The 142,231-nt window shown below is 44.2% G+C and overlaps 4 protein-coding genes and 1 long non-coding RNA gene across 8 annotated transcripts; 3 read left to right on the top strand and 2 right to left on the bottom strand.

The window, feature by feature from the left end:
* Positions 1-26,926: 26,926 nt before the first annotated feature.
* On the top strand, positions 26,927-60,836 carry SLC1A4 (solute carrier family 1 member 4). The gene is made up of 8 exons (XM_066546344.1): positions 26,927-27,450; positions 36,629-36,671; positions 37,774-37,836; positions 42,905-43,071; positions 45,781-46,014; positions 47,192-47,386; positions 48,828-48,962; positions 51,169-60,836. The coding sequence occupies exons 1-8, from the start codon at positions 26,927-26,929 to the stop codon at positions 51,401-51,403; spliced, it is 1,596 nt and encodes a 531-aa protein (XP_066402441.1). The 3' UTR covers positions 51,404-60,836.
* Positions 60,837-69,783: 8,947 nt separating this feature from the next.
* CEP68 (centrosomal protein 68) lies at positions 69,784-75,535 on the top strand. The gene is made up of 6 exons (XM_066547808.1): positions 69,784-70,326; positions 70,847-72,298; positions 73,400-73,522; positions 73,748-73,844; positions 74,314-74,469; positions 75,167-75,535. Exons 1-6 carry the CDS (start codon positions 69,787-69,789, stop codon positions 75,196-75,198), a joined length of 2,400 nt encoding a protein of 799 aa, XP_066403905.1. The 5' UTR covers positions 69,784-69,786; the 3' UTR covers positions 75,199-75,535.
* Positions 75,536-76,411: 876 nt separating this feature from the next.
* RAB1A (RAB1A, member RAS oncogene family) lies at positions 76,412-89,803 on the bottom strand. The gene is made up of 6 exons (XM_066546343.1): positions 89,671-89,803; positions 83,440-83,512; positions 81,287-81,382; positions 79,850-79,945; positions 78,717-78,848; positions 76,412-78,455 (listed from the first exon to the last, which is right to left on the bottom strand). The coding sequence occupies exons 1-6, from the start codon at positions 89,691-89,693 to the stop codon at positions 78,258-78,260; spliced, it is 618 nt and encodes a 205-aa protein (XP_066402440.1). The 5' UTR covers positions 89,694-89,803; the 3' UTR covers positions 76,412-78,257.
* Positions 89,804-91,016: 1,213 nt separating this feature from the next.
* Positions 91,017-116,368, bottom strand: LOC136554416 (uncharacterized). Of its 3 annotated transcripts, none has more exons than XR_010783327.1 (4): positions 116,262-116,368; positions 108,907-109,004; positions 98,801-98,945; positions 91,017-92,868 (listed from the first exon to the last, which is right to left on the bottom strand). It is a non-coding gene; the product is annotated as an uncharacterized lncRNA (long non-coding RNA). The 3 variants fall into 3 exon arrangements; XR_010783326.1 differs by lacking the exon at positions 91,017-92,868 and adding an exon at positions 100,327-100,424 and having other exon boundaries at positions 97,560-98,945; XR_010783325.1 differs by lacking the exon at positions 91,017-92,868 and having other exon boundaries at positions 97,560-98,945.
* Positions 116,369-116,439: 71 nt separating this feature from the next.
* Positions 116,440-139,515, top strand: ACTR2 (actin related protein 2). 2 transcript variants are annotated; one of them, XM_066546341.1, is made up of 10 exons: positions 116,440-116,583; positions 122,156-122,266; positions 125,072-125,086; positions 127,183-127,398; positions 130,985-131,057; positions 132,910-133,046; positions 133,830-133,979; positions 134,679-134,824; positions 135,224-135,356; positions 136,486-139,515. In XM_066546341.1, exons 1-10 carry the CDS (start codon positions 116,536-116,538, stop codon positions 136,654-136,656), a joined length of 1,200 nt encoding a protein of 399 aa, XP_066402438.1. In that variant the 5' UTR covers positions 116,440-116,535; the 3' UTR covers positions 136,657-139,515. The 2 variants fall into 2 exon arrangements, with proteins under 2 accessions (XP_066402438.1, XP_066402439.1); XM_066546342.1 differs by lacking the exon at positions 125,072-125,086.
* Positions 139,516-142,231: the final 2,716 nt, after the last annotated feature.

Genomic DNA, 142,231 nt, shown 5'->3' with positions numbered 1-142,231 from the left:
GTTTTTGTCAAAGGCACAAACCCTCAGCCCCTTGCAACGTCAGACATTTGTTTAAGTCATGGTGGCTGCCAGAAGAGAATAGCTGTCAGTGTAAAATTACAAATCATTCTGCATAATGCCGTGCTGATTACCATGAAAGCAATGGTGGGACTGGAATTTTACTTTTTTTTTTTTTTTTTTTTTTTTTTTTTTTTTTTTTTTTTTTTTTCCTTTGTTGCTCAAGGAGGCAGCCTCACCAAGGCAGCATTTTGTGCTCAGGTCTGCGTGGCTGGCCCGACACCACTTCTGCATCTCCCTTTTGCCGTTTGACAAAAAGGTTCAGCAGGTACCTCAGGGCAGGGGGATGATCCTACCGCAAAGCATCCTTATGGAAAGGGTTCCTGCTCAGATTCCCTTCAGCAACAGCATGGGGAAAGCAATTTTCACCTTCCTGTTCATGGAGAGCCCAGAGAAGGGAAGCACAAAAGCCCAAAGACACTTGCCCTTGCCTGCATTCACAAGTGACAAAAAGGGACTTTGCACTAGGATGTCTGGAGCCATGGGGAGTGACACACCCAGCCACTCACCTGGGGGTCCCTCAAGTGCCTGTAGCATCCAACAGAGCTCAGCTAACATCCACCACCTCAAGTGTTTACCCTAAGTATTACTCTGTAGTCGTGGCTACCCTTCCCACAAAACCTGATTTAGATTGTTTAAGATGAGCTCAGGTTAAACCATGACATCAGTGTCATAGTGTTTTTGCAGTAGGAAGGTCCTGGAAATTTTGACCAGGGGGATAATTAATGAGGGAAGGTGGTTGGGAAGGTGCTATTTTGTGATGAGCCTTTATCCAAAGGGAATCCTCGGCCCAGAGAGAATGTTTTGTAGTCATGACAAAAGCTGGCACTTAATTCTACTTGATGTGAAGAAAAAAAGATCATTGTCAACATTTATTTCTCTCTGCTAGAGAATAAGAGACTGCTTGACTTGGGACTCTGCTGTGTGGAATCATCTGGATTTAAAAATAATTAAGAGAGATGTAGAAATGAAGTATGACAGGGGGCATAGTTATGAAACAAGAAGCAGAAGATGACCTGGTCTTTTCCCCTTAGCCATCAGTAAACCCAGCTAATCCAACCACAAACAAAATGTGTTTCATTGCCTCTCTGTGCCTGGACAGCTGCAATCATCCCTCCTGCAAAAAGCAAGGGAGTCCCTGGGGCATCAGCATAGTGCTTGTCCCTGGGGCAGTTGTGCCTGCTGGCTCCACACTGAGCCCTGCCTTGGGCAGAAAGGTTCTCTCAGAACATTGTGGAGCTGGAGGTGTTGTGTTTGCCCCATTTCATGCAGCTGGACTCTAACCCAAATTTGTTATATATGTGCTCCACTCAGTAAACATATACATATCTTATAGATGTCTCCTTCCTTCTTTCCTGTAGCAATTTAGGTGGTGAAACTGCAATTCATGTGTGTTGATAAAATTCTGTCTTTGCTGCACACAGTGCTGCTGATGTGAGGCTGGGTCTGAAGGGGAATTATAGATGGGGGTTTAGGGTGGTGCTCAGGTGCTTTGCTGATCCCCATTCCCAAAAATTCTTCTCAAAGAAGTCTGAAGGGTCTTTGTGAAGAGCCTGAAGATGAGATTTTTGGACTTCGTGGGGGGGCGCTATGGGTCACAAAAGCATATGGAAAATGTGACAAAAATGGGGTCCTGTAATAAATAATAAAATAAAAGGCATCAGGCCCTCAGAAGAGCTGACATGTCACCCTCCCACGCAGGGTCCTGCTCTCTGGAAGTGGAATTCCTAAAGTGGAATTCCTAAAGTGGAATTCCTAAAGTGGAATCCACCACTGGTTCACCTTTGGGCTTCCTAAAGACTTAGAATACACTGCAAATGAAGCTCTCTGCCTTTTAACCCACCCCTGGAAGTGCTGTCTTCCCTCTTCCTGGCACCACAGAGTTGCCAGCAGTGCCATTTCAGAGAGCAGAGAAGAGATGTTAATCTTCTTCTGTGACACCCTCAGTTTTTACTTAGGTCAAGATGTGCTCATCTACCATTTTCTGGTGAATCACAAGCCAGAAAAAGATTCTAGATGCTTCAGAGAAGGGCTGCATGAAGCCCTCAGTCACCATGAGTCACTTCTCTGCCAAATGCTAATTTTGCATCAGAAGCGTGTTTTACTTTTGAGAGGACTTTTTTTCTTTTTTTTTTTTCTTCTCATTTCAGTCATTTCAGGACACATCCTGCCTGGGAGGTGGTGAGCACCCAAAAATCCTGTGAAATTTGTGGGTGCCAGAGATTCTTATGTGGGATTTGGGACTAGAGCTTCTTTGGCTGTTACTTAGTGTAGACATCCTGATTTCAGAGGAGCAACTTAATTTTGTAATCTGTACAGTGGTATAAGCAGGATGTTAAAAACTAATCAGAAAAGGTGAAGCTTCACATAGCAAGGAGGATGATTTCTTATGGAGGTCCTTGAAATCACATCTTTCAACTATTTTCTGCCATTGTGCTTGAAAAAAATCTTATTCCAAATGGCAGCAATAAGGATGCCTGGCAGGTTTTATGGCATTTTCAGGACTGTTCCTCTCTCCCAGTCTGTATGCTTGTGTCCTTCTCCTTTTCTCTTTCTTCATTTCATCAACCTAAAGCACGTTCGTATTAACTGCCATGGTTAATACATGTCAATGAGTTCAGAGGAAATAGAGCAGTGGTACCATCACAAGCCTCCATTTTCCTTGTGGATAAAACTTGGTAGGTCTTGTTGGATCCACATATGCTGTCGTGTTTAAATGCTTCAACATCAGCCCTCAGTGGGCAAAGCCTCCGGAAGCCATTGTACAGGAAGATGAAGCTTGCAGAGAACATCCCTCCTCAGAAATGGAGTCAGTGAGGATGCCAGAGATATGACCCAACAAACAGGATAGATGCTGCACCACAAGCAGCCACATGGAAGTTTCTCTTCTTCCTTTCTTTCCCATCCAGTTGGAGGTTAGGGGTTTCCACCTAATTGAGTGTTGGGGCGAAGGCTGCAGATGGAGGACAACCTGCAGAGCCAAGCCGTGCTTGCTTGGTAGGGCAACGTGGAGCAGCTCCTCTGCAGAACAGAAAGCCAAGGTGGACAGGGAGGCAGACAAAAAAAAGGACAAAGAGGAAGCAGAATCCAGAAAATTCTTTGATCCCCCTCTCCCACCATGAGCATAATCATTGTGCACGCATACAAACCGTTAAATACCTGCTAAAAAGCCTGAAGCACCAGAGAAAACACAGGCTGTAGCCCCAGAGGCAGCAGGAAGAACGAAGAGAGATATCCACCCTCCTCCAGGAGGTGTGGGACATAACCTGGCACAGGGAAACATGCTCTGCTTCTTGCTTGAAACATGCCTAAATAATGTTTTCAGTGCTGAGACCCTGAGTGAGGGTTTCTAATGATTTATTTACATCTGGGGCTGTCTCCCCTTGGTGCTCACATATCTGTGTGCAGGGCTGGAGCTCACTAGGGAGAGGTGGGAAAGCTCTGTTAAATCATTAAGCCTCTCCCCTGAAGCGTGGGGCCTGTGCTCTCCATCTGATAGAGACTGATACTGCAGTTTATCTCTGTCAGAAGTCTTTGAACACTTAGCATCTGTCTCTTAATCTAGTTGTTTTCTTAAAATACCACATCCTTGGGCTCTGCTGTTATTTCAGCAGAAAAAGGGAAAGGCCAGGGGGAAATTGTGCTTAACCAACTCGAAGGAGGTGACGGCGTGGATGTGGTGGGAGTTGTGGATATTCTTTACCTCAGCTTCAGAGGGGCTTTGACATTGTCTCCTGTGACATCCCCCTGGACAAAGTGCAGGTTAGAGGAGGGGATGGCAGTGTGGGTTAAAAAGCAGCTGAATGTCTGGGTCCAGAGGGTTGTGGTTGGTGGCACAAAGCCCACTCGGGGGAAAATGGTGCAGGCAGGGATTGACATGGAGCCCTCCAGTGCTGCCCCACATCTCTGTTAAGGACCTCAAGGAGAGAATAGGGATGCATCCACAGGGAATTCACAGATGATACAGGACCACATGAGCTCCAGAGGTCTCTTCCCACCTCAACCTTCAATTTCCTTTCTGACTTTTTTCCCAATGAGGAAGCCTTCTCTGCCTCAGGTTGCCTATATTCTTCTGGGAATCATCATCCAAGTCATGTGGCATCATCAGCCAAAGATTTCCAGCATGGGGAAACTAAGTCTTATTCCCAAGGTTTCAAAGGCAGATATTCAGCAAACAGTACTAGCTTTGATCAGGTATTTCACTGCTCTTTCCCAAAGAGATGATATATTAATCATAATCTTTGGAGGGTTTCAGCAACTATGGGATTTTTTAATCCAGTAAACCAGAGCTGTGTTACAGCTCTGTGATATTAGCAGAGTCTTTCTGCATTACACCTTGCCTATTTCAATAGGGAAAACCATTTGTTCCCTGCCACCTCCTGAGTTGGTCAGACATTCACAAGTCTATTGCTAACCTGCTTTCTCTAATGAAAGCATCAATTCCCAGCAGCAATAGTTGTCATTAAATCAATAAGACACACAACCCATTCTTCTGGTGCCTCACAAAAATGCTCAAGCAAATTGTTAACAAGATTTGCTAATGCTGGGGTCCCACGGTCCGGAAGTCTCTGCTAAAAAATAATGGTATTTGGCTCACAGAAGAACTTTCCTGGTTTGCTTTGTTCTCTGAAATATTTTAACCCTGTTTTCCCTACAATTTTTCAGTGTTTGAAACCTGTGGAACAACTTTGCTTGGGTGGAGGCAGTTCAGGCTGGAACAATGCACTGACAGCAAATATCAAGGATAGTTTTCTGCAGGTAGTCAAACACTGCCTCAGAGACTGTCAGTTCTTGGTTTGCCCAGCAATTTATTTTTCCCCCAGGAAAGCACTAAACTGGCTCCCAGTAATCCCCAAGGGGTTTCCTTCTCTCCCTGGGATCTATTCCTGATATTTTTCCTAAATCACTTGAATGTAAAAGTATGGCCTCTTGTCATCTCCCAACACTCTTCAGGATGGTAAAAAAACCTGTTCCTGGAAATCTGGAGGCTGACTAATGCCTTAAGGATGAAGAGATGACCCAAAGGTTGGCAGGTTGGCAGTTTTGCCTCCTGAATATTTCTGACATTAAAGTACAGCTGACGTGGCTTTTCTCTCGAGCACTGGGCACAGCATATGCTGACAAGGGAGTGCTTCTATGATAAGAATCAGCCTTTTTTACTGGTTTTACAGGTTTTGGTGTCCGGGCCTGACCATCTCCCTGAAAGATCTTCATCCGTGTTTGTGTGTGCATTGACATAGTGGGATTGAGGGCTGCAAAAATAAGGATCCTACTGCTGACCTTCTGGCTCGCAGACCATAATTAGTTTATGTCTGAAAAGCATGGCAACAGCAAAACACATCATGTGTGTCTGTTCAGAGAGGCAAGCAGGGAAGCAAGGAGGGTGATGATACTCGAGGAAGAAGAGAAATATCAAAGGAGTGAACAAGCTGGCAAAGGGGCCAGGAGTGCTCAAGAACAACGGCACAGGGAATGAAGCTGATTGTGAAGAAGCAGAGGCTGTGCTTCAGAGCATAAAGGGGAGCAGCACAGAGGGACAGGAAGGAGCAAGACTGACAGGAGATGGATCGGATGGGCAAGCTGTGGATAGAAGGCAAAGGCACAAAAGGGCAAGGACAAATACACACAGCTTTGCAATTAGCAGCTGTGATTTATGGTGGCTTCTTTGTCTTATCATGCTCCCCTGGCAGATGTCCTGCCAGCAGGGGCAGTCGAGGGGTGTCTAGGAAGGGGACAGAGGGGGTTTTAAATAGTCAGACTAACAGAGAGATATGGAAGGGACTTTCTAGTAATCTGTACAGCCTACCCAGGCAATTCTCATTAGCAATATCTAAATTAAATAGTAGCTGATTTCTGCAATTTTAGGAAATTTTCCATTTATCCCAACATCTGGGCTTCCCACAGCAGGTTTCTGTTCCCTCAGACAGAGCCTGAACACTGAAAGCTGGTTTTGGACTTCAGCTGGTGGCTCGTGAGGGGCTGGGGGGAGTTAAACAGGAATGAAAGAGACAGAGAGGAAAAACATCCTTTGTTGGCACAAATCTGCTGCACTGCTCTCTGATCCTTTCTCCTCATCCTGATCATCCCCTTTTCTCTGTAGACACACACACAAATTTCTGTCCTATCCCTGTGCCAAAGCTCGAAGCATTGTGATGGCATGGCCATCATGCAAGGTAAGACCATGAAGCTGATGGAGAAGCTCCAAACCCAGAAGGGGGCTCAGATATTTAACTTTGATTTACTTTCACTGAATTGTTTACACCTCTGGAAGATGAACACTGTCAGTTGGGAGCAATGGGCTAACCTGGGGCTGCCCCAAAGGGAGCTCCATCACTGCCAGTGCCCGCCACAGAGGAAGGGGCATCTGAAGGAGGAACTGGGGCTGCACAGAAGGAGGAACAGGAGACAAACAGTGAATTTGGGAAAGGAGGGGTGCACTCCCTTGGGAGCAGAGGTCAGAGAGGCTCCAACATTGAGAGGGAGCCAGCTGCAGCCACAGCAAAGGTGAGTGGTGGGGCAGGAGGGAGGCACAGCTGACCACAAGCTCCTCTGCTGGGTGTCCCTCAGGTAGTGAGTCAGGACATGTGGGCTCACTCTTTCCTATAATAGCTAGGGCCAAGGGTGTTTACCCTGTCTGCTTGGGCAGCTCGAGCACAGGCACCCTTTGTAGTCCTGCAGGAACCCACCTGCAGCTCCAGGCTTAAAGGCTTCATGCCCAGGGCACATCAGGACTCGTGTCCCAGTCAGGGGAATCAAGAAATAAAGCTCCTGGTATTGACTGTGTTAACAATGACACCACAGACATTTATGTAAAGGCAACTACATGAGCATATTAACTTTGCTTCACTGTTCAATGGCTCCAGAAAAGCTGATGTTTGGAATGAGCACACTTCGGTAAATCACTCCCAAACACCTGGGAGTGAAATGAGATTAATGCACTTTTTTTCCTCCCTTAATCTGCTTTTGAAATTTCTGTTGCTGTTTTTCTCTTATCTGCGGGTCCTTTAGATGAGCTGCAGATACCTGCTTGTCCAGCTTGACTGCTTTTTCTTGATATCCCACACTCTCCCTCATATTCCTTGGAGTCTGTAACAGCTCCCATGCCCATAGAGTAGCTCAGGAGGAGATTTGCCTGGGAAATGGGGATTTGCTGCCTCTTAGGCTGAACAACAGCACACGCTGTGGTAGTAAAGCATTAAATCTCCTCTGGCATTTTGTGTAAGAGATACAACCCTGAGGTTTTCTGTCTGGTGTGGGGAATGGACATCCCTGTTTCTCCTCTAAGGGAATCTATGAGTGGTGATTTCAAAATGCAAGTCAGGTGAAAGTCATTATCTGAAGTCAGGTAATCCCCATTTTGAGTAGACGCTCTTAAAAGAGTCAGAATACCCAAAAAGGGTGCAAACATCTGCAGGGGACAGTGTCCCAGGCTTGCTTCTGACAAGAGCTCATCCCTGTGCTTGGAGGTAACTTCTACCAGCTGAGTCCTGCATCCCCCTGGAGCCAGGAGCCTGCAGCAGACTCTTGAAAAGATGCCTTGTTAGAGGACCCTCAGTCAAGCATCCCTGGATCTCAAATTAAGAAGGAAAAGTAAAGTGAATCAATTTTTATCCTGGAAAGCAGAGGCTATTGGCCCTGCCTGGCTCAGTGGGGTGCTTCCAGCTCTCCAGAGGAGAGCTGGCATTTGCCCTTTGCCTGCTTGGAGCAGTTTCGACGAGTTCAGGAGAGAGGAAAGCAGTGGGGAAAAGGATGGGAATAAATAAAATAAAGACAGGAGAGAGAGGAATTATTTATGTTAATACTCACTGCCCACCTGCAGAAAGGGAGAGAAACATGCTTGGGTGTTTGTTGCCCTTTCAAAAACACATAGAAATGAAAGTGCATAAATCGTTTAAAAAAACAACACCTGCCAAACTGAAGGGGAGGAGGAGGAGGAGGGGAGAAAAGAAAAAGACATCAATTGGAGGGAGAGTGGAAAATATTTTGATTGAAAAATGTCAACAAGCTCCCCTAGAAGCAACAACAAGCAGCAGTGATTGTGTTTGTAGAAAACAAGCCCTTCTCCCTGATGTAGAAGATTGATTTTAGTTTTCCATAGGAAAGCCAAATAAAGCCCCCCAGACATCCCAGCTCCATCCACTGAACTCCCCAGAAAACTTTGGGTTGCAGAGAGAAGAAAATAAGGGGAAAAACCCTTAGGCACAAAATATGACAGCAAGGTTCAGATCCCCATTGACCTAAAAATAGCCCTGAGGGCTGGACTCTGTGTTGGCAGTGATGTTTCAGGGGAGAAGCTCTTCCCGCACATCCTGGCTCATAGCTCAAATCCAGGCACAGAAAGGGATTTTTAAGGTGTTTGGGTTGTTTGCAGGTTTAGTGCCTCGCCAATGACTTCTAGGTTTTTTTATTCCCTAATCCTATGTGAGCATTGTAGGCCAAGAGAGACATTATCCAGACTCTTGAATGAATCTCGCAGAGTTTTGTTCTTAGACAGAAAATGAATTAGGTTAAGCGGGGATTAGAGCAGACACACCACATGCCCACTTGACCCCATGCAATCACAATTGTTTATGTGTGAGCTGGAGGAAAAATTGGTTTGGGAAAAAGAGTAAGTGAAAAAATTAATGGGTTTTGCAAAGGAAAAAAAATGTAAATAAAAAGTAAGTTGGAGGGTTGGCAAATTTTGTGGTAGTGAATAGGCCTGGAGGTGTGGGGGAAAATGTATCTAAGATGGAGACTGTATCCATGGAAAGATGGAGGTTCAGTGGCTGTGGATAAGTCTGGGAATATTGAAACAAAGCTTCCCTGAGCTAAGAAGTCTGGATAGGGAGGGGATACCTTTAGACAGCAAAAATCATGAAGATTCAGGTGATGTTTTACAAACTGCAGCAGAGGGTGGTGATGGCCTGTGGGTCATCTTCCTTAACCCTGGCATTTCTCTGGCCCTGCCTGCCATGCTGGAGCTGGGCTTGCTGAGCATGGAGCACAAAGCTTGCTTTCTGGATTTTCTATTTTAAGCAGCTTCCGTCAGAGGTGAGGAGTTGAAAGTTGCCATGCCGACAGGGAAATTTCAGGCCCTAAAATAGTCAAAACTTGCTCCTGCATCATGTGAGTGTGTGTGTGTGCTTCCTGCAAGGGAGGCGAGGACCCAGCTAGGAGGGTGTAGGGAGGCTGAAAGGGTGCAGGGAGGGAAGCCATCATCTCAAGAAAACATCTGTAGGATGCTATCTGTCCCCTTTCCTATACCTATAGGGTATCTGGATAAATTAAGCAGCAGTGGGAAACAGACTGCATCAGCAAGGGGGGGGGGGGGAGGATCTAAATGATCACAGTATTAAAAACAACAGTTCTTCTAGTTTTTACTGTTACTGACACTGCTGGAGGTCTTAGGCACTGGATCTTGATAAGGAATACAGTCCTCAGGGGGAGACATAGAGAGAAGAAGAAAATGAAAAGGGTGGTTTTTAAGAGGAAATATGTATTTCTCAAGGAGTTCTTGCAATGTGCTTGTGGAGCATTAGTGGTTCATCAGGATGTAAAAGATTTGCAGCTGTGTGCTGGAGATACCCAAAGGCTGCACCAAGCACTCAGGTGCCTCCTGTTGATCGTGGGCCTGAAGTCTCCTGACATGCTGGGCTGAACGGTCTTAGACTTGCCTTTTCCTGCTGTTCAATCCCATTTCACCAAAAATTCCCATATGTGGAATTTTTTTAACATTCTTTAAAACTGGAGTAGACCCTACAGAAATGCTCAAAATATTCAAACCCATGACACAGATCTGCCAGTAGTTAGGGGGCATTTTTGTCCCTTGTACATGCTTGGGTGAGGTTATTATCCAGCCTCAGAGAAGCACGAACACAAATGCTGTTTAGACATCCCAGAATGAGGAGAAAATCTATTCCCTACACATGCCCTCACAAATGAACCCCAGAAGAGCCCATGAAGCTCCTCGCTGCATTTTGGCAGGTAGAAATCACAGTTCACCTTCCATTTCCCACATTGTGCTTTTTTTTCCTCCCTCCCTCTCTCCTGTTGTTTTTCCCTGCTCGCCCCTCCAGCCAGTTGTCACTTTGCAGTCCACGCTTACAAATGTAATTTCTTCTGATGTATGAATATTTCACAAGCACTCCCTCCCTGGGGATGCTGCCTGTGAGGAGGAGGCAGCCTCTGTGGAGATGGAAACGGTAGCAAATGACAATCTTAATGAAAGATCTCTTCTCCAAGGGCGTCTCTGCAGAAGAGAACACCATCCTGCAAGAGCTCTCTGTTCACCAAAGCACGCCCTGCTCTCCAGCTGCTTGGATTGCCTTTGGCCGTGGCTGGTGGATGTATAGAAAAATAGAGCTCAGTCTTTTCCCAGGATACACAGTTCTGTAGGCTTGGAGGGTCTTGGGATGCTCTGGTCTGAGCTCCTCATAAAACTGTTGGAAATATCTTCCCTTCTGTAGATGCAAAGTGGCATAACCCAGAGAGTGACATGGTGCTTTGGGTGAAATATTTTCCACTCAATGTTCAGACAGAGGATATTCATCACATAATTCCATCTATCCTGATACACATAAGTAGCTGATAACCAAATATGTATCTATTGCAAACAACAAATTAAGCATCTTCATTGAAGCATGCACATGGGTCCCTATTTCCCTGCACCATCACATTTCCGTCCCCTCCCAATCTCCTTGACTATCCCTTCTAATCCTGCAGGCTACCCAGGGGGGCTGGCACCCAACTATGTATTTTACCAGACACTTGTGACCTCCAGACCCATCCAAAGTCTTTCCAGAAAGGTCTCCTCCTCACTGGATCTCTACGCACTTCAGCTCAGCTTTCTGTGACCCATCAAGACTCAGAATGGTACACAGACATTGATTGATGTAGACAATATTTATATCTCTATCTATATATATACACACACAGCTCACCCCAGCAGTATGTATATATCTGTGTGTATATATCTTACTGTATGTAGAGAGCTGCCTTATAGACGTCTGGTTCTCTTAGATCTCAGAATGGTAGATCTCAGATAAATATCTTTGTTACTGATGGGAGCAGCAAGCGCCGCCCATCCCGCGCAGCGGCCCCTGTGCCGTCTGTCTCTCCGACAGTGGGTGGCACTGTGCAATCAAAATAGCTTGGCTTTCCCTTTATTCTACTGCCTTCATCTTCCAGTCCGCTAAGGTTTGAGCCTGCGGGGCTCTGCAGGGACAAGGGAGGTCAGTACCGACAGCATCTGAAAGCTGAGGTTCATAGGATGGGAACTGGAGGATGCTTCCTTATGAAAACCAGAAAGGGTAAATTTTCTCCAAAAGGCTGAGCTTGGTTTGAGCTATGCTCTTCATTACTTCTTCTATTATTTAAGAAACAGTAAGTGTTTATTAGGATAAATCAAGTAAGATTGCTGCTTCTCCCTCCCCTCCCCCCCTTTTTTTTTTTAATGTGGAGAATAATTTCTAGTCTACTTTTCCAGGATGATGTTATTTTTTGACACTCCCTATCTTATGTACAACTTCAAATATTGAGACTCAGTATCGTGACTTGCTCCTGATAAGAAGACGTGGAACTTGATTGGCATCTGTTGCAATAATTTTTATTTGGGTTTCACTTCTGTTAGAGGTGCAAGGGAGGTGGTTGAGCCTGACTTTTGCCTGCCCTAGTACTTTCTCATCAGCAAGCTTTCCCTAATTAACTCCCATTGCAAAAATTGTGCCAAAATGAATGGACCTCATGTGAAAAACAGTAAGAGTGTGGTTTGTGAGTCCCTGAGCAATGGCACAGTCACGTTTATCATGAGGGCAAAGGACACAGAAATGTTTGCCCGGACTGCTGGGCTCACCAGCTGGGCTGGACTCATATGAAAATGTTGTTCTCAAAAAATTAAGAAAATTTCTGCAGTAATAGCAAACACTGAGCTGTATGGAAAACTGTATTTAAAAGCTGAATGGATTTTTTTTAAGCTAAACCACAACCTTGGCAGGGAAACCACAAGTTGATAAAGAAACAATGAGAAAACAACCATGTATTCATGACAAAAATGCAGAATCTCCTGACACCTCAAACCAAGACCAGGTTCCAAGGGGGAGCATGCAGCAGAGTAAAACCCAGTGTGTCGTGTTGGGTATAGCCCAAAGCAGAGTTTCTCAGGCAGTGGCTGGTGAGTCTTTTCCCAGTGATACACGATACCAGGAGGTGTCAGTGTCTCCTGCCTCTGCTCTGTGTGCTTGCAGAGAGTTTATGGTAGGAGCTGCTCAGAGTTTGCAGCTCTGGGACTCTGGGATTTGTTCAATAGAAAGCTGCCCCTGCCTTAAGCAGAGGAATGGGACCAGCTTTCAACAGCAGCACGGTCCACAGAGAAAAGCAGCAGAGTTTATAGGGGTCAGTAGGGGAATTAAAACTTTTCTTTGGCTCTTCAAATAGAACAGGGGGGATACCCACCTGGGGGGATGTAAGTTCTGGCCTCACCCTACTGAAAATGATCCCAAAATAGGAGCAAAACTCTTTAGTCAGGTGGCCCAAGTTAATGTGGTACCCTGCTGAAGGATGGTTTGTAAAACAACAATGCATCATCTCTCTGGAGGGTATTTTATTCAAGGGCCCTTCCACTCTGTCAGTCTTGGCCAGTTCAACTTCCCTGAGGCAGATGAGGACCCAAGTGAGGAAACTGCAACACAAACATCTTCTGAGCAAAAACTGCTGTGTGACCCCAGGAGCTGCTGGTTGTGCCCACAGCAGCTTGGGCTCAGTTTAGAGGACAGGCTGTGCCCAGCCTGGCACACTGACTGTGGACAAATCCATCAGCAGGGATATAAGCCATGCCTGGGCAATAAAATGCAAACAAAGTGAGACTGCTGAACTGGAAATGCTCAATGTCATGCAGTGGGGCCTGTGCTGGTGCTGGCAGCCAGGAAGGCTTAGGGTGACCCTGCCTGTGGTGGTGACATGAGACCAAGCTTCTTTTCCCAAAGAGAGCACCCCCAGGACCTCAGAAAGCTACAGTTTACTTTGGAGATGTGCAGCAGCTAATGATTCTCTTAGATGTTTGGAGGAAGCCTTTGGAAGAATAACAATGCTCCTTTTGGAGGCCCAGACTAGAGAAAAGACTTTCATAGGGACTCAGAAACCCAGTCCCTACATGCAGGGAGAGTAGCAGATGGTCATAAAATCCCTCTGAGGTGCAGTGAGAGGCTGGGCAAGCATACACAGGATTGGTGCCACATGGTGGACACTCACTGCAGACCCCAGAAGTGCGACACCACCATAAGGACATGAATGTGCTAGGAGAGTCCTGCTTTTTCCACTTCCAGAAGATACCTCTTTGGCAACTGCAAAGCACACTCCACTTTTGCAGACTACAACAAGTGACTTTTGTCTCAATGTCCACCTCAGGGGATGACAGCTGCTATGATGCTGGCTCGTGACCAATCCCAAACCCTCTGTGCACACAGTGTGTGTCTCCTTTCACAGCCATACCCTGCTCTTCTTTATTTTAAAGTAAATGATTCCGTGGGCTTTATACCAGCACTTCAGACTCTACAGTGTCTGTACATCAGTCAGATCCCAATGCAGTGTAGCTCCAGCAAGGTTCATCTTAGTGGGACTTAGTGGAGGGAAAAACAAGAGGCTCTTGTCCCAGGGGAAATGCCTGGGTGTGAGAAAACACCAGTTTCCCTGAGGCACACTGACTTTGTACACTGCAGGATCCAAACAGGCAAAGACCTCACACAATGTCAGCTCCCCTGCTCCCTCTTGCAGAGGACCTGGGGCTCAGGGGACCAGACCACATGGGCCAGACCTTCATCCTCTCCTTCACAGCATCTTCTCTGCTTGGGAGGGCAGTGCAATAGAACACTGAGTGACAACACCTGCTGCTGTGGTTGCTATCCATATGCTTATGGGTTTTGTATATGCTGATGGAAAAGCCAAAATCTGCACTGGTAGTGAAATCTGTGAGGTTTTATGGCAAGTCAGGCAAGTATGGCCCTGTCATCTATGTCAGAGCTGGAGGTGTCCTGTAATTTTCTAGAGTTTCCCCTGAGATTCCCCCCACCAGTCTCCCATCTTTCTTACTCCAATGGGAGCAGAAGCCCATCGCCCAAGATCTGTCCCCACCATCCCCTTCCCATACATCATGTGCCTCAGTTCCACGTGCCCTGAGTGGCAAAATGAAATTGTGCCTCTGGAGCTGGGAACTGTCAGGCTTTGCCCAGACCTGCGCCTGTCCGGTGCCCACACAGGTGGCAATGCTTGGAAAAGCCCAAGGCTGAAGCGCTTGGCTCAGACTTGTTCTCCTGGCTTTTGCTCACCACCACTCCTCATCATGTGTGGACATTGTGGTTGGTGTGGCAGAGTCACAGCCCTGGCCTGAAGTCCTTGCCATCAATAAGATGCATTTTATGAAACTATTTCAGCCAAGGTCATTTAATGAGAAGGGCTTTGCCCTGTTTTACCTCAGTCAGATGCCTCACTGGGACTGGCAGGAGCTTTGCTCCAGCAGGGCCAGTGTCTCATCCAGGAGCCAGCGGCTCTCAGAAGTGGCTTTTCTGAAATTAGTCTGCTTGTGACTCACAAACTTGTGTCTTGCTCTCAGATGAGAAAGAGAGATAGAGGAAGGATGGGTAAATAGGCAGACTGGTGCAAGTTTCATTCCAGGCTCTGCAAATTGCTTTAGCTACATTAGAGACGCTGGTGGTGGGCTTTAGACAAACAATTCCTGCCTGCTCCTTCCCTCTGAGCAGAAAATGAGAGGATTTCATTTCCTCACCAGGACCAAGGCACAGTGCTAGGAAGGGGAAATGACTCCTCCCTCTTGTGTGCTGTGGGGGCCTGAGAAGCAGCATGGCCATGAGAAGTGCACAGGGCTCCATCACTGGGGCTCCTGGGTTTGCCTGGGAAACCTTCACCGAAATCTGTTGCATTTCTCACCAGCTTTCCCACATGCCTGAGATTTGCAGGAGGAAACTCTGCATGAAGTAAGCAGCCACAGGGAGGAGTAGGCAAGTTGCCAGCAACAAGAAGCTGGGTAAAACTTCATGTGTGCCATGTCCCTTCCTGCTGGATACCTGCTTCACACATGGTGAAGGAAAAGGTCCCAAGAAATTATTTCAGAATATGCACACGATTAAAAGAAAATTGTTGTTTTCCTGCTGGCTACAAGAGAGCCAAGAGTACAGCTACACACCTGGCTGCAACCTTTTAATTACTGGAAATTTGATTATTGGAAATTTGTATTTCACTGGATGCATTTAGAAATAATAGCTATATTTGCTAGTGAGGCTTCTGATACAGTGACAAGAGAAGATCCTAAGATACTTGTGGGGTTTTCATTTCTGGAATTGGTTTATCTGGTGTTAATGAAAATCTAATTCCCTCCATTGCCAGTTGAAATTGTTTTTCATTGATTCCAGGTCCTGGGGAAGGGCCCAGAGTCATGAATATGGCATTTCCTGTCTGGGAGTTGGACCCATGTACCCTAAGTATGTGTGTGTACCCTCACGCAAACTAACACATCCCTTCTTGTTTATCTAGTTCAGCCTCTTGTGAAATACTTCTACCAGATTCTGTGCATTTTCAGCCCAATTGCTCTGAATTTAATTACCCAATCTTGCTAAAACTGTTTAAATGCAATTAGCCAATGCAATTATCCAATAATAGAATAAGTCCAAAAATTAAAAGCAGCAGAAAGAAAAAAGAGAGGAGGACAAATGAAAACAGAGGCATTTGCATCAGATTTTTAAAAATTAATTTTCCTCTTTTACAGTATGGTGGGAACAACACTCTGCAGCTAGAAAAAGATTGGTTTCAGAGTGGGAAAAAAACCAACTCCACCTTATGACTAGAATTCATTCTTTGAAAACAGTTTCCTGTCTGAAAATGCTAATGCAGGGAAGATTCTGTGCCATTTTCCCTGAGGTCCTCTTTGGGCCGCTGGAGGATGAGAGATGGTGTTGCCTTGTTCCACATGAGTGGGAACAACAGTGGTCAATGTCCCATGAAGAAAAATGCATCCAGAACCTGCTGGAGCTGGCTGGTGGTGCTCTCCTGTGAAAGATGCTGAGGTCTGGGGGAACCATTTGGGGATGAAGTGGGAACTTTGCTCCAGATGTGCGGACAAATGCTGTGTCATGCACAGCAGCAGCACCTCAAAAGTTTGTATCCCCCTTCACCCAAAATGGCCCTTCCAAGGACATCATATGGTTACTGACTCAGCCTTCCCTGAGAGGCCCTGAGGTTGAGGGCTACTGATCAGCTCAGTCCCTTTCTTTGCTGATTCCTCACCATTTTTCTGAACCACGCGAACAACCACATTAAACATCCAGACACCAAATGAACACGGCTCTCCCAGCTCAGTAATGGAGGTTATAAGCCAAATTAACAAGTCAAGACTTAATTCTATGTATTCATTTTTCATTCTTCATTTCACTAATTAAGCAAGAAACCTGGGTCATAAATTAATATGGTTAAAGCAATTAAGCAGCATAGAGTACACCCTTAACTGTACAGCGCATGTAACTGTGCAGATCATAGGTTGCTCCATCTGTGCTTGTTTGCTTAGCCCACTCTGGACAAAGTCCTAGTAGATTTTGAGCATTTAATTGTCAACTCTTCTTTTTTTACGGTTCATTGCTTGCAAGCCCACAGATTGGACAGACATCTAGAGACAAAGGGCCAAATCCTGCCCCATCCTGTCCCACTGGGAATGAACTGAATCAACAAGACAGGCGACTGTGCTGCCAAGGGTGGGACATGGCAGTGCCCAACCGCTCATGCTGCACTTTGGATTGAGCAGAAGTCGGAGGGATTGGTGTTTTATCATGGAGGAATTTCCTACTTCCAACCTACCTTGCAAGACCCACTACAGTGATCTCATGTCCCCATTAGCTTCCCCTTTTCAGCTCAGCTGGATATCAAAATTTTTCCTGAACACTTTCTCTGTTTCCAGTTGGCAGCAAGGGGTGGCCAGTTTCCCATCACAGGACTCACAGGAGTCACCCCTAAGTATTATATCCTTGAGTATTACCCTCACATAGTTCATCCTTTTGCACATCCTGGAGAGCCCTTGCTGCTCCCCTGTCTTCCTGCTCAGTACCAGATCATTAAGGGACCAACTACTACCCAGCCACCACTTGCATAGATGTGCTGCAGCACCAGGGGGATCTGAACCCTTCCCGACAGTGCACACAGTCTCCTGGCAAAGAAATTTTAAGAACACCTTCATTTAATTCTGGGGATGTAAAGCAGAGAGATCAAAGTGACTTGCACTTCCATCTCAGCCATTCATCTCCAGGAAGCACTGGGGTGAAAATGCCATGAGGCTTTGGTAGGCGAATCTCTGACCCTTCATTAGCTGAGCCCAGCTGAACATCTCCCTTCCTGCCTTGTTAGGAGCTGTGGCCCTGCAAAGGTAAGTCAGGATTTGAGATGAATGCAGGGAAGGAAGGGCAAACCTCCAAACAGCAGTATTTTTCTGAGCCCCAAGGCTGTAGGTGAAGCAGTGCATCTGCTGGCTTGAGGTGGATATTGTTATTGGAATTTGGGATGCCTTTTGGATTAAGCATCACGCAGAACTCACAAGGCTCCACTTAGCTGACATGTCTGAGCTCTGCCTGAAAATCTCCCTGTCATTACTCCTAAAGCTGTCTTTGCCTCTCCTTTCTTTTCTGATTATTTTCATCCTGGCCAGTTGCAACACGCACCTCCCCGTTATGTTCTTCAGATGTGCTGCTCTGTTTTTACTTGAACTAAATAATACCCTGTGCTCTTTTCTCCCCCCTTCCCAGTGTTGGCTCTTCCCCCAAATTCCTTGTGCAGGCAGTTTGTTTTCTATGGTTTTGCTTCAGTTGAGTTTGGTTATTAAATGTGCTTTCTTCTTTCCAGGGAGACTCCTGGTCCAGCCTCTGAGCTGCTTTTCCAACACATGAAGTATTTCCGTGTCTTTCCTCCACTCCAAAAAGTTTTCATTGTAATGTTTAAAAGGTAGCAGTAACTTTGGACACCTCTATTTCTGTCCCATTTTCTAAGAACACAAACTTTAGTTAAGGGTACTATGTGTGGGCATAGTTGCCGATTCCCTCACAACTTGAACTCATCAATGAAATTTAATGAAGGTGGACAGAGGGTCAGAGGGCTCAAAGACTTCAGGTTCTGAAAAGTCTCATGAATACATCTGAGTGAGCAGACAAGGAAGATGCTCTGTGTTGCCTAACCAAATGGCAGAATAAACACTGATTTTTGGGCTAAAACCTCAAAAATATGATCCAAGGGTTCCAGTACCAAAGGCAAATTAGGAGCATGCACTTATTTTTCTTTCAAACCTCATGTTTTTAAAGCCATAAAGTCTCATGCTTTTAAACCCTTGGGTATGGAAACAGCCATGTTGGAGTCTCCTTGAAGCCAGGAGTAGTTAATAGATCATCTCAACCCCCAGAAGGTAGAGCCTCACCTCCTCCTTCCTGCTGGTTCCCTGCCATGCCATTCCTAGAGGCAGGAAAGCAATGCTCCCAGCCTGGAGCTGTGCTATTGCATCTTGATATGTGATACAGGTGCCAGAGGGGACAGCATGGGACAAAGCAGATGAAGGAGCTGGGTGTACTGAGTAATCCTGGGCATGTCTCTTTACCTTCCTGTGCCTCCACTTCTCTACTCATCCTGCAGAAACCTTTGTTGGGTGGGGGTTTCCCTGGTGTGTCTGTACAGCACCTACTACTACAAGATTCCCACCAGGCTGAGCGTGCAGGGAGGGACAACAACAGGTCCTAAAACAAAATAGTTATGGGCACCTCAACTTCACTGGATCAGCTTCACTTTAGAGAGCAAAGAGCCTGTGTTGTAGGAGACATTGCTCTGGGGCTTTGTTCCTTGGATGGATTCCCCTTGGCTAGGGTTTGTCTCACAGGCACTCGTCCCAAACAACACTGAGGAGATAAAAAGTTAAGGTGTGGTAAGAGAAAGAAATGTAAGAGCAGGCAGGGAAGGAAGGCAGAAAATGGGACAGAGAAAGCAGGAGACAGCTCTCAGGTTTGCCAGAACAGGTAGTTGCTGATTCAGGGCAAGACCAAAGCCCCAGCTTCCTGTGTGCACAGCCCCTGCACAGGCAGCCAGCCTGCAGAGGGTCAGCACCGCTCCCCACCGAGGAGCACAGCTGAGAACAGCCACGTTTGCTACCTACAGTTCCCACACGAACAGGCCTCTCAGCTGTGACCCAGCTCCTGCCTCCATGCAGACAGCTATTTACAGGATTTCAATGGGTAGGGCCGAAACGACTCCATGTCCAGAGCTGCCACTGCCAAAGGAAGGAGACGGGGGTCTTTGCAAAGGGCTTTAATAATCTCTCTGTTGCTCTGGCTGGCAGTTTTCGGCAGGCATCCCACATTCTTCAGCAGCCCTTTCCTTAGCAATGAATAGGCTTTTAGCACACTCTTATAATGGTTTCTTTTCCTGTGGCACTCAGAAAAAACTTTCAGTGTGCTACAGCAGCCGTCTCTGCTGCCTCTCCTTATCCACCAGAAAGATGTGGTGGCTCTGCTCAGCATATCCTCTGCTGCCAATAGAGCCACTTTGTCACCTCTGAAAAAAGGTGGTGTGTGAGCAAGGAGTGGAGGGTGGTTTCGCCTCTCTTCACTTTTCTCAAACCTCCTTTGCAAGCTGAGGGTAACAAGGCTAAGTAGGACCTCTTCACCTTCCCCCCAGAAGCACATGTGTCCCACAGATCAGCAGCCCCAGGGCAGGATCAGGGACTTCACCCCGGGGCTGCCTCCCTGCTCTGTGGCTGCACTGTGCCAGAGGTGAATTGCACTCCCTGATGCAGGTCTTGGCTCTGACCTCAGGCAGGTGGAACGTCCACACTCCTCCTGCCTTGTTTCTTTTATCTTAATTCCCAGCTGGGCTATTACTCCAAAACCTGCAGTAACAGGAGTGTTACATAGTCACAGTGGTGTGTAATGTACTCCACACAGGTATGTTGTTGTTTGTTTTGTTTCACCTAATATAATGATTTTATGGTTTTGATAATGATGCTGCTTTATTAGAGAGCTAAAATTGCTTCAGTTTAGGCAAGTAAAAGGGCGTTTGGAGCTCCCAGCAGGTATCCCACACACCTACAGTAGGCCAGGCAGCTTTGAAAATTGTACAATAGATAAAGTAAGCTCAGATTTTCAAAGGTTTTGAGATCACTGAGAACTACAAGCCCCAGAAAAACATCAAGTACCTATGTACTTTCCTAGGTCTAGCTAAGAAATGTGTCCGAAACTGTGGAATTCAGCAGCAAAAAGCTTATTTTCCACAATGCAAACATGTTGGGAGAAAAGGGAGAGAGTAGCAATGCAACACCCTGCTGTGATGTTGAAGACTTTGAGGTTATTTTCATACTAACCTGCAGACTCATCACACACGTTTCTGTGTTTCTCCTTTCTTTTGAATATGCATTTACTGTTTGCCTGAGATATATGTGACTGCCCTGTATCTCCACATATTTTATGGGTCTTTTCAGGATTAAAGGGAAAATCTGCATCAGCCCTTTCTCCCAGATCAGGAGAACTACTTTGTGAGTCACACAGAGAGTTGGGACAGCAGTGAGCATAAAGGTAAGTTTTAGCCAGGTACATTGGCACGTCCACTGGGAGATGTGTCTCTGCTTGACTCCATCTAGTCCCTCATTAACAGCACTCGATTCCAACATGCAATTCCACTGAATATTTTGCTGAGGGGTAGAAATCGCACAGGAAGTGTACTACTGTGAGTTTCCAAAAAAATGGGCAGGTTGGCTGAAGAGAAACCTTGCTGAGGAGCTGCCTGAGATTATCTCTGAGCAGAAATTCAAGGACTGACAGCCTCAGAGACCTACAACCTTATTAGACTCATGAGCCTAATAATGTCTCCTGAGCCAGAATGCCAAATTCCTTTCTTCATGAAGGAGGGAATTGCGCTTGGTGGCTGAACAGCAGCCTTGGATGACAGAAGCAAAAGGCTGTAAAACCTTCTTAAATCTGTATCTCACGGACTGTAGCAAACATGGAGATTTTTAGTCCTGGTAGCTACCTGTCTCCACCAGGAGAGGTGCAGAGGGTAACAGAAGCATACAGTGATTTCTGCAGAGGGTTAACCACTTCTCTGGAAAAGAGATGATGGTGTTAAAAAACCACAGCAGCCAAATTTACAGGTGGAAAATTAATGGAAGGCTTTTAAATCAAAGGACCACCTGGAATTATGCAGATTGGTGGATACTTGGAAAGTATTCTCTGAAAACACCACATTCTTGCTTTGCTTACCCTTGTTTTCTTTTCCAGTTACTTCTCAGATGTGCTTGGTCCCCACATGGGCTCCCACAACTCCTCGGTGTGGCCACTGTCACATCCTGCAGTGAACTGAGGGCATGGGAAGGCAGCCTTACAGTGGACAAAGGGCAGCTGCCTGCTCCCCTATGTTTCTTGGCAGAAGCTTTGTCATTCCTGTTTGCTGTCATCCCAGTTTACTGTCACCCATAATCAGGGATACAGTATTCATTGTCATACTGTAATCAGGGATAAAATATGTAAGGATAGAGATTCTCCTTGTTGTTTCTAGCCACTGAATCACAATCAGCATTCAGAAATTGCTCACACTTTTTTTTTCCCCCTAATGCGGCTTTTTGTAGCATATGCCATACAACTGATGTGAATCAATGCATGCTCTGCTTGTGTATGGATCCTTGAATGCCAGGCAAACCCTCAGATGTCCAACTTATCCATCTCCTGCCAGTGGCAAGGCACTTTGTCAACCCACTACCATGGGAGAAATCAGCAGGCACTTGGAGCATTTTCAAGCTCTTCATTCAAGCACACTTCCCATGGCTGAGACGCTCTGGTCGCTTCCCTTGCCTCTTCAGTAGCAAAGCTTCACTGCTTGTTTTCAGATCAGCCCAGCTTGTTTTGAAAAGCCTGACCCTGAATTTCCCCCACCAGCTAGAGGCAATGTCCCCTGCTAGGACAGGTTGTCACATATCCAAGATCTTGAATGTCTCTTCTTGTTCTTGCCCTTTTTTCCTACTTTTCCCTACTTTTCCTTGATTTAAACTCAAAGAAAAACCTTTGGGAGAGCTTATGAAGGAAAAAAAAATTCTACTATTCTTGGGGGGTGATTGGTTTTTCTTCATGTTTTCATATTATAATAGTTTTGAAAAAGGGAACAACACACACAGTTTAAAAATTACTCTTGCCTCAGTATAACTGTTTCCAGAGCCCTCAAAGGATCCTTAGAGTAAACAAGGTATGTGTGTGTGGGTATTATTCTATATTTTTCATCTTCTTTCTGGTAAAACTGCATGTACCTTTGAAGGATAAAGTTAAATATTTACCCTAGGTCAACCATCCCTGTCTGCAGAGTTTATATTTTGTTGGAGTTTGGGCAAGCAAGTGGTATTTGCAAAATTCCTTGCCTGCCTTTGCTATTAAAAATGCATTTACAGATGACATTTTTTTTCCTACTCAGAATATTTTTGATCAGGTGTGAGCACATACCCAGCCTGGAGAAATGCTGAATCAACATGTGACACTGTGGTAGGATTGTGTTTGGGACTGTGTTATTTCAGTTGCTGGCCAAGAACCTAAATGAAGCAGGACCAGAGCAATATTCTTTGGTTCTGTCATCACAGGAGGCCAGGGGTTTTTTTCTGTGGTTTCAGATGTCTTGAAATCTGGCTCATTCTGGTAAATCCAGGTAACTATGCATGAGTGGCTAGTCCTGCATCCAGCTTGCAATGAGGTGAGCAGGCCAGGGGCACTGGGAAGAGCTGAGGAACACATCTCATGTTCCTCCCAGATGCAGACATAGAGGTTTTCTGCAACGGGGCTGGAGTCACTCCAAATTGCTCAACATCCCAGGCCCAACAAAGTCTTCTTGCCAAACTAAAGTCTGCATACCAAGAAAGTGCTCTAGGCCTTCCTGCCTCAGCTCACCTGCTGTGCCTCTTCTGAGGACTTCATTTTGCTCAGTAGAAAACAAGAACTCTTCCATGTGCTCTTCATGAATCCTCCTCAGAAAAAGGCCACATTGTAATACAGCCCCTTAGGACACTGCAGGCTGCCCAGCACATCTCCGTTGGGAAGTTTGAGAGCACCTTTACTCAGACTTGTCTTGAAAAACACGGCTACAAAATACAGCCCCTTCCTGCAGTCTTCCCTTTCATCTTGTTCCCTCTTCCCCGCCATGCCTTTGAGGCATCAGTCTTCAAACTACTTCAAATCAAAGCAGTTGCAGGAGATGACTGATGGATGACTTATCTGGAATCCTGCTGATGTTTCTATTGGGTCTCCCAAAAACAGAGAACAAACAGCAGCCACAAAAAGCTGCAGATGACCTTGCCAGTCTTAGGAAGAGGGAAATAGCAGCAGGAAGACGGGGAAAGCAGAGGTGGCACAATGAGTGTTCTCTGCACTCCTGCTGCTATGCAGGTTTGTAGGAAATGTGGCCTGAGGGCTACTCTAACCTGTGCCAGCTGCTGAGACTTGTATGTATCAGGCATGAGACTCAGGGAGCTGCAATCAGCTCTTCGAAGGCCCTCCTCTCTTTCCCTAGCAAAGAAATTCAAATTTGATTTCTTCCAGTCTTTGTGTTGACCGTGAACAGGTGTGAGAAACAATCACCTCTTTTTCCTAGGGGCATTAAAATCCTACATTTCCAGTGTGTTATTATCAGCACTGATGTGCAGATGAAACATAAAGGGAAGGACCTGGTTCCCTTACAGCCATTAAGATTTTTTCATTCCTTCCACTGAGGCTGGAATTTCAAATACCTACCATCAAAAACCGGTATCAAGTTGAATTTGACTGGAAAACAGCATGACATCTTCCTTCTGGGCCAGTGGTGAAAACTATATTGTCTGTTTTTTCACTGAAAGCAAAAGGATTAAAAAAAATTTCTTTAAAAGTAACTGGATTTTTTTTCTGGTTGTTTTGTTGTTGTTGCCTGTTCATGATCCCTCTGCTGATTTCTGGAGGAAGCACCCTAGCCCTATGCAGGTGAAAGCCACTTAAGCCAAAAAAAAAATCTTCAAGTTCCAAGAGGGAAAGTCAAAATCCCTAATTTAGAAGCACCAGCAGGGTGGACATTGGGAACAGGCAGACTCACTCACTGGAAATCTCCCAAGATCTACAAGCGCTGAAATGAAAACATGACACAATGGATCAGTCAACGATTACTACTGAATAAGCCAGCGGGCTTTGGGGTTAATCACTGCAGCCATCCATGAACTCTCACAGGGTGGAAAAACAGTTAGCATTGCCTAGAACATCTTTGGGATGATGTCCATTTGTACAGTGGGAGGTTCATGTGCTCTGTTGTCTTCTTGTTGGCAAAAGCATTGTCATCTGGAGATATGTCAAGAGAGGAAGGATAACTGTTTGGATCAGTATTTGAATTAAACAATCAAGAGAGGGGGAAAAAGGAAGGGGAAATTAGGAGGAATTCTCATGGTATTATTGACGAGGAAGCTTGACACCAGCATCCCTATGTCAAAGTGTTGTTTTGGAAAGGTTGGCTATCACCAAACAGCCTCAGCATGGGTTCAAGAACTTTCACTGGGATCTACAGTTCTGGGGGTGTGTGTTCCTGCAGGCCCCCTGGCTGTTCTCATGGCACTGCTCTGAGCAAGGTGAGTCCCACAAGGACACAGGGGGATACTCCAAGAGAGAAGGAGTCCACTGTCATATGGTGGAAAAGGTTTTGTGTTGGTTCTTGCACTGGTCTCATACATGTGCCGCTATCAATGAGTTTTCTGATTTAATACATTCTTCTTGTTTACACTTTCCTGAATTTCTCCCCTTGCTTTCAGTTTGCTCAAGGGAACAGCATTTATGTTTGTTGTTTGGTTTTAGAATCTCTTCTCATCCGAAACAAGGAATAGATTTCCATACTTTTATATTTATTTTATAATTTTCTGTTGTAATTTCTTTTCTGCTTTTCTCTTTCCCTTTTCATGGGTAAATTGAAAGAAAAAAATGTGAGATCAGGAGTGAAGGACAGGGAAAAATACAAGGATAAAATGAAGCATGACATTTTCACAAGGACCGCTCTGAAAATATTAATTAAAACCATTTTAGAAATGTTTCTGATGGAGAAAGAAACAATTATGTTGGACAGTAACTTGTTCATTATTCACAAACCTGTTTGCAGAAAAAAATTCAAACCCGATTTTAAAAGATCTTCGTAATTTTTTTGTTCTTTTTGAGGTTTGTGGAATTGTATGTCTTTAAAAGTGTTTGCAGATACTTGTTTTCCTGTTTAGTCTCTGTTTCCTATATCTGTTGATTTGATGGGACATTGATTCACAGACTTCCACAAACCAAGTGTTACTCAAAGTTATCAAGGAGGGAAAGTTATTAAGGGAAAGTTATCAAGGAAAAAAATACAAAATCAATAAGAATGTGCTGTTATCGTGAGTCTAATTTCAGAGCAAAAGCGAATCAAGAATTTTCATCAAGGTCTAAAGTGGATGGTCGTGTACATAGCTGCTTGTCAGTGGTGTTGTTACCTATTTACACACAAACAATTCCCAGGAGCTCCATGGTATAGTGATCTTCAGGCCTATCCATGAGATTGGAAAACAGAAAAGTCTTATTAAATCGGGATTATTGTTGCATCACACCCTGTCAGTCACCTTAATTAGTGCAGTCTACTCGAAAAGCAGATGTGTGGCTGGCTGTTTTCACAGCGTGTTTTCTGCTAGGCTGTACTTTGCTGATGTCAAGGGAATGAGCTGAAATGGAGCTCCTGACAGAGTCCAAACACCAGCTGGAACTCCTGGAAGTGCCCTTGTGAGCAAACATGACACTGGTGCACCCACAAGGCTCTTCTGGGTTTGAAAGCCCCAAGTGCCCTTTTTCAGCTCTGTGTATCATCACTGACATTGTCTGCTCCTCAGACAACCAGCTTGTGAGGTGAGACATGGGTTCCTCAAGGATGGGTGCTCAGAGTCCCTGGATGAACCCATGGACCTGCTGAATGGCTTCGACGATGTAGACAGGGGACACAGACACAACCTGTCCTGGTGCAGAGTGGCTCCTGCCTCCATGAGAGGTTCCTGGAGAGGAGAGGGGGACACTGAGGCCACAGGTGAACCCCACTGATGGGGACAATGTGTGAGTTGTGAAGAATTTGAGGGGGTCTCTGAATGGACAGGTGAGCTGTGGGAACACTGATGGGGATGTATGCAAACCCTGGGGACACTGAGGGAGACGTGTGAGCTGCGGGCACACTGAGGGGATGTGATTGAACCACGAGAACATGGAGGGGGACATGTGCAAGCTGTAGGGACATTGAGGGGGCATTTGTGAACTATGGGGACTGCAGGGGTGTGTAGGAACTGTGATGATACCAAGGGGGGACAATGAGGGGACACGTGTGAGCCACGGGGACATGGACACGAACAGAGGGGACACATGTGAGTCCTGGGACACTGAGGGGACAGGACTGAGGGGACACGTGTGAGTTATGGGGACACTACGGCGGTGTGTACGAACAGTAGGGATACTGAAGTGGGACAATGGAGGGACAAGTGTGACCCACAGGGACACAAAGGTGGACGGGAAGGTGATGGGGAAATGTGTAAACCGTCGGTAGACACGCGTGATCTCTGGGACACCGCGGGGACCCGGAGGGGCCTTCAGGCCCCGGAGGGGCCTCACGCCGAGGGGACGTGGGGGAGGCAGCCCGGCCCCCGAGCCTGCGATGGCGCGGAGCCAGGCCAGGCCGGGCAGGCACGGGGCGGGCCGGGGGCTGCGCCCTCCCTCCCCCGGGCGGGGCCGGCGCCGCTCCCGGGCCTGGGCGGGGCGGGCCTGCCGCTCAGTCCGTGCCTGGAGCGCCGCACGCTAGCGGCACACGCGGAGCCGGTCTTCGGCGCAGCATGGAGGAGGCGGCGGCGGGTGAGGGCAAGGCGGGCCACGGCCGGAACGGCCATGCCGAGGGCCCGGCGGCCGAGGAGCGGCGGGGCGGCGGGGCCCGGCTGCGGGGCTGCCGCGGGTTCCTGCGGCGCAACGCGCTGGTGCTGCTGACGGTGTCGGGGGTGGTGGCCGGCGTGGCGCTGGGGGCCGCCGTGCGCAGCGCGGCGCTGAGCCCGGCACAGGTCTCCTACCTGGCCTTTCCCGGGGAGCTGCTGCTGCGGATGCTGCGCATGGTGATCCTGCCGCTCGTGATCTGCAGCCTGGTGTCGGGCGCCGCCAGCCTGGACACCCGCTCGCTCGGCCGTCTGGGTGGCATCGCGGTCGCCTATTTCCTGGGCACCACGCTGCTCGCCTCCGGCCTCGCCGTCGCCCTCGGCTTCATCATTCGCCCCGGCGCCGGTGCCTCCGCGCTCAACACCCAGCTGGGGCTGCCGGGCGAGCTACCCAAGAGCAAGGAGACGGTAGACTCCTTCCTCGACCTCATCAGGTGAGGCCGCCCCGCTCCCCTCCTTCCCCCGCCCTCCCGCCGCCGGAGGATGATGACAGACCCGGCAGTGTTGCACGCTGCAGCCGGAGAGTCCTCCTCCCCCTTCTCAACCTCCTTCATCTTCTTGTCCTCCTGCATCTTCTCACCTTTCTTTCTGCACCTTCCCCTGATTTTTCTCCTTCTCCTTAACCTTCTTCTTTATCTCCTTCATTTTACCATCCTCCTCATCCTAATCCCGGTTTCTCCAGAAACACGGCTCTCTACCCAAGTACCCGCAGCCCGGTCAGGTGTAGGGCTTGGTGCTCTGCTTCTCTCCGCTTTGTTTTTAATTTTGCCTGGATGGCTGCAAGGATGAGTCGAGGCTTGCTCAGAGTTCTGGGTGCCTAGGCCCGTTTTTGGTTCTGCCTGGAGGGAGAGCGGCTCCTGGGTGCCGGCTGCGGGGCAGGCTTTCCCTGGCACCTTCCCCTGCCCTGCTGCCTGTTGTTGCCTGTCTCCTGCAGGCAGGGCAGGGCTGGGCAGCTCTTCTCATCCCTCACACACACTTTTTTCTTTAATTCTTCAGCACTTTACCAAGTCTCCTCACCCAAATGCCTGCCTGCCTCTTAGAGTGCCCTCCCATAGATGTGCACGTGGAAACGCAGCCCTGTAATTCCATGGAGGACATACCCTAAACATAGTCCAGTGTAGGGATGCTCTGTAGGTTCGTGAGCTTCCCTTCTTACCTCTGCATCTTTCAAAGACAAGACTTGCATTCCCCAAATCTATCTGGAAACAAGGCTTCCACTTCTAATCAGACGATAGTGTTTAGTGTATCCTTATTCCTCCTTGCAAAGTTGCGAACTTCACCTTTTTTGTTTTTCTCAAAGCCCATGTCTTGTTGAGATCTGTCTGGCTTTTTAAATAAGATGGGAGCACACAGACAAACGAGGCAGTCATCCAGATGGTGCTTTGAGTGTTGGGCTTCCAGCTGCATTTCCTTGTGCTTTGCACCCAGGTACAAACACAAGAATAAGGGAGGTGACCTGTGTGTGTCACACCGAAGTGGCTGGAAAGTTGAGCTTAGTCGATATCCCAGTAATTACAAAACTGAGTGGTTTTTTTTTTTTTTTAATTATTTTGATTGTTTGCTTTGCTTTTATGAGTCCAGTTTTTCAGCTGAAATATGTTTTTGCTCTGTCTGGACAAGTGGATGTCTCAATAAAGATAAAAAAAAATTCTAAATAAAAAAAGCCCGACCTCAAATCCAGAACTGTATTTACAAATTCAGGTTAATGTCCTTTTCTCCCCCTGAGACAAGTATGTCCCCTTTGGATAGAAAGTAAGTCTGGTTTGTTCCTTTGGCAGCCATGTGCTCAGTGTCCTCAGCTCACCTCTCCCTCTCTTAAGAACCAACAATTAAGGACCTTTCTTAAGGACCAGCAGTTCCTGACAGCATGTTAAGAAGGAATAGCAGGAAAACGGGAGTAGGTAGTCTGGCTGTGGTGGTGATTTGTTGTTGAATGGAGGGGAGGGAGGTGAAGGAAAATTGCCAAAAAAAAAAAAAAGGAGTAGGCACACCTGGGAGAGTTGGGAAGATGCCTGTAGTGGTGGCTGCCCCAGTGCATCCTGGTGTTACATCCCTGTGTCACCTGGCAGCATGGAGTAGGATGGAGTTGAGGAACAGGCCAGGGATGTTCCAGTGAGCTTCAGGCTGTGGGTAATATCTAAAGTTCAGAGGAGACAGCTGTTTCTTGGTCTGGTCTGTAAATGCAGGTTTAGAATTCATCTTCAAAGGGGTTATGATGGTGATGGGATTGAGTCCCTAATTCCAAAGTAGAGCTCATAATGATGAGGCTTGGGTAAAGCATGGTGGGTTGCAGAGGAGTTTCCTTCTTGGAGGTGAGGGGATAGTAACTTTCCCTCAGTAGTGCATGTATGGGGGGCTGTGAATACAGCTTTTTCTTGAAACCCCAGAGAAGGGCTGTTGCAGCCACACTGTTGGGCTGTCAAGTTGTTACAGCAGTGACATTGAAATCCAATCCAGAAAAGTTGTGTTTGGACACAGCCATCACTAAAGCTTTCAGTCTTAGCACAAATCCCTGACAGACTGAGGGATGGAGAGAGTATGTGATTTTCAGGAAATAAAATCTCTCTGCTGTGTAATGTTTTTCTTTTAACTGTTCTTGAAAACCTGGGTGTTTTGGTTTGAGCACTGAACCTGGTCCCTGCTGTGATGAAGGGTAAACTCATTTTGAGATAACAAAGCTGTGATGCTATAGGGCATGGAGGGTCGAAATGATTGCTTTTTGTGTGGGTGGGTCTTACAGCATCCTCCTCTTCCTCCTCTTTGCTTCTCCTTTTATCTCATTTGGCCATGAAACTTTCTGTTAGATGCAAGAAAACTTTGTTTTCAGTGTAGCACAAGACTGTGTCCTTCAAGGCTTTGCTGCTGCTTGGTTTCAGAGGAGTGGTAAAAATGAGTTGCAGGTGGGTAAACTGAGTCCCCTATCAGCACTGAAAACCAATGACCCAAGGAAGAAACAGCAAAGAGGAAATCACAGCTGTGTGTCACTATTTGGTTCTGCAAATCACTTCTGCCTTTGGAAAGTCTTTTAGGTAATGATTCAAGGTGTTGCTTTTCCTTGTTGCAGTGATGTTTGGAAGCCAGCTTAGTTCTTGGTTTTCCTTTTCAAAGTCTAAAGCTTCCCCACAAACATGCATGTAGGCATGGACAAATGACCTCTGGAAAAAGATTTATCTTGGGCTTTAGTATCAAATGAATGATGACTCACTGGTGAACCCAAAGGCTGTCTCTGTTTGGTTTTGTCCACTGACCATAACCTCCAGGTCTGATTTGTCTGGCTGGAGGTGCTGGAGCACTCTCCTGGTTTCCCTTCTGGCAAGTGCTAGAGGCAAGCGAGCCCTGAGCATGTCTGGTCAGGGCTTAGGCACACTGTCCTCTGCCCCAGCCATGGGGTGGGGACAGCGAAGCTGCCCTGAGGTGCTTTTGTGCCCCGAAGCAGGAATGCTGATGGCTCCTCTCAGGTCTGTCATGTGGGCAGCTCCTTGGAGCTTCCTAGAAATGAGCATGGCCAGAGGCAGTGATCATGGGAGGGGATCCAGCAAGAGTTCACAGCTACCTCCACAAGGCTGATGGCTTTAAAAAAGGCACTCAGAAAGTGGGGTGTTCCCTGAACTCAAGGCAGGATCTTAGAATTCCTTAAGTCTGTCAGCAGAAGATGAGGAGAGTGAAGGGAAATTTTGGAATTTCTGGGGTTTTCCCTAACTCATGTATTTGGTGGAGAAGATAAAGCAATAGAGAATAAAGAGAGCTTATGATCTTGATTTTTGAAGTGGTTGGCAGCTGGAGGAAGGGGCTGGCTGGGATGTGGTGGGCTCTGGGCCTCAGCCCCCACCTGAGAAGGTGACACTGGGGAGAGCCAGGTTGGCTGTGCTTGTGCTCTGCATGTAACCAGGGAGAGGGAGTCCCAAGGATGGGACTCCAACCACCTGCTCACACAGCCCACCTGCAGCTTGTTGGAAAGCAGTTGGAACAGCAGGATCAAATGTTTTGCAAGAATCTATTGATCTGTTAACACTTTTGATGGACAATTGTCATGACTGAATGTTTCAATAAGGTCAGAGTTTTGTTCTAGCTCTGATTTGTATTTGCTGATTCAACAAAATTGAACAGTTTCACCTATTGATCCTGTCAAAATTTCCATAGTGGGTGATTGTGGCATTTCATTTCGGTGAGATCAATGTTTTGCTGTCATTTTATACAAAGGACTTAAGTAGAGAATCTCACTCATCAAAAAAGGAACATTTCAACAGAGTATTTTACAATTTTTTTTTTTTTTTGTGGAAAAAAGGATCTGAAACAGGCTTTCTTTGCCCAATTTTGGGATGAAAACATGTTTTGCAACTGTGAAATTGGCCTTGGAGAAGGAAATTCTGTTTTTAATCCACCCCTAACTGTAAGAATCTGGGAAGGGAAGGAGGTAATCCTTTTTTTTTAATAGGGAGAGTGCACAGAGGTCCACACATCTGACCCAAGCAGTAAGGTCAGGGTTTCCCAGTTTGCCAGGCAAGTCTGCAAAAGCTGTTTAAATTTTATTGCTTCTCAATGCCCTTTCTGTCTGTCTGCCAGATGTTACCAGCAGAGCTGCCAAAGGGAGCATCCACACCAAGCTCATGCCTTTGCTCCAAGTGTCTTCAGAGCCATAGGGAAAGCAGACATGAGCACAGGGAGAAGCATCAGTTGTGTTTTGCTGGCTGGGCTGCAGAGCAGGTGGCCAGAGTGGCAGTGACCCTCTCCTGGGCACCAGCTGCTGCAGTAGCACTTGTTCCTTGTAGCCTTGGTCTTCCCAGTGAGTTACCCAAAACCAGCAGCCATGAAAGCCATCTCTAAAATCCCAGTGTGGAAAGACAGTAAAATGTGGCTGTTAGAGGGGAGGGGGGAGATGCCACCTGTGAATTCATAAATAGAATAAAAAGTGTCCAGGCGATGGCTGCAGTTACCCCAGGAGACCTGCTGACCTCTGGGTTTGAAGCTGATGGCTGGTTCTTAAAGTGAAGATAACTGTCCCACTTTGCTTGTGTCGCTTTCTGAGTCTGGAATGAGTTCTGTAGGAAGAACTCTGTTTTCATTCATGTGCCTGCACTCTCTGGCAGGGCTTTTTTAGTAAAAGCCTCTGAGCATTTCTGCTCCTTTCATTTGTTGCCTTTTACAACTGACTCCCCCCAGTTATGTTTTATTTTGCAAGCATCAAAAATACAGACTGGACCATTAAGACAAAAAATGTGTCAAATATCTGCTAGAAGTAAACACATTTTCAAGTTTCTCTGTGTTAAAATGAATGCACACACTCAGAAATATGAGTATGTACAGGGCATGTGTTGTGCATCCACATATCAAAAAGCAGATGAAGAAAATTGCTGTGTGATGTTGAAGGAAAATCTTTGGACAGAAAAAAAACAGAGGTACTGGAGGAATTCGAACTGAGCTCTGGCATTTTGCCACAGATGGCAATAAAGTTTCTGCAAGTGGACTTGTACCATTGAAAAAAACCCCTGAAAACTGGAGATAACCAACACAGAATATTTTTTTGTAGACTTCCTCAAAAAAGTATGTTTTTCAACACCAAGGTTTTTGGCCTCAGAAGTGGAATCTTTTTGTAATAAGCAATGTGAGAGGAATGCATAGTATTTTAGGGTTTCATTCCATTTGCCTGGATTTCCCTTCACACTTTTGCTGCCAGAGCAAAGTTGTTTGCAGAGCTCTAGCAAACAAATAATTTAGAAACAGTTGTTAATAATAATCCCTTACACATACAATGGAGGAGTTCCTGTGTAATCCTCATCCCGCTGGTGGAAAGATACAGGCATGTAAGGAAGAGAGCAATTTGACCATAATATCAAAATGGAGAGGGAGGAGAGTTACAGCCCCCCTTTTCTTCATTTGCCAGCTCCAGGTTCCCTTAGTTGTCTGGGATTCCCAAGAGTGGATGTTGCAGCTAAACTAAAGATTTCTATTACAGCAGAAATACAGTGGGATCGTTTTGGGGAGTAATGGTCCATTTCTGACTGGTAAGAGCAGCTTTTCACAGGAAGAAAGGAGCATTTATCTAGCTGTGCACAGGGAGATGGTGTGATGAGCACAGTATTCAAGCAGGAAATACACACTTAACACCTGCCCTTGGTGCTGCTACTTTCTTGTTCCTGTTTTAAGAGGATCTGAGAAGAGTGCTTTTCACCCACCCTGTGTTGTGCAGTTACATGGAGGTTTCTTGGCTCAGCCCAGCTGTTGCTTCAGCCCCAGGACACAGCTGTCCCTCTTGGCAGCTGTCAGATGGATTTCTGATATGGCTTTTTTGGAGGCTGTCTGCAACTTGTAGCAGGCAGAGAGAGGCTTTCCTGCCTGGTGCTTGGTGAGGGGAGTAAAACCTCTCTGTGCCTCACTTTTGTTGCACAAAGGATTTGGGGGTCTGTGTGTGTGTGGAGCGAGTTGCCGGCAACAGGGGAGCACGTGGGGTACAGGCAGCACATCTGTCCCTCTGCCATGGTGGTGTGTTATTGGCCTGTCTGGTTTGTGCCACGTGCAGCAGGTTTTGTCTCCCTGCATCTGGGGCCAAGGCTGTCTGATCCCACACTGCTGTGCTGGGCTCCTTATCACCCAGACCCAGGGTCTGGCCAGCACCGTGTTCTTGTGATAATCCACATCTGCTTCAGAAAGACGACCGTGTTCTCTGGCACAGGGCATGGGGCCATCAGAAACAGTTAACAATCCAGCCATACAGCCAGGGTGATTTCCCTACACTCCATGTTCACATTTGCTACAGGCTTTCAAAGCACAAAAACCTTCTAAACCTTTGGTCCTCACAGAAAAAACAACTGGCAGACACCCAAATTTCATTTGCATGCCCAATTACCCAGTTCATCAGCTTTCCTGTTTGTTGGTTCACCCTCACACGAGGGATGTCCACACTTCCCCACGCAGCTCCTCTGCTCACAGGGACAGAGCTGTGTCTGTGTTTCTGTGATGGGTGAGCTTCACCTTACCAGGCGTGAGGAGCAAACCCTGCAGGCACAAGTCCATGATGGGCCCAGGCAGGTCTCCAGCCAGCTTTTATCTCTCCCCAAAGCAGGCAGCATCTTGCCCCGTTTTTCAGGCACTGCAGTGGTGTTCTTGCACAAATCCATCCAAAGGTAAGAACTTGTGATCTGACCCACCTGTAATTAAAGTTTAATTTAGTTCACATGCTGGCTGATCTTAGATGAGCAATAAGTGTAGCCTGTGCAGACCTCGTGCCTCCAAGATAAGCCATTTATTTGTAGATTGCTTTTTATGAGCCGACACATTTTGTTCTTAAGCTTTGGGATTTGAAACAGAGGAGCTGTTTTTATTTTATGTGGTTTTGGTATTTTGCAGTCAGGTGTACTTAGAAGTTGGATTGAACAGAACATAAAACTCCTTATTAGCTGCTTAAGATCAAAATTTTTTACTTGGCAAATTGTCAAGTTCCGCGTCTGGTGCTGTGTCTACTCTAGGTTATTTTTCAGGACTGTTCACACTTGAAGTAAGAACCTGCCCCTTGCCTTGCTGTACCAGGGTTGCTGGCATCACTTAACTGTGTGCTTTAAGTATATGCTTGGAGATAAGTTAATGTTTAGTTACTGAGGCCCATGCCTGACATACTGTGCAAATTATGGAGGGTTTGGTTTCCTGGCCACATTTAAACATTGGAGAACTATGTTGTTTAGGCTTTAGTATTGCTTCCTTTGGTTTTGTTTCCATCAGGATGGAAAAGCTGATTTAAAGAAAAGAAAAAAGAATTGATTTCTGGTTGGTTTTCAGTCTTTTTTAATCTCTTTGCTTCTTCAAAGTCCAGTCAGTTCTTTTTTTGAAGAAAAATAATCATCCTGCTATGAAAAGCTGAAAAGAAATACCTTTCTTTTCCCAACAGCATGAGCCCATTTGTATATGTGATATTTTACTCCTGATAAAGGCAAGTTTGCTTTTACTTTACTCAAGGTTTTTATCCACCAGAGAGTTCCAGCTGTGCAAGAACTGATGCATGTTAGCTGTTCCATTGATCTTATTTGGCCAATTCTTGAGTGTCTTTGCTGAATGGGAGAGAGCTCGCACTCCTGCTTTCAGACAGACAGCTGTATGGTCAGCTTATGAGGAGAAAAAGTTGCTGTTTCCTTCATGCTTGGTGGAATGTAGACTCCAAAAGACAAAGTATTCCTGCAGCAATCCTCCTAATACAATTGTAGTGCATCAGAGAGAGAGAGGCTGAATATTTCACAGCAGACCGGTGTTTGACGAAGTTCCATGTCCTTTACAGTTGCTGTCAAGGCTGTGGGAAAACTCCCTGTGTGGCAGGAGAACAGAGCCATGCAACCAAAAAGGCCAAAGTCCTTATCTGGGCCACATTTTAATCTCCCTCTTGCTTTCAAAGATTTGACTCTGCTGCTCCTTTCCTGGCTCTGGTTTGGATTTGCGCGTTCCGTGCCATTCGTGGAATGACCTGGTTTAATGTTTGCCTGGGTAACTGTGGCAAAAATGGGGGGAAGTTAGCAGGGCACAGCCTGGAGGGAGCTGCAGCTTCCTCAGAGCAGCACAAAGAGCAAAGGGTGGGGAGCAGCTATCCAAATGTTTTTTACCACAATTAACTGGCTCTGGGTAAGGTCTTCTGTTTCCTTACCATAAGAGTTCTTGTGCCTCTGTGATGCCTTCTGCTGGCCGTATTTTCAGCTGATACCCATCACATTCCTGCCCTTGCCAGCTGTGGTCCTACCATGATCCCAGATACCAGGTTTTATTCCTGTTTTCCTTTCTGACACAGAAAACCAAGAGCTGTCATTTGGCTAGGGGATCACGTGCTCTTTCCCCTAAGGTGAGAAAGGAATTAGAGCATTAAAACCAACTGTAAGGTACCACAAGAAGCTTGGAAGAATGCCCTGCTCGGTCCAGTTCATGATTTTAATTTCCTGTATCTAGATACATACTGGATGGTCAGAAAGAGTGTACATCACATTGCATGCTGTCCTCTCTGCACCAACTTAATGCTAGATTGGCATTTCTGTGTGAAGGCACTACTGGATTCAGATGTTCCATAGGAGTTGCCTGTACTTTCCACCTGTGTTGTCTAAGTTCTTGCAGAGAAGTCTGGCCTGTGATGTTGTTCTACTCTGCCTTGGTGATCAGGGAAGCTGGCTGTGCTGTGTTGAAGGGTTAAGCCATTCTCATAAGTGGATTTTGCTGATTGGATTGTCCTTCATGTTGATGCTGTGAGTGAAGAGTAATCACATGAGCAGTGCTAAAAACCTGCCTGACACTGGAGGCCATAAGCTGGTGCTGCAGGTGGTGTGGCTGAACCAGTTTCCATAGCCACTGGGCAATGGGTGTGTAGAGCCAGCATTGTGTGTGATTGCCTCTGGTGGCCCTGCCCAAAAGGTGAGGTGTGACAGCAAGCATCTGTCATCTCTTTCATGTGAGCCAAGGAAGATGTCATCGACACCTCTGGACGCATAGCAAGCTCCATGCTGCCGGAGAATCTTCTGTGCTGCACGCTTCACCAGTGCCAATGTGCTTGCCTTTGAAAAAGGCATTCTGTTTGAGAGAAAGATACATTGGTGCATTAATTTAGAAGTTCTCCATGACATATTTCATTTTCTTTTTTGTCTTTTACAGAAACCTGTTCCCTGCAAATCTTGTTGCTGCAGCTTTTGAAACGGTAAGATCTGTGAGGACTTTGGACATGAGCTACAGTGCATAGGCTCTTTTATTGGAAGAGGACTAGAAAGATGGTGTAGAAAATATCAGAAGTTAATTTACTTACAGAAGGTAGGGTTTTTAAAAGCACATGATATAGTCAGACATACAACTTCCTTGGCAAATTATTTGAAAAATATTCCTCAAACAAAAGCATATTCAAAGCCCATCTTTTCTACCTTCACCAAAAATATTCTTTAAACTCTGGGTGCCATGCTAGGCAGCAGTGGCAATCCTGTGCAGGCTGCTGACCATGTTGCAGTAGCTAGCTGGGAATCCTTTGGCTATGTAGTTTAGAGCTGGGTTTAGAACAGACAAGGCTGAAGACCTTTAGGCTCCCATGTGTGTAAGCGTTACCTGTTGCCTGATGGTTTTATTCAGTAGTTTCCATTGTATCCCATGCTGGATTAATTACTCAGCCTGGTTTCCCTTCCAAAAGAGACAATGTGGTGGGATGGTAACTGGTACCAGAACATAGTGTGGTTTAAACTGATGGATGGGAGCTGTGGGGCTCCAAAAAGATTTTGATTTAGTTGTCAATGCTAATTTTATATGTCAGGATAGAGAGTATTGAGAATATTGTCATACGGCAGAATGGTTCTTTATGATATAGGAGCAAAATAATGGCTTTTGCTTTCATGGTGGTTTTGCTTTTGTATCAAAACCAGGGGCAAACTCTTAAAATCAAGTTCCATATTGCATGAATATATAATACAGTACAAGTCAATATTCCATGAGTAAAACCAGAAGCAGTACAAAAATAACACCATGAAAAGGATATTTTGTGATGCCTCTAGTGTCAGGGCTGTGTGTGTTTAGGGATGAAATAAAGCAGTCCTCTTTTCCTCTGTGCTGCTGTTGTCACAGGGAATTGACAAGGACAGAGGCTTTTCCTTCCCTCCTTTCATATTGAAAGAAAACAAGCCCAAAGAGGTGCCCTGCTTTTGTGAGGTGTCTGGTTTGTTTATCAAAGTAAATTGTTGCCCTAGTTTTTAGATATTTTGCTGACAATTTTAATGCCTGCCTCACCATTTTTGTTTGGTTGTTTTATTTCTTATCTGCAGTATGCGACAGACTATCGGCTGCTGCTCAGGAACACAACCTCTGGAAATATCACATGGGAAAAGGTAAGGTCATGGGGAAAAGGTAAGGTCATTTCTTAGGTTTTTAAACAAATTGTTGTCAGTAATATTTGACTACTTTACAGCCTTTAATCCTTTTCAGCAGTCTTGAGAAAGAAACAAGTGCTTTTATTTTCCTGGAATTGAGATACGCACAAGCTGAATGAGTACCCATGGCCACAACAGAAAGCTGTGTTTGAGAGGAGAGTTGAGCTCAACTGATGTGACCCTTGACACTTTATTTTTCTAGGCCATGCTTTCTTAGACCTGGTCTCACTTGATCTAAATTTTAGTCAGTCTACATAATGTTTCCAAATAACTTTCTGTAGACTTGGAAATAAATAGCAATCAAGCTGGCTGAGTATGTCCCTTAAACCTTACTCTTCATTAAGAGTTTGGAGAGAATGAGGGTTTTTTTCCTCTACCCAAGGCTCTTTTAAAAAAAAGAGATTTGTTGGGTTGAGAATTTTTTCTCGTTGCTGAAATTTTGTTTGAAGGAGTAACAAGTGGTCTGAAGGAGTAAAAATTACAGACAGGCTTATTATTAATATTATATATTAACATTACAGCTAGGCTACTGCTGCAATGGTGTCAAAAAGGGAACTGGTGTGTGGGTGTAGACAAAGTAGAGTGGCACCTTCCATATGTAGATGGTAGGACTTCCAGAGATGCTCTGTATCCTGCTAAGTGTCATTTCTCCAGCAGACAGGGCTATAAAACATGTTTATTATTGGCCAGAGCCAACATGTTGCAGGCCCAGCAATAATTACTGTTGTCTTACAAGCAGCATGCTGTGAAACAGACCCAGGGACCCAGCCTGCAAGGTGTCACCTTGCTCCAAATAAAGTGTCTCATGTGCTGCCATGGGATTTTTGGGAGACTGGTCTGAGAAATTACTTTCAAGGTGATTTTCTCTTCCTCAGGCTCATTCTGGCTGTCTGAGCTCAGTATCAGATGTTGGGTAAATACGTTTTTAATATGATTTGAATTCCCCTAGGGCAAGAGACTTGTAATGTTTGCATTTGTCATGGAAGGGCTCAGCTGGGGTTTGCCCACCAGTTTGTAAAACCATCAAGGAAAGAGCAGTTTATGCTCACCCAGAGGGACTCTGGAGCCTATCCCTGAGCACAGGAAGCATTGGCTCCATTGCCTTCTCCTCCCCATGCGTGGTGTGTGAGCAGGTGATGCAGAACAGCGTTTGTGAACTCTGCTTCCAGCCCTGACCTGAACTTTCACCAGCCCTGGAGACAGGGTGACAGGTGACTGGGATGATGCATGAACCCGAGCAGGGGCAAAGCTGTGCCTTGCCTGAGAGCCTGGCATCACAGGGTGGGCAGCTCCACTGGGGAGGAGGCAGCTCCTCCTGCCCGTTCCTGCTGGATGGCGTTAGCCCGGCTCTGTGGTCACCCCGTGTGACATGGATGTGTGACACGGACGCAGGTCACCGGGAATCCCAAAGGAGCACTTTGTGTGCCCTCGGGCAGGGCACGCCCCTGCAGCTTCGTGCTGCTGAAACACGCTCGGTATGAGAGGCTGTAGGAACGTGCACTTAGATTTGTGTGTTTGTTGCAGAGTGCTGAGTTATTTGACATTTAAGCAAGGGTAAGTGAAATGGGAGTAAGTCTTTTATTTATCTTCACTGTCAGGTTTGATATGGACTCCGTAGCAACCAAGCATGGATTAAGGCTAACCATATCCATTGAAAATGGTGCTGCTGTCAAGTACTTTTTAAATGCTTGTTCAAGACCATCACTTTTCCTTAAGAGATAAGAATGCATCTTTTGGCCCTTTAAAATGCAACATTTATTTGTTTCATTTTTCCTCTCTCTTTTTCCTGCCTATCGGTCTCTTGTTTGATGTAAAATCAGAAAAAATATTCTGAATATGCCACTGGTGTCTGTTTTTGCCAACAGTTGTGATGATGTAAAGGTTATTTCTGCTATTATTTTTCCAAAACCTTTTTTACGTTGTTGGAGCAAAACCAGACTGAGCTTCTTTAATTCCAGAAGACGCCCTACTGTCTCTAGGGAAGAACAGACCAAATAAAAAGAGAGCATCATCTCAGTTTTGTTAGCTCAGTTTTAGTACTGGTCTGGCCATAGTATTTATGGATAGACGAGGATTAAGTTTGGAAAGAAGAGTATGATTTTTGGATATCATAGTGACAGAAGTTTGGTTCCTTAGGAATAAGATCATATTCCTATCTACTTTTTTCTTTCATCAGCAGAATATTTGAGGGAAGAGGAGAAATATTTTCCTTCAATTTTCCATATGAATAGTGTAGAGCAAAAATTTCCATTGATTATATCCCCCCCCCCCCCCCCGCCACTGGTTACTAGGCTCTGTCTTCTCTCACTGATGAAGTGAACAGTGGGACATGTACTTGTTTGCTCAGCCATGTCCTTTTTTGTTGTTTCACATGCTCACCTCTTGTTTACCCAGCTTTTATGGCTACATCCTCTCTGTCTCATTGGCAGCAAGACTTCCTGGGGCACAGACTATCTCAATTTACCATCTGCAGAACAGGGAGCCTGGGGAGGCTCAGTTCCTCTTTGGACAGGAGTAAAAATACACAAACCAGTGGTTGCTCTTCTTCCTCACATCACATGGCTGCATTTTCTTTTCAGCCACCTACTACTGGGACTGTTCAATGTCAGCAGTTGTTTCCTTGATAAGCATTTTGTTTCAAGAGCTAAAAAACAATGGGATCTTCAGAGAGATTCAAGGACCAGAAGAGCTCCATGAATCTTCCTAAGAGAATGCATAATTTCAGGCAAACAATAACGTGTCCCGTAGTTTGTCCAGGAACAAAGTTCTCATTAAAGCTGTTTTTGTTTGGTGTCCACAATGCTGCTTGGTTTGGCTGCCCCTTTGGGGTGATGCACTCTTGTGTGAGAGTACAAAAAGGCTGTTCAGCATCTGCCAGTTTTAGAGGCTGGGATTGTGAGGATCTTCCGCTGAAGATTTTCTGCTGGACTTGTTCTGTGGTGTCGCAATGAGGTAGAATTCCCTGAATGCTGAGGATCGTGCCCTGGATTTGCAGGGAGAAATTTCTTGCAATAAGTTACTACTCTAGGCAAGTGGTGCATCTCCTGCCTACATCTGCAGTGTTGGGAGGTGATGGTGAGTGTTGTGTGTTGTAAAGAAATCAGTGAGAGACAAGGAGAGAGCAAGGCCTGAAAGTAGAGACAGGATGACAGCAAATAGAGGGAGACAGCTCACAAGCTTTTGGCAGTGGCACACACAGTCATCTTCTGGTCACCAAGAGGTCAGGGGTCCCCAGATCTCAAAATCTAGGCTTGAAGTGCTGGTGAGTGTGAGCACTTGGAGAACAGCAGCAGCAGTTACCACAGTGCTGGGAGCAAGGTGGACAGAGACTTCTCCAAGGGTGAAAGAAGACCATGTACTGTCATTCTGAAGGGTACAGAGTTTCTCTCCCAGCAACATCCAGGTCTGAATGCTGGGCTCTTAAAGCATTAAAACACTGAATTTCTGTTTCATGGCAAAGTTTTATACCATTTTTTTTCACAATGGGAACCAAAACAAGAGAGTAATCACTGTTTTTAGGACTTTTTTTGTGGAATGGTTTGGGCCCATTATGGTAAAATTCTGTTCTAGCTGAACTTTTCATATTACCCCTCTATCAAACAAACCCAGTATAGAATGATATATGTTATAAAATAACATCCCACGTACACAGATGGTTTGTTTAATTAATAGGATGGGGCCATTTGTTTTGTCTTTACTTTTCTAGCCACAGAAGAGCTTAGAACTTTCAGTCAGAAAAAACAGAATATAGCCAAAACTATCCAGACAGAAAAGTGTTAGTGTGTGTGACAGCATGTTTCCTCAGACATCTCTGGAGATACACTGTGCCTCCTGCTTAATATCTGTCTGTGTTCTCAGTTCTCTCAATCAGGTATCAAATAAATAGTGGCAGCTTAACCCTGAACAATCAAATACCATAAAAATTGCAGATTCCATATCTAATTTTTTTTACCTAGTGAATAAAAAAGCCAGCACCTTCACTGTTTGTAAACACTCCCCTTAACAGCAGTTTAATCTTCCTGCTTTTGTGTATAATTTACATTTTACCCATTTCCCTGCAGGACTTTTTTTCCACCTGCCATTGAGAGAGAGTCCAGTTCAGCAGTGTACTTCCAGAAAAAACATGAATCTTAAGCAGGCTGGTTTTATCAGATTTAGGAGATCAGTATCCTGAGTTCTTTAGTCGATACTAAATTCAAACTTTTAGCTCAGAATGTATTTTTCTTTCCTAATGTTGAGCTAGGGTCCACTTAAACTAGCCAAAAGGCCAAAACTTGTACACAAACTTCATCTGTTGTAGAAATTCTTCCAAATAAAACAACGATTTGACATGCTTGTACTGCCAAGTTGGAGAGAAAAAAACCCAGTTTGTCAAAACAATTATATTTTTATGTAGCCACAAGAGTACTCATTGAGTTCATACGATACTACATTGCCAAAGAGAGCTCTGGCTCTCTTTGAGAAGCAAACCGTGAAGGACTAACCACAGAGCAGACCTGTGGGTAGACTAGTTTTTGTCAATAGGTGGATCCTGTTTTTATTCTCTTTTTCCAGGCAGTGACAGATTTCTGAGAAGGGGAACAGGTATCTCTCTTCTGTTCGGTCTCCCACAGCTGACATGGACAGATGGAGTAGGTTGCCACAGTTTGCTGCCTTTCTCCCCTCCTTCTGCTTCATAGCATTGGTTGTTTTCTCATGGTTTTCACCTTGGTATCATCATTGCACTAAAGTCCTGAGTAAATTGGGGAGTTTTCTTGTTCAGGTCACTGAGAACACAACTATTATATTGAAGGGCACGTGGGCAGGCCCTTTCCTTCTCAGTGAATCCATGCCAGCTCATAACTAGGGAGGTTTGTACCTGAGCTGCATCCAGATCTCCTTGATTCCCTTTGACAAAATAGGCTCTGCCTTTCCAAAATAGGTTCTGCTTGTTGATTTCAGATCAATCAGACAGCAACAAAATGACCCTTTTGTTTGGTTTTGTCCTTTCTCACATGTAACAAGCCTTCTTTTTTTGTCTCTGCAGGTCCCTGTAGGTACTGATATCAGAGGAATGAACATCCTGGGACTGGTGCTGTTTGCTCTGGTTTTAGGAGTGGCACTGAAAAAGCTTGGCCCAGAGGGGGAAGATCTGATTCGCTTCTTTAACTCATTCAATGAGGCAACAATGGTCTTGGTTACCTGGATTATGTGGTAAGTGTGTGACTGCAGAAACACCTGCACTGCAGTGTTATGCACAGATCAGCAAACTCACATTTCATCTCTCTGTCCAGCTCTTTCCTGTGACATCCCTCATCACAGCAAAAGTGAATGCTGTGATGTCGCACCATGGGGTGTTTTCTCCTTGCTTGTGCCCTGTAATGAGACAATCACTCATAGCTTAAGGTATCAGGCTGGAGAACTTCAAAGGGTTGCCTATAAATCCTCTCCAGAACTCCATTTTGATTATTTAGTGGAAAGAAAACTCAGTATTTCCTAATGCTGATTTTTTTGCTCTTGCCTATTAATAAGCAAATACATTATTTCACTTAATTTCTTGGAGTCTGGAAAAGTTTGTGGGCTGACTAGTGCTCTGATCAATCCCACAAAGCTTTTGATGCCAAAAAAAGTCTCTTAGTTGGGAGCTGGAGCACACTAAACTTCCTCATTAGGCAAGAAACCAGCTTTGGAGGAGGCAGGCACCTCTAGAGAGTGGTTCAGGCTACCTAAGCTGGGGTAGGAGCAGCCTCCTGGCTGGGTTTTCCATCAGGTGGGATGAACCTGGGTCTCAGAGCAGTATCATGGCTGTCCTTGGTAGCTGTATGGAATTAGGCTGCTCCTCTGAAACCAACAGTACTAATACCTCACATACAAAAGATAAAGATAGCTAGCAAACAAATTAACAGTGGGACATTTCTCACTCCCTTTCCAAAGCTGGTGAAAAAGCTGTAAATGTACCTAATGTATTAAATATATATTTAAATGTATATTTAAAATGTATATTTAAACATATTTCTTTCTTCCTTCATTCTGCATTTTTCATTCCTACTGTTTTCCTCTCCCTGAGAAGTAGAAGGGTTTTAACAAAATACCTGATTTTACACTGGCAGATCTCTGTGTTAGTTGCTATCATAAGGGATTGAAAAATTCAGTCTCCAAGCAGCTTAAGCTTTTTGCTCTTGAGTGTAATTCTTTGGACACTAAATACTGATAAGAGGCAGTTCATGCATTCAGCTTATTACAGTGCTAGCACTTCAAGCCAATCAGTTGGTATGTAATCCTTTATTTTGTGGATTATAGGGACCACTGCTGACCCTTAACAGTGCAACCTTTACTTGTTCTCTTTCCTTCTTTAAGGCTCTTGTGTAGTCCTGTTATTTGTTCAAAATCTGTAAAGCTGCATGTGCTTTCCAAGGGATACCATTGGAATGGTGAAACCATACTACCAGGGGCAAAGGCAGCTTGAGCTCATATCTGGTCCTGTTCAACAGCCACTCTTGTGTTTTAGCAGCACTTGGTTCTCAACTTTCAGTTCTTTCCTCTCCAGCCTCCCTCTCCAAGGGGAGGAATTCAGTGTTCAGAGCTTGTGCAGGACCAGGGCTCAGCTGGATCTGACTAATCAGGGCCCTCAGAAACACAGTTTAAAGGCAGAATTGCAGAGGCTAATTGTGGGATGTTCCACAGGCTCCCCTAGAGATTTGGTCAAGGGAGGACAGAGGATGCTCACATGGATCTGGGATATAGGGAGATGCTCTCTGCATGGAACAGAGGAGCTGCAGAACTACTGAGGGAGAGGCAGGCCAGGAAAAAGTGAGTGATTTTAGCAGCCTTAAGGCTTGCCCACCTTTCCAGACCTTTGCATGCTTAACCAAACCTTCTGAAGTATGTCCTGACTCCACAAATCAGCTTCTCTGAACATGGGCATTGGATTCTTTATTCCTGAGACGTACAGGTAAATCTTTTTTAGTCACACATTTTCCTGGGGCAGGATTTTAGGGAGCTGGGTGGTCTTTTAGTATTTCTTAATCTTAGAAGAAAGGGATGAAGTGTGGAGAAATCAGCAGAGGTACTCAGACACAAACATCCCAGTAAAGCTTAGGAAGGAGCAGGCCCCAGGCCTGCAGTGATTCACACAGTTTGTTTAGAGCTGCTGTGCTGTTGGTGCAAGGGCAGTTCAGTCTTTTTAGGGCTACTGGGACCAGAGGTGTGGCTGTAGCGTGCAGGTGGCCCTTCCCCTGGAGCAGCTCCACGTGTTCTTTACAAAGGAAACTTCAAACAAATGCTGACGTGGCATGTTTCTAGATAGGAGGCATGGATGTGGCTTGGGGGAAGCTCTGGGAGCCTGATCATTTAACTTAGTCCTTTTTAGGCAAATAGCAGAGTTAATTGCTGTCTTTGGCAAATGCATCAGCAGCCTTTAGCTGAGCTCTCTGGTATGTACACAGCTTTTTCTTAACCTCCACAGAGCTGGCACCCAGTGTGTCTGTGATTTTAATGACCTGACTCTGTACTCCTGCTGGCAGTTTCTGCATGTCTGAAACCCAACTCTTTGACCCCTGTCTGTACTCCAGTGATATGATGCTGCTCCCTTCCCTTCCCTCCTCTCCTCACTGGTGTCTTGCCCTGGTAGCTCCTGGCAGCATTTCTGCTTCCCACTCACTTTCCCTTTGGCACTCTCCTTGCCTTGTGTCTGAGGGCATAAGTGAACAGACCTTTTAAAATTTGACTGCTTACCATCCACCAAACAAGAGTCTTAGAAAAGCCTTCCAAATTTGCCTAACCTGAGCGTGTGGTGAATAAAGAATCACCCTTCAGTAGGAGCAGCAGATTGTTTAGGGGAATATTATCTCTAGGACAGAAAATGTCATGTTTTCCAAGGCTTGTTGTTTTTACTTAATGACAGCCAATATTTCATTTACACAGGTATGTACCTATTGGCATTATGTTCCTTGTTGGGAGCAAGATTGTGGAAATGGAAGATATTGTGCTTCTGGTGACCAGTCTGGGAAAATACATCTTTGCCTCTATCCTGGGCCACGTCATCCATGGAGGAATCATTCTGCCACTTATTTATTTTGCAGCCACACGGCAAAATCCGTATCGTTTTCTCTTAGGACTTATCACACCACTTGCCACTGCCTTTGCCACTTGCTCCAGGTGGGTTTCTGTGCCACTTCTGAGACACTAGCCTGGGTATGTTTGTCACCCTAAACTGGCTGTATCCAGTTTTATTTTAAGGTGTGACTGTTGTTCCTGAGATTGCAGAAAGGAGAGAGTTCTGAGTCTTCTGAGCACAGAGATGCTCACTGCTGTCGTCAGCCTGATTATCAGATGTTGAAAATAATTCCTCAAAATATGGAGGCCATAGCATGATGCCTAGTTGGAAATATCTTGGAGGGAAAAATTGCCTTTAAATGATCCTGCCAGCTGTCCTTTTAATTTTAGTGAAGTGAGGGTCAGTAGTGAGTGACTTTGTCCTCAGAAGTTTACTTTTTAAGTTCAGAAGGACCTGGAACAAATTTAGACTAATTTTGTAGGAGCAAAGCAGACTTGCTTGTTAGTGTAAAGGCATTTAAAATTATTTATTTCAAAGATCTGGCCTGATCAGCTTTTATTTGTCATAACCAAATGATTGAGCATGTCATTTACACTTTTCTCAAATACAAACACCTGATCAGATGACATACTATATAAAATCATTTCAGGTCGTCCCCAAAAGCTGTTGCATGTCTGCTGATGGCACTGAAGTACTATTTATAAACTCTCCTTCTGCATAGTAGGAGAGGTTTATGAATAAAACTATCTAAATTATAATGCAAGAAGTAAATCCAAGAGTGATGTTTTATTTTTAATTATTTTTCTGTTCATTTGAGAAGGTACTAATACAGCATTAACAGAGATTGCTGTTGCATCTGTTGTGTTTATATTATCATAGAATCATACAGTGGTTTGGGTTGGAAGGAACTTCAAAGATCATCTAGTTCCAACCTCCCCTGCTATATTTGCATCTGTTACTGCATGTTTGTAGTTTGAGACTTGTTCATTCTACAGCCATGTAATGCTGCATACTGTGTTAAGTCATGAGTTCTTGCTTCTGGGAGATTAAAGTCCTTATCAGCTATTTCTGGATGAAAGCAGATTATTAAAGACCTCTGCTCAAAACTGAACCAGGAAGGCCCCTCATTGCCATCATGCCAGAGAGGGACTGTAAAATGGCATTGTTGCCTTGACAGTCCTGTCTGCAGCATACCAGCAACATGGAAGCCATGAGACAGTGATGGGACATTCAGAGCACCCTGGTGCTCCGTTTCATTTCTCCCTGTTCTGTTTCCAGCTCTGCCACGCTCCCGTCCATGATCAAGTGTATCGAGGAGAACAACGGAGTTGACAAGAGGATCAGCAGATTTATCCTTCCCATTGGGGCCACTGTAAACATGGATGGAGCTGCTATTTTCCAGTGCATGGCAGCTGTGTTCATTGCTCAGCTGAATAATGTCGACCTCAACCCTGGGCAGATCTTCACAATTCTGTAAGTTGTTTGCAACCACATTCTTCTGGCCCCCAGACACATTAAAGCTGTGGTCTCTCTGTTAATAGCTAACAGTTAGCATTCCACATCTCTGACCTAAAGCTTACAAACTGCTATGTAACATAATTATAGGGTGATTAAAGGATGGAGTCTTTAAACCTTTACAAGATTTGCCAGAGTCTCGATTTAATGAAAGGTGGAACCTGGTAGGGGTAATTGAATTCTGAAACATTCTGAAACATCTTTGAGCTGTTTAAAGCTCTTTCTCACATGAAATTCCTCTCCTTCTTTAAGCATCTCACTCCTCCATCCTTCAGTCACCATTAGGCTGGGTAATTGAGGCATTCTGCACTGCTCAGAAAGTATCCCCTGACTCCCCCTCTGGATGTTTTAGAAAATTCTCCTGCCAGCTCCTTGGTTCCTTATGCACGAATTTTGTACTAAAGACTCTGTTCCTGCTTATCTCTGTTCTTCCTACCATCACATTGCTGGCTTTCCTGAACAGATCTCTTGTTCTTCCCCTCCTAACTGCTTTGCTCCATTATCCCCTCCACCTCCCCAGTCCTACCTCCTTCTCTAAGACTCTCTCCCCTCTATGCCTGGAATATCCTCCAATGCCCCATATCCCATGAAGTGTCATTATCTTCATTTCTCTCCTCAAAATCCCTTAAATGAGGATGCTACAAGCAGTTCTGTAAACTCCTCGCTGTGCCCAGCAGCCACAGCTGCATCCACCACATGCCTCCTAGGGCTGGTTCCTGGCATTTTTCACCCTTCCTGGCCAGGTTTTATTTTCTTTTTGATTATGTTTCCCAGTATGTTGTTTGTCTATTTAAGGCAGGGCTGGGGCACTGGGTTTTTTTATTGGGTGGGTAGCCAAATTAGCTTTTCAGGTACTCTTAGTGAATCAGGTGTGAAGACAGGTCTGAGGATGATGTAGTGATAGCCCAAGGAGAGCTCAGTTGCAGACATCTGCACACAAAAAGGTGTGTTGAGCACAGGCACTGCAGGTTTCCAGCTCCTGGTTTAGGGTCTGTGTTGGGATGCAAATGAGACACAGAGAAGGTGCTGTGCCCTGCATGGCAGAGTTTGCCTTTGTACACGTGGGGTCAGGAGCTGTAAGTCCCTCAGCATACTGGAGCTGGGAGTGTTAGTAAGGCAGCAGGATACAGTTGTGTTGGTTGTTTGTTATCCTGAGAAGGCAGTCCTGGTGTTGACCCCAGAGCCATCGCCACGGTAACTGCTGGATCCCTGCTGAGCCCGTCCTCTGTACCCGTTCCTTTGCATCAGCAGGCAGGAAGGGGTTTGCCTGGGAAGCAAATGCTCGGCGTGTCCCATGCTGGAGCATTTGTTTACAGTTCCCATGGTGGGGAAGCAGGTGGCAGAGTGCAGCAGAGGAGAGCTGGGAGTCCTCTAACCAGGCATGGACGTTGCTTTGCAGCGTGACGGCCACGGCGTCCAGCGTGGGAGCAGCCGGGGTCCCTGCCGGAGGCGTCCTCACCATCGCCATCATCCTGGAGGCCATCGGGCTGCCCACCAACGACCTGTCCCTCATACTGGCGGTGGACTGGATCGTGTGAGTACTGCAGGCCCCGCCTACCTGCTCTTGGGAAGCATGGAAACATGCAATTTCACAATGGCTAAGGCTGGAAAAAAACGTTCAGATTTTGTCAGTGTAGCACCACACACCGTGCTCCCCATTAAGCTGTGTCATGGGGACTCCGCCACTTTCATAGGCAGTCTGTTCAAATGATTTACAATTCTTCCCATGAAAACATTTTCATAATATCAAATCTAAATCTCCTCTGGTGCAATTTGAGGCCATTTCCTCGCACCCTGTCACTTGTTACATGGGAAAAGAGAGTGACATCCACATCACTACAGCATTCTTGTAGCATGTTTAGCTGGAAATGTGGTCAAAGTACAGAATGTAACCCAGTAGAAAATAAGACCCTATGGGACAGGTAACCTGTGATGGAGAATGGAAAAGGTGGTGCCTTCCCATTTAAAGCAGTCAGCATGCTGAAATCCCTCTTCAGTTTTTTTATTCAGCCTTTGTAGAAATGTATTTCTTCTTGGCTTTAATTCCCATTAGAATGGTTGTTAAAAGTCCATTTAGAATGTGTCGATATTGCTGCAAATTAATTGGATGCTAGAAGGGCAGGGGAGGACAAAGGAAATTGAGTCTGAACATCACTTGTGGAAAACTTCCTAAGTCATGTGTGCGAAGCAGTTTCCATCAGAAGCTCTTGTCAGCTATTGTTTGAACTTTTTTAATAGTTTCAAGACTGTGGTCAAAGCACCCACACAAGTGTCATAGAGGGGTGCTGTCCATTGGCAGGGCAGGGACACAGGGTTTGTGACACTTGGGACTGCCCTGGGCACTGTCATGGCTGGAACACACTGCTGAGTGTCACAAGTTTAGCAGACAGTATTACCACCTTTCCTTTCCATCTTCAGGGAAGGAGGTTAGAAGTCACATGGGTCAAGTGATCTGAATCCTGCTTAGGTAATTTGTTTCCATTTGGTAGTTATTGGGCAGCTCCTGGTTTGCACTGCACATAATGCCTCAGCACTGCTTTTTGGAAACACCAGCCTGTCTGTATAGATGGTGCATTCCCACAGCAGATGTGGAAATTAGGATGCTTGAGGACGCCCTTGAATTTCAGAGACTGTGGGATGTGGCAGCTGTATTACCTTCCCTTCCCACACAACACATGTCTGTGGAGCATATTCCTACAGCTTCCTTAGGGTCATCACTCTTTCTTACTGTAACCTCTTGGGGATCAGCCACCTCCAGAGGACAGGAGATACAGGCAAAGCTCTGGCTAGCCATTTTTATCCTGTCTTTCTAAGGAAGTACAGTAGTGGCTGAGTGTTCCACACCTATACTTGCAAGTGCTTCAAGGCAAGAGTGAAAAACTTGCCTGTCCTTCCACTCAGGGCTGCTCTTAGCCTGTGTTGTGCTGGTTGCCTTCCTTTTAAGATAGGTAGCATCCCTCTGTGGTCAACAGTGTTCAAGTCAAGGAGCTCAGCCTTGTAACAAAAGGGGAAAAGAGGGAGGAAGGAATCCCATGTCTTGCTTTAATGCCAGCTGTTTAATTACCAGAGAGGACCACAATTACACGTTGAGCCTCTGGTAAAGTTAGGCTGCAGAATGACTAGCAAGTCTCAAAAGACACATGAGAATGTTGTTCATCTTTATGACTCATAAATCTCTTCCATTATACCCTGGCACATGAGTTTTGTGTTGTAGGACCAAAAATTAGGGCAGGTGCTATGGGGAACAAATGCAGAGAACACAAGTCATTCTGCCTGCTTTTGGAAGGATCCCTTAAGTAGGTGCTTGGATTAAGATATCAGTCACAGTAGTTAAAAAAGAGAGCTGGGTGTTCTGAGTCACTTACTGGATAAGCCCGAAGTAAGTTCCTGCTCTGAACATGCATTTGAAAAATGCTGGCCTGCGGAAAGGGAAGAGGAAGGAGGTGACCTGTGAAAAGCAGGATGCCTGAGAAAGAGTAGTACCATTGCTGCAACCCACAGAGAGACCAGAACCAGCTGATAGTAAGTTTGACTGACCTTAAACCTGCTCTGGTGCACATTTTTAGTTCTGAAATAGAGATGATACTTCTGTGGAAAAGACCTTTGATAACTACATCTCCCTTGTCTGGTTCCACTGATGTTCATGGTTCTGCAGGGGTGAATCAGCTCCCCTTATTGTGTTATAACTCTCTTAAAACTAAAACCCTGCTGCTTTGGTTTTTGTTTCTGATCTTCACCAGGGACCGAACCACCACAGTTGTGAATGTGGAAGGGGATGCCCTGGGAGCAGGCATCCTTAATTACCTGAATGAAAAAGACAAGAAAGAGAGAGAGCAGGAGCTCAAGGAAGTCACCGTAGAAGCAGTTGCTAACAGCAAGTCTGAAGCAGAAACGTCACCCTTGGTAACCCACAAAAACCCAGTCTCCAACACAAGCAGCACAGCAGACCCTGAATCCAAGGAATCAGTATTGTGAACTCGAGGCCGCTCGTCGAGACCAGTCCTCGAGGTGGCCCAGGGACTTGGCAACGCACCCAGACCTTTGCAGTGCGACCTGGGGCTGGATGGCTCTTGGAAGTGCTCAGTTCCAGTCTGCTTTGAAATATGCTGGCCTGGGGAAGGGGAGGGAGGTGGGGTGGGCAGAGAAGGGGTGTTGAGGAGGAACACTCACTTTATAATAGTATTTTGATAGTTTATGTGTGTACATGTATACATGTTGCACTGCACACTTGTGTACATGTACGTGAGAACTGCCATCGAGGCTTCTGGTTTAACAAGACTGCCATTAGTGAAGGCTCAGATGGGTTGAAGATAGGGAGGTAGACAAACCCAGTATGTGCGTATTGTAGGGAAAAATTTTTGCTGCTGTTTGAATGGAGAAGCAGTCTAAAAACTCCAGAGTGGGTGAAAATGTTGCTTGAATTTGTTTTCCAGCCTGGAAACACTTACCAACCATTACAGCCATGATATGAAGCAACATTTTTCTCCCACTCCCCTTCCTCTCATGTTCTCCGATCCATTAAAAACCTTGAATATGTCCTTAAAACTAGCTGTTTTCCATTTTTAATTTTTTTTTTGTTTCATACCTAAATTAATAGTTTACAGGGACTTGTTTCATTCTCTCTCTACCTTGCAGCTCATAGCAGCTTTCCTTGTTTAGTAACTCCCAAACTGTGGGACCAAACAGAGGAGATCTTCGTGCAGATCAAGGATTGGTTTCCTCCTTTCTTCTAACCAAGCTGTTTAGGAAAAAATCCAGAGGAAGAACAAATTTTGTTAAAGTAATCCCTTTGGAGCTGAAAAAAATGTAGAGTCTGTTCCAGCATTGGTATGTCTGAAAGAGGCTTGCCTGTGACAACATCCATAAATCCAAAAGTCAGTTCCCTTCATGAAAACACATGTGATTCTCTGTAAGCACACCCCATCCTGCTCATGTTTATTTAATGGGTCAATCAAAACAACTTTAGGCATACTCTCTTTCAGCAAAATTGAATAGGGGAAGAAAAATTCTGAACACACATCGTGTGAAAACTGATGACAGGCAACTCTGAGTCTTGGCTTGAAAGGGAAGAGAAGAGGTGAGTTTATAATCTCTGTGTGGGAGCTGGCTACCTGTTCCTGCTAGGAGTTTGGTCCTGCATAAATGCTTTTCTGGCAGCAGTTTACTTGTAGTAATTCTGGGTGGTGCTGGGCCAGGATAATGCTTTCATGGCAGGTGGTAACCTTTGCTTGAAGCTCAGCAAAATGCTTCTGGATTCTTACTCCTCCTTTTTGCCTTTACTTTGTCCTTCCTGAATTTACATCCCAAACCTGAACAAAGTCTGGCAAACTCATTACCAAGATCCTGTTGCTTTATCTTGGCTCTTTGGATGCTAATAGTTAGAAAATTATGACTACGCATGCCTAGATTTGCCTGGACTTGTGATGTTTTCCCTTGGCTCCTTCAACAAGAGATTGCATACTGTCCATCTCCACACTGTTAGTTCAGCAATATATATTTACCCTTAGCTTTGATATAACGTAATGCTAAAGTCTCCCTTTTACTTTCTCCTCTCTTGCTTCAGAGGAATCTATCTTGGAAAGATATCAGTGCTAGGAAGAGGAAACTCCACTTCCATAGCAGCAGCTGCCTTCCTTTGCAAAGCATCCCTCCTGGTAGAGGGACACAATGAATTTTGCAGGAGGACACTCAGAGTGAGATGTGGCCACCCCTGAGGGAGAGCACCATGAGTGTGTCATGACTGGCGGTTAATCCAGTCACTGCAGCCATGCAGACAATCCAAGTAGGAAAGGATTAGTCAGCCCTCTGGGAACTGCAGGTGGACTTTCTTCTTAACCAGTTTATTTGTAGCCATGTCCACAAGATTTGGTCATTCCTTGGCTCACCTTCAAAATGGAAGGAGACAAAAACAGTTCTGTAGGGATGTGTTTTGCCCAGCAGATCAACTTTGCATTTCTTCCTGTTAGAATCATCCCGACTCCTTTCAACTCAGGAAACCAAAAGCACATTTTTAGGTCTAAGTATCTCTTTGAAATACCTGAGTGCACCAGAACCCCAAATACTTAGATTTTAAAATAGTATGTGGATGTCTCAAGGAAACTGAAAATCTTGACTGTCTCCTGTGGGCTGGGTTCTGTAGTTTAATTTTATCCCTCATCAGACGTTTAGCTCCTATGCTTTTGTGAGACCCCCTGGAATACTGTGTACAGTTCTGGTGTTCCCAACATAAGAAGGACATGGAACTGTCGGAGCAAGTCCAGATGAGGGCCACAGAAAGGATGGGAGCAGATCCCCTGAACAAACAGGCTGACAGAGTTGTTCAGCCCAGAGGAGAGAAGGTTGCATTGCAACCTTCCAGTATCTGAAGGGGGCCTACCGGGAGGCCAGAGAGGGGCTTTGTCAGGAACTGTAGTGGTAGGACAAGGACCAATGGATACAAACTGAAAGAGATGAAATTTGGTGAGATACTGGAACAGGTTGCCCAGGGAGGTTGTAGATGCCCCAACCCTGACAGTGTTCAAAGCCAGGCTGGATAAGGTCTTGAGTAACCTGGTCTTGTGGGAGCTGTCTCTGCACATGTCAGGGGGATTGTGACTGGATGATCTATAAGGTCCTTTCCAACCCTTTAACATTCTGTGGTTCTATGCTGCTCTCCCTCACTGTGACACATGCAGCTAGGATCAGCACATGAGGGCAGTACTAACCTGACAATTCTTGAAGCATCACAGCACCATTTCAGAGAAGAAATCACAATTTTAATTTTTTTCACCCTGAAGATGTTGTTGCCCACAGGAAGAAGTACTGCCCTGGGCAAACCCAAAGGCTGGGCTTCCTTGCAAGGCACTACTTTGCCATATGAACCTTCTTCCCTATGGTGCTGCAGCTGGAGCTTGCTTCATCCTTGTAGCAGTGTGCCATAGGCTGTTGCACATTGTTCCTGACAGGGGATCCCAGGAAATGGAGAATTGAAGCAAATACCCCAGTATTAGTATTTTCCAATAGCAATGCAGAAGATCAGTCTTCACTGAACGCCTCTCCCAGTCCCCACTATGGGTTGCCCTGTTTTGCATCGATGTGAATGTCTAGTCCCATGTAAAGCTTATTAGAGCAGTTGGATTTAAGGAGGTCAGATCATTCTCATAGCAGGAATTTAATCAAGGAAATCTGATATTAATTTTCTTGGAGATAGGTATCATAAGATTTATATGAACCATGAGTTTTTAGCTCTTAACCTGCCAGAAATCTGTAGTCTTACAGAAGCCTTACTTTAGACTTAAAAATGTGCCAGGTCTTTTGTTGTTTGTGCACAACAAGAGGGATCTATGGAAGCAGTAGTGCTGGATAATTACTGCTTGTCAGAACATCTTCTTGGTAATTTTTTTAATCATTTGTGTCAAAATTTACATTTCTTGTTTTTCTGTGATGTTCCCATTCCTCTTGATAGCAGTGATGCATTCTAGAACTCTCTACCTGGATTGTTTTCTTAAGGTAGGAATGTGAAAGATCCAGTATTGCACTCTCTGAGACTGTAAAAAATGTGATGCATTCCAACAACTGCCACTCTAATGATGTGGATCCTGGTGGTAAGCCTGATGAGATAGAAGACTTGGCATTTGCTCTAAGTGGTCAGGGTCTTCAGGCTGCTGGGAGAAAAATGAAAGGACAGTTGATGTATGTACATTTGAGATGCTGTTCTTGACCTGCCGTGTAATGTGTTACGCTGGGAGCTTCCTATTCCAGGAGGCTGTGAGCTGGGAAGATGCTCAGGAGCCTTGCAGGTGCAGCCAGGGGTGTCTGCTCTGCTCTCACCCAGGCACTCCACAAATCTGGTGCCAGTGTGGTACTTAACTCCAGTGTCTCTTGTCTGGACATATATTTCTGTCCTCCTGGCATAATTGTAAATTGGAAACCTTTAGTTAGTTGCTTTTTTTTTTTTTTTAAGAGGAAATAAATTTCATATTGAAAACACTATTTTCAGAAAACACTATTTTCTATTTGATTTTAGGTTGTTTTTTTTGTTGTTGTTGTTTTATTTTTTTTTCTGGAAGGTACAAGTTCTCTTCTCAGCTCATGTCCTACCCTCTAGTACAGGAATTGCTTTTTAGAGAAAGATATGGAAATTACATGGTGTGTTTCTTCAGGTGTCCTGTGCAAGGCCAGGAGTTGGCCTCGATAATCCTCATGGGTCCCTTCCAACTCAGTGGATTCTATGAAATATTGAAGAGTCTACAAGCCTTTTTTTTCAGTGAAGTTTCTTTGACCATTTTGCACCATCTTTTATTTCTTCTCTAGGATTGACTTTTCACTCCATGCTTTATTTATCACTGCCTGATCTCATCCTGTTTCCTGGGATACCCTATGTTCTTTTTATGTTTCAGTGGCTCAGGAATAAATGGGAGAGTGGACAGAGTTTTGAGGGCTCTGGTTTGCATTCTGCCTTGCTTCTGTTCTGGACTCAGCAGAGGCTTGTGAGCCTTGGTAATTTAGAGTTGCTCTGAGAGTGCCAAGCAGTATCTGTCTCTCATATTGAGAAAGGTGCTTGTTCTGTGCTGTGAGATATGGGTGTAGATGCCTGAAAAACTTTAGTGAGCAGTGGAAGATGCCAAGACTTGCTGCTTGTAGGTTATTTTCAGTAAAGATCTTGTATTCCAAAGAACTGAGCTTTAGCTGAGTCTTGGTGTTGGTAATTGCTCTACAAGACTGGGTAATTGCAAACCCCTTCAACCCCTTCTGGGGATGTCTCTTGCAGTCAGGATGGCTTTTGTCTTGGGAACAGACTAGAGCCAATCCCAGGGCTTCCCCTGCCAGGATATGACAGATGGGACAGTGTCCCTCAGATAGAACAGAGATGTGGAGCCAGCCAAGTACCACATGGGTTGGTGAAACAATCTCTGCTTTGTCTTTCCTGGGCAGCCCTGTGGAGGCAATGGCCCTGAGGTGGTGAGAGACTGGGGGCAGGGTGTGAGGGGCAGGTTTTCCTGGTGCTTGCTGGTGCTTGCTCAGTTCCCATACTCTTCCCTGGGCATTTGCTGTGACCAGTGCCAGATATGGACCTGACCCAGTGTCACCATTCCTGTGGTTCCTCCTTATTTTGCAGCAAGAACAATGAAATCTGAGGTGTTTACACAGTTCCTCTTTCAGTCAAGTCAGAGTCCCTGTCATCTCTGTGACTGACCACCCAGCCATATTTTGTAGGTGGTGTCCTCAAGAGCTTGCAAAAGGGCCAAAATCACCACCTCTTCTGCAAAGATTTGCAGCATTGGTCAACAACCTGGGCTAAATCTTCACTCTGGTCCTCTGCTAACACAGAGCATTTCTGCAGTCATCCTGTTGGAAATAATAATTTTTTAATCCTGACCCTCCCACAGGCAGTGAGCAGTGGGCCTCAGGTACCAAGTCAAAAGACCAAAACACAAACTCACCAAAGAAAAATTGTTACATCTTCACTGATTTTCACAGAGCCTTGGCAGTTCATAATGACAGAGCTGCCTGTAATGACTGATCTGGTGACAGATGAACAGCACAGAATTAGGCAGGTTGCATAAGTCCTATACCTGTGCTTCCTTTTCTGTAAATTAGGTGTACAGATACTTAGATGTCTCTCACAGGCCATAGTGTGGAAGATAGTGAGCTGCAATATTTGGAAAGCACTCTTAAGACACAGAACAGTAAATCTTGGAGAATAATGAACTTTTCAAAAATTTTAAAGTAATCAAATAATGAAAGTATGCAGAGTTGCATTGTGCTAGAGGAGGAATGACTGATGGAAAAGAGATCAGGTGGATGCATTTGCTGGGCTAATTCGGGGGGAGCTGGTGTCAGTGTGAGCTGCAGTTCAGAAAAGGGATGTGACTTAGTCAAGGACAACACAGGGCCCTGTTCTATCTGCCTCCTTCCATCTCCACCTGACATGCCATAAAAGCTTAGGCTCAGGTAAATTAACAGACATCACCATGGATTCAACATCTAAATTGGGAGTCTTGACAGCTTAGTTCCTGACTAGTTTCAGTGGGAGAAAGAGCTTTTCAACTCAAAGAACAAGTTGTCTTGGGTGACAAAGGTGGAGAAAAAGAAGGAAGAGCTGGAAGGCTGCAGAGGCACAGGGTAAGCAAGAGGATAAAGAAGCATCTTTTCCTTGGTATTTTGATATGGATAGGATCAAAGAGGTTGCAGGCATTTGTCTGGCACATAGTAGAGACAACGCAAATCCCTGCCTGCTGATTGGGTGGGATTTGCAGGGAGAGGCAGGAGTGCTGAAGTTTCTGAAATGCAACAAGGCAGCATGCAGAGGGCCAGCATGGAGCTCTGATAAGCTGCTGCTGGCTGCTGGCCATGACCAGAGGAACAGCAGTACAGTTCTGGATCAGGGATTGACCCACATTCCTCCTTGCAGGATAGCTAGGACAAATGCTCCTCAGATAAATGCATGGAGACCATTATTCTCCAAGGACAAAGACCAACTTGTTATCTATGGGAGCATATTGATGAAAGCCATGCTCAGTTGCTGCTTCAGTTTTCTGGCAGGAAGAAAAAGGATCATTTGACAAATGATCTAAAACTTCTTCCAGACTTTGGGCAACACATTGAAACAGTTGCCCCTGAATATTTTAACTCTGACAATAAGTGATCCAGAGTCTTATTTGGCTCACGTAGGTCTTCACATCTGAGCACTGTCTTGGAAAGTTAATGTTAACACAGAATTCATTCTCTGCATGGGGTCTTTACAGGCACTTGTGACCAGCAGGCATCAGTTCACCTCTGCACAAGTGAATGAATACAGAAAAAGGTGAAAGAACTCTCTCTCTGAAGAAGTTTCCAAGCTGGCTAGGAGCAGACTCTGAGTCCCCAAGCCAGGTTCATTGTTAGCTAACAACTATCACCTCCTTAAAAGAATCCACATCTGAGGGCTTATAAATATATTTGATTCTGTACAGAGATTTTGAGAAGAAAAAAAAAATCTTTCATTCAAGAGTTCACAGGGTGGTTACTTATCAAATTATATCTCAGTGTCAGCAGATGCATCATCCTTAACAGTTGTGAAATCTCATTTGGATTTAACCTCAGATCTTGGTGCCAGCAGGAGGTGAGGACTGTGGACATTTCAGCTGGCCCACAGCTTTTATGTAAAATCTTGCTCAAGAAACATTTATACTTGTCTCCCAAGGCCACAGATATTGCTTGCAAGGCAAGCAGGGCTACCAACAGGAACCAGTATGAGGAAATGGATTTTGAGCCAACACTGTTGTAATACAAAGTTAACGGTGTGGTTTTAAGCCACAGAGACCAAGAAATTTGGTCTTGGATGTTCCTTAGGATAGCTTTCACTTGCTCCTTCTGGTGAAACAACACTGAGAAAGTAATGCTCTTCCTTGCCAAGCATGTATTTAGTAATTGAAACTAAACTGCATATGGCATGTGTGTGCAACTTAATTGCAGTTACATGTTACAGAAGGAAATTACTTAGGGAACTGTTCTCTCAAGGAACTGTTTACAATATCTGAATCCCCCAGATTACATTCCCACAGGAAAAGTTGTGCTTAACTATAAAAAATACTCTGGATACTAACTGGTTTGGATTGTAGCTTTTTTTAGAACCAGAAGGAATGCTGCAAAAAGGACAGGCCAGGGCCTTCACTCATGTGCATTGATGTAATTTCCTGAGCTTTCTGTGGTTTCTGGATTTCTGATGAAGATACCTCTGTACCAGCATTGGAGGATTGGTCTGGGCCTTTTAAGATGATCATGATCAACAAAGCAGCAGTAAAGCAATGTTTTTAAAGCAATCTTTCTTGGCTGTAACTAAAGGCATTTTATGTGCTCAGAGTATTCTTATGATGTGGCCTCTAAAAAAAAGTGTTTTCCTAGTGGTCAGTGTTGAAGCAGAAGGAAACTTCCCCATATTTTGTTCAGTTTGCCTTCTCTGTATCCCTCCTGCAGAGTCTGTTTGCTCCTTGGAGTCTGCCCAGATCCCAGCAGGATCAGGCTCCTATAGTACATAGATCAAACTTAAAGATATTCTGGCCCCATCTGAGGACATGGACTGTTTCTTGTCCTGTTGGCAGGGGACAAAGACATGTTTTCAGCTTTGGAGAGCATCTGACTGAACAAACCCTGCTTCATTAAGGCAACCTTAATGACATTTTACACTTAATTAGTCAAATAATTGTGACCAAGGTGGCCCAGCTGTCGCTGCCTCCCTGCTCTATTCCACAACAGATGCTCTGTTGACTTGTCTTCCCTGAAGCCCACTGTGGGAAGATATCACGTGTTTCACACATGTGTTTCACTTCATGGTGTGTTTGCCATCCATGAGAATTCCATTCTTTTAAGGACGTAATCTTATTTAGACTTCCTCAGTTCCTATCCTGGCTGCACTCTTGTAAGGTTGTGCTGTATGGGATGGAGACCATGTGTAGCACTGCAAATAGCTGAGCAAACCTCTGCTCCTGAACAGCTTCTTGGTTACAGCAAACTGAGACTGACTCACTCACACTTTGTGAGGGTGAAGACTTTGATTAGATTTTGATTAATCCCTCAGATTCAGGGATAGCAGGACCACCCCTGCACATGAGGAGTCCCCTTCTGCCTTATTATCCTTAAAGGTGCCTTGTCCTGGCTCCCTTCAGGACAAATTCCAAGTTGCTGTTTGGCTTTCAAATATAACTATGCACCAAAGCTGAAAGACTCCATTATCCCTGGAGACAGGAAGGAGAATGGGATATCCTGGTGTGAGACAAGGAAAATGGTTTTCTTTTCTTTATCCTGTGAGCTCTCTGGCAGCAATCCTGAGGCGTGTATGTGTGTGTGCTTTTATTTCTATCTGAACACAAATTGCTCTGATTAGGAGGAAGGATTATTGTATTTTTATATGCTAAACCATTTGATTAATGACTTTATTAAAGAGAAAGATGAACTCTGAAATTCACTGCCATCCACTCCAGTACAATCCAGTATCACTGATACAAACGTATCTGCCTTGTGCTTAGAGCAACCACTCCTTTGAAGAGGTGTTTGTGCCGTGTGGGTGTGTTGATCCTTGTGCCCATCAGTAGCTGTTCCTCTTTCAAAGCTGTGGGTTTCTCCCATGTGACTCTGTATCAGCCTTTCCAGTGTCTGCCAGGAAGAGATGTACGTGCACGTACGCAAAGACAAGACCATACCGCTGTGTCTGGGGCTGTGTGACCCTTGGGCAGATGTTACAGATGTTTGTTGTGTGCTGTGCCCTTTGGAGTAAGGACTCCCTGCCTACCTGGGGAGCAGCCGTCCTGTGGCTCAGGTTGGGATGGTTTGTTGTATTAGGAGGGTGACACAATGGGATACTCTCTTTTTCCCTTCTCTCATGGAAATATATATTTGTTCTCTCTTTGTGTAGCTTCTCAATCTAAAATAAAACCCACCCCAAACAGAATTCATGTTTCCATCTTTGTTTGGAGAAGACCTGGCCTTTTAGTTGGATCAGCCTTGCAGAGGCAGTGGGACATCCTGCTGAATCAGGCTGTGTCACCTGAGGGAAGACTCCTTTGGAAATGCCCTGCGTGAGAATTGTGCAGTTTGGTGTTTGGTTCTGCTTTCCCAGACCCTGCCCATTGTTGGCATGCTGGTGTCCCTGATTGTCAGCATTTAACCCTTTCCCTGCTGGCATTTCTCCAAGCCCTCTGCACAGGTACTGGGCTATAAAGGGTCTTTGGGAGAGCCTGGATTAGCAGTTATGCAGTGGTGGGGTGGAAGGGCTGACAGACACACCTGCTGCCCTTTGGCCAAGCCAACTGACTTTGTTCCTTGGAGAAGGATTGAAGAGTGGGAGTAATCATTAGGAAGTGCTTTTCAATAGGCAGCCAGGCTGGTAAGTTCAGGGTAATTTTAGATTTGCCACACAGCCATCCACGCAATGTGCTGGTCTCAGAACTGAGGGCCTGGGTTTGCCCTAAGTGGGTTTGATACAGCTTTTCCATTAAAAGCTCACATATCTCCAAAGGGTGGAGTCTATCCTGAGATGCACACGCATAACATCACAAATTCAGGGAAAAACATCTACTATGTAAGGGTAGGTGGGTTAGCTTCAATTTTTTATCTCCCAGAATAAATAAACAAGGGGGCAAAATTCACAAGAGTTGCAAGCACCAAAAAAAAGAAGCAGAATTTGAAGGACCTGCCCACTTATGATTTACAAATTGTGACTGGTGTTATGCCCTGGAATGTAAATCTTACAAAACCACCAATGTGGTGGTTTCCAAAAAGCCTGACTCCATGGTTGTGTCTTTGGCTTCTCACTTCCTAGCTGAACTAGCTCACTTCTGGTCCTCTGGGACCAGAGCCTGGAGCCATTCGCATGTCAGCTTTGCATACAGGTTTTCTCAAGTCTTCTGGGATGGTTGGCAGAGCCATAGTGATTTGCCATATGAAACCGCAGATTTGTGAGACCTGTGGAAAAGGTGCAATGATTGCTTGTCTAATGAGAGCTGAGCTAAGCCTTAGACTGAGTCCCAGGTGCCTCCAGCCAGACATTATTAGCCCTTGTTAGGCATTATTATGGATAAAGAGATGGTTTCATATGCTATTTCAACAAAGATATAAAAGATGGTGAAGTTTTAATTAAAGTTTATTGATTTTATTCTGGTTTTCTACCACCACCTACAAATCTGGCCACCTGCTTTACAACTTCTTCATTTTGTTGGGTTTTTTTGAAGCATTTTTTGGGAAAATACTCCTCACTTCTTTCTTCTAAGCTCTAGGCAGGCAACACGCATTTCTCTTGTTCACATGAAAAGCATTTAAAAGTAAATTTATTACAAAAGCCACTGCTATTGTTCTAACTTAATATTTGCAGAGGAAATGCAATTATGGCCAATGAGCAGATTAGTCCTTTTTTAAAATCCCCAGTTTGTTTGATTAAGGTAGATAGAACTATAGGAAAGTGCCTTGTGAGTTAAACAGAAGACAATATCATTTATTCTGCCCTGAAATGAATGGTTTGATTCACACAGGCTGTGTGGTACAGCTGCACTAACTGGTCACCTTTAAAATGTGTAGGTTTGTTGGAAGTTAGAACTCTGCTATATCCCCATTATAAGTCTGAATCATTGTAGGAGGTATTACAGAAGGGCACCATGGTATTTATTTACATTCTACGCTCATTGTAGCCACCTGCACTGGTTCTCTTACAGATTTCATTCACTCTCATGCAACAAGTTCTGTCCAGCCCCAGTCATTTGTGTGCAACATACACCACAAGGGGTGATGCCTGTGAATTCTTCACTAAATATGCCCTTGTGAGGCAGTTGTTTAATAATCCTTAATAATCAATAGTTGTTTTGTGATGATCCTTTGCTGAAGTCTCTCTTCCTGCCTGGCTGCAGGGGAGGGAAATGGGAGATGTCTATCCTCTGCTGTCAGGGAGGAGACTCTCCCTCAAGTGAGTTGTGTGTCCTGTGGTCTTAGCAATGGCTCAGATTATCAGTCCCAAATTTTTTTCTGGTGTCATTTGTTATAAATTGAAGCCATTCTTAGTCCCCCAGCTCTGCTATTTCTTCTGGCACTTACATAAACAGATTTTAATCTGTGCTAGTCCCAATATTTCTTTTACAAATCTCTGTGCTGATGACTGGTTCCTGCAGATGCCAGCTCTAGTTTTGAAGAGCCTCTTGGTTCTGCTCAGAGAACATACAAATGACAGAGGGCCAAGACATCCCAGCAATTAGAATGAAAAAGAACTTGCTCACATTTTCCCACAGAAAGCAGAAATTAATCTCACATTTAGTAAGTAAACTTAATTCCAATTATTCACTGCCCAGTGAATAATTGGAATTATTGATGAAGAGTCAATGATTAATGAAGAGTTGCCATTGTCTCTTGACCACTTAGCTCCTATTTCTTTCACAGCGCTTGTCACCTTCCTCAAAGGCAAAGCACCTGGACCACACCAACTCCATCCCATTCACCACCTTCTGCTCCACGGCACGGGCCCTGATCTGCAGCTGTGTGAGTGTTTTAGGGGGCCTGGCTAGAGGTCAGGAGGTGCTGTGAGGGAATACAAACCCCTGGAACCCCCTGCCTTTGTGGCTACGTCTGCAATTGCAGGCGGGCTGGCCGGGCTGTGTTCGCGGTGTGATGGGCACATCGTGTGGCCAGAAAGGAGAAGTGCACTTTCTGGTTTTGACCTTTTCCCTGAGCTAAATCCTGCCACTCGGTCCAGCTGTGCAAACAAGTGGTAAAAAGACTCAAATAGCCCAGCTGCTAGCACCGGACAACACACCCAACTCAGCACTTCCATGCTGACGTTAAAATACTTGTCACTCCAGTTTTCCCTCTGTTCTTCTTTAATCCTGCCTTACATATTTCATTTGTCAGCTGCCACGGGTGTGTTTAAGTTGTATTTTCAGGTGGTTCTCCAAAGCCAGGAATAAAAAGCAGTAGCTACCTTTTTTAGGAAATATTCAGTAATAGTGCAGTGCTGATCTAGAGGAGCAATGGGAAGTGTGTAGGCTTCAGGCAATTCTTCTCATGGCTTTATAAAGAAATTAAAGCAACATGGCTGAGCTTGAACCTGCTTATGTAGGCATTACCAGAGCAGCTGTCCAGCTGAATGACTGGATTCCTACTGAAGTTCCAGGACCATAAGTGGCTGATTAGTGACATCAAATGTCAGAACAGAGAAAATCTGGAGGCCTTACCTGGAGAAGAAGGTCTGGGAAAATGGAAAAGTGCAGGGCTGAAATTCACAGCAACATCAGAAAAATTGAGAGAGAGTCTGGGAGACAGAGGCTGGAAAGAATTAACCTAGATAAGAGTAATTACCTGCACTTCTGCTGGTGGGAAATGGTAGGTGAAGGAGCAGGATCAGGAAGTTAAGGGCAGTCAGAAGTAGGAGTCCTGTGCTGTGAATAAGGCAGATCCTGTTCCAGGGTGTGTAAGCAGGATCACAGCCTGGAATACCCCACCAGTTCTGCCTAAGCACAGCCTAAGTACAGCTCCATGCTGGAGCTTTGGATCAGTGTTAAGCTTCAAAGAAATGTGGTCCAAAGAATGAGAATGAAGTAAGAACAGAGAGAATGGTCCAAAATGTGGAAATCCTGACCTCTGGGGAAAGGAAAAGGCTAACAAGCCTTGAGAAGAGAAGGACAGACACCTGCAAACACTTTTCAAAGAAGGGTTAGGCAGCCCAAACAGAGTCCTGAGCAGTTTGTACAAAGACTAATTAATATTGTTATCAGTTAGGGAAGAGATAGGTTAGGTCCAAACCCTGCATTTGCTGATGTCTCATCCATCCCAAACATTTGCACTGCGAGACTGAAATTTGATGCTGAAGATAGTGCAGATGCTATGCAAGAACATATGGTGCACCTCCAGGCTTCAGGTTTCATCCCAGAGAGCTGACTGTCTGCCTTGTAGCTTGAAACCCTTCAGGGCAGAAGAAGTAACACACTGATGTGCCAAAGACGCTGGATAACTGCAGGTCACTGCAGTTAGGGGCAAATTAAAACTCTGAATACATACAGCTGGTGTTCATGATGGGTCCAGTTCTGTGCAAAAAACATGCATATTCTCACCACAAAGGTAACTTCTCATATATCAGAAGTACACTGCTTTCAAATCTGATCATCATAAGGAAGCTCTAGTTCATGTCATAGATATGGAGATTACTGATGAATTGTTGCATCCACAGGTGCAGAGAAATCCATTGTCTTTGCTGGAAAAACCCAAGTTTGAAAGAATCCTGAGGTCTCAGATCAGCAAGAAAATATCCGTGTTATTCTTTGCCAGCCTTGAGTGAGCTTGGGTGGGAGTTTGGCTGGGTTGACCCTCTACTATAGATCAAATAAGCCAGTTTCCCTTCAGCAAAGTTCCTAACAAAGATGGCCAGATGCCAGCAGAAGAAAATCGGTATTGTCCCCCTGAATTTCTTAAGAAACCTCTCCTTTAGATCACCAGCTGATTCCCCCCTTGTTTATTGACACCCACTCAGCCCAAGGCCAAGGGGAGGGGTAAGGTTTCTGGGCTGTTCCTGCAGACATCCTGGCACTTGTTTGATGGGGGTGGAACAGGACTCAGACCTTTCCTGCTGGGGCCGGGTGCTATTCAGCTCCCAGAACAATGCCTGGCAGCTCCCGAGGAATTTAAACTGGCTAAAAACAGCTCAGCCTGGCGATGAATCATGACCCATCCGTGTTTGCTTCTGCTTTTCCACTCAGAGGCCTGAGATCAGCACGGCCCCTACTGGCAGGCAAGCGGCTCCCTGGAGAATGAGCAATAAACAACATTTCACAGGGATTTTCTTTCACAAGGGCTTTGCCTGTGTGAACGCCAATAAAAAGGCAACTCTAGAAAGTGTGCATCCGGGGCAGAGGGATGTGCAGCCTGCCTGAAGACTTGCTGTAACATTCATCAAAGAAACCCCAAATACAGAAATACTACACAGGAACAGAGATGATCCTGGATTTTTCCTGGCTGTGAGTTCTTCTGAGAGCACCCACCATGTTCTACTGAAGACTTACAGCTCCGCTTCTTGAAGCAGCCCCGGAGAAGATATTCCCACTGTGTTTCTCTAGGGAGAAAAATGTAAACAGCTCCTGGATGTAAATGGGGCTGGCTCCAGTGGGTGCAGCAGAATAAACCCAGTTCCGAGCCACTGGGAATCTGGACCATAACACTGGGATGGCAGGCCTGGAGCAGGCTGCAGGGCCAAGGAGTGTGCTCAGGACCAAAGCACTAGCCAGGGACTTGGGATAGCTGTGCTGTTCCCCTCACCCTGCTGCCAAACTGATAAGCAAATCCAGGATGTCTCTTTGGTCCTTCCTGGCCTAAAGCTGGGAACAATATTGGCCATAAAGCGCTTTATCAGACACTTGACCTCTAGAAAATCACAGCATTAGCTAAGAAATAATCTCCAGGAGCAGGTGACATGGACAAAACCCAGAATCAGCCAATGGACACCAACAAGGAGAAAGGTTTGTATTTCTGCATGACGTGGGAACTTGTCAGGGTATGTCCACTCCAGCCACCAAGGAAGGGTCTGGCCAGGTACAAACCTCAGAGCAGCCTGCTTTAAAGCATGGCTTGGGGATCTTCCCAGAAAGCTGCCCCGAGGGGAGGGCATGGCCGGCATCCCACAGGGATCACCCCTAGGGGAGGCCTTGCACCGGCACCGCATCCCACAGCTGTGCCTGGAGGACACCGGGACCCCTTGACCGTGGCGCGGGCAGTCGCCCCACGCAGGGCCCGTTTCAGTCGGTTTGCAGCGCGGTGACGCTGCCGGGGCACAGCTCCGCCTCGGGAAAGTGAATACGGGGGTAGGTACAAGGAAACACCCTGTTGTTCACACGAGCTCCTCAAGGGCGTCCCGGGACGCTCCTCAGGTTCCCGGTGCCCGGCGGGACCCGGGCCAGGCTCGGCGGGGCCAAGGGGCGGGGCCAGGGCGGGTCAGGGGGCGGGGCCGCGGGTGTCGCTCCCGCCCTTCCCGCGCCGGGGTCAGCGCCGGCCGCGGGGCGGGGCCGCCTTCGAGCTCCGCTCCCATTCGCTGTCGGGCGGCGGGGCGCGCGTGCTGACGCACCCGGCGCTGCCATTGGCTGCGGGCGCGGAGGGGGCGGGGCGGGGCCGGCGCTCGGTGAGTGAGGGCCGGGGCGCGGCGTGGGGGGTCCCGGGGTGGATCACGGGGGTCCCGGCCTCGTTCCCTTTGGAACCCCGGCACCCCCGGGTGCGGCGCCTCCTCGGCCTCTTTGCCTTTACTTCTTGTCTTTTTGGTTAATTTCCGTTTTTTCCCAGCGGCGGACAGAAAGCGGGTTAGGAGAAGAGCAGAAAATAGCAACCCTCAGAATCCCGCAGGCCTGAGGGGCGAGAGCCGTGTGGGTTTTTCCCCAAAACAAGCCCAGAAATGCTCCCCAGCCAAAGCGGAGCTGGCGGGAGACGGAAATTCCATCAGCATCCGCTGCGTTCAGTGCATTCCATCAGCCAAGCGATCCCAGGGGCGGCGGGAGCCGCTCCTTGGACAGAGCCCTCCTTGTCCGGCGGCCTTTGTGCGGCGCCCTGGCCGGCAGGTCCCTTCTGACAGCCTGAAACAGCTCAGGGATCGCTTTTCAGGAGAGATCCCCGCGGACCTTCCCTTTGAAATGAATGAAGTAGCCCCACTGTCTTCTGTTATCTAAAACCACGACCACGGGTATCATTTCTGTGAGACAATGGAGGGCTTGGGTGTTCGGGCTGTTTTCCTGTGTTTTTGAGGCCAGTGGAAAGTTTCCACCGTGCCTATAGTTGTGGTCCTGCATCCCTCCTCAGTCCTGCCCGAGGATTTGGGATTGCTTCTTCCTGTCGCCAGGGTTAATCTGGATGCGTCGCTGCCACTGGCAACCTGACCTCTGAATTTTTTTGGGCTTGTTGGAAAATGGTGAGAAAGCTCCTTCGCTAGACGCTCGTGTAGCTGGGAGTTGCACTTAGTGGCAGTAGTGTTCTCGCTTTGTTGTTAAATATGACTTTTTTGTTGTTAAATATGACTTTTTTGCCTGATTGTTCTGTGTGTGGGGTGTGTGCGACATCCCCGTCTCGTTTGTGTCCGGGTGTGGTTTGGATATCCAGCTGCCTCTGAAGTTAATTGAAATCAGCAGCCTGAATTAGAGACTTTGGAAAATGCAGTGAGATCTCTGGTGTCCCTTTAAATACCCTTACAAATCCTGCAGTAAGCAGATTTACTCTCACTCCTGTGTATTGGCAGGTTTCCTGGTTTCTCTTTAGCATCCAATTAGCTTCTGGAGATTTAATGAACCTGTGAACCAGCACTTGCTCTTTTTTTAAAGACCAATGGCATTGCAGAAATGTAAATCACTGCATGCTGCCTCCATAAGATAACAAATGATCTTAACTTCAGAATATTTGCCCTCCTCCACACAGTCAGGAAAATAACAGATGGGTCATGGCCTGTAAGTTTTATTTTATGTTGCTTAATGCATGTTTTTCAGATTTAAGGTCAAACTTTGATGGTTTTTACAGTTGTTTTTACTGGGCTGACACCTGACCCAAACCACCAAATCTGGTGGAGGTAAAGATGTTCACATCCCTTTGAATTTAACGTGGCATCTTAAAAATAAAGCTGTCCTGAGGCCGACTTTTGGTTACAGCACATTCACTTTTAAACTTTAGAGGCAGCTTTGATGCCTTATTAAGCTTTTCTTTCTTATATATATATATATATGTTAAGTTACATAACAAGGGCAGATTTATTGATGCCATTTTTTACAACAACCCCACCTCTTTGTGTGGAGATACAGCCTTTCCGAGGGCAGAAGAGAGCAGTGCAATCCATTTCAGATACCGTGATGTGCGTTGCTTTGGCTTTGGCAGCAGTTTTAGGAGTGGACTGGGGGTCCAGCTGCGGGCCGGGGCTCTGCTCGTGCCCTGGGCAGCCGCTGCCGTGCGGGATCAGCTGCCGGCTCTGGCAGGGCACGGGCGGCCGCGGGGGCTGCCGCAGCTGTGCCTGCGCCGGGGATTTGGTCTCCCCTGGAGACCCAGCGCGTCCTCCCGCCTTTCTTTGTTCCCGTGCCCGTGGGAAAACCCCGCTTGTCCGAGGGAGGGGTGGATCATAAAACGAGACTGTGACAAAAGAGCTGGAGGAGGGAGGGAGTATCATCTTGTTTCCCACTTCCAAGTATTGTTTGGGAATTCTTTCTCGCCTTTTTTTTTTTTTTTTAATAATTTAAATTTCATTTTAGTTGAGTTTGCTGTTGTTGCTCCCTTGGCTGGTCTCTTTGCTGGCACCAGCTGGGGAAGTACCAGCAGAACCACTCTGCTGACATTTCTCTGCTGCCAGCACCTTGGTTTGGGCTGGAGTTGCTGGAGGAGGCTGTGTTGGGTCTCCTTCATTTGGCTCACGGGTTATCCTGCAGCAGCAGTCAGTGCAAGTATTTCCATTGATTAATTTCCCAAAGAGTTAATTTCATGAGTTGAGGTAGAAGCTGCAGAGCTGAGCTCCAGGTTTGAGTTTTACAGCCTCCTACCTCCCTCTCTGACTTTTTATAGCTCCTTCTCTCTTCTGGGTGGCTTCTGCTTCAAGGTTTTGGGTTTGTATCTTTAGAAACCAGTCAGCTTTCCACCCCAACAGCCTTCAGGGCTCAGCCACGCCAGGAGGTGCTTCATGTCCTGGTTAATGATGTCTCACTCGAGCCCAGTGACCCCATGGGGCACAAAGTGTTGGGGACATTGGCCATCACTGCAGGACTCCGGTGCCTGGTATAAAGCCCATGTTTGTTCTTGGCATGGCCAGAGCTGGAATGAGATTTTCCCTGTGTGTCACATCCTCAGAAGCAGAAAATGCTGCTGAGATGTGAGGGTTTGCTCTTACCACTGTCCCACCCGGTGTACCAAGATGCTCCTTTATGAGTTTTGGGGTCTCACCCCGATCTTGCTTCAGCTCTTTGTTATTGGGCAAACCCAGTTTCTTGGCATGGAGACAAGGGGGGACGCTGAGATGCCATTGCTCTGTGTTCCAGAGAGCCCGAGGCTCAGCATCATCCTGCGGAAGGAGCTCTGTGCTGATGGCCGTGGATGTGGGAAAATCACCTGAGGAGTCCCTGAGCGGGAAGGCCGAGGGCGATGGGAGGTGGGACAGCGCAGACACGGAGATGGACTTCCCGGAGCTGGCAGGGAGCCTGCACCAGCTTTTGGGGACAGAGGAAGCCAAGCCCAGCCTGCAAGGGACAGAGGGTGTGGCAGTGAGCAGACACAGTCACAAGGCCACTGACATTATCCACGGAGGCTCCAGCTGCCGCCCAGAAGTGTCTTCAGCATCTGCACCCGCATTTCCCAGAGCAAGAGCAAACTCCTCAGGGAAAGGGTTGTTAGTGGATAGAGCTGCTGATGGTGGCCCTGTGCCTTGTCGAGTTGGCCACTGGTTCCTCTCCTCAGAAGAGCAGCAGGTGAGAGGGTTTGTACCTGCAGGTGAGAGGGTTTGTACCTGCAGGTGTTGCTGCACCACCAGGAAGTCCCAGGAGAGGTGGAGACTTGTTTGTCAGGGCTCTCCCAGCAAGGGCTTTCCATCTCTGCCAGACAGAGTGTGCCCTGTCTAGGCTAAGATATGTGGTGGGGAAGGGCTTGGGCTCCCCTACCCAAGCTGTAGCGTCCATTCCAAGTTGCCAGTGCAGAGCTGGGAACTTGCTCAGGACAGTGCTCTTTAGATAAGCCTCTTGCTGCTGGATGACCCATGCAGCTTCCAAAGGCCCTTGAGATGCCTTTCCTTAAAAGCAAGCCCTGCTCTGAGCAGCTGCAGGCCATCCCATAGAGGGAACAGGGTTCCACTTCCAGCCTCAGCTCATGGCAGGTCCAGGGTTGGGCTTTTATCTCCATATCCCAGCACAAAGGACCCTTTTGTCTGGATGCTGTGCTTCATTTCCTTCATGTCTCTCTCTCCCTTTCCTTTTCTGTCCCGCCCTTGAGCAGGTGAAGGCTTCGGGCGGTTGGGACCCAGTGTCCAGCCCTCCCAGCCGGCGCAGCTCTGCCGAGGAGAACATCCCTGCTGGCAGCCGCCATGATGCCCATGTTGGCCGTCGGAGACAAAGTCTGGGAGCTCAGTCCCCGTGTCCTTCCACGGCAGAGCTCCTGCGGCCCCAAACCCCGCCCAGCCCCGAGAGTGCCCTGCGGAGCCGCTCCGTGCTGAGCCTCTCTGCTCTGTCCTCAGAGGGAAACGGCCCCTCCGAGGAGCCGTCCGGAAGCTTGCCTGCCAGCACGGATGTCCCTTCTGCGGCCACCACGGCTGCCCAGGACCTGTGTTGCTCATGGGGGGTGGAAGGCAGGGCCCTGCAGAGGCGGGAGCCCCCCGGCGCTCTGCTCGATTACCGCAGCTCCGTGGGGCGCATCCGGGAGATCTCCTCCTACCAAGCCGATTACTGGGCCTGTGCCATTCCGGATTCACTGCCCCCATCGCCGGACCGCAGCTCACCCCACTGGAACCCCCACAAGGAGTACGAGGACTTGCTGGACTATGCTTACCCACTGAAGCCGAGGTACAAGCTGGGAAGGATACTGGAGCCTTTCCTCCACGACTCAGGAATAGGTCTGGACAGCTTTTCTACTTCTCCTGAGGGCGTGTCCAGGTCCACCAGCATCTACGGCCGAGCTGGGCAGGCTCAGGGAAGCAGAGAAAACGGACTTCGGGAGTTTGTGGCCTCTGCAGAGAGATTCTCCACCCCAAGGCCTGGAAAAAGAGGCTGCTCAGGAGCTGTCTCATGCTTTGAACCTTCACCTATTGCCAAAGCATCATTTGGAAGGAGTTCTTCCTCTCACCTTTCCAGAAGTTTTGCTAAGGATGTAAGGGTGGAATCATCTGGGCCAAGCCCACCTGGGCACCCTGCTGCCGATGGGAGAAGCTGGGATACCAGAGGAACCCCCTGCCCAAACTATGCAGGGCAGGTGAAAAGCACCAGTAGGTTTTTACCCACCACAGGAGTGCTCCCCCTGAGGAAGGAGTGGGAGACTGATGAAGAATTTCTTTCCCTGCCTCCGAGACTGAAGGAGCTGGAAAGGCTGGCTCAGTTTTTGTCCAATCTTTCCTTAACTATAAGGATGCCTGGGCATGACCACCATAACCTTCCACATCACAGCACCAGCAAGGAGCCCCTTTCATCTAGGTTGGCTCCTTTTGAAGAAGTGAGAGGTGGGGATGACAGAGGGAATATTGAGGGTTATGCTGGGCTGTGGCAACACCGCAGCTCCCGAAAGCCCAGCTGGGAAAACACAGAATCGTACGGCTGGAGCCACAGGGATCCTCCCTGCAGGCTTCATCTGCCAACTGCTCTCAGGGACACATTGGATGGGATGTGCCTGAATGAACCACGGGTCAAGGGGCATCCAAAGAAGAGCCAGCAGAGCGAGTCCCTTATCCAGTGTCTTAAGGTAGGCTGAGACCAGAAATAAAGTTTATTCTGGGAAGATCTTGCATAAAATGTGCCTGTCTTTATGGCAGGATTAATTAAAGCTTCCCGTTCTGCATGATGTGTCCTGCCTGGCAGCTGGTGGTAATTTATGCAGGGGGGCTCACCAGAGCAGATAATTCCTTCTGATGGAGCAAGAGCCCATCTTGCTTTCCCCTGGGGCTCAGTGTCACAGGCCAGGCTGGATGGAGATGTGGCACTCACCTGGGTCCCCCAGCCCACACGTCCTGCAGTGCTGCTGCACCGGGCAGGAGGCAGGAGCTGCAGCAACTCTTAAGGGTTTCCTGATTGTTTTGTGGATTATTAAATTCATCCCAGCACTGTGCTCCCACCCTCCTCTCCATCTTCTTCCCACCCCAGTGCTGGGATGAATTTGGAAACGATGCTAGGCTGTGTGCACAGGAGTGTTATCATGCACATAGCTGCAAACTCATCTCCTCCTCTGGTATGGAAATAACTCTGTTGATTTAAAAGCATCTTCTCTGTATTTGTCATGCCAAATTGCAATGCCAGGGAAAAGCACTGCTTTATGGCAAACTCCTGAAGAGCAGGAACAGGTCTTGAGCCCGATTTTGGTGCCAGCAGAGGCCCCTGGGTTTCATGCAGCATCTTACAAAAATAATCCCTTACCAAGACGCTTTAAAAATAAATGAAAGCACTTAATTGAACGAGACAATCCCTTGGGGAAACCAGATGCAAATTAACTGTATGGCTCTGGTGAAGAGGATGAGGATACCTCCTGGGCTGGGAGGCGGTGGAGGCCAACCTCTCCTTCAGTCTGGGTGCTACCAGCCTCCAGCACCTCTCCACGCAGACATTTCATGGTGGCCCTCAATTCTTGCCACACAGTGAGTGCTGGAACTGTTCAGGAGTTTAAGGTATTTTTGCCTTTTTCCCATTGGACTCTTGGTTTCCCAAGCTTAGGGATGTTTGTGTTCCAGGGTCAGAGAGAAACAGGGAATAGGTGCTTTCCAAAACACCACTGGCTCACCTCTTCATGTCCCTGCACTGTCTCTGTTGCAGAAACAGATCAGTGACCCTTTTTTTATGCTTTGTTGAGCAGATGTTTTGCTGCCAGCTGGAAGAGCTGATCCACTGGCTCTACACTGTGGTGGATGTCACCGGCAGCTGGGTGCCACCCTCGCCGGATGCCCAGAGCGTGTTGGCATCGCTGCACCGCTACCTGGTGGGTGTCACCCTTGCTCTGCTTCCTCCCCTCTCCTGTGCTGCAGGCAGCAAGGAGTGGGAAGCCAGGCATCACTGGAATGGTCCAGGATGCTCTGCGTTTCCCAAGCCAAATTTGGGAGCACCAGGAACCTGCTTGGCGGAAACTGCTCCCTGGGCAACCTGCCACAGGTGTGTGTTTCAAAAACCCTTCTAAGAAACGCTGCTCTTCTCCTTGCCGTGCCAGGAGTTCAGGAAGGATGTGGCTGACCACCGGAGCCTGACTGAGAGCGTGCTGGAGAGGGGAGAAGCTCTCCTGGACTGCATGGCATCGAATTCACCAGGTGAGGAGGAGCCCTTGTGTGGGGCTGCTCATGGACACAGGTGATGCTGGCCAGGGCATCTGCCCCCCAGAATCCCTGACCCAGCCTGGCCAGCACCACAGCACACACAGAGTGGTTGCTCTGGTGATTTGGAAGAAGGGATTTCTAAGGGGTGGGCTGTAGCTGCAGTCACCAAAGGGGTTTTAGAGGTCGAGTGCTGCGTTATGGATGGGCTTTCTTGCACAGTTCCAAAGGTTTTCTCTAAGACCCCCTATTTCTGCATCTTCATGATGAACCTGGAGCCTTCTGGGTCAGTCCCCTCCCCCTGCCAATGCTGCATCACAATGGGGATGGAATGAACAGCCACATTATTGATTTTTAACACTTGATTTCCTTCCAAAGTCTGCCTGGATGAGCAGAACTGTCAGCTCTGACAGACACTGAATTATTGCATTCCTGTCACCTCCATTCAGGCATTTTTGCTTTCCAGCTCTGAAAGACACGCTGGCTCTGATTGCCAAACAGTCGGAAGAGCTCGAAAGCCACGCAGAGCACCTGTACAAGTCCATCCTGGCTGCTGTGGGCCCCGTGCGGGGCAAGGACGCGGGGCAGGACGAGGGGGGTGCAGCACACGGCTGCTCCCTGGGTAAGCAGGGGCAAACCAGCCTTGTGCAGCGGGCAGAGAGGAGAGGAAGCACAGGAAGAGAAACTCTCAAATTAGCAAACACCAAACATCAGGCTCCATTGTTATTTCTTTGATTCTGTTTGGAAAGCCTGAGAAGGCAGCAGGGAGACTCAAAATAGATGCCCCGTCGTGTTTAACCCTGTCAGGGAAAGAGCAGTGCGGGTGAACCAGCTGCTGAAACCCAAGAGCTTGAGGGGAGCGATGGCAGCTCCGCAGGGACTGGGCAAGCAGGTCCCTGTCACTCAGGTCTGGGGCATGGCAGCGGTCCAGCACAGACACCTGCTCTGCCCAGATCCCTTGCACAGCACAGGGGAGATGAGGAAGGGATACATTCTGTTTTTTTATTTTCTCTGGTTGCGGTATAATGGTGGGGAAGGGAAGCAAGTAACTTCAGGTATAGGGGCTAGAAAACTTGTTTGCTTATTTCTTGACCATGTCCCTTCAAAGAAAACTGGAGGCAAGCGTTTCAGCGGTGCCAGCCTCTTAGAAGAGAAAAACAGTGTCTTAAGTAGTGTTTGGTTTGTTGTGGTTTTTGAATTGCTGGCTCTACCCAGCTGTACCCTCTTGCACTGGTGAGATGGGGGAATAGAGCATGGGGGTTTCTTTCTTTGTGAGACTGCAGGCAAAGCACAGCACCAAACACCTCATTTTATTTCAGGTACTGCCTCTGTCAGACCTAGGCTGCGTTAGCCCATCTCAGGAGGCCTCAGAAGAATTGCAGCAAGCACCAAACCACTTCCATCACCTCTCCAGAGATGCCAAAATCTTTGTCCAGTTGCCCACGGGGCTGATTGCAGCGTGGGTTTGTGCCATGGCTTGAGAAAGGTGCCCCGTACAGCAGGTGTGCTGGGATGTCCAGAGTTGTGTAAGGAATGTACAGCTGGCCTTTTCTGGTTTGTTTTTTTAATAGCTTCCCTTTTTTATTGAAGTGGACTGTTCTGTGTTAGCAAAACATCAGAACAGTTTTTTAACTGAGCAATCCATAGTGTGCCATGCGCTTGCTAAGTAAAGCCGTGTGATTTTAATAGCCCTGTTCTCATGGTTTGTTTATGCTCGTCAAAAATAGGTGTGAGAAGACAAGAAATAGCAACTCCTTCTGGTTCTTGGGAGCAAACTGAAGGCCTGTTTCTAATTACCACTCCCTGCTGAAGCAGAGCCTACTTAACTTTCAATTTTGTTATTCATAAACACAAAAAGCTGTAATAATGAATCCAAATAAACTAATAAACAAGCAAGTTCAGGCAGGGAGGAGCCAGGTTCCGTGTAACCTGTTGCTACCTGCTGCTGGCAGGAGCTGGGTTAGTGCTGTGCTGGTTCCCTGGGGTGAAGCCTTCCCCCCTTCCAGCTATTGCAGTTAAGTCAGTGCTGAGAACATTCATCAAGGGTTTCCACACCCTTTCTCCAACAGAAAAAGGGCAGCTCTGAAGCAGGATAAGGTAAGTGGCCAAAAAGTTACAGAATGTTGGTACTTGGCTTTAATTAACCTTTAACCTGAACAGCAATGATGTATTCTGCACAAGAACACGATGATTTCCTCCCATTCCTATGAACAGAACAGAGAGAAGTTTCTGTTCTGTACAAGTAGAAGGTGAAAGCAAAGTTAAATTGAAGCAGTTACAGCAAATTGTTGGGGTTTGTGGGGGAGGGTTGGTATTCTCCCATCTTCTAGATCCTTGGCTTGAAGGGCAAATTTTTCTGGCCCATTGTGGCAAAAATATTCAATATTTCAGCTCACAGGTAAGAAACAACAGTGCCTCTTCCCAGGAGTTGTAGGCCTGCTCTACCCTCATCACACAGCTCAGCCTGACAACTCCAGGCTTCAGCACAGAACAGGACCAGCCCAGTGACCCACTGGTGACTGAGGGGGAAACAAAGAACCACCAAACACCTGGTGTAGCCCAACTGGTTTTGCAATGCTTTTATTACTGTATATATTAACATTGGTTTTGATAGTATGTAGCAGGCATCTCGACATTGAAGTTCATTTGTGCACTCTCTGCAGGGAAGATGTTTTACCCTCAACACACCTTCTTCTGCTTCACTTCCTGATCTCAGCAGCACTCACTGCTCCTCCTGCTCCTGAGGAGCACCAGGTCACATTTATAATGAATTATACCAACAAGCACATCTCTACTAGAAAGCACATCACTTTATTGTGAAGGTCTCAAGTGGAAGAGTTCAACTTAACCATGACAATACTTTATGTATTACAATTGCCTGTTGATTTATGCAACTATGTTGAAGAAAGCTGTTAGCCAAAGTCACCCCCCCCCCAAAAAAAAATCAGAGGATATTTGCACCAGTTTTAGTTTATACCTCACAACATACCTAGGCTATATTTTTACTATCACAGGGTGTATTTACTACTAGGGGAATGTTACATGGTCTTTCAAACATGAGACTATTTACAGAATAGGCTGAACATTTGAGTTTAGATAAAGCTGAACAATTTTACATGTATAGGAAGTGTTATAGGCTAGCTTTCCTGTGGCTTTTAGCTAGACATCAGGCACTAATGATTTGATTAGCTCTGTACAAAGAATCACACACCATCCAAAACCTCTTGGCTGCTGGTTAGTTCCAAATTGAGAAAGCGCCTACTTTGAGCAACAGTATGGTGGGGGCCTTGCTATCCCCATGTCACCCTCCTGGTGCCTCACTGCAGAAGGGAATAGAAGCTAAGCTGTTGCACTAAGTCAGAAGGTACTGATTAAAAGAGGATGGAATTAACAGTATATAGAAAAGACATAATATACTGGTAGAAAGTCATACCTCCTCAAGGTTTCGCTGAAATCATTCATGTTAGGGAAATACTGTTCTCTCCCCTGCTATGCAAAGCTGATGGCAATTCCCTACAAAGAGTCCTTGAGAAATAAATTAAGTTCCAAGACTAAGTTAGGGAATTGTTGTACATTCAGAGTGCATTATGCCTCATGAACCCTTAGCTGGGTGTTTCTGGTACAGCACTTGTGCCTTGAGCACCCTGACAGCTCAGGCTTTGGGGCCACAGTCACTGGGTGAGTTGCAGGGAAGGTCTGAGAGCCATGGCTGCACACACAGATATGTTGTTTTGTGCACAATGCAAGCCTGATTTCCCCCTTAGCCATACAAATTAAGACAATATTTATCACCATACAGTTTGATATTACTTCCAATAAGTACAATATTTATTAAACATTTCTTCAGTTTTGTTACATATTGTGCAACAAATTACAATATTCTGCAGCCACAAATTATATGCAGAGTATGAAGAAACTATTAATCAGATAGTGTGATCTCTCCATTTATAATTCTACAAGAAGGAACTAGCAAATCAGATCTTACATATATCTTACTAAATTTTATGCATGGAAAGTGACAGACACTGTTGTGCTGTTTGATACAAAATGGCTAAACTTCATCTTCAGAAGACTAAACCTGACATCTAAACATGCCAATAGAAACATCAAAACAAAAATACATCCTAACCAACCACAGGAAACAGTCTGGTATCAGGAAAAGCAACAAGGATTACACGTTTATAAACCAGCACACAAAGGTTTAAAACAGTTCTGAAAATGAAGTTAGCTGTCTTGAGTCAAGGGAATAAAAAAAGTCAGTATTGACCATTTACAATCTCTGACCTTTGTGGAGACGGTAAGAATCTGTTGTAGTGCAGCTACATACAGTACAATTCAGGCAAATTTTTTTTTTCACTTGGGTTCAGATTGCAAATTCATTGTTGTGAGACAAAAGGGGGGAGGCAAGTTTTAGCAGCAACCTCCACTAGACTGCTTGACTGGAGTGCTCTGAATTTTAACATTGGACTTCTCTGCACCACCAGCTGTCGCTCCCGGGCCCATTCGTTTTTTAATCTCGGCAGCCATGGTCATGAAAGACTGTTCTACATTTGTGGCATTCTTTGCACTGGTTTCCAAAAATGGAATTCCAAGAGAATCTGCAAATTCCTGCAAATTGAGAAACAGTGAACAGTAAGCTCATACACAGGTTCATACCTCACCTCATTTCCTGGAGCACCACTGGATAACTCACAAGTTCCTGGATCCCACCCCACACCCCCCACGTCCAGTCTAAGGATGAGTTGCAGGGCAGGAGGTCATTAAACTGCCCCCATTTGTGGCACCAGGACACCTCCCTGCACTGGGACCTCTGTGCATGACAAACCAGAGCAGGGGCTCAGCCAAGCAAACCCACGAGTCCCGACATACCTTTGCTGTTGTATAGTCTACTACTTTCTTTGTGGTCAGATCACACTTGTTCCCCACCAACAACTTGTTGACGTTTTCACTGGCATAACGGTCTATCTCCTGCAGCCACTGCTTGACATTATTGAAAGACTCCTACGAGATAAGAGAACTGTAAGCAAGGCCCTTGATGAAGGGGAAAGTTCAGCACTATCCCTTTGGTCATGACCAGGAAAGAGTATGCTCTTATCTGCTCTTATCCATGTGATGGGTAAGTGATGGATCCATATGATAGATTCACAACCATGGGAGAGGACTCTCTAATGCTGCCCAACTCCCCTCACGGCCCTGGGACAGGCTGGTCACCACAGGGGCCATCCAGCTCCTGTTCCCAGCCCTACACAGTCAGCCCTTCCTGCACTCTTCCCCCTGTTATTTTTTCCCTGCTCTATATATTGAATATTCTGCATCTTCTACCATCTGGGGCTCTTCTTCCTCCTCTTGTAGCAGAGATAAGAGATGTGGCACACAGCTGAAACCAGATGCATCCCACGTATTTACTAAGCATCAGGTGTTAGATGCAAGCCACCTTGTTGCAGATATGCTGGAACAACCTCTGACTCCAGAAATGCTGGATTGATACTCCAGTTAGTGACTGAACACAAGTGTTCTTTTTCTATTAATTCAGGAAACCCTATACTTCCCAAGTGCCTTTCAAACAACTGCACCAGTTCTTCAGAGAAAACACTGGCTCAGTTGTATCTTGCACCCAGGCTGACAATTTTCTGTTCCAAATGCCAGTCTTTACTGCAGACCACAGTTCAAGTACATTCAGAAATCTTTCAACAATTTCCATCAGTAACTCAGATTTCCTGCTACCAAAGGCAAGGTGAGAGGTATTCACACAGGACAATTAGTTACCTGTTCACCAAGTTTTAGGTTAAGCCTAAGATACAATTGCTTAGGAGCCACAAATCCCACTGTTCTCTTTATTTCTGTGTTTTATTTCTGCCAAACCAGAGGCAAACACATATGTTTGGCTTGATAAGCCTTAACACAGCCTGTAGAACTGTCTCCCTTAAGAGGTGCCCAGCTGTTAAATTCCCGATTTACTCATCAGCCTGGAGAAACTCTGCAGGCACAGGTTTAACACATACCTGATCTGTAACATCATACACAACTATGATGCCATGAGCTCCTCTATAGTAACTGGAAGTGATAGTCCGAAACCGCTCCTGTCCCGCCGTGTCCCACTGCAAGACAAGTGACAGGGTCAGCTCCTGCAGCGTGGCTGAGCAGTGCTCCACATCAGCTTCCAGAAACACGGCTCAGCAGAGCAGCCATCCAACCACAGCCACAGCAGGGGCTCTGAAGCTGTACACATCAAACAGGATTCGAGGAGATCGCGTATTTTAACTGAGGATTACACTTCCTACGTACTTTTCTGAAGTGCTCATTTGTTTGGTTTCAGCCAAGTGAAGTCAAGAGATCTCTCTGGGGAAAACATTACGCAGTTTTGACCCATGAAGAAGCCATGGTTCAATGGTTAGAAGAGCAAACACAAGCCAGGACTTAAACCTGCTAGGAATAAGGTCAGAGAGCTGCAGGTCTCTAACATGACCACTCCTTTCAACTTTCTTGGCACACAGGCTTCAGGAAAGGTATTTAAAGGCAACAACTCAAACCAAACTTGATTCCCTTCTCCTGCTGGGAGAGTTACAAAAGGATATAAGGCACTTGACTTCTTCTCCCACCCAGGACAGGAGCAGGACTCACCCAAACATTTCTCTCCCTGGAGCTGTGTCAAGAATAGGGCTGGCTGTGTATTAAAAACAGACTTCACAGACAGATTTCAGCAGTGACAGCATTCCTAGTAGGCTGCTCTGTACTCAGGACAGTTACATTAGAGACTGGAAGCTCAAGCTTCTGGCTGTAAGCTGGACTCTGCTCCACAACACTGAATCCCTGAGTCATTGCCTTCAAGTCCTGAGAGCCTCAGCTTGAGCTGGAAGCAGTGGCTGACAAGGATTGTCTGACCTTGCACAGATATTAGATTTCATCACACCAGTCACCCTTTTAGAGTGCTTCAAGATTAAAGAATTGCCAAGTCTCTTCCCCTGTTTATTCCAAGTGAAAGGCCAAAAGCATAACCAGAAAACACCACCCAGTGCTAAGGCAGCCAGGCCAGTTACAAGCCTTTGTGTCAGTTTTTCCATTCAGGTTAACAAAAGCAGTTTCCAGCTTAAGACAGCACAGCCTGGTAGTAACAGCTGCTGTGGAATTCAGGCGTCCTGGACAACTGTGTGGTATTCCTGCACTTACACAAATCCTGGCAAAATACTGCAGAACTACACCAGTTTTGATATGAGAGCACTTCAGCACAGAATCTCCTCTTCCAGGCAAATGGCCTTGATAATAAGCACCCTTCTTTAAAGACAGGTAAGTCTTGCAAAAAACTGCCTTGCCTCTTGTAACAGGGAAAACATCCCTTGTATTTGAAAGTGTTTTACAGTACAAAATGACCACCAATAGCTGTGGATATAACTCGAGCTCCAAGAGACTGAAGCACACAGGAGTTGAGAAATACTACTTACTATCTGAAGCTTGATTGTTTTTCCATCTAGTTCTATAGTTCTGATTTTGAAGTCCACACCAATCGTGCTGATGTAACTTTCTGTGTACGTGTCATCCTAGGAGAGAGAGTGAACATAAGTCAAGGCAGCTGCACCTCTTCTGCAGTCACATACTTCATTATGCACCAATCAAAGATACTTAATTTCCTTGTAAAACCAGCCTGATCTCTCATGGCAAAGTCCAGGAGGTGGCCAAGCATTTCCACCAAGTATTTACTTTTCAAAAATTCTGCAGCTTTTAAAAGCACCAATCAGAACCAGTCAAAAAAAGCCTCTTTTCTGGAAATCCTGTACTGTCAAGTCCCTGTGAGCTGCAGTGTAAAAAACAGTCTTTGCTCATGGTGGCAAACTGAAGAGCTACTTAGAATAGCCACTCAAGTTATTGAAACACATCACATTTTTGTTTTCCTTTGATGGTTTTTGATCTGTGTTACACAGCAGCTACCTAGAACAAGTCAGAGGCTCTGTCTCAGTCACACATGAGTGTCAGATCCTCTGCTGCTGCAGCTGGTTGCTAAGGCAGGTTAGAGTTACAGCTGGAGTGCTCCTGCTGAGGCCTCTGCTCTGCAGCCTGTGTCGATACAGGAGGGAAAGCACTGCCTCAGCAGCTTGCAGGGACCTGACTGCAGTCTCCAACAGGCCTTAAGGCACACAGAAACTGCTGGGTCAGTCTTTGCTACCTTCTAGTGACTGTCAGCTTGTCAGCATGAAGGAGGTTTCTACTCCTAAAGTACCCAAAGGGTAGAACTTCACATACAATGTACCACAAAAGGCTTTATGCAACCAGTAGGTATCAGAAAAAGCAAGGGATTCCTCTGGGCTGTGAATGGAAGACATCTTAGGTAACATATCCAAGTAAGAATAAAGTATTAAGCCTTTCAGAATGACATGACATTTGTTTCCTTAGCATTTCAATACTCCAAAGGGTATGTCTGAAAAGCCTGAAGAAGTTTAACCTACAGCAGCAAGAAAACACAGGTGTGGTATGCTGTGGTAATTCCTTATGTCAGGGTAAAACAGTTTCATTGGAAAAACTCATCTCAAAAACAAAAGGCTACTCAGCTGCAGAAACATCAGATAACAGAGCACAAACTTAAGCTAGCTATCAAAAAATAAAAGTTGGATTATTCACATGAAGCCAAAATTAATTCAAAAGTATCTGCAAGAGAAGCAGGTTAGACCACTCTGGGAGTACTGCTCCAGCTGTGGTGTCACTTCCAACCCACTGCCTCCATCCTGTGAGCAGAGCAGGTGACATCCTCCTACTATTTGTCCTGCTACCAACATCAGCCATAATGGCTTTAACTGAGGCTGTTTGTACACACCAATTATTAATTCACATTAATAATACCAAGTACAACAGGCTCGTTCCAGAGGTGCCCAGAGGAACTGCTCAGGCTGTGAAAACAAAGCCATCATCTTGCAGTAGTGCCACCCTCAAGTTTCTAAGTTCATGCCTCATATCCTGCTTCCCTTCCTGTCCTCCCAGGGACACGTAAAGCTGACCTTTGGCACAGACAGAGATAAGAAGTTCACTGGACTTCAGCTTTTTCTACTAAGAGCTATCAAACCCATTTTACATTTTCTTGCTGACAGGAAAACTAGAGCCAGAACAGCTCACCAGCAATTTTAACATTCACTATAGAAAGCAGAAGGCCTTATTATTCCTAGAGTATTATTTACATTACTTCTCTGACTAAACAACTGGTAGGTCTTTTTACTGCAGATATCAAACTTCATCTGCTTGAAATGTTCTTATCAAGTAGTAACTGATCAAGGTCTGTACTCCTCATGCCTAAGGGCACACCCCCAGAATTCCTTCCATCCTCAGCATTCTACCACTACTGTAATGATGGAAGTTAAATTAAGGTACCTCATTCTCAAGTAACAGGAAAATTAGAATTAATCTTAGCTGGACATATCATTGATATTATTTCTTTCCAATTTAGTGAAACAATTACATCAGATAGACACAAATTTAAAAGACAGGAGGAGTTTGCAATACTATACTTATTCTTGGGTATTACCAGTCCTGTCAGACATCAGCCCTGCTACCTGAAGGGAAGCTCTTGCTAAGTACCTCTTTTACACAGTTTCCAAGCATGATCACTTACTGCAAACCTAAGTAGAAGGCAAGATTTCCCAACACCGGAGTCTCCAATCAGAAGTAGCTTGAATAAATAGTCACTGCAGAAGGAAAAAAAAAAAATTAGGTCACTTAATGAAAAACACTGTCAAGAAAGAAGTTCCTTACAGCCAGTATATTATGACTTTTGGGATGGGTAAATTAATTCACTGCTAGGGAAATCACCTACAACTCCAAGCTCCTCTACTCAGTTTAGAAATTCACAGTTTATTCGGTAAGGGAAGTGTGAGGTAGATACTCTGAGCATAGCATTGTTGTGTGGAACTGTGGCTCCCTGGGAAGTTACTCTGAGGATAAGAGAGGGACTATCAGCAGGAGTAGCACAGTCCTACCTCAGCCTTTGTGGTCTAGCTGAGATGAAAACCATGCCTGCAACTGAATGCAAGTGCCCCTGTCTGGCTGAGGAACTCGGGTAACACACAGGTGCTGGTAACAGCCTGCTGCCCTCCAGGGCCATTATCTTTGCTTCTCTGGACTCAGAGGTTTGATTCCACTGCCCAGCTTCACCAACACCAGCGAGCTGCCAAATGTAGCCATTTCTTTCCTCAGTTCAAGTTACTCATATTTAGTTCCAGCAGAATGCAACAGCACAACTGAATACCCACCTTCCACAACAGACTATGAGCGGTGACCAATACCACACCTGCCTTCCAGGAATTAAAGCAAAGCTCAAGTCATTTCCAGAGGAGGATACATCTCTGGGGGATGTCAGGTGTGGTATTAGTAATTCTCAAGATACACTGGAAGAATTGACAAATCTTGTGCTTAATGCTGAGTTTTCCCAACATTAAAGAATAAGCACAGAGTCACCGACCAGCCTATATTTACACTTCAAAGAGTAGAGAAGATTTCACTGTTGGCAAAATCTGAGGTTTTGTGTTAGTCCTAAGACTAATGGGGAAATTTCATGCTATAGAGCAAGTAACATAGAAAAATAACAACCCACCACTTACACAAGTTATTTTGCTTCTCAAGTACTACACTAACTCATTCTCAGTTGACAACTCTTCGGCCCTGTAATGGCCCAGGACAAAGTCCTCTTCTCACTTAACCACAACAGCCATATTTTTATGTCCACTTAAGCAAGGAGAGGTAAAGATTAAAGATATGTGGAGTGCCTGAAGTCCACTGTCCCATCTATTATTCCCAAGAATCACCACTGCCTCTGGCTGGCAGGAATCCAGCCAGGAAACTGCATCCATCCCCAGCTGATAACAGCCCAGCAGATGGCCAAGCCCAGCTTCTCACCACTCCTCTGCTCAAGTGCCCCTCACCTGGCTGGGCCCAGGCTGCAGAACACACCCAGCTGGAACCTCCAGTCTCTGCAGCACTTCTGCCAAGACTAGAGAGGAGTCAGAAGTGCTAAATGTAGCAACTAATAACCCAATCCTTAAAAATGTACAGCTAAAAGCACTAAAGGGATGAAAAAAAAAGTCAAAGGATACCTAGCAGTTTACAGTCACAGAATTCACCACTCCACCTGTCAAGTCATGTACTAGCAGAAGGCAAGATGGCTTTAGGAGAATGACAACTAGCCCAAACTGTTCAGGGGACCTAAGGTACATCACCCCACAACCCACACATCTCAGTAGCTTTGAGTTGGCTGAAGCACTTCTACAGACCAGAAAACTTCTCACCCCAGTAATAGTTTGTTCCCCAAGAGCAGGAGAAACTCTGTAACCTGGAGAGCAAAGCAAAGTATGAGGGCTCCAGGATCTGCTCCACTGTTACACCTTGCCTTGCCTTCTTCCCCACCACTGTGCCTCAGCTTTCACTCAGCTCCTTCCACTCCAGCAGGAAGTTTGTCTTGCTCAGTTCCCTACAAACACAGAATTTTCAGCAACCCTGAAGTCAAATTATTACTTACAGCTTGTAGCATGTTATAATATCCTTGAGAATATTAAAACAAGAATATTAGCACTGTATGGCCTTCAGTAAAATTAATTGAAAAAAAGTAACTCCTTCCTGATAGAGGTAAGGCTTCAGCTGTGGGTCTGAGATCCTCTTAAAAACTTCCACTTGCTTCCAAGAGTAATCCAGGTTTCCCCAGGCCCCAAACATGAAAACTTCTCTTCCTCTGCTACTCCTCGTGCTAAGAGCAGCTCCCAGCCAAAGGTACCCATTAGATCTCTCACCCTTCAGCAGCAAACAAGAACAGTAACAGTGGGTACGCAGAACAAATGTTAGGCTAACACAATGAGACCTCAGAAGCCTTAAACACTGGATCTGGTATCTTTGCTATTTAGCTGTCCCCTCACTTTGGGCTGCAGTATTTCCAGAATCATAGAGACATACAGTGGTCTTAAGCCACCTGCCTCAGCCCCACCAAAACCAGGGCCAGCACCAGGTGCACAGCTGGAAACAGCCTTTACTGAGTTAGCTCTGTCTCTGACCTTAGGAACAGGTGTTGTGTCACAAAAACCTAATTTTGGTGGGAAGACTTTCATCAGTTTGGGAATAGTGTAAGTAAGACTCTGGGAACTTAGGGTTTTAACTTTTTAGAACAATCCATATTCCAATATTGTAGTGCCTTCCTTTCCAAGTACAGCTTAAAGTTTTAAAATATACAGCTCCCAAGACCTTTTAAAATATAGCAGGTGCCTATTTAGGGCCATAAGAACCAAATGTGCAGTTTGTTAGAGTGTGATGCTTGAGACAGCTTTTGGGTACAGCAACAGTTTAAATCAAATAAAATTTTTAAAAGCTATAAAACTTTGCAGAAGCCTATTTCTAGACTGAGCTACACCAACAGAATATTCGGGTAAAGGGGTTCAACTGTAGCAATGCATCCAACAAGCCACTCATGTTATTTGGTATTTACTCCTGAAGAGCCACACAAACACTCCTGAAGCCACTGAATTTTGCTCTTTAAATCTGGAAGCTTAAAATTCATCAGCTCCTCTGGTTTAGGGAGCCTTCAAAAAGCTGGCTGAGCTATGCAGCACAGCCCTCTCCACGCTCCTTGGGAGACAGTGGGAATTCAGGTTAATCATTCAATTATTTCTCACCATTTACATAAGCCAGTCATACTTGGGTCGTTTACAAGAGCACACTGGAAGAGCATGTGCAGCAAGGCAGGTTGGTATGGTGAGTAAGAGTGAGGCTTTCAAATCCTGCCCATAACTTCCTCTTGCCAGAGAGATAAAGGACAAAGATGTTAAATGTAACTGCCTCTTGCCAAAAAAGAAAAAAAAAAGGCATCTCCAAATCAAGCTGAGGAAAGACCTGGCCAAAGCTGTGTGGAACAAGGGACCTGTGGGCCTCTAAGATAGTGCTGTTTATCTAATTTATATAAGGAGGCATGTGGGGATTTTTTAAATGCCAGGAAGGTTTTATGCCAGAACAGACAAGGCTAGGTAGTCACCTGTCTGCAACAAGAACCACTGGAATTGGCTTTAATCACTGATGTCAGCTGCAGGTTTACTGTAAACAGGTACTCACAGCAGCCTCAAGCCCCACTCTTTGTTCTACCACCCCAGACAGTTTGAAGAGGTGCATGACTGTCACTCTGATTACACTCTGTCTGTGTAAGTAAACAGAATCCAGAAGACACGATGCCACTTTGCATGGCAGATTGCTGCTTAGAAAGGTTAGAACACAAACACTTTCAGATTATTCCAGCAACCTAGGAGCTGTCACTCAATTGTCATCTACTAACCACCATCAGCCAAGACTGAAACCACCTCACTGGTATTCCCAAGCACTTCTGAAGAATGCAGAAAGATCCCCCCCAAGATGTGCTCCAAAACCCACTGAGCTTCTTCATCTGTGCTGGAAGGTATCTAGAACAAGGTCCAGGCAGAACTCTGATCTGATCAAGATTAACTCCTGATCCCACTTGGCTGCTCTGACCAGGCACCCCCCAGAATGTTTATGCTACATGCAAGCGGCAGAAGGGCAGGAAATGCTGAACCTGACACGATCTAGTCACAACAGAGTCAATATTGACATTCTGCTCACTCAAACACCGGCAGGGAGGGAGGAACACAGGGAACACATCCCAGTGCTGGGTGGGCAGATGTTTTCAGAATTTAGCTTCCAAACTAATTTTAGAATCGCATCCACCCCTCTTCAGCTTCTTCACTATATCTAAAAACTAACAGTCCACTTGGCTGTCCCACAGCCCTGAAGCTCCAAGGAAGCTCTCAGAAGCAGAACTCCCCTTCAAACCTTTGCATGAGCAGGACCTAACCCTCTAACTTTATCAGGAAAGCTGAAGGAAGTAGGTCTTTAGTTAGAAATTTGAACTAGCTATCCCACTGACTTCTGATTGAGTTCTGGCCCAGGAAAGAGGATTTGGGGCTGCAGCCTGATCTGAAGCTGTGATAGGGAAGTGAGAACGTCTTACATTATAGGCAAGGCACTTCTGAGAGGGTAAATGGACGTATCTATTTACAGGGAACAGAAGCAGCAATGTCATAATCCCTTAAATTTTATTCCTGTTTTAAGAGGGATCTAAGTACACACATCACAGTGACAGGTATTTTCTGTCCCTCTCACCACACCCTTTCCATCTCCTCCCCTCATCCTGCTGACACCACCCTCTCAGGAAGCGGCAATTTAACACTTCGAGTTAATCTCCAACTCCAGCTTTTCCTCTTTGTTTCACTTTCAAGAACTCAGCTGTGCTCACCACCAGGACCAAGCACTCTTCACGGAGAATGAGTCTCTCTGAAAACACTGACCTCAGCACTCAGTACCTCACTGCAGGGAACCACCCTCTGCATCAGACTAGAGGGCTGATGGACTGCAAGAAAGGCAAAAAAAAGCTATGGTAAAAACCCCCTCCAACTCATTTCTCTTAGTGGCCTAACACTCTGCAGGCAGCTTTCCCACTACAGAACTCAACAGTCTGCAAGATAAATTTAACTCTTGAGAGCCATTAGGACCATGGGGCACCAGCAGTTTGTTGGGTTTTCATCCAATTCCCACCTCCAGTTACTGTTCTGGTGTCTTCCAAAGCTACAGGAGCAAGTTTGTGATGTCATCTTGCCAAGATGTAACTCGAGTTCCTGGCTGTACCTCCTGGGTGTCACCAACTCCCTCACTAGCCGATGACTACTTGTTTGCTCCTCAGGTGATTTTCATGGACTCAGAGTGCTTGCAACCAACCCCACTGACGTAAGTGGAGAGCACAGGAGCTATGGCCACACAAGTCAGGAGTCTCAGCTGCGAGGACAAAATTGTGGGTGTCTTCCAAGAGCAGCGCCCATGGATATCCAGAGCAGCAACGTCACACCACACGTGGATTTTAGTACCAGAGCCACTCCAGTGGCATCAGATGTGACAGTGGCTTCACCACCCCAAACTGGGGTGCCAGCAAAGCCAGCATCAGTGAAAGGATCCTAAACACAGTGAAAGGATCCTAAACACACCCTACAAGGCTGAAGGGTTGGAAACACAGCAGCTGACTTTTTTAACTTTCTAAATTAAGCTTAAGTCCTTCCTCTAACTCACACAAGAAAGTCTTGAACAAAATAAAGTTTATTGTTCCCGACAGCCTGGTGACCAGGACACAGCTCCCCGAGTTTCCAGAAGAGACAACCCCTGGGAACAGAGCTCAGACAGCCCAACTCCCGAGCAGGCCAACTAAAGAAAACGGCCATACTCACACAACGACCCTCCCAAAAACCCCTCGTGTCATGACCAGGCTTTCTAAGCAAGTGCTATTTCAGCTGGAAACAGCCCCAAGAGCGTTCTATTATCAAGTCACAGCGTTGCAAAATCTACATAGGCAAGAAGTGTTTTGCAAGAGCCATGTGACACACACATGACTTGCAGCTAAAGCGAAGGGTGGACCCCTGGCTACGGAGCCGCCACCGGCCGGGGGATCGGCTTTCACGGGACGCCGGTGTCCCCCCGGTCACTTGTTGGAGTCAAGGCCCCACTGTGCCTTCCCGAGGTTCGGGAAAATCGTCGCGGCTGCGCCCCACGGCGCTGCCGGGGCGGCAGATGCCGGTTCCCCGCAGGGACCCCATTCCCCCCCCGGACCCACCCCTGGGCGGCCGCGCTGCCTCCCGCCCCCCCACCCTCCTCCTCCTCCTCCTCCCCCGCCGCCGCTCGGGCCCGGGCGCGGCTCCGCGGGGACCGGGGGGGGGAGGGGGGGGGCTCGGTCTTCGGACTCGCGGGCCCAGCGCGGTCCCCCCGCGCCGCGCGGCGCCCCCAGCGCGGCCCCGGGGCCGCCCCGTCCCACACTCACTATTCGGGGTTCATGCTGGACATGTCCGTGGGGCCCGCGGCCCGAGGGACGGCGAGCGCGCTGTGAGGGGGCGGTGCGGCGGCACCTCCCGCCGCCGAGGCAGGCGCTCCGCGGTGCGCTGGTCCGAGGGAGCCGCGATCGCCCGGCGCTCGGCTCGGCCCGTCCGCCCGCGCCCGTTCCGCGGCCTCCGCGCTGCGCCTCAGCCCAAAATGGCCGCCGGAGCCCGACCAGGAAACGGGGCGGCCGCTCGCCGAGCAGCGCTTACATGGCCGGGGGGCGGCCGAGGGGTGCGACGGGAAACCGAGTCCGCGCAGCCGCCTCCTCCCGGCCGCGCCCCCTCCTGTGGACTCGTTCTCCCGGCGGCTGCCGGGGCGGCAGCGGCGCATGCGCGATAGCCGGCCTTTCTTCCCTCGGCCCCGTCGGCTCGGAGCGGCGGCCAACGTCGCTGATTGGCCGGGAGGCACCGGCCGGGGGTGACGTCAGCGGGCAGACGTGGCAGCTCGGGCGAGTCAGCGCGCGGGCGGGGTGGGGGAGGGGTCTCGGCGCGCGAGGCGGGGCCGGGCCGGGCCGGGCCGGGCCGGGCCGCGCCGCGCCCCGCCCCGCCCAGGCTCCATCCCCGGCTCCATCCCGGGTTCCATCCCCGGTTCCATCCCGGTTCCATTTCGGCTCCATCCCGGGTTCCATCCCGGGTTCCATCCCCGGCTCCATCCCCGGCTCCATGCCCCGCTCCATCCCATGTTCCATCCCCGGCTCCATCACTGCCCCAGTCCCTCCTCCCATCCCTCTTCCCGTCCCTTCCTCCATCTCTGCCGGCAGCCCTGGGTTCATCCCGGCAGGGCGTTCTCTCTCCCGACGGTTCCCCGCGCGGCACCGCGGGCTGCCCGTGCCTCAGCCGGGCCCCCTCCTGTGCCGGGGCTGCGAGGGCCGGGGCCGGCAGCCCGGAGGGGACAGCGTGCGGAACAAGGCTCGCTGGGAATGCGGGCAGGGCAGGCCTGCGGCTGCGGGGAGGCGGCGAGGAAAGGGAGACCCCTCCAGCCGCTCCCCTCCGCACCGGTGGCGGGCAGCGATGGAGGCTCTGCACTCTGAGGCTTTCCCACTTTGAACGTGGGAAGCGCATCTGGAGAGCACAGCGCATCTTTAGCTCCTCTAAGGCCTGTGTTCTTCACGTGAATTTATAAGTCGCTCCCCTTTTTGCATCTTTTATCCAAAAAAATCTGCCATCGCATCTATTATCAAAACTTCTTTACAAGCATTAATCACATTTCACTACATTCTTTAGGCACAATAAATATCTCTACGCTCTAGTGACTGCTGGGAAGTGGGCATGGAGAGACTGCCACGCGCCTGGCATCTCCGAGCAAGCAATGTGTAAAAGCTGGAAGATTTCACAGGATGGGAGACTGGTTTCTGGTCGACCACTTTTAATAGTCTTGCTGAATATCGAATTGCATTGCTGACACTTCAGTTGTTGATGTTCTTAGGTTTGTTCCTAGCAAAGCCCTGGCCTTTTCAACAGCAACAGAGAGGGCACAAGCATGGAACAGTACACATCACTCCAGACTCACAGTGCACTGCTAAACCTTACAACAGCTCCTTGTAATCAGCTCAGGAATTTAAATCCCACCACTAATACACATTACCTGATGTTATTTCATTACAAAGGGCATAGTATAATACACGACCAAAGTTTATCTTCCAACCAGCTCAAAGGACAGGAGGAACAACCTGCACATGGACTGTGAGATCACTGAAACACCTGCGCAGGGGTCTGTGTGCAGGACTTGGGCTACAAGCTGGGAGGTGTTACTGCAGACATCTAGGTGTTAAATGTGCTCCGTGCCCAGGGACTACTGGAATAACCCACAGGAATGGGTGTCTTTCACTTGGACAGCATCAGACTAGAGCTGAAGCCCCAGAGGAACTGAAATTGTGCTCTAGCCCCTTTTTCTCCCCACAAGAAGATGAAGAAAAGCCACTCACGCTGCACACGTCTTCGAGGTTTTAGTTAGGTTCAGCTCCTTACACGAAGTCAGCTGAGTGTGGTGGCTGCAATAGGAAACACTGAGCGCTGGTTGCACAGGGTTTGGGTTTCCTCTGCTCTCTCACTCTGCTGGGTGGGTAATGCAATCTGCAGCTGAATCTACCACATAATTTGCTGTATGTTCTGTTGTTTCTGTGGGGGTCATTGCTGAAATTTCCACTTCCCTTTCTCCATTACTCTGTGTATCTGTGAAACAATGCCCGTTTTGTTTAATGTTTGCCATCAGATATCCAGCGAGTCCTTTGAAATGTGCTCTCCTCTCTGGTACAGTAGCTCTCTTTAGGCACTCCATGGAAGGTGACCAGATGCGCAGGAATACCCCAGATGACAAACGTCATTTAGCAGACAGCAATTCATTCTCTGCTCAATACAGGAAAAGTGGTTTCACAGGGACATTTTAAACATTTGTGCTTTAACTTTTCTCTGCCCCTATGAAACAAAAAGCTCCAACCACCCCAATTCCTTATTCTGTTGTGAGGAATAATGCTCACAAGCCACAATAAATAGGACTTTGCCACATATGGCGCTGTTAAATGTACCCAGACAAATCAGAGAAGACACAGGGACAAACCAATATCAGCAACAGCTAACTATGAAATTCCAAATTAGATTTATTTCTGAAGCAGGGCACAGGTTAATAAGAGTGTGGGAAGCTGTTTAATTTCAGAGAAATAACAGCTTCCATGTCTAAAAGTGTATTTAATCCGTGTGACTGTCTGGGCAGCATGGCAGCCATAGCAGCCCATGGCTGCAGGGTGTAAGGGCAGAAGGAAGAAGTGGGTCTCCTCCAGCTCTGCAGGAGGTGCAGGGGGGGCTTTCTGCTTCCCATGTGGCGGGCTGAGGTCACCTGGTGCTGTTGTGTCACCATCTGCAGCCCAGTGTCTGAAAGTGTACCTGTCTGACTGGATGAGCAGGCTTAGGACCCCTGCCTGGTTTCTGTCTGGGATCACAGCGATGATTTATACCCCTCTACCACATTCTGTCCTGTCCCTCCTCCTGCCTTCAGGGGTTATTTGTGGTTTGTCCTGAACACCACCAACCACTGGGAGGTCAGAGGGGCCTCGTTTGTTTCCCCGCTAACAGGATCTAATGCAGGGAGCAGTATCAGATGCCAGTTCAGGGGACATTCTTCATGTACCTTCAGGGCTGAATTCTGCCTGTGAAAAGAGAGGTTTATTTCATCCTGTTGGTAAAATCAGCTTCAGAATTTCCTTCAGCTTGGGCTGTAGTGCTCTAGCAGAGCAGCCAAGGAAAGCCATGAGCACAGACTGGCTCCACCTGTACCCAACTTCCTCAGTCCTGTCCACCCTGGGGCAGCAACCTGACCCACTAACTCGTGTTTCTGAGGTTGAACTCTGCTGGTTCCTGGTTCCACTCAGGTAATCTGCCCTCCCTTGCTCCCATCTCTCTCCTCCCCAGGCCACAAAAGGCCTGTGCCAGAGAGCTCTGAGGAATGAGGGGACAAGTGGACAGAGGATGGGAGGGAGAGAGAAAGCAAGCTTCAATGGCTGCAGTCAGCTGTAAGGGGGGAAAGGAAGGAGGAAAAATAGCACAAATGATGGAGGAGAAATGCTACAGCTGTATGAGCACAGGTAGCATTTACTCTGTACTTGCAGTACAGAGCCCCAGTTCCCCCCCTGCCATGGGGGTGGCAGTGAGACTGGGATGGCACCACCTGCAGAGAGCAGCAACCTGCACAGGATCCATTCTGCCTTTCTTTTCTGCCCTTACTTTTTAGGAAATCATCCATATTTTTAAGCTATATAACCACACCACACAGTCACAGAGCAAAGGAAGGTTTCAGGTGTGCTATCTGGCACCCTACCACAATTTTACCCTGGAAATGTCTTTCTTTCCCCTGCATAACAGTTCTTGAACCAAAGGTAGGAGGAATTGACCCAGAACTGCCTCCCCATAAAGCTGTTGTCATGTTAGCACAGCAGTGCTCAGAAATCATTTGCCCCCTGCTAGGTCCTTTTCCCTGGACTATGTATAAAATCAGGAAAAAAAGTAATCCAGGTATTTATTTGCCCTCCTGCCTTTCCCTGCCTTTCCCCTCCCCCTTCTCAGTGTCTGGTCTGTGGAGTGGGAAGCTCTCAGGCTGACAGAGGCACAGCAGCCTCAGGAGAAGGTCAGGCGCCAGGAGCACACAACATTGCAGCTGGCTGTTTGGGTGCTGGGAGTGCTGGGGAGCAAACACTGATTGCAGCTTATCAATAGCAGCATCTCTCTTGCCTCGCTCAGCCCTCCCATGTGCATCATTTCTCTGCAGGACTTGTCACCTGCCAGTGGTTTTTAGAGAATAGAACCAGGCCATTTCAGATGTGTTGGCAGCACAACTAAAATGGTGTCAACAAATTCCTCCTATTAATTCTTGATTTAGGAACTAAAGGAAAAGGGAGAAGTTGCTGATGGACGTGTGGTACCCCTGTGAGGGAAAGTACAAATGTACCCATACTCAGATAAAGTAAGATGTCTGGAAAATAATTATGGACAGAAAAATGGTATTCTGGAACTGTTTAACAGAGCTGGTCCACTATCACACATTGCTTTAAGGGAATTTAGTGGTTTATGAGTCACTAGGATCCAGCTCATGTCCAGCTCTACCTCTCTGGCTGGACATCTGGCCTGTGCTTTCATCTCCTACAGCGAGGGGAATGGAGCCCAAGGTTTCACACTGGTCCCAGTCACAGGCAGGAGACAAGAGGTACTGGCAGGGTGGAGTGTCAAGAGCACTTGGATGTGAAGTGATAGCAGTGTAGCCCCACATTTATCTTCACAGAGAAAAGCAAGGCACACCTTCCCAAGAATATTTCTGAAATTCACATTCTCTGAACCTCAGAGAAAAGAAAAACAATTCTTATCATTTGCTGTGCCTGTGTTTGTGCAAAAGTAAAACACAATATGGAGATTGTTTACCCAAAATCATGGTGTTTTGTTTCCTTGGCCTATCAGGGCCAAGTTTGTGTGTGTGTGTGTGTGTGTGTGTGTGTGGAGACTGTCAGCGGACAGTCACAAAATGAGTACCGTTGTGTGCAGGGTTGAGTTCTTAGCAAATTCACTTTTAGATGTATAAAATAATATAGTATAATAAAGTAATTAATTAACCTTCTGATATCAATAGAGTCCTCCTCATCATTCCTACTTTGTCAGAGTCCTCTCAGCACAGTTATATAGCAGGATGCTCTGGGAGCAGATGTCCAACTGTGGTGAGCTAAATCTCTTTAGGAAAACTCCTAGAAGGAGATGTAGCACCTTGTTCTGGTTCCTTTCTTCAAGCCTAGTTTGCTTCAGTATTGCTGTGAGCACATTTGTGTTTTTAGGGCAACTGTCAGCCAAATTTGAAGTAGAAAATTATGTTGAGCAGGTCATGAAACTCTGTAATAAGCAGGTTACCTATTAACTTTGATATCTTTCTGTTTTACTTGACACTGTTGCCACAGTTCAGATCTTGATTTCACAATATTTTGCAAAACTGACAAAACTACATTTTCATTGTATGAGTAGCCATGGAGGAAGTAAAGGGGTTTGGGACCTGGAGTTTCTGGGACACAAGCCTCTGGAAGCAGGGTAATATTGCCAGCTTAGGACAGCAACTGAACAGATTTGCTAAAATTATGAAAAAAAGAAGGTTGGAAGAGACTCCAGGAGATGTTCTACTCAAGTTCCTCTGCTTCAGCTGCATCTATTTGAATCTCAGTAGTGATATTCTTGAAAATGTCCAGATATGACAATTCCACTGTTCCCACAGGCCATTTATGGCAGCACCCACAAGAAAGGTAAAAAAAGCTCACTGCTAAAATGATTCCAAGGATAAATTAAGCAACCTAGGCTTTTACTTAAGGCTGCTGGTAAATTCAGGACACTTTACTTCATCTGTTACATCCTGGGCATCTTTTCAATCATAATCTTAGTGCCCCAAGCAATAAAGAAGACACAGCTTGAGCTACTATGCTGAGTTTCTGTGGCTTTCTGCCAGCTGAGGATCTGGCCTGTTTGTTTTTATAATGACAGCTCAGACTCTGGACCACAACTCTGCAACAGGAGGTTGGGCTTTGAGGGTGCTGTCTCCTGATGTCCTGCTGGCAGCACTCATCTCCTTCCAGGAAATGAACCCTTTGTTCCTGCTGCAGACGTTGGTTCACCTCCTCACAGACATCGGGGCAGAGTCCTGCCTGGAAGCACACAGAAACACAAGGTTTGCCGAAGTGGGGGTCAGAGTACTCCCTGCAGGTACTGCCCAGGGCTGTCTTCTCCCTCTGACTCACGGATTTTGCAACACAGTGGAGATAGCAGGGCAGTGCTCCCTGGAATTTGGCTGCTCTGCTCTTTGCCTAGGTATCTGTTTGTTTAGGAGTTCCATTCATCAGCCAATTACCATCCAAATGCTCTGGCACTGTACTCACCCAGCTGGGCTGGCCTCTCCCTGCCTGGCACCGGATGTTATTGAACACTGACACTGATTTCATACTGAAGGTTGTTTCATTGGGTCTTGTAGGGGCCTTTGACACCAGAGTTCTGGAAGGCACTTTCACCCTGGCAAGCTGAAAAGCTTGTATGTTCTTACATGTGTGCATGGCACCAGAGCCGGCAAAAGGATACATTTCCAAGGAAAAGCAGCAAATTAAAGCAATGGCTGTGCTTTCTTTCAGCCTTCATTGTGCTGTCATGCCCCTTTTCTTCCCTGTCAGCTTTTGTGCCACCAGGCTCTCTTCTGACCTCTTCTGCTTTCAAAAACTTTCTTCTCAATTTTTCTTTGCTCATGGTACTCCTCTGTTTGCTCATCCTTTTACACACACCTGGCTTGCACAACATCTTCAATACTTTCTGTATTGCATGCTTACAGGGGCCTGCAACATGCAATTCAACAACAGAATGCTTCCCTTGTCTCATGGCCTGACATTGACAATATCATTTCACACTTTCCATGATCTAAACTTTGAATCTCTTTATGCTTTTTTGTCTTTCTTGGCCCTTGGCATGTTGTTCTCATCCTATTCATCCCTTGGAGTCTGTCTAACTTGGTTTGGGGCATTTATAAGCAGGCTTGTGACACTGCTTGCACATGCATGTACAATTTAGCTGTCAGGAGATGCATGTACAATTTAGTGTCAGGAGAGAGAGTCTCAGACCTCTGTAAGGACATTTGGGTCTGCAATTGCATTACTAGACCATCTTCTGGAATTATCTGTTTCCATGGTGGCTACAAATGCAGGAAGGAGGAGCCACCTCCCACACTACCCAGGAACAAATGCATATCTTCAGGAGGAAAGGACAAACAACTTTTGCCAAGCTCCACAGGCACTTTCCTCTCCCCACAGGATTAGTCTGGAGTCCTGCCAAGGCAATGGTTAGACACAGGGTTTGGGAAATACTATTACAGCTCAAAGATGCAGCACTAACTAGACACTCAAGACACAGAACATACTGTTCAGGGCTTGGGCCTCCACAGCCTTGCAAGTAAAGAAAACTCTCAAACCTTTTTGAAAACTCTCAAAATTCTTTCTTACAACTGTGTTTTTCTTGTCCATACTTTCTTTTCAGTTTGATATATTTCATACCTAAAAATGGCAACAGAGGAAAAAAAAAAAGCAGCCAACAAGGCCAATTAGTCTACCCAAAGTTCTGAAGGAAACCTCTATTTGATGTTGTACCTTTCTGTAAAGAGGCACATTTTAGCTCAAGGGTTTTACTTGGTTAAGTATTTTGGGATTTGGGGAGATTTGAAAGTAAGCTTACATAATTGGTTTATCCTATCAGTAATGTTGATAACTGCATACCTTCATTGGCTGGCAGACTAAACTTTGAGTTGTCATACACTAAATTAAACTAACAATCAACAGAAAACTAGATGAGATTAATCTTTTATTATTGTTATTCAGCATGAATCCTTAAATGTAACAAAAGCTAAAGGTAAAAAGCTCACATTCTGCTTCGATTAAGGCATTCAAATGCCTTTGTCTTCACCCTAACACAGGCCAGACAGAACTAAGTGAGGGCATCTTACAGGCTTCTCAGTGACAACCTTTACTTAAAATCCTTCTGATGTCTGTTCAAGATTTGGCATAATCCCTAGTATTTCAAACAGAAGCTCAGCATTTGTATCATATGAGGTTACACTGCTACAGTCCTGTGAGGAGCATGGGACAGATCAGTCTAATAAGTCTTTGAAGAAGAAAAGAACTGTCTTTGAATGCTGAAATAATGTGATTTTTGATAGCAGATTTTGAGAAAAATAAAAAAGGGCTTCATTCTGCTTAGAACATTAATCAGTGAATTCAAGAGGTAAAACTCTTCATAGTAGTAAAGCCAATATGAAAATCAAGAATTCAGTGGGTTCACAAATGGTAAGGAACTCAGCCTCTGCTTTACTGAGACAGGTACCCCTCTGGGCTTCAAAAAACAGGCAACACGTCCTAATTTACACAGCTTGACACTTACAAATTTTGAAGACCCATCTGTGAGTAAAAATGAGTCCAGACAGGAAACCTTTATCTGGATAGCACAAAGCCAAGATTAGGAAATTACACCCAAGATTCAGCAAAGTGTAGAAAATTTCCCATGCAATTCAACGTTTTAATGATTTGTTGAATTTGTTTCCCTTCTCTCAATTTCTTCTTCTCTCCTTTCTCTCTTTCTACTCTTCCCCCTTCTTCATTTTGCTTTTTTAATTTATTATTTTATGACTGCACTGTGCCTGCACTGACTTGGTAAACCTACCCCTACTATTTAGACATGCCCAACCTACATAAAGCAAGAAACTCTTAAATTCCATAGAGATGTTTCATTTTCAAGCTGAGAGGCAGCAACATTTAATTACTAGCAGGCTAATCCTGCAATCATCACTCACCACAACCACTCAACACATGGAAGGGTGCTAAATTGATTTTAAATAGTACTGTGTAATGACTGACAAACATAAAAAACAAACAAACAAGAAAGCAAAGCTGTTCAGATAAAGGATACATTCTGAAATGTGGTGGAAAAACATTAATTAAGACTAAAATATCCACAATGGCAGGTAATATAGATCTAGGCTGATTTCCAGGTATACCAGAATGTTTCTCTCAAATCTCACAGGCTGCTTACCACTATTAGTCACCTATGGATTTTTTTGTATGAGGTATTCTTCCATGTCTGGGAGGGTAGCTGCACTAATTCATCAATAAGATCCTTTTCATGAGACCAACCACAGTTTGGATTGGCACTGATGAAGCAGCTCTCCAGTTTCTTCCTGAAAGCAAGCAAAAGAGAGAGAACAGATATAATTTCAGGAGCTATAAATTCACCATTACCTATTTACATTCCATTTGCTATTGTGAAAAATAACTACAAATAGTATTATTTGAGATAAGGTATTGAAATTATTTGATCCTTTTATCTTAAGAAAAAAAGCTTTTCAAAGCTCAAGTAATTAATAGTTAAATGCAGTCACTCCCTACACACTGCATGCATTGCCTCTATTCATTAACTGATGAGATTCCTTTTGTACCCTGCAAAAAAGGGTGACAGTTTGAGTACATGAGATTAACTACTTAATTTTGCCTGTTTTCTAACACAATATTGCCCTGTGTAATATGCATTCCATATCTGGGCTTTTATGTCCAAATACAAAATCTGCTAAAATGTGTGGTTCAAAAGCCATAGCAACATCCTACCTAAATCAAGAGCATCAAAACATAGTGTGGGGCAGAAAGCCACAGAGGATTATTGTGTGTGATGGGATTTGAAGAATCAAGAAATAATCAGGACAACTACATTTGCTTTCGACTTTGGTATCCATGAGACCTCCCCGTAGAAGAGACAGAGCACACAAGGGAACAAGGGTGACAGCTTCTGCAGTGATGACTTTTCACTGCTTTTTTTTTTTTTTTTGTTCTAATACTTTAGTTCAGAAAGCACAATGGGCTACTGTGCTTTCCACCAACATATAATTAGCAATATCAGAGATCCCAGCTCTCCTTGTTAATTCAAAGCAGTGTCTGATCTTTTCTAGAGTGTGCCCAGTGTAACATGTGGTGAATTGAATGAGCATCCCACTCCAAGCAGGTATTTTGAAAGGCACCCAGTTCTACAAAACTATGACACATTCTACCCCAAATCCTGCTTCAACTAGTCATTCAGAATTGTGCAGAAAAAACATCTGCCCTATTTTACTGGTTACATTTTATGCTGTAAGTCATAACTCTCACAGATTACTGAGGAGGATGCAGCCTATCTTAAATGAAGAGGACAAGGGGAGACTGTGCAGTGGCAACATGTACCATTGCAATGTTCATTGCAGGCACAGGAGCAGAGAGACCTAACAGGGTCTCACAACAGGGATACAACACAACTTGCCACAGATCTTTCTTATAAAAGCTGAAGCAATGCACCTTCATTTTCTATTGGTGGGCAGTCACTGTACATGACAAAAAGAGCTTCATGAAACAAGCTGTGGACATGGTATTTAGTCCAGCTGTAACTTTTTCAGTCCTGATAAATGCACTAAACTGAGTCAGAAATTACTCATTCCTCTCCATAACATTGCTCCAAAGTATTTGACTGCAGAGAACCAAGATACTGATCTAGGATAATAAGACAGGGAGAGTATTCCACGAAAGTTCCAACTGTACCTTTATGCTTATTGCCATTTTGCCAAGTTCAAACCCATTTCTCCTGCTCACTGGGCTATATCCCAAAGGACAATCTGGGATGCATCCAGAGATAGGCCCTGAAAGAAATAACATGGGGCACATGCACTTTTTCTAGTAAGTAACATCTACTAAATGTTTGAGGCAAAGTTGATGTTAATACCCACCACTTGCTTAATAACTGAGAGTGATAACAGGGAATGTCAGATAAAAATGCTGCCCTCTGCCCTTCATTGCATCTAGACATGTATGAGAATCACTCAGTACTTTAGACTGTTTCCCTTAGCTGAGCCAAAAGCTAGTTTCTATTAATTTTAATAGTTTATTGTGATAGTTAATAGTTAATTATTAATAGTAGTTAGTTATTGTAGTTAACTTAAAAAAAAAAGAAGCCATTGATATAAAAATGGAGACTGAACCAACACCATGACCATTTAAAGTTCCCTGAAAGAGTAGTAATTGCTGACACAATCTGCTCATCCTTACTGACATCATCACAACCAGCTCAGATAAAGATGTTCCCTCTCATTAGAGCAGCATGGGTATGGGCATTATAATGCTTAGAGGAAATTTTAATTTGGCAGTAGTTTGCCTTCTAGAGCAAGCAAAGGCTGTTGTGTACAAAACTCAGGAACTGTAATGCCTTGGTTTCACTTTTGTTTCATGGCTGCAACCCTAAGACTGTGAAGCTGCAGGATCAAAAGGCTCCATCTTGCTGTGATATAGAAGTCTCTGTAGACAAGCTTACAAAATAGGTCTCTGAGGTATATTTTCTGATTAAGAAGGGAAGAAAAGTGATGTATAGATGGGCTATTAATTTAACTGGATTGGTACAAATGTGCCACTTCAGAGGAATATACTCCTTTTGACCAGAAATTTAATACCAGGGATTTTAAAGGTAGGTGTGTTCAACTCTGAAAAAAAATCCTTAGGTTGCATCAAAGGGAAAAGTGACAAAACAAAAAGGAGGCATTTGAAGTTGGGCTTTTGAACATGTATAAATGAGTTGTATGAAAGGGAGTAAGGACAAATAAGGAGCATCCAAATTTTGTGGGTGTTCAGGATGTTTTGGGAGACTTGGAGATTCCTGGTGGGCTGCATTCACATGCCAGTCCTTCAGCACTACAGATCACCTGCTGAACAGACCTGAACTTGTCTAGGTCCAGTTTGAAATAAATGGTGTTCTGCATGCAAAAAGCCAGTCCTGTATCAGTCTATATCAGCAACTGGGAAAAGGGGAAGGAAAGGGGAACTTTTAGTGGGTTGATTTGATCTAATACATATTTTTAAAAAGCCCTTTTGTTTTCCAAAGAATTCTGCTCTACAACTAGATAACAATGGATTGTAAATTACTGGATATAAAGACAAATTTTTGATATATTTATATTATACTGGCAATTTTTGCTGCTTACATGAAACAAAAAAAAAATCGTCCTTTTACTGACTTTTATACAGAATATTATCATATTCTGGCAGAACAAAGTACATCACCCAAGAAACTGTCGCCCAGTGAGTGATGTCTTGTATCTCTGCCAATATTAGCTTTATGGACCAAGTAACAATATTATGTTAATATCTGCTGATTGCTATTTGTGTACCAGACTGTTCCAATACCATGGTGATGAGCATGCTGTTGGTGTCTGGAACAGATGGACAGAACACAAGAGATCTTTGCCTTGATTTCAAGACAAATAGGATTACCTGTTTCATTAATAATGCTACATGAAAGCACAGACAAAACCACAGTTCTATCTCCATCTCCACTAACTGACAGGAGGAAGAAGATATATGGCACACATTGGATGCCCAAAAAATTTACCCTAACTTTAAGGGAGAGCAAACCTTTGAATCACTTGTAAAGCCAACATAGGTGCTTTATGCTGTTTAGATTGGAAACAAAATTCACCATCTTATTGTCAGCAAAAAAAATCCTTTGTAGCTCTCTGCAAAGGTGATATTTGAGGCTGGAGATGAGGCAATTGCCTGCATTCTGCCCAGCACCACTGATTCCCTATCTGCTGATTTAAACACTCCTTACAAAGAAGTCATTGCAAGAGCTTCCTGCCATTTGAGAAGAAAACTGAAAGCACTGTGAGTGACACTTGGCATCAATGCTTTTATATGACAAAGAAATAGGAAGAAAAGTAGACTTCAATTCCATGATGTTGTTTCTTAAGCCTTACCACCAGCACCAGATAGACACTTTATTCTGCACTCTCTTCTTCTTTCATAGAAATGAGGAAGAAAGACCAAGAGACAAAAGAAGGAGGACATCTTTTCACTGTAGGTTGTGCAATTCTATTTAGAATGAAGCCTGTGATATTGGGGAAAAAGTGATCTTGCAACAATCTCATACACAGTAGAAGATATGATGCTGTGTACTATTGACAAACTGGCTTTGAATGACTGAAAAAGCAGTTATGTGGGGAAGAGAACTTGGACAGAGCATTGAGACCATAACAATAACAATTCCTTTCCTATCTCAGTGGAAATCGAAAAGAGGAAACTGGATACTATTTTCATAGAAGAGCTGCCAATTTCCTACTGATATCAGAAGCCCATCACGTTTGGAAAGGAAATTATCTATTCCTGCATGGCAAGGCTAGCAGGTGCAGACGGCATGTGAACAAATTTCCCAACCACTGATCTGTCAAGGGCACAAAACATAAAGTGCAAATGGTTTTATGGACAATCATTCAGTTCCTGCCAGGTCATCCACAGATTCTGGAAGCACTTAATTCAACTTGGCATCCAGAAAGGTTTGAAATAAGGCCACCTACAGAGGTGAGGTGTCACAGGAGCTGCCAGGGCGAGCACGACTCAGCTCATAGTTTGTGTCTCGGCACGAAAGGAGGAACAGTCATGAAAAATGCTGAAAGTCTGAGGAAACGAGATTTTGCAGCTTCTGCTGAATGTGTCAAGCAAGGTCAGCTCTGCGGGCGGCTGCTCACTGTGGCTGCTGGCCTCCAGGCATCAAAGCCTCACAGCTAAAAGGAGAAAACTTTCTGCAGTGCTTTTGCTCTTCATTCCCTTTTCACCTGTGAATAGCACCCATCTACATCTGTCCAACCTCACACTGCCACAAACACAAAGAGATTTTGATTGGGTCCCCGTTTTCTTCTGAAATACAAAACTGGAGAAAATGACAGGAAATAGCAGAGCAAAGATGGTTTCCAAGAAGCACAGAGCCAAATCAGCACTTTGTTCTGAGTGGGTAAATTAAAAATCTCCACTGCTGCTCTGTGGAGCAGGGTGAAATATAGTAGAAACACTTATAGTGCTGCAGAGCTTTGCATTTGCAAATATTGACTGAATTTTCATTAGGTTCCAGTCACAAAAACAGGTTGGATAAGGTTGTTAGTGTTAATTTGAAAGCTAAGCAGTGATAGCTGCACATACAAAACTACATCCCTTCCTTCTTCTGAGGGACAAGTTCCTCTCTCCTGAAATGGGTATCAAAGATGGAGAGAATAAATTATCTTCTGAGTTGCCTGTTTACTGCCTACTGACCATTTGGTGAGAGAAGATGGCTGGCCTTTAGAGGGTGGTTCATTTTACTTTCTCAATTACTTCTGTTCTCTTCAATAAGAAAAATGAATAGAATGTGTAATAAGAAAAGCAAAACTGTGTACAATACCATCTTTATTGTCTCAATAATTCAGTTTGTTCATTTTCTTTAGGAAAAACCCAGAGTTTCCATGCTTTGGCACTAAAGTTTTAGTCTGGGTTCTAGAAGTTAAACTACATACTTTTTCTTAACTTCACTGCGCTAACAGTTAACTTACATAACTCCATTTAGCGGAGGTACTGCTAAATGACTACGAGAAATTGGTCTGGAGTGATGAGGTCATAATTCAAGGCATTAAATCATAGAGTAAAAAATCTCTATATTTGAAGCTATGCCAGCTTCAAGGGGGAAAAAAATGGGGCGAGGAGGAAAGAAAAAAGAAAATAATGAAAGACTGCCCTGTAGCCTTCAGATTTTCTTAGATATTCACCAGTGAAATCAGTGAAATATTCTTGGGCAACAGTTAATTTTTAAGCTGAAAATATTCAAAATACTACCCAAGGACCATTGAAAATAGCACTGGAAAATGTCACCTGAGGTGCTGTGACTTATATTGAGCATGTTAAGAGGAAGACCACAGCTGCTTTGGGTATGGTCTCTGCTCTCAGGCACCAGTGTCACACTCCAGACAGTGTTTGTGGTTAAAACTTGTTTTCCATGACACAGACACTTTCCAATATACAGTGTCAAAGAAAAGCTATCCAGGATAGGATGAATGTGTAGTAATACCTCTCATAAGCAGTCTCCCAGTTTCCGAATTCCACAACCATTTGTTCCTCCTGCAGCCAGAACACATACCCATGTTTGCTCCCAAGGTCACACAAACAAGCCCCTTCCCTTCACAGAATCAGAAGAACCAGTTTAGCTGCATAGTCTGACAAGTACAAAGATCACCTCAAACTACTTAGATTCGGGTGGTAGTAGTAGATGAATTGTTGGTATTTACAGACAGAAGGCACTTGAGCTTCATGATATCTAAAGGAGGCCTTGTACTGGAAGACAGCTCATTTCCCATACCTACCCAGCACTCATAGATGATACACAAGGCTCAGTTCTAACCTGTTGGCAAACACTGTGCTCAGGAAAACAGCCTAAGGAGCCTGGAAAACCCCCCATTACTGCCTTTCTTGGCCCTGGAGCTGATTCAGATCTTGGCTAAGGTTATGCAAGCACAGATCTGAGCAGTGCTAGTTTACAAGGCCGGGACTGCTCAGGCAGGAGTCACTCAAACCCCGGTCACACCACCTGTATCAGAGTGTTGTGAAAGTCATTTGGCAGGATTGACACCACCCTGAATTCCTTACAGAGGGAAATACTGCTCTCACTGCCTCAGTGATAGTCAATATTATAAACTGGGACTGTTGGAAGAAGGGCTCATGCCCTGCACACTGATTGCCTATTAAAATGCGAAAAGTAAGGCCAAGAAGGCAGGAATTTAATCCAGAAGTCTGCTATCTCATAGAGTAATATAAGAAATAAAATAGAGTAATATAAGAAATAAAAGCAGGGAATAGGAATTAACTTCCTCAGATTTAAGAAGTACTTCTCCCTGGATAGGAGCTGTGCTGTTAGACAACACATCCTAGGGTGTACTGTACATATAGTTCTTGTAGAAGCTTTATTACTTTCCAGAGCCATAAGTTACAGTTCATTTAATAGAAATATTATTCTGTTACAAGCCCTACTGAAGGGTACATTTTTACTGAGAATTTCAGTGAGGCAAAGGAGGTTTTTTTTCACACCTATCTATACAGATTCTTCCATCCTAGTTATGTCAACAGATATTTTCTATTTGGTGAAAAAACGTTTGCACTTGGCTAAGCACCTAGATAAAGCCCTTCTGTTTTCTGCAGTCAAGATGTATCTTTTTTTACAGGCAATGACATAATCTACATGAAACCCACCTTTCTTTCTTACCAAGGCTGATACATGGTATACATTCCCTGTGTAGAATAAAAAGGTGTATATTCTCTGTGTAGAATAAATTTTCAGCTGGTGCTAGTAAACATGAGGTAGGTTACTCAAGCCCAGGCCTGGAGCTAAATGAAATTTTCAGAGACAGAGAGGACATGCGCACAGCTGTTTATTCTGAACAGTTCTTCTGATAGGTTCCTCTTTCTTTTTCCATTTAAGCTTTTGTTTTTTTTCCCTGGGAGAAAAGCATAGCTTGCCACTACCAGATATTTCAGCTACATGTTCTCAAATAGTCAAAGGAAGACTATTATTCAAGTCAACCAAAGCACTAGCAAAACAATGGGGTTCTTACCTACTGAGATGAAGCTCAAAGATGAAGGTGTTGATAAGAACTACAGAAAATTGTCCTGGTTCACAAAATGTACCTATTAAACTTGACCTACATGTTCATGTAGATTGCTTTGTGCACCTGCTACTGGATTTTGTTTTCTCATTCATCCCCACTAGACAAATATATGTGATTTTGGAATGACTAGCAGGTTAAGCAAAATTAATCTTATCAGTAATATTGATGTAAGAAACAGTTAAAAAATGCAATCTACATATAGATATCGACCAACTCCTAGCATATTTTCACCAAATGAATAACCAACTTCCAAATAAATGCCAACAAAGCCCCTGCACAAGAGTTCAATATTGTAAACCTGTCCCTCAGTTCTCTATAAAACAGGGCTAACAAGATGAAAGCAGGTTTAAGTTTAGAAAGCTGCTTCCATTTGCCCTTTCTATGTCCCAATGAGGCAACCTTGCCAGAGCTGGAAATCACTAAATATAAAGGAAGTGTCTTCTCCAACTGTTCTGATTCCCTAAGGAAAAAAAAGGCTTTGTCATCGTATTTTGTGTGTTAATGCCTATTCTGCTGTCTTCACTTCCTCTTAGAGTAACTTTTTAATCCAGTACTGATTTTCAACTAAATTTGAAAATGAATCAGAAGTTTCAAGACACAAAATCATCCCAAGTTTAGTGAAAGTAGGCAGCTAGCTGGAAAAAGAGGAGATCCAGATGGTGTCTCCAGCCATGGAAAAGAGTGTAGCAAAAGCCTCATTCTTACCAGGCATCAGAAAATTCATCTAAGACAAAGACCATACAGGCCAGAGGGAGAACTTGCATGAAGCACAAATCCATTCGAAGCGAGGCTTCAATGATTCCATTATTCATGGACTTCTTGCTCATTTCTTTTAGACTTTTCAGCCACACACAAGGCTAGGGTTCCCCAAATATCTGTTCATGCCATTCACAGTCATAGTTCTGAGAACTACGCTCTCAGAATAGATCTCCTTAGTGCCTCAAACCACTAAATAGTTCTTCAAATACCTTTTCCACATATCTACATTTTCTCTCACCATAAGAAACCATTTTCACATGTGGCCCAATTTAAAATGTGACTCTGCTCTGGAACTGGTTTGTAAGAGCATATGAGTCAGTGTTTTTCTTTCTGTTTCAGATATTCAAATGGTACCCCAAATGGCAGTCACTCACCTTTTGTGCAGGCAGAAGTCCTGCCCATGATGCCATATGCTTCTGAATTACCAATGGGGCTTCAGGCTATGTAGAGGTGGTTTCTTCTACATCTAGAAGTGCCAGTGGGTGAGATTAACTACCTCAGAAGTTCCTGACCACTCATCAGGGTGCTAACAGAAGAGCTCATGGCAGTATTGCTAACTCAGGTGAGGCAAAGCCAGCTGCCATACCTCAGACCAGGATTTTAAACTGATTAAAATTATACACCTCTGTGCTTAGTATGAATCAGGGAAAACCCATAAAACCTTCTCCATGACAGGCCAGTTTGTAGCAGCTAGAAGCACCCATTTGGCTGTGGAGGGAAAACCTCTTTCCTCTGCACAGCTGTATCTGGAACAAGACATCTGTTCATGTCCTAACCCAGCCAAGGCAGCAGCTACTGTAGTTCCAAGAAAGCAACAATCAGAAAGAGAGCCCTTAAGACTCCAAAACTACCTACTCAAAAAATAAAGAAAACCCTATTTCTCCAGCAATACAGACATTATAAGGCCCAAGTTTATTGCACTTCCTCATAGAACAAAATGCTTTTTGGCACATTTTCCAATCCTATAAATGCTGTGGAATGAAAATTAAATTAATGCACAGAACAACTGTTATGACTCAGCCTTCAACCCAAAAGTAGTGATCAGTACTGATCATCTGTATCAAGCAAGTTTTGCACATTCTTTCAGTTTCAGCAGCCAAAAAGAGAGGTGCTCATCTTGACTCCAAATAAATCTCAATTTTTTTTGTATTTTGGTATTCAAAACTTGGCATGTATCTCCTAAATTAACAAGTACCTTAATACTAGAAGGTAGTAGTTGGCTCTCATTCCTCCCCCCAGCCATCCACTTCCATAAATTGCTAGGAAGCTGGAACACTGGAGTCCCTTGTTCCTCTTCCACATGAAGTGAAATGGCCGGTGGGGTTCCACATTATTAGTGTTGCATGTTGAGGGTTGGAATAGGCAGAGAATGATAATACAAGCCTTATTTCTTTAGGGATTCCAGCTCAAAGAATCATCCCCCACCCACTTCTTGCACTAAAAAGACAGTTATTAACTCCCTGATCTGCCTGCCTGTGACAGACAAAGGAAGGGAGAAAAATAAAACAAATGAACTGAGGAATAAATTACTTTTGGTAGTCAGATGGAGGAGAAGCCTCTGAGGAAATGTAATCACCACACCCTGCCACTTATTAAAGGATTGTGTGGAAGCCATGGCTGGGCAACTGCTTATGCAAACTTAAGGAAATATTTGCTTAATAAAAAGATTAAACAGAAGGTTCCTTGACAATGTCTGCTGTGCCTAACAGGACTGGACTGTTACAGAAAACATGGTCTCTCATTGAGATCCATCCAGGCAATGGTGTCTGTGTGCAGCAGACAGATCTGTGCATACACAGGTTAACTGCAGGATTCAAGCCACAGGGGAAAAAGAGGAAAATGCTATTTTTTGCCTACAGACTGTGACAAAAAAAACAAGCTCAGAAAATTAGTTCTGTTATGGATCAATACTTACATGCATGTGTGCTTTCAAGGCAGAGCAGAGTTGCAAGCTGTTCTATTTGATGGATTTGTTGCTTAGCAAACTTTCAAATGAAGACTTTTCACATGCATCTGAAGGAAAAAATTGTAATTTGAAATTTGGCCCAAAAATTTTTTTTTAAAATGTGGAGCTGTAGGGAAAAATCAATCAATACATACACAAAATTTACAAGTACAATTCGTACTATGAATATCCAGCAGAAATTAACAACAGTGCAGAACTCTCTTGGTTACATTTTTTCCCAGTGAATGGTACTGTTCACATTCTTCAAAAAGATTAGAAGTGGGAGGTTGCATGGAGCTACTCTGATTCATTTAATCTTTTTTTGTCTTTTTCCAACTAAGCATTTTCACAGGGGAAAACCAATGATGTCATCAAGTTCCTCTGTCTGCTGGGACTATGTAGTTGCAAGGTTTTCTGCTGATTTATGGATTAGAAAATTTCAGTGATATTGCTAATAAAAGTAAGCTACTTTGGCATTACTGTGTGGTAGTTCGTGAAGAACATAGAAGTACCTCATGACCTGCTTGTACACCATGACCTGCTTGTAGGGGATGAAGAATCACCCAACATTCCAGGATACCAAAAAGGAGACCAGAAATAGGCACAATTTTCCTTTGAATAAATCAACTCCATATTTTATTAGTTATTCTTGTCTGCAACATAATTTTCCTAGTTAGAAGAAACAGATCCAGAGGAGAATGAGACAGATTAAATTCTGCCTCTGTAGCAGTGTGCTGTGGTCTTTCCTGCTACAACTACTCATCAAAATGTTAAAAAAATCTAGGAAAACTCAAAGCTTCACATTAAAAGTATTAAATTAATTAGCTATATTTTTAATTACCAAGCAAAAATGACAAAGCTAGTTGTTGCCATCTTCACTATCCAGGCTGCTTGCCATAGTGATGTTTAAGAAATAGGGCTGAGTTGCTGAGCTATTTGTGCCCAGCTCTGACTCCATTTGGATCTGAGCCTAACTAGGCAGAGACAGCACTGAGTTACTACACAAGGCTGCCACCTCCTGTTTTAAATCTCCACTTCCTCACGGGCTGATTAATAATCTGATCAGGGTGTTCCTCCCAACACTGGCTTTGATTGTAAAGCTGATTCTGCATAGAAAGGATGTTTTCTCAAAAATAATTAGAAACAAATTTTACATAAGTTACAGGAACTTGAGCAAGCATGCAGTATGTCATATCCATCTTAGAGCAGTTATTGATTTCCAAAGCAATGAGCCCTAATGAAAAAAAAAAAAAAGATTATTTCCTCCTCAAGTAGCACTATGCTGCGTGTCACTGTTCAGCATCTCAGCAGACAGGCCTATCCATCTTATTATGCACATTAATCAATTGCCAGATAAAAATGCATTACTGACATCTGAAATGTGCTACTGCATTTATAAAGTGTTGATTAAAGAGAGAAAGATTGAAGAGAGAAAGGCTGCATTTCCCCTCCAAGTATTAATACTAATTTAAAGTACAAGTGGCATTAAAACTGCCAAAGTTGAGAAATTAGAGGTCAGTCTTACACTTTGCACACTCCAGATGTCTGACAGTTCTTTGCTTCTAATCAATTAGGCAACAACCTCACAGTCTTTTATTTGCATCTGAGACTTTCTCTTCATGAGCCTGGCTACTGGAATCTAAGTAAATGCATGTTCCTCTCTTACTATCTAGCCTGAGACATCAATATCTCCCTAATCAAGAAGCATAAAAATTCTCATTCAAAAGTTTTAAGTACATACAATGTTCACCTGCAAAAAAACAAAAAAACAAAAAAACAAAAAAAACCCAAAAAAAACCCCCCAAAAAAACAAAACAAAACAAAACAAAAAAACCAACCAAAAAAAACCCCAAAACAACAACAAAAAAATCAAAACAAAACAACCCCCCAAATTCAGGGCAAATAATCTCAACAAAGTTGCTAGTTGAAAGTTTGTGATATTGAGTGTGACAAGGGAAGAGAGGTTTTCCTTATCCTACGCTAGTGGTGCATCCACATACTTGAGCTATTTCCCCATTTTCATTCTCAGTCTTGGTAAGTTTTTGGACTTGACCAGAAACAAAAGGCTTTAAAAATACCAAGCCTTTTGAGAAAAAGTGAAAGGTGCAATTCAAACTCCCAGCAATACAGATATTGAGAATTTGTATGCATTCTGGAAAAGCTACTTAATGAAAGACACTGCAGTTCATTCCAAAATGTCTCTCTCATTTAGTCAAACCCTTAACACTCACAGAGTTGGGGCATGCACAGCTTCTTTGGGCAGCCTGTGCCAGTGTCTCATCACCTCTGTCATAAAAAATGTCTTTCTTAAGCCCAGTCTAAACCTGCCCTCTCCGTTTAAAACCATTTACCCTTGTCATGCCACTGCAGCCCATGGTAAAAAGTCTTCTGCCACTTTTCTTATAAAGCCCCCTTCTAGTATTGAAAAGCCAAAATAAAGTCTCCCCAGAACCTTCTCTTCTCCAGGCTGAACAACCCCAGCTCACTCAGCCTGCCTTCACAGGAAAAATGGAAAACCTCACTGCTTTCTTTCATCTAATATGTACAGCATTTTACAGCAACCACAGATACTCTCATGTAGAAGTATTTGGTAAGAATTGACTTTAGAAGTGCAGAAACAGATAAAGAATGGTAAAAAAAAAAAACCCAAACACTAATCAATTAATTAAAAGCAATATTTACCTGCATGGGGCTTAACTTCAGCACACTAAAGAACAAATTTATTTGAAACTACTTTCTTTGAAAATTTGAGATGCAAATTGACTTCAGCTACCAGAATTCAGTAAATTACAGCAAAACACTATTTGCATGTGCTGTGGATGAGTTTTGAAAACTGCATTTATTCTTTTAACAAGTCAGTATTCGAGCTCACAGAATTAAAAAATCAGTGTTGTGGTTAATACACAGGATTGGTGTCAGATGATTTAGATACTAGTCTTTACTTTGTCTCAGACTTCCCCTATGAGATCATCACTTACAATTATCTTTTCAGAATTGGCATCTAATTTTGGATAACCCAGCTTTGCCTGCCAGACTTTAATATCTGGAACTCAATTTTCAGAAAATGGTTTAATTCACTTCAGCTGGTATAAAAAGAACTTGAAATCTCTGGAAATCAGGTTTCTGAAACTCTGAAATTCCATTGGGTGCCATTTATATCTCTGGAGAGTGGCCTCAAAATGTTACCAGTGATGTAAGTGAAGAATTCAGACTTATTAATACCTTGCATCTGCTGCACATGTAAACAACTACAAAATATTTAGGGCAATGGAGAACAGGGAGAGAGAGCATCCAGGGGTTTCCCATGAGTCCAGTGTCCAACACATCACATCTGCACATTTTACTGCTTCATCTTAAGGCCTCAGAAATTGAACTGTTTCAAATAAGAAGCAAAGCTATAAAGGCAGACTTTCTTTACCATAAAACTATTTGTGTCCCCTAAATTTTAGTGAAATCAGTACAGCATATGCCCTGCATGAATCTGGGCTTTTGTGACAAAGCATCATCACATCTACAGTGGTCAAAATTCATGATGATTTGTAGTGCCTGAAGTCTATAAGATAACTTTGTTTGAAGTTGAGTTTTGAAAGTTTTGAATGGCAGATGGGACATATGCTATAGATACTACATAAAATGGAATTTTTGTTGAATTTAAAACACAAAGTGACCTTTGCAATGTGTTCTTATGTTTATCTGGAAATGAGCCAACAAAAATAAAAGTTCATTTTCTGTACCCCTGTGATGCTAAAAAAACCCCCATTTTCTCTGCCCTGTGAAGAAATGTTTGTGAAAAATACCCAACAATAAAAAAGCCTCTCCTCATAGTATTTTAATTACAGCCAAATATCTCACTCAAGAATCCTCATGTAACCTACACTGGATCATGCCATCTGTGTGAAGATGTTTTGCAATTAAGCCAGTACTTCCAGCCCAGATGACTCAGAATGGGTGGTGCTTATAGGGAGGAGAATCCAGACCCTTTTGACCTTCACAGAAATCCAGGCCTGCTCAGCACTCCTGGGGTGCTGCAGTTTGACAACCAAGTTGTCTTTTCTTAGCAGGAAAATTATCCTACTTTGGCCCCCATGGCCACACTGCCTCTGGCACCTGAGTGTGGTTGGCTTTGATAACCAGGAAAGTGAGATATTCAGGGTCTGGGGAAGGTCAGAGTCCCTTAATGCTAATGAGGTAGTCACACAATCTTGAAGGTGTGTCTGCTGAGGGCTTGTCTGCCCTTTAAACCATGATCTATTCAGAAGTATCCAGACTGTTTTAAACTTACTACATCCACAGTTTGACAAATCCAGAAAACTATCAGTGTTTAGTCAGGGGACATTTTCTGTGAATATTTCTAGTCTTCTATTTTTGGTAAAGTAATGAAATAAATCCAAGTCAAAGGTAAAATGCCCCAATAAGAAGCCAAACAGATTATTGAAGAGAAAAGATTAATGCTACTTTTCAGGTAGAATGTCTTTCTCCTGCCCTGCCAATACAACACTGGAACCAGCCTCATCAGCATAGGAATGAACTGGCCTCAGTTTCTCCAGCCAGCCAGAGTTTGCAGGTCCAAATTCCATACACCTACACTGGGAGAGAGGGCTCTGTGTGGAGTGGAGGAGGGACTAAGGAACACACTGTTTGCTTTGCTGCAAGCAAGATATCACTAGACCCTCCTTTCTCTTCTATACTGAGCAGAGCTGTAGGTCAGCTGTTGCAATAACTCATTTTCCCTTTTAAATCTGAGTATTTCCTGCCTCTCTTTGTATGCCTGCGCTATTAGGTTAAGCACAGAGCACTTAATTGGCAAGTTCATAAAGATCTATCAAACTCTTTATAAAAGAGAGGTACTACTTTCTCTGATAAGCTTCAGCACTCTGCTTAGTCATCATACTTTATTATGTTCTATCACAATGTCTTGCTCACTCACAGAAGTCACAGCTAAGGACTCTTAGGAAACTGTGGGTAGTTCTCTCCATGGCTGCTCTTCTTACAGACACTGCATTTTAAAAAATCTTTAAAACGAGAAGTAATATCTCAGTTCAGCTAAATCAGTAAAACAAGTTTTAAAAGAGATGTCTGTTCAAACCACATTTAATTTCCTCTCCTTGCACTGTACACGACATTTAATAAAATACAAAAATCTTTTACGGCTATCCAGCAGATAACATCAACAACAGTTGGTAGTAAGAAGAATGGTGAATTTATTGACTATACCATGCAGGATGCAAGTTCAGGTACTTCTGGTACAGAACCTGTATCCCTCTGATATTAAATCTTTATGCTGGGCTACAAACAGCAAATTAACCATTTATATTTGCCAGACTTCAGTATCACTATTTCCTGAGAGACTTTGATTACATCATAAATTCTGATGGCAATTATCAACCTAACCCTTTGTCATGCTGTGTTTTCTTTAACTGATGGGCTAAATTCCTGTCAGGAAAAGGCTCATCTGATAAAAGCTACAAAACATTATTAAGAAGGAGTTGCGTGTTATATTTAACCTATTTAAGGATCTACTGAGTATCTAACCTCAGAAAAGTTAGTGAAGAAAGTTTGCTCCTTTTTTACTTCTTTGCTGCCATATTAAAACATAGTTTGCCTTGGAGCAGAGTAAATGTTGCCACCACTGTGCATGAGGAGGCACAGCTGAAGCATTCTGTCTGACGAATAATTTGAACTCAAAATGAAACATTTCTCATTCAGAGATTGCAGATGCTTTCCACGTGAGCATTAGTATGAGGTGCCATGGTACCCTATCCAGCTTTGTGGGACTGAGGCACAGGTACTTAAGTGCTGTGTCCAGAATTACCCAGCAAGTCCAACAGCAGAGTGGGAAACAGGGTGTAGTTCCCCTAGTGAGCCCTCTATGCTGGGTCCAACAAGCTGAGGGATTTAAAACATACAGATTAATTCATTTTTCTAGACAAAGAGCAGGCTTTTAAGGCAATTGCTTTATGCATCTGGCTTCAACCAGCAGTGTAAACCGTGCCATGCTCTCAAAAGCAGATTATAAGAAGATCATTAATCATATGTATATTAGAAAGCAATCCCCACCCAGGTAAAGCTGTGCAGAGTGACCAGGATGTCCTTCCATCACAGCTGCGCGCCACTGGATCAGTTCATGTTTGTTTCCATAGTCTCTTCCTCCTACTAGGTATGACAACCCTGTTGTTTCCTCATTCTCAATATCTGGATGTGATTAAAGTTTAAAATGTCAAATATTATGGCCTATATTCTGGTACTTATAAAATTTCTCATTGTTCTCACTATTCTGTAAAATTAAAGGTAGAAAAAAATTACAACCATAAACATATACATCTATCCATATGAGATAGGAGAAATGGGTTTAAAGTGTTTACAAAAGACTTAATGTGAAAGGAGCTGCCAGGTTGTGGAAGAATGGGTGTGGGGGTCTTTACCAACATCAAGCCATGCAAATTTGTTGCAGAGAGAAGCACAGCCTGAACTTCTGAACTTCGGGGGAAATGCACAGACCTAATAGACTTATGAGTATTAACTTCTCAACCCAGGGTCATGAAGTGCACAATGAGGGAGGGATACACATTCAAGGGGGAATATGTAGCAGATGGTTTGGGAAGGCTGTACCTGGGGAAAGGAGGGGGGCAACATACATCCTCCAAAAAGTCAAGAGAAACCCCACAGGGGTATGGCCCACTGGGTTCTCTCCCTTTATTCAAATAAAGTTGATTTTTGCAGGATTCCTCCGTCTCCTTTGCAGACACTGGCCTTTCACAGCATGATTTTCCACGCAATATGTATCTCCCTTAACTATACAACCCCCCTCGTGGTTATATTGTGTGATACCCAATTGCATCAGGCTGCTGTTCATAATGGACCCACACAGCTCAGGGCACGGAGGGAAAAACCTGGGGTTTATTCCTGACTTCTTGTGGAAGTCAGTGGAATTTGGGGCAACACAATAAACAAATATTGGGCTGCCAAAGACAATGCAGGAGGTCACCCTTATCCTTTACAAATATTGGGCTGCCAGAGAGGAGCCAGGAGATCACACTTATCTTTTCCTTTATTCAGAACCCATCACACAAATGCACACTGTTCGCCAGGCAGACCTGGGCAAGGCCTCCTGGGAGGAGTAGAAGTTCCTCCGGGCTGTCGAGCTATGGAATAACATAACATTCATGGCAAACAGCTTTTAAGAGCTCCCTGATTTCGCCAGTGCGAGGAAAGAGAGGAGAGAGACCCCCGCGGGGAGGGGAAGGCGTGAGGGGGGAAGGCGGGCCGTCCCTCAGGTGACCCGTCCCCGCCTGGGCATGGGTAGGAGACGAACACAAAGAGCCGACCTGGCAGGTTGGGGTGACTCGGGAGCCTTGGGGTGCCTCGAGGGCTCGGCTTCGGGGCCGCTTTGCCACCAGGGTTCCCCCCTTCAGCCGCTGCCGCTGCCGCCGCCATGGCAACGGGGGCGGGGCCGGCGGCGGGCGGGGCGGTGGCGCGCTGACGGCTTCCGGCGTGCGCGCGGGGCGGGCGGCGCGCTCGGGGGGCCCGGCGGAGGTCGGGGCGGTGTCGGTGGCGCGGTCGGTGTCGGTCCCAGTGCGGAGCCGTGTCGGTGTCGCAGCGATGGACACGCTGGGCAGGAAGGTGGTCGTGTGCGACAACGGCACCGGGGTGAGTCTCTGCGGGCGGCGCCGGGACCCGCCCTGCTGCCGGGGCGGAGGGGAAGGGGAAGCCGGGTGGCTCCCCCCGGACCCGGCCCGGCTTCCTGCCGGCACCGCCCGCGGGCCGCGCCCGCCCGGCCCTGCCGCCGCCGCCGGGCCCGGCCGCCATCCCGGCGCTCTGGCGGGCCCGCGGAATGAATGGGCGGGGGGGGCGGCCCTCGGCCGGGTGTCCCCGTGCTCTCGAACCGCGGGCACCGCCGGCGCTCTGCGGGGCTGGGGCTGCTCTGCCCGCCCCCGGCCCCTCCGCGTTCTCATTCTACCGTCAATATCCCGATTTCTCTACGTGACCTGAGCGGGTCTCCATGCAGCAACGCGCGTTTAGACGAAAATATCGATTTTTAAAAATTCTGAATGAGCGCATTCTGCATTGAGCAATTAGGATGTGTCCTGTGTCTGCAGGATTATTCGCTTAGAGAAATGTTTGGAGGCTTTGGTGGGGGTTTTTTGTTTGATTTTTTCTTTTTGGCAACTGATGTTCAAAATAGAGCATCGTCCTTTCCTTAATACCTCTCTAATCTGCCACGTACCTCCAAATTGGCGTTCTTTAAATGAAAGGTTTTCTTCCCATTCTTTCCACCTTTTCTGGCCTCCGTAAGCGTGCAGGCACCCGCTGGAAATCCATCCTTTTGTCAGTCTGTGAGGCACCTTGGCAGGAAGTGAAAAAGATACCATTCTAAAGCAGGAAGAGATCAGATGCTATCGGGGGATATTTCCCCTTGGTAATTTTTTTTAGCGGTCTAGGGTTTCCCCTAGTAAAGCAATATTATGTGGAGAGTTACCTTAACTGGTGGTGCATTAAGATCTCTTGAATGGCAAAAAAAACAAGGGTTTTTTTATATATGGATACTTGCGATAAATATATTTTTTAATAAGCCTAGGAAAGAATAGTTGAGACAAAGGATTATTTTATTAGAGATTTAGCATCCTAAATTAGAGGGTTTTTCAATTAGTATCTGAAATTGTTAGAATAGTTCAGGAAGAAGAACATTATATTTGACAGTTCAGGGATTTGACAGTTTTGATGTCTTTGTTAACCCCCATATAGAAAAATTATCTTTAATAGGGTTAGAGTTCAGAGCCTTTGGGTGCTTTTTGCACTATCATTTAGTAAAAGGAAAGAAGAAGAGATAGCATTTTCTTGTTACGAAGGGATATGAAAGCTGCTTTATGGTTTGTTTGTTTTTAGTTTGAGGGGGTTTTTTGTTGTTTAAGGTTTTTTTTTTTTAATTATTCTTTAATATTCCTATTGAGAGGCCCAAATTAAAAAAAAAATAAAATCAGAGCTTCATCCATTGGTGTGGTCTTTTATATGGCAATAATGACTGAGATGTAAAATGTGTAGTGTATTGGTGGTGACAGCAATGTTGTGCCTTGGCTGGTCTCAGGTGTGACACAGGGGGTAAAAGCAATTTTTCCAACCTGATTTCCCAACCTGGGTGTGCCACACACATTTCTTTACAACCTGGGTATCTGTGTGTGCTGTCAATTCCAGAGACATCTTGGATCCATAGAGTTTTTCCCTCGGTGAGTTGGACCAGCAGGATATGAATAACCACAAGAGTGGAAGGTGCCTTCATGGTGCAAGAGGAGGGGCTTGTGTCACTTCAGCTTGTGTGGCTTTGGGTTGTCTCAGCCTTGGGCAGAACAACGTGTGTCTTGAAGCCACAGAGCTCCTTGGGTAGGAGAGCAGGGTGTCAGAAGTAATTGTGAAATCCATCAACTCAAAATGTTCACATTGATTTGGGGTAATTGAATGAGGATTGGGATAACAAAGCTGGACAAAAGTTCCATTCAGTAAAACTTTTGAGTCTCAATTACATGTTGAGATATCAAGTAGTTCTATATTGTCAAACCAGTATTTTGGTAATAATATTTTGCCTATGTGACAAGAGATGTCTTATTTTAGAGTTATTTCTAATATCTCACACTTAAAAGCATGATTGAAATTAAATCTCTTTCCGGGTGTCAGAAAACTTATAGATAAAAAATGGAGAATATCTTTGGAAAAATCAGGTGAATTTTTAACATTAGGCTTGTCTTTGAAATTTACTGTTCTTGTTAGGCTGCAGTAGGACTTCTGATGATAGGCAGCAACCTATCTTTGAGGAAGAGGTGAGTGACTCGAAGGAAGTTCTTGCAACATGTGGTGTGGGAGGCAGGCAATGGCACCTCAAAGGTCTGGAGTGTTAGAGGTGGATTCTTATTGTTAGAGGCCAAACAGAAAGTTACTGATTGGCCTGTAAAATTGCTGTAACTGTATTTAGGGTTTTTGTTTGAGAGTTGTATCAGTGGAAAGGATCAAGCACAGAGTTGTGATAAGAATATTAGTATTCATTTTAAAACCAGTCACGTGACTTGTTTGTAAGCTTCCTCATTCTTTTAGTTTGAAAGAACACTTATACATGCAAGTTCTTAGTGTTTGATGACTCAGTAGGAAGTGAAAGACTCGGTATAAACCACAGTGAAATGGAGAAGAAACTATATATGGTAAAAATTGTTACATACATGGTCTTGCACAGGCTAAATAGCTGTTCTTAGAACATTCTGAATGTATAGCAAATGTGCGCAAAAACAGACGATGATGAAGTTCTTGCAGAAATGGGTAGATTTATGGAGTGCTTGTGTTATTGTTGGAAACATGAGCATTGTACTGAAATTGTTCAATAATTGGTTTGAGGGGTGTGCGTGGCAAGAGGTGGAAGAGAAACAAGTGCACTGTACTTAAATTAGAGAGTTTCAAACTGAGAGTGGCAGAACAGTGAGTGTTTAATGTTGGGCCTTAGAAAAGAGAAGCTGTTCCAGATTACTGCAGTTCATAACATTTACTTGAAGATTTTGAAGGATTTTCTGTAAGGGACAGGAGGGAGGAATAACTTACATTTCCTGTACCACTTCAAAAAAAATCTAAGAGTCCAAAGTCTGTTATTGTGCAGGTCTGTGCATTTTCCTGTTGATGGTTTTACTGAGCCTGTTTTTTCAGCCATGATAGGCAATGTTAGGTGATCACAAACCAACTGAACCAGCTGAATATTCAGGATAGTGTCAGGGAGAATACTACAGTGGGGATGTCCCCATTGATGGGGAAGCTGACAAAGAAGGCTCACTTGTTCTTATCTTCCCTAAATTTTTATGTAGACTGGAAGGGGAAATTTCAAATTTGAAAGCAAGTTAAAATTCTGTCCTTTCTGTCTGTGGCAGAGTCTATCAAACTTTGTAAAATGTAATTTTTAAGGCTCTCTGTTCTGGCCAGAAAGAGGTGGGAAACAGACTGTCAATGTCCAAGCTTATTCTCACTCATTGTAGTTTGCATCCATTAAATCTGGTTTTGATTGTGTTTTAGGCTGGTTGGAGAAATGACAGTCTGCTTTTAAAACCTAGAATTTGTTAATTTCCTGGGAAGATGCATCAAGATCTTAATGCAAAAAGAGGCTGGAAGTTACTATTCATATCAAATAGTAAGAATTTTTGTGGTTTTGTAGGTCAGCAGTTTTTAGGTCAGTATAGTTGTATGTGATTCTGAGAGGTGTTTTAAAGGTTGCCCAATAGAGGTGCTGATTTTTGTGCAGTAGTTGTTTTGCTTGCACGCATCAGGGTTGCTATATAAGTACAGGGGGTTTAAAAATTTGAGTAGTGGAGCTTCTTGAGGGGGTGTTCCAGGAGTTTAAGTTTTAAAGATTTATTTAGATATTTCTTATCCTGTTACTTCTGATATACTGGTGTATTCAGGTATGTGATCCAGAAGTGCTTGTGGCTGCTCTTTGCTTTCTCATAGCAGCACTGCATTCTTGAATGCACAGATTAAATCTATGCAACTCCTAGGCAGGTTTGGCCTTAGTATAACCAAAAAAATTGATAAATACTTGCCTTTTCAGAGTATTCTGGGTTTGAAGTAGAATGAGTGAAATGAGTTGTGTACACAGTGTCATTCTTCAGGTATTCCAAACAGCTCTGCCTTTGGAGGGCAAGCACTGAAGGAGTGAAAGAAACTAGGGTCAAAAAACCCAAAATTTTTCTCCCCTCTATTACCCTAGCTTTAATTAAAATATCTATTGGTTTTGTCTGTAACCAACTCCCTAAATTTCTTTCCACAACAGGTGCCCTTTTTTACTGCAGTAAGGTGAATAATTACGAGCAGCAGCACAAGTGACTTTTCATGTTACCGTTAGTGTAATGACAGAATTCCTCTCAGCTGCAATTAGCTGTACTCTTTGCTGGGATAATTGTTCCAGTGGCAGTCTTCAGACCTTGCTTCAGAAAACTCAGCGAATATTTGGAAAATTTTAGCAGATGGCTTTTAATACAACCTGCAGTAGATAATTACATTTTGGGACAGGGTCCCATGGAGTCTGTCAATTGCCTGTTCTTAAAGATTCCCAGCAGCCAGCTGGTACAAGCTCTGAGCAAGCTGCTCAGAATTCAGTGGTGACTGGTTTGAGCCCAGCGTTGGATGACACAGTTCCCGAGGGTTCCTCCAACCCAGGGGATCCCGGGGTGCTGGGTTACTGCTGCTGCACCTCAGTGCTTGGGTGATTTTGCAGATGAAAATGTTTTTGTTCTGGCGTGTTAATATAGCCTGGTATGCAAACCGTGCATCAGAGTAAAAGAGGAGTCTTCTCTGTATAAGCTGCAGGCAGATCAGTAGGGTATGATACATGAAAGTACCCTATCAAAATAGGAGAGCTGAAGAGCACAACTTGCTGATCCCTATGAACTTGCTGGCACATTTAAAGTTCACATTTTACAACTGAACTTCCTCTAGCGACTATATATTTTTTTATTGTTCAGTAAATTGTCATTGTTTTCTTAGTGTGTATACTGTCTTGGAACCCAGTGATATAAAGCTTCATTTTGTATATATTTGGGTAATAAACACTCTTTTCATCCTGTTTGGTGTGAACTGCCATCATCTGAGGTTTTGGTTGTGCTGTTGGTTTTAGAAGTGCTTGCAGAAGACTTTATCCTTAAAGGAAAGCTTCAAAATTACAAAAATTTGAGAAATCTGTCTGAATTGCTAGTTCACATTTGAGCACTTTTTACAAGAGTATAAAACTTGAATTCAACAAGCTTTTGGGGCTTTTTCTGGTGTGTAATTCATTATGCTACCATGTGTTCTAATTGGAGAGGTGATTTAATTAGATTTCATTGGGTACTCATTATAAGGTGATCCATTACAAAATTACAGATTTCAGGTTGCTAGAGGACTTTTTTAATAGAGTGGCAGGAAATCCAAATTCAGACACTGGACTCTTTTACACCTTGCAATGTACCTATTCATTTTAAACGGTTTCTCAAAAATCTGATAGTCTTGATTCAGAAAACATCCTGGAAAATACTTTTACTCAGTTTTAAAAATCTATGCATCATCTAAAATGTGTAAAATTGATTTGAAAGTATAAATTAATTTGGTTTCCAGTGGAGTACATGCTCTTAAATTGGACTTTTAATTTTTTACCCCAAACCAGGTTTCTATTAGTAAACAAAAATAATATTATATTCTAATAAAATTATTTCTTCCTTTTCAGTTTGTGAAATGTGGCTATGCAGGCTCGAATTTTCCTGAGCACATTTTTCCAGCTTTGGTTGGCAGACCCATTATAAGATCAACTGCTAAAGTAGGAAACATTGAAATCAAGGTAAATTTTTTTATTGTTATTTCTTTCTGACAGATAAAAATATTTAGGGCAGCTTTTGACTTGTGTAATGTTTGGAAATGTTTCTTCCTTAACTCCCTTTTATGCTGTTTCAGTATCTCTTGATTCATTTCTGTATCGGATTTTAGCCTGTCACAAACTACAAAGTTAAGAAGAGGGTGCTCTAAAGCATTGGAGGCCTTCAGATAGTGCACCTGAGGAGGCAGCAGGTAGGGCTTGAGTGATTCTGGGCAAAAAGGGGCTTCAAATGCCAATAATGCAAATGGTGTCAAGATCAGAAGGCAGAAATCAGACAGAAGTGACTGACTGTCACCAAGCTATCATGTGGGATTTTGAGACAGTGCTGAAGAACTGCTGGAGCTTCCAGGTTTTTCTGTATGGTTTGCTTTCTACTCAGAGTTGATCATCTGTGATCTTGTATGAGATGTTTAACCTTGGCTGTGTTTGCGTTTCATTGTTTCTATGGTTTTCGTTTTCCTTTTGCTGTTGATGGACGTAGGTGCTCCACACCAGTTAGAGACAGAGAGGCTCTGTTCAGGCTGCTTTGTCTTGGGGCATTATTCCAAGGCATGGGGGGAGAACCACTGTTGGAGAAGTCATTTTCTGAAGTCCAGGGAGCTATAATTTTTCACTTATTTTGTAATTAGAGAGTAACACTTCAAATGTTATTAGTTGCTTCTGCTATATAGGCTTTGGTTAATGTCTTGGCCCTGCTGTGGTCACATCCTCCCTTCTTGCTTTTAGACACAGAATTCTCACCTTGTGCTGGTCATGCTGCTTGTGCAAGCATGTTGTGAGCTGCTTTAGTGAGCTGATCCAGCTGAAAAAGAGGGATTTCTTGGTCAGGTAAAGTAATGACTGCCTTACTAGACCATGATGCAAGCTCCAGTTGGAGAGTGAGGGAGAAGCAGGGGTAATGCAGAACTGTAGAAGTGCCCACTTAGGCCAGTGAAGGTTAGGTAGGACCACACATATACGGGATTTCAATTTTCCCTTCCTTATTCGTTCTGAGCAGCAGTTTAGGAAGAGGAAAAAAAAATCATTCCAGTCTTGTTCCTTATTTTCAGAACCCTGTCGTTGACAAGGAGAACTTGAGTTGCTGGATTTCTGCTTCTGCCTGTGAAATGGTTGTAGTATCAGCAGAAGGCCATAGAAGGAAGTCAAAAGGCTGAAAGATGCTAGAGCTTCCCAAAATGTGATTGTGGGTTTGTCTCGTTACTATCTCAATAGTGCTTTACCTTGTATCAGCTAGGACAGTTTGTTTTAGAGGATAGAGATCTTTCCCTTTCACAGTAAAGAGGATTTTTTTGTAAGGAGACAGAAAACGTAATCCTTTCTCTAGTAAGATTTGGGGAGAGGTATTTCTTGGGTGTCTTCTTGAACTTAATGTGAGGAGTCTCCTTAAAGGAGGTCCTGCTAAAGTTTTATGAAATTATGCAGTGATTTATGAGTCTAAACTCCCCCCAGAATTTTCTTGCATGAAATCTCACTGTTGAAGTCATGTTTTCTTTCTAGCTGATTCAATACAGCCTGCCCCATCAGTTTTGGTATCCTCTGATTATCTGACAACAGTGGTGCATTGAAATGATAGGATGTCGAAGTTGGTAATTGCTATGAGATCAGCAAAAGAACCTGTAAACAATCATTTTGCATGCATTGCTGGTCTTCTGCTTGAGCACGGATCATGTGGGTGTATTTCAAAGAGTATAAACTGTGTCTAGATTGTTTCTCGTAGTTTTATATGATTTGCCTAACAGCTTGTAACCCTTTCTTAAGGAGGCAGTGTATCAAGGGGAGAAATCTCTGCCACAGGCACTTTGGGTATCCCAGTAGGATAACACAGTAGAAAGACTTGATAAGTGTGAGTGCTGTTTTTCTTCATGAGAATCTTGCAGATTTCCTTAAAAGATGTATTTTAGCAGATGAGTTTTATGCCAAAATTTAATTCCATGCATACACTGTGAGTTCTTCCGGTATAAGTTTAAAACTGAGTAAGGGAAGCTGACAAGAAGATTTTCAGTTTAACTTTTCAAAACTATTGAAGAAAACTACACTCCTGTGGAATTCAGAAACGCTGTGAAAGGAGCCTGGAAGCTGATCAAAACAGTGGTTATCATCTATTGAGTTACCAGTTTCAAGTTGCTTTGACCACATTTTCCTTATGGATTCTCATTTCATCTAGCAGCATTTTTTTCCTACTCAGGAATTCATTCATTACTGGGATTATTTTGCTTAAAATTGCAGCTAAATCCAGAAGCATAGATATTGCTCTTGGCTTTTCCTGACTTACTAGTCTGCAGCAGGTTTGGGGGGTATTAATAAGTCAGTACTAAGGAGTAGTTTTCAGTTCTTGAATATATTAAGTGGATTTTTAAAATTAAATTTAGCAATTGTCAGAGCTAGTCAATTGTCCTGTGCAGAGTCTTGTCTAGTTCAGATATACACCTAGCCCAGCGTAAAACTCCACTGTTACAGAATATTTATACACAGAATCCTATTTATGAGAGATAGGCAGATACACTGATCTTGCTTGCAATCTAGGAAGCCTAAACATGACTTGCCACTGACATGTAGCAATAGCTTCCTTTAAAGAGACAATTTAATCCGATGTCCTGATAATGTTAGTTTGGCCCTAACTAAACTAACTCAGATCATTTCCTGCTGTACATGCATCTCTTTTCAGCCTAATTCTACTATGTACTTAAAATAATTTGAGAATTTCATTTAGGCCTTTTCTGACTTTCTTGCTTCTACCTTTTCTTCACCTTTCTTGACCTGTTGAAGTAGAATAACAAAATGATGGTAAGTGAGGTGCCCCTGTGCTTTTTGTTTACCATTTTTGCTTGATGAGACCTAGTAGCTGTTATGTTATTTTTTAAATGCTATTCATTGTTTTGTCTTGTCTTACATTTTACATTTGAATACATACTTATTTTGGACATTGTTCATTGCTTTGGTTTACTGGCAACTAATTAATGAGAATATTTTATGTATTGCTTTTAAATGCTACATAATGTGCAGTTTTGCAAGATGCAAGAATAACATTGAAAGATCAACATGAACTCAGTGTCTTTAACAGTAGAAATTGCTCATTTAATATAAGAAACTTTTTTCTTATAAATATATAGAAACCTTCTTATAAACCTAAATTTCTTATAAATATAAGAAATTTAATATAAGAAAGAGTTTGAAGAAATGTTCAGATTTCAGTTAGGCAGATATTACTGAGTACTGAAGTGGTGGAAATATTGAATGCCACAGGACTGATTCCTCTCTGCAAATTTGGTTGTGTTGTCCTTCTTCCTCTTCAACTGCCAACTGTATGTGTTTGTTAGTGTGCTAGTGCTGATGTTCTCAAGAGAGAACAATTGTTCTGCCCTTTAGCTTTGTTTTAAAAGGATGTGAAAGTTTTGTGCAACTTTCGCTTTGCACCTTTGAATAGCGGCTTTTCCTGGGCTGTGTCCTCTTGGGCAGCTTGGAGCCTCAAAGAGCAATGCAGAAAAAAGGCTTCTGATTTCTGATTCTTCTAACTGGTGGAGTTTGTGTTGTCTTAAATTCTCATGAGTAATGTGGCTACATGGTGGAGTTCTCATAGTATGGTTTCACCAGAGTGCTTTGGATTGAAAGTGTTGGAGTCTTGACTTTTGTCTTCTGTACAGTCAAGAGCTGAAGTGTGATCTGCTGTGCAAGGGAAAACAAATAAAACACCTTGTCAGGGAGAGGGGATGAAAGAGGAATGGTTTCACTTAAACTATTTTCAATTCACTTCCTTTTTATATAGTCAACAGCAACTGCTTCTAAAATAGGAATTATAAACCACATGCCAGATTTTTTCTTGTGCATCTTTTTTTTTCCCCTGGCATTGAATAGTATAACCCTCACTTCCACTGTGCCACAGCAACTGCAAACTGTTGTGGCATATGTTTAGATGAAATAGCTGGCTTTTCTTTTTTTTTTTTTTCCCAATTAATATTATTATGGGCACAGAACTAATGGTACCTAGAAATATGTTTTTACAGCCTAAGTACAAGTGAGTCAGTTCAGGCTTCTTTAGAAAAGTATGGGATATAATGAGGAGCAAAGATAAGATGTTACTGTGCATACTTCCTGTGGGAAATATGTGGGAAAGGAGAAGATGTGATGCTACTAATTTGAATGTGCAATGTTTGCATAACTAACGTTAATAAACAGATTGCTTAATCAGTGTGAAATGACTATACAAATTGCATTAGTTGGTTGTGTTTGTGCAAGAATGCATTACTGGGGTTTCTGGCTTGGGACTTCTGGCAAGGAACAGATGAGGTTATATTTTATATTCAGATGTGTCTCTTCACACCCTATTGACACAGGCAATATGTAAACCATTGTTTCTTTTAATGTCTGGTGTGGAATTTATAATCTCTTATTTGCTTTTGCTCCTGTTCGGTATGCTTATTCACCACTCATTATTCCTTTTTTGGTATTGTGCACAGAAATTTGCAACATGCATGGAAAAATATTCTGCCAATCCCACCTACTACCCTTATGTGCTGTTTTGCATCTCGGCTCTTAGAAATGAGTATTTAGTAAAATAATTTTGAAGGTGTCAGTGGAGAAACACCTGTACTTAAAAAGGATTTGTAGTCTCTAGCTCTAACAAGGTTTATTGGTTTCTTAAAGTTAATTGAAAACAATCAAATTAATAATATTTATTTTGGAAAAGCTGTGGGATGGGTAAGAGCCAAATTTAAATATTACATGAAATATATTCTACTTCTCTCCTAAGTACCTGCAAGTGATTCAAAAATGTGGGCATTGTTTAAGAACACATTGGACACAGGCTGAAGCAGTTCACTGTCATTCATGAGGAGTTTGGTGTTTTGTAAACACTGACATGTTTTTGTATTAAAATCTTACAGGATCTGATGGTTGGTGATGAAGCCAGTGAGTTAAGATCAATGCTGGAAGTGAATTATCCGATGGAGAATGGCATAGTTCGAAACTGGGATGATATGAAGCACCTTTGGGATTACACGTTTGGACCAGAAAAACTTAATATTGACACAAAAAATTGTAAAATACTACTCACAGAGCCTCCCATGAATCCGACTAAAAATAGGGAGAAGATTGTGGAGGTATGTGTGTCTAGTAGGAGCTGATACACAGTCATTGGAGCACTGCTAAGAGATTCCTTGTTCCAGCCACACACAGTGACTGTCTGATGCAAAGCAGTTCTGTTCTCTAACCAAAACCCGTTCTCAGCCATAGGCATGAATGCTACTGTGCTTAAATTCAAACCAGCTGATCTCATTCACAAGCTGTAAGCAGGCTTCTTGTCTCAAGCATTAATAGCAGCATTAAAACACAGAATTGGAAATACATGTCTGTCTTCACATACCCAGGATATGTTGATTACTAGCTGTTGGATGAACGTTAATTACTTTAAATGACTTGGACTTGTATAAGCCAGTAATGCAGAGGAGATTGGAGCTAGATGATGCTTACCAGATGGAGCAGTGTTGTTGGAGGTGGTTGAGACGAAGGTGTGATGACAGCCAATGCACTAATCTTTAATTAGTGCAAGGGATTATCAATGAAAACCTTCTAAGAAGGAAAGCCTGGTTCTTGCATCCTTAATCTCAGAGTGCTTCCCTGGGTGATCTAAGCTCCAGCTGAACCTTGTATTCAATGTAGGTTGTCAGATATATATTGTTTAGGTCCCCTACCTGTGACGAAGACTAAGGTTTGAAGAGCAATAATGTTTGATGAGAACAGAATGTTTAGTTTTCTGTTTTGTTGAATTTTTTTCTCATAAGCATCATAGGTATTTTCAATTCATATAAGTTTGAATATCAAAACTTGTGTATATATATTTCCCAAAATCATTCCTTAGTCTGTTAAGAATTTACATTTATCAGCACCTTTCTTTGAAATCCGTTTGATGTCACAGCTACGGTAGTGCTTTCTGCAACTTGGCAGTGAATACATTTGCACTAATCCTTTCTTTCAGTGACCAGGGAGCAAATGAAGTCTAGCAAAATTGGGAAAACTTAAGTGAAAAATAAATCAGACTGTGCAATCTAAATTCAGCATTTTTTTTTTAGCAATTGTGGACATTAAGGTCCTATGACCTAAGTATCAGGTAATGCAACACTAGTAATATCATGCACTGTATATCAGCCAGCTGTGGTATATAGGCAGAGCAGGTTATTCTGGGTGGCCTCCATGTAGCTGGAATGGCTCTATTTCCTGCCCAGGCTTCTTTGCTTTTTAGTTGTCAACAATAGTGTTCTTGTTCTGTTTTCCTGGTAAATACAAAAGGATAGATTTTAGTTATTCATGTGCCAAATAATTTTATACCAAAAATCCAGGAGTCTAGTACGGCCTCTGAATTGTGATGGAATATTTGCATTGCTCCATTTGCCTTTTTAACACTACCCCAGAGACCATAGATACTTAACCTTGCAAGATGCAAGAATAACATTGAAAGATCATAATGCAGAAGATTAGTGAGAACTAGAATCTATTTTTGTAAATTTAAATTTGAGTTACACAGAAGCTCATTGTTTCTACTAATGTTTGTAATGGAACACAAGGTTATGAGAACTTAGAATATTTAGTTTAACTGCAATTTATACTCTTTCCATTTTAGATGTAGCCTCCTCCTTTCCAGGGAGGTGAGCCCAGTATGAGGCAGAGGACTGAATGAAGATACTTCCTAAAGCCTGCCGTAAATATAATAATGTCTCTGCATTTTGGGATACAGTGCATAGTGTTTTAGAAGAAAAGCTTAGTCATCTGGACCATATAAAGATGATAGATAATTATATATGCTGTCCTTCAGTCTGTTTCCAGTAATTCTCTCTCCTCATTCCATCACTTTGTCAGGCCCACGTGCAATAGTAAGGCAGCAAGTGTTCACATGTCAGCTATATTGTAAAATATATATTTAAAAAGTGCTTTTCCTTTCATAGCACGTAAAAGACCCAGGTTGCTCCTCAGCTTAATGGAGTGTTTACTGTTTGTCTTCATCTGCTGCACTCTCATTGTGTAACACCCTCAGAAGCAGCCAGACTGTAGTGGCAAATCAAGAAGCTGCAGAGATGCTCAAGCAGTTGCTTCCATCTAAATCAACCTAGGATTTCTTACATTTTTTCCCAGTTTTTAATTCTTTCTGTACCCAGTTAGAACATCACTTTGTAGGTAATGAAAAATCTGCTGTTATGTGAAGAAGAATCTTTTCAGGGAAACATATTGTTCAGTATTTATATCTCAAGATTTGTTAACATAAATGCCCTGTGTCAAGGCATTTTCCATGTCAAATAAAGTACTGCAGAGGAGAATCCATTTCTTTTTTTCTTGAAAGAATGACAACACTCCCAAAGGTTATAAAAGGTTTTGTAGAAGCCTTTAGGGTTTGGTACATGTGAAGGCAGTAACTAGTGCCATTTGAATATTGATTTTGTTGTAGGAAGGTGATAGTTTAGATTTTTCTTACATTATTTTTTGATTTAATAAGCATTCAGGTTGTTTGAAAGTATTCATTGGAATAGTGTTGGGTTTAAACAATGACTACTCAAAGGGGTTCTATTTTGAGTTGCTGCCCTTTCAGCTGTTCCCTTTCTGTTCCTTTTCACACTGTTCTAACGGAGGAGGTTCTTTAAATAGTTCAGAATTCTAAAATTGTCAGGCATCAGCTTTTTTCTTCAAAAATATTTAGATATCTTTTACTTGAACTGTGGGAGCACTTAGGATTCAATCAGTTTCTAATCCTAGAAGTTGCAGAAGGGTTCTGAAGGCTGCAGGGTAGCAAAAGCAAAGCTGTATTTGTTGGAATAATCAGAGTTCATCCATTTTTCCTGGTAAAGCTTATTGAGGGGAAAACTGCTGTACAGCATGATTTGTTTACTTGGCCTTTTCTTGTGTTTAGGAAGAAGACAAGATCCTATAAACTCTACATCCTTTAATCTTGTTCTGCTTCTTAAGTGAAACTAGTTCAGTGATTAGGGAAACCTAGTTTACAAGACAAGGAGTTACGTTTCCTGTTTCAATATGAAATCTGCAAACCCCTAGTCTTCTCTCTGTAGTGGATTTTACACTAAATTTAAAAGTTTGTAATTGGTTGCCCTTTAAAGAATGGAAGAAAGTGGTCCAGATGCAGAGAGCAGTTGCTACCTGTGATACTGGGCTCATTGTAGATTAAGATATGAAGGAGTCTGGTCTTTATTTGACATAGTGTGCAGTTGTATAAAGTCTATGGCTTAATATGAAGAATGAAAAATGTCTGAACTTTGTTTTAAGGCATATATCTTAAACAAACATTTTATTCCCTGGTCACGCTTTAGTAATGAACTGCTTGGCTGGTCTACAAGTACTGCCTCCCACTCATTAAGCACTTTGGAAAAGTAAAAATTTGTGTAAAGCTGCAAAAATTGATGTGTGGGTTTCTTTTGTTTGCTTTTGTTGCTTAATGGATGTGTAATATTTCACCTGGCTTGTCTGGTGTGAACAGGTAAGATACAGAACTGAATGTACTTCTTACTGTCCCAAAGCACATAGGTTTCTAATGTTCCTGTGGAATCTTGTGTGATGAAAATTCTTGGGAAGTGTTTTTGATTAGTAAAAATGCAAAATTCTAGAAATACAGTTTTCAAACACCAGTGAAATTTCTTTGAGGTATTTGGCCTGTTTTGGAAGCTGATTTTTGCCTTCATCTTACAGGTTATGTTTGAGACGTACCAGTTTTCTGGGGTGTATGTAGCCATCCAGGCTGTTCTTACTCTGTATGCTCAAGGTAGGCAAAATTAACCTAAAATTTCTTTAGTTTCCAGTGTTGCTGAGCCAAAGTACTAACATGGCATCACTGTGTCTTGGGCTTAGTTCCATGCTGTTCTCTAAGGAAGCTCGGCTCTGACTGACAGCTTGCTTTTTGTTGTGAGGAACTATTGTTAGGTACCACTGTTGGTGTTATTTTCATGGATAAATGCAAAAACCCAGTTCCTCAAAACTCTTACTCTTTCAGGGTGTAATTATTTTACCTTTGGTGTCAAGTCTTAATGGCTTAATTTGAATTTTCTGAAAAAGGAACAACTTTTTACCATGAGTACGAGAGTAATTTCAAGAAGGTGATCATGTGACTTTTACACTATTTTCGGGGGGGGGAATAAAAAGTTGAGTCTTTTGCTATAGATAAACTAAATTGAAATGATCCTTAGCCTGAGCAGAAAATTATGGATTGACTGAATTAAATGGAAATTCTACCATCAACTTCAGTCCATCTAGGATTCTATGAAGTTACTCAAGCACATCAGTTCTAATACCATGACTCCTTGAATCTGTCTGTTGGTGACTTGGTGTGTTGAGCTGTCACATAGCAGGACACAAATATCCATGTCCATTAACGTGTCCCTGTAGTGTCTCTGTGCAGGACCAAAAGCAGTGGGGTACTGGAAGGGTGACTCTGCCATGCAAGTCAATATAATTACTTGAACCAAAACCACTTTTGCAAACCTGAATATTAATTTTATTTGCTGCCATCTGTGTTATTACCTTTTTTCCCCTTGGGTTTTCTTTGATTTGATTCCTTACAAATATTTAAGTAACTGACATCTACAGTCTTAAATTCTGCTGTAATTTTACATTTACCTTACTGTGTAGTGCTCAATTACTTTGTGAATAACAGAATGTGAGACAACTTTGAGCAGTCTGCAGTGTTGCTACATACCATCATCTAAAACAAAGCTGAAGACCTTCTAAGATGTAAAAATCAAGGGGCACATAAATCAAACATTTGCTTTTGGAAATTTTTTTTAAAAGTTCTTTAAAACACCTTACTTTATTTATATTACTTCAAAAATTAAAGTAGTGGCTAAAGAGATGTGCCTCATTTCAGTGCACCACACTTCTAAGGTCTGTCCTTAAAATATGGTTTCTTGCTTTAGGTAGCTTGTGAGAAACTATAAAACTGTTTTCTGATCAACTTTCATCATTGATTTTTGCCCCCTAAGTATAGAAACTTCTGTTTCTACAAGTTCATGATATCTGCTTTGTATAGCTTAGAGTTTAATATTTTGTGGTAAACTTTTTTTCGTGAGAGTTGATTTTTTTAGTCTAAGAAAGTGGATCTCATTCAGCCTAATGCCACTTGTGTGAAGAAATATTAGGCATGTGCTGTATAGTCCAAATATTTTCTACCTTATGAAAGTATTTGGTTTTTTGTATACCAGTAAAAATCAACAAGTCCTAAGAATTTAACAAGGTAAACTTGTGGCTTGAATATCTCTAAATTTCTTAATATTTCAGAAATTATTATAAGACTACACAACTGAATCTGTGGTGGAATTTGTGCCCCAATAAGCATTTAATGAGCGTAGATACTTCCTTTAATTAGAATGTAATTTAAAGATGTTAAAATGCCACATAGAATTGTGAGTGATAGAGTTCTAAGCATCTAGGTAAAAGTAATAATTTTTTAAAAAAATGTATGAAAGCATTTGTTACTATGAAAACCTGAAGTTTAATATCTACTGATGACTGAGGGAAGAAAGGTTGTATTAGTTTACAGTGAAAAACATATCTTAAACTTGCTGCTGTTCTGCTCTATTTATGAAAGTGCAGTAAAATTGTGCTTCCCCCCATTCTTTTAGGTTTGTTGACTGGTGTTGTTGTGGACTCTGGAGATGGTGTGACTCACATTTGCCCAGTTTATGAAGGTTTCTCCCTCCCTCACCTCACGAGACGGTTAGATATCGCTGGGAGGGATATCACTAGGTACCTCATTAAGGTAAGCTGGGAGGGAAGAGGGTTTAAGGTTGAGGTGATGGTATCTGTGGTTCAAGTCAAAATCCCTTGACAGCAAGAAACCACTTTGTATTTTCCCTTAATTATTTATGTTGATTACATTAAGAACTCTCGTATTCTCTGTGTTACTTCAGTCTATTCTTACTGTGTTTCCTCATCTAAATCAAAGTGATGATATTGGTGTTATTCAGAGACATCAATTTTCTTAGTGGCAATCTTGTAGGAAGGGAATTTATTCCATATTTGGGAAGGAAAAGCCCAAAAGTTGGCTTTCTCACCTAAAGTGGAAGATAAATTGTATTCTCTCCGCTCTACTCATCTGTTTTCAGAAAGAGTTCCTTGCAATATGGAAAATAGTATAGTGATTCTTCCCTGATAATTAAATAAGAGAACATGTTTGATAGACAATTCATTTGTTTGGGAGTTTTAAATATAAGCAACATCTTAGATTGACAAATCTTATGGTTAACCTGGAATACAGGAATGTTCTGAAGTGAAGTTCTAAAGACAAGAATTATTTTGGGTTTTTTTAATTTGTCTTTGTTCTTGTTATGCTGAAAATTGTAATGAAGAAAATTTCCCATTTGGAGTAATGCTGCTGTTTTTCTGGGGATAATGGATACACTGGGACGGATTTCTCTTAATACCCAAATTTGCCACTAAAAAAGGGAGGTGAACAGAGATATGTGTCTAAATGTACTACCCCTCTACTGAGAGATCTAGACAGTTCCTCTCATTTCCTGCTAACCTGCTGTGCTCCCTCCAGCTCCTCTTGCTGCGAGGTTATGCTTTCAACCATTCTGCTGATTTTGAGACGGTTCGCATGATCAAGGAGAAGTTGTGTTATGTGGGATACAACATTGAACAGGAGCAGAAGCTGGCACTAGAGACCACAGTTCTAGTTGAATCCTACACGGTGAGTGTCTCAAGACAGCTCTCCTTGTCCTAAACTTCCTAGGTTTAAATTCAGGTAGCATTTAGCTTTCATTCCTTCACAATTTTTCTTGGCAGTAGCTCACCTCTCAGCCTGTAGAATCAAATTAACTGGTTCTGGGAAAGTCTTCTATAGGCTTTTTTCTATAGGCTTCAGATTTTCTGTAAATCTTTGTACTCACTTTTGTCATTGTAGGTCTTTGAAGTTTTAATATGATAGTACAGGAATTTGTAGAGAAAGTGGACTTATTCTAGCATATGAAATTGTTTCAGCTTCATCCATGCAGCACTGAGACATGAGACTGATACCTGGTCTCAGGAAAGGTGAACTTGCTCTTAGTGGAAACTTTGTGATCACAGTTGGAAAAATGTGCAGAAAAGGATTATTCTTGCTGTAAGATAATTTTTAAAATTGATACTAGGAGTTGGTATGGCAAGGAAATACTTGGTAGCTCAGTATTGATGTATCTGGTCCCTGATGTCTCCAAGTGAATTGCAGAGTGATTAAAGAATTTGTATATTCTTTCAGTACTACTGAATGACTTCTTGCAGTGCTGACAATTATCAACAATTTCCTGTGTTAAAACATTTGGGAGCAATGTAGGTCATTTCCTCTTGTTTTTTTTTTTTAGCATTCAAGTGGCTAAAAGTAGTCTTTTCAATGGTGTTGTTTCTTCCCTAGCTCCCAGATGGCAGGATTATCAAAGTTGGTGGAGAACGGTTTGAGGCACCAGAGGCTCTCTTCCAGCCCCACTTAATCAATGTCGAAGGGGTTGGTGTGGCTGAGTTGCTGTTCAACACCATCCAGGCTGCTGACATTGATACCAGGTACGAGCAGAACATTTAGAATCCTTTGTCTGGGTGTAGGGGTGACACAGGAGCTGTCTTCAGAGTAACATCTTTTGCTTTAGACACTAATGTGTGCTCCTGGGAGAAGGGTGTGTGCTGGGAATGGGGCTCAGGCTAAGCTCCTGGAGCTTAACCAGTTGTCTGGAAACTATTTCAGTGAGAATGAGCAAAGATAAAATCTTGAAAGCACTTTTTGGTTTTTATTTCTGCTTTCTGGAAAAGCATGAGCAAGTCTGCTGAAATTGTGCAGTCTGTCTTTGCGTAGTGACTGGTTTTTAGATTTGTATTTACTCCCCTGTCTGTACAGGTACCTACAGGTACCTTTACAGGTACAGAGTAAAATGTACAACACTACAAAAACTGTATTTTTTGGGTCAGGTCTGAATTCTACAAGCACATTGTGCTGTCTGGAGGGTCCACCATGTACCCTGGGTTGCCTTCACGACTGGAGCGGGAGCTGAAACAGCTCTACCTGGAACGAGTTCTGAAAGGAGACGTGGAGAAGCTCTCGGTGAGTATGGGGTGGCTGCTGCAGCCGTGGGACGCAGAGGCTTCCCTGAATCCCCCGCTAGAGGGAACCAGGGGGCCAGAAATGACGGAGGCTGCGGGTGGCCCTCCCCGCAGCTTGCGAAATCGCTGCCCCTCCTTCCTCACACGCATGCCTTTGCTTTGTACATACTTGCAATAAAGTTACCTTCTAGACCCGGCTAGTAGCCGGTAATTCCCGAAGTCTTGGGTAAAATAGGCTGAGAAATACCAGGACACATATTGTAGTGTTGGTTAAACAAAGCTAAGGAGTTTCTGTGCCTTCAAGTTGTCATTGAGTAAAAAAAAAATTTTTTTTTAGTCTGTGAAAATTTTGGTTCATGTTACAAGTGAAATACTCAAAAGTGAGAGAGGCTAGAGCTCTAACACACTTTCAGGTGGAGTAAGTTTCCTTTTTCCATTTGTTACTGTGATAAGCAGGCAACAGTTACGCTTGTTACAGAGGTAACAGTGTGTTGTACTGAAAATTCCTTTGAGTGGAGTTTCTAATGGTGAACTGAATTGAACTTCACTGGTTCTTAATACAGTGTTCCCTGAAGGTCTTCTATGGAATGACTCAATTGAACAGAATGTTTTACATCTGAGACAGTATTTCAGTCATAGCTTTGTACTCTCTTTGTAGCTCTTGAAGTTAGAGCTTTAGCACTGAAGAAATTAAGGGAATATTAATTAGTTAAGCTGGTTTAGATTGTGTAAATTGGTATAATTCTAAAATATTTGTGATTTGATGATCTGGTTGCTTCTGATAATTTCAGTCATCAAAGATTACGAATTATTTCACTTTTAATAGTGTTCCTGAAATGCAGAAATTTGGTCTCTAATTTTCTGTCGGTATTCTGAATCCTGGGTTTTTTGTTGATATACTGAAAGTACAATTTTTGGGCAGTAGCTTGTGTAATTTGCAATGCAGAGTCATTATTTTACTTCAGCTGTGCAAGCTGAAAGCTCACAGAGTGCCCTGTGCTAACATTTCAGTTTTTTAGTTGCGTTTTTCTCACTAGACAATTTCCACTTCATTGTTGTGGTGGAAAGCCCAATTTTATTTTGCAAGGCTTTGTTTCAAGAATCCTAGTAATGATTTCTTTTCTTCTCAGAAATTTAAGATCCGAATTGAAGATCCCCCTCGTCGGAAGCACATGGTGTTTCTGGGGGGTGCTGTTCTAGCAGACATCATGAAAGACAAAGACAACTTCTGGATGACCCGACAAGAATACCAAGAAAAGGGAGTGCGTGTGCTGGAGAAGCTTGGTGTGACTGTTCGATAAATCCCAAAGCTTGTTCCCATCACATGTCTAAAGCTTTTTTCTTTCATTGCCAATCTCTGAACTCACTCAGCTACATGCTATGGAAGGGCCTGTCTGTGGCCTTTTGACCCAAACGTCAGGTTTTGTTCTGGTTTCTTGGGGTAGCTTTTGTTAAATGTTTCTTAATGTGGCTAAATTTGACTATTAAATTTGACCACTTCCCTGCAAACAAAACGGAGCAAGAGCAGCCTGTCTACTTCATTGTTCCCTCCCAGTAGGCAATTGGGTAATTCTGGTAGGCTTTTTCTTCTGGGTTTATTGCTGTAGTCCTGCTAGCTTTTGTCTCTAGTTCACAAAGGGTTGTGTGCCTTTTTTAGCATAAGAAAACCTTTAAACATGAGTTTTTGCTATTGGATCATTGTGGTGGTTATCTTTGCATCTTTATGCCTCTCTCTACATTAAGTTTGGGGTTTTTTTCTTTCCTGCAACTAGGAATTTTGATTAAACATTGTTTAAAAACTAGTTGAAGTAGCTGGAATGACTTTAACACACTGTTTTGATGTAATGTGGTTTCATATGCACTGCTGCCTAAACAGACTTCTGAGATGGTTCATCCTTCAAGGTGGTGGTGGGGCCTTCAAACTGTATTTCTCTAAGTGGGAATGTACAGTTGCCACAAATGGAGAAACACCTGATGTTCTGGCAAGTGTACATTTGTGGCCTTAGGTGTCTTTTTTTCTGGAGAGAGGAGACAGGTTTGAGCTGTGTTTCTTTTTGTTAAGGGACAGATGGGGGGGTCAGCCTGACCAAAAATGCCTCTTTTTATAACTAAATTTCGGTATCATGTTGTCTCAGCATAGGAGGCAAGAATGTTAAATTAGCTATTCTGTAATTGTTGAAGAAACTTAGATATGCTGAGACAGGAGCTTCTGAACTTATTGAACAGATTTAATACTTTCAGAAATGCTTGTGAAAACTGTAACTATAAATATTTAAAGCCCCAGAACTAAGTTTTAAAAAGTCTGATGTTTTAAGTGCTTGTATGTACATCAGAAGCACTTCCATTAAACTTTACAAGTATATTAACCTAGTGCCAAGTAGTTACTGCAAATGAATATTTCAATGACCAATGTTTATAGCAGCAATTAGATATTTATAAACAACCAGTGGCAGTAGGTTATAAAGAATGACTTACATTTGTTCCAGTTAAGAATAATATTGGAATAGAAGATGTTGGTTGGTAAATAGCCACAATTCATTTTATCCAGTCTTGATTTTTGATACTTAACATGGGATGGGGAAGGAAGTGAAAACCAGTGATGAAAGTGCTGTTTCCAGAAAGTACATTAAAGCTGAGTTGTTCTAAAAAATAGAAGTTGTCACTAGTAATTATCAGCCACCTTCTTTGAGTATAGTTGCCTGTGTTTTTTTCCTATAGCAGACTGGTAACTATTGTTGCAATAAAATCTGCCTTACATTAAGCATAGCAAAAACTGCTTGCATACAAATGCTAGCTAGACTTAGTTCTACTTTGCTTTCCATAGAAATATATTACTTCTTACTGGTTTTCGAAGCCTACCATAACATTTAAGGATAAGGAAGTCAAGATCTGCTCTTGACTTCCAAACCTTGGAATGTATGAGAGATGCTTTCATATACTTGCCATTTGTCTACATCTTTACATTAATAATTGACCCCAGAAACATGGAAATATTAAACTCCCTTGGACTCCTAAAATGTGCTTCCTTTCTAAATTGAGCAGACAGCTTCCATTGGCTGAGCGAGCCAAAGGGGCAGAAACCATGTCTGCATTTCTTTAATAACAAGACAGTCACTATAGCATTGCTAGTAATGACCATTTAATTATAGGTGGGTGGGGTTTTTTGCAGCTATATTTACTCTTAACTTGAACAATACGAATTTACAGGCATGCCGGTCGTGCCTCAGTGCATGCACTTAAGCAGTTACTAGATTTTTGGGGACATGAATGTAAGGGGTACTCTGAATTCCTGTAGTCTTCTAAACATTTAATACACAAGACTTAAAAATGGTGTGGGCTTGCTTTAGAGCTATGATTTCTCATGTGACTGTCTCTGGGCTTTTCAGACAGTGTTGGGAATCATGGAAATAAACCAAAGAATGACTTAAAAACTTTTTTTAAATGACAATCTGTCATGTGGTTTTTCAAATCTAGATCTTGACCCTGCAACCCCTTTTCTAAACCATCTTCTCCCCTGACCACTGGCTTCAGTGAGGTATGTGCATGTTTGAGTAAAGGTTTTGGAATTTGGCCCCTTCACTAGAGAACTTCACAGCACCATGAGTAATAAATGTCAGTTGATTGTGCAGAATCTTGGGTTTCCATGGAAACCATGTATATATTAAAAAAACTAGCATTTTAAATTAACTGTGATCATGGATTCAGAGGAACACATTTGTAATCCAAATACTGAATGGGGTGTTCCAGTTGTGCTCAGTGTGGTTCTCCATGTATGTGTTTGCACACACAAGAGTGTTGTGTGTGTGTTCTCTCAGCTGACAGCTTCAATACTGCTATGAAAGCAATCTGGTTTTAAAGATTTTTTGAAGACCAAATAACTTGAATTGTATTTGCAAAATGCTTTAGCTCCTTTAAAATTAGAATAGAAGATGCCGCATCAGTTGTAAGTTTTTTGAGAACATCCTATTTTTAATGTTAAGCTGCTTCAAACCCTCCCCCAGTGTTCTAGGATGTTAACCAATGTAACACAGATGGCTTTTTATACAGTTCTGAATAATGTTAACACACAACACTGGTTGAGACCATGAATGGAAATAAACATCTATTTAAATTGACAGGTCTTTTCAATACAAAAATAAAATCAGATTTTTTTCAAAGTAGATTATGTTTGCTTTGTTTCCTTTGGGAAATCACAGTTCTGTCAGTTTTTCTCTAACTTAACTTCAATCACAAAACCATCATGAGCTGCTTTTGCTGAGGAAATCTGACAAAATAACACATTGTCTACTGATTGCTGTCATACTCCATCCTTTAGCCAATACTCCACTCCCTCCATCCTTTTCTTTAAAAGAAGAAGAATCCTTATCCTTGGACAGGAATCCTTTTCTAGTTCAACCTCCATACTGCAAAGTGGGAAGGGCCCTCAATTTGTATTGACCTCAGCATCCTTGGCTAAGCTCAGAAGCCATATAATGATGCCCTGTTTAGGAAGTCTCCTTGGCATTATGGCTTCATGTGTTATTTCACCTGCATCCTTGATTTTAACGGATAGAAAAAGTGCATGTGGGGTTGACGTTTTGTGTTTAGAAGGACTTGGGTGGATTAGTGACTGGTCCACCACTCACGGTGCATTTATTTGGCTTTTGAAATGAACTCAACTAGCTTTTTCCCCCAGCTCATTGCACATGCTGGGCTGGAGGAATGTTCCCCAGGCATCTTGTTCCTGGTAGAATAACGGCTTTGCTTTTCTTAGATGGAGCTACTATGTGCAGTTTGGCTCTGGATGCATCTGCCTCAGTAGCTGGGTCAACCACTTGTCATCTTAGGGACAGATGCCTATAGACAGCATTTTAATAGGAAAAAAAAGTAAGGCCACCCTTAACCCCAAATTTGTGTTTCATCACTTTGCATTCTTGGGAAAAAATAAATACATCTGGCTACACCTCTGCTCAGAACTAATGCATGGTCGCTGCTCCTCCCCTTTCGCTTGTTTTGCCTGACATGGCTTTTGTGTGGAAAGGACTAAATGCAGCCAGTGGACGTTTGCTAGTCAACTTTTTCAATAGTGAATTCCTCCCTGTGGGCACTTCAGCTGTTTTCCACAAACAAGTGCCATTAGCTGTTCCAAAACTGTGGAAGATCTAGTTTTGATCTAGTTTCTAGATCTAGTTTGTTGTTTGAAGGGGGGGTTTGATTGTTTGGTTTGTTGTGGAGTTTTGAGGGCTTGTTTGTTTGTTTTTGTGGGTTTTTTGAGGGATTTTTTGGTTGTTGTTGTTTGGTTTGGGTTTTTTTTTAATCCAAGTATATCTGCTTCTATGTTCTAACTAAGAATGGTATTTGAGAAAATGGATTTGGATTTTTTCAGCAAGTATTTCAGCTAAAATTTTGCTTTATTTGGACCCTGCTATGTTATGCCTGTTTCTTCCTATTGGGTTGGTTTGTTGTCCTGGTGCTGTAAGCCACTGCAATTTCGCCATTATAGGCCTCAAGAAAAAAACCCATCTATTCAGAACAAGCTGCTGATTTTGCTTCTTACCTTCACTGCATTACAACATTAAAATAGCTCTTTAATAACATTCTCCATGTAAATTGCTTACCTTCCTGCAAGCTGGTGCTGCAGCCCATTGAACCAACTAACAGCTGCACAAAACAAGATTTCTGTGCACATCTGCTTATTGCCCAAACAGCTAGAGAAGAGCTTCTTACCTTCTTTGTGCCTCATGCAGAATTCTGTTGTGGTGCTGCTGGAAAAAGGAGAAGTTCAGGGAGGAGAGGCAGCATGGGGCTTTGTTTCTCAATTGGTTTATTTGGGGTTTTTTAAATTTTGTTTTTCCTTTTGAAAGTAATCTTAACATTGAAGATTAGGGAAACAGTTTCTATTCTGGGTCATGAATAAAGCATATTAAGAGTCCTAGCAGGTACTTGGGATGATACTAAGGGCCATCTTCAGCTGCAGAACTCATGTTCCTTCACTTACATTTTTAAAAAAAAATTATTAAAAAAAATCTCTGTTCCCAAAGCCTAGGAGTAGTAATTAAACTGTAGCTGCAGGAATAATGACAGATATGGGCCCCTTGCCTGCACCTTTTAATCTCTGCACCCATCTCCCATCTGGTTTTTGTTTGCCCTAAAGCCTAAGTGGTTTCAAGATCTTCCTCTTGCATGCATGTTCTCACCACGTGCCCATTTTAAATCTTGCCAGGCATTTTAACGAATTAATTGATCGACAGTTTTTGGCCTCAGTGCAAGTAGATCCTGTAAGTCCTGACTACCATCAGGCACTTTTCTTAGCACAGCAGTGCTTCTGGGGGCTCCTCCAAATTGAAACCTTTGTGTTGGCCTGGAACTTTCTGTCCTAAACCACTCTGTGTAACCCTGATTTTGGCTTTCCCTGCCAAAGCAGGAAAAGCAAGGGTGGCATTAAGGACATGAAAGGCGGTATTTCGGGAAGGACCCAACCACATAATCTTCCTGGAATATTTTAGGGTTTTCCTGTTGTAGTGGGTATTGGCACAAATCATATGGGACAAGTCCAGTAAGAGCAGGTGGGATTTATGTTAGCACCTGTAATAACTGGTAGATTTGTCCCCTCTAAAGTCTTCTTGTAAGAGAGGTATTAGGGCTTCTCATAGCATTACTGGGTAATAACCTGGAACATGAGCCTTTGAAATGTGGTCACTGCTGGAATCCATGTAGTGCCACGTGAGAACAAAATGCAGTAATGATAATTGCTCATTATCTAATTATACAAGAACTTACAGCCCCAGAGGGTGAAAACTAATTAAATGGTTATCCACTCTTAAAATGGCAACAAAAAAACGAGGAAAATTCATTCTTTTGGCTCTTGTTCCATTGCTGTCAGCAAAGTCACGTGTT

The sequence above is a fragment of the Molothrus aeneus genome, chromosome 3 (assembly GCF_037042795.1).
Source record: "Molothrus aeneus isolate 106 chromosome 3, BPBGC_Maene_1.0, whole genome shotgun sequence".
Lineage (NCBI taxonomy): Eukaryota > Metazoa > Chordata > Aves > Passeriformes > Icteridae > Molothrus > Molothrus aeneus.
This window is presented reverse-complemented; position numbering and strand designations above follow the sequence as displayed.

Bases quoted from the DNA above. Each gene is read 5' to 3' on its own strand.
- SLC1A4 (XM_066546344.1), top strand. From the start codon at position 26,927: ATGGAGGAGGCGGCGGCGGGTGAGGGCAAGGCGGGCCACGGCCGGAAC. The intron at 37,837-42,904 runs GTAAGGTCATGG...TTGTCTCTGCAG, and splicing joins GAAATATCACATGGGAAAAG to GTCCCTGTAGGTACTGATAT. The intron at 43,072-45,780 runs GTAAGTGTGTGA...TCATTTACACAG, and splicing joins TTGGTTACCTGGATTATGTG to GTATGTACCTATTGGCATTA.
- CEP68 (XM_066547808.1), top strand. From the start codon at position 69,787: ATGAGTTTTGGGGTCTCACCCCGATCTTGCTTCAGCTCTTTGTTATTG. The intron at 73,523-73,747 runs GTGGGTGTCACC...TTGCCGTGCCAG, and splicing joins CATCGCTGCACCGCTACCTG to GAGTTCAGGAAGGATGTGGC. The intron at 74,470-75,166 runs GTAAGCAGGGGC...ATTTTATTTCAG, and splicing joins AGCACACGGCTGCTCCCTGG to GTACTGCCTCTGTCAGACCT.
- RAB1A (XM_066546343.1), bottom strand. From the start codon at position 89,693: ATGTCCAGCATGAACCCCGAATA. The intron at 83,513-89,670 runs GTGAGTGTGGGA...TTCCTTCTGCAG, and splicing joins TCCAGCATGAACCCCGAATA to TGACTATTTATTCAAGCTAC. The intron at 79,946-81,286 runs GTAAGTAGTATT...CTTGTCTTGCAG, and splicing joins AAACAATCAAGCTTCAGATA to TGGGACACGGCGGGACAGGA.
- ACTR2 (XM_066546341.1), top strand. From the start codon at position 116,536: ATGGACACGCTGGGCAGGAAGGTGGTCGTGTGCGACAACGGCACCGGG. The intron at 116,584-122,155 runs GTGAGTCTCTGC...CTTCCTTTTCAG, and splicing joins TGTGCGACAACGGCACCGGG to TTTGTGAAATGTGGCTATGC. The intron at 131,058-132,909 runs GTAGGCAAAATT...CCATTCTTTTAG, and splicing joins TCTTACTCTGTATGCTCAAG to GTTTGTTGACTGGTGTTGTT.